We start from the raw sequence: 130,367 nt of genomic DNA, 5'->3' as shown, positions 1-130,367 counted from the left end.
TACTACTACTACTACTATTACCACCACTACTACTACCACTATATATTGTACTCGTTTAACGACATGTAGGCCTCCTACTATCACCACCATTAATGCTCTTAATTTTACTGTTTTTACTTCTACTAGATGACCTGAAGGATTATAGAAATTATAGCAGATATCTTGGTCGCATATACTTAAACCTGAAATCGCATGTTTTCGTACAGATATAGGTTCATTCAGCGACTCCAAGAACTTATTCAAATTTTGTATCAGTACGGTCCGAACAGATGCGCTTCTTCTCGTGAGTGTGTATCCGTATCTGTCGTGCACAGTTAGGCCTACGGTGTACTAGTGATTCAGATATTGAATGCGTGTGACCTGTGACAATAATATATTACTGAAGATAAGAATGACCCATAGTAGCCCCTGCTTGTAATCGTTTGCGTGAACGGCGACATCTGCTTCCTTTGAAAAAGTTCGTTTGCACGCAACCAGAAATATACAGTTGTACGCTGTGTGTAAATGGTGTGGTAAGAAATATCATAGATGCTTGCGTCATTGGAAACTGTCCCGTGACTTGCTTCGGGTCAGGTGCAAACCGACAAGAGTCACATGATACCAGGGCATTGATCCAGGACCTTCATAAAGAATCAGGAAGTTATGATTATGTGCCTTTGAGGAAAGGCCAGGTAAGCTTCAGAGTCTATGTGTAGTTATGGTACTTAAGATGATTTCTGGTGTGATCAAGCCACAAAGCTTGCAGAACAAAGAATTTGTTTACGTCATCAATGAGTCGTCATTCGATCATGGGATCATTACCCGAAAACAGCTTGTTGTTGTTGTTATTGTTTTGTTTGGGTTGCATCGATTTTGAGATATATTGTTCCTTGTCTCACTACTGTACATTGTAAATTCGTCCTTACTTTGAGTGTGGTGCAACGACTCCATTTCATGAATAAAATCAGACAGACAAAAATGTTAATGTTTCATTACAATCGGATATTGAGTAAAAACCGTGAAGGACATTAGACTATCACTTGCTTTCATAATATCCTCTTGTTACAGTTACATAAGGTGGTGATATCAGCGCCTTAAATAAACCAAAACTACACACTTTTTTTAAAGATTTGAATAATAAAGACTTTATACTTTAAGACTGTAGGGTACTGGTAATCATACTGGTAATCATACTATGAGATCACTACATGTAAGTAATCACATTATCACTAATCACATTGTGTGGATGGCCGCCTTTAAGTAACACCATGAATAGGCCTACAAATTTCACTGCGATAATCGCCATACATGTGCCATAGTGGAATAAGATATGATTTAATCAAATCAATTCAAATAGTAGTACCACTATTACAAATGATAACGATAATATAATTATTGCTATGTTGTTATGAAAGTTTTTTATCTTTGTTTTTATCCTATCTTATCATTAGTATGTTATGTATCATTGGTACCATAAACGGGGGCGCTTTGTGGGTCCTCTCCAGTGCGTTGGTATTTTCAACAGATGCCATAGAAGACCACATAAAAAATGACCGTTCTGATTAAAGTTATACACCGTCTGCTGGTCATTTTGTTAATGATGCACCGGGCCCATATCACAGCAGCATCCTGGTTCTCAAACAAGTTAAGAGCAGATTTTGAAGAGGTGTCAGCTCTCCCAGCGACGATCTGTTGGGATATGTGTTGTGACATCAGCTATAGTAATTTGACGCCGTCGTATCCCTGAAGAACGATCCATTGAGAAGGAAACTTGAACAAAATGAAGTGGATCTTACAGCCATGGCCTGATACGCTTAAGGATCTCAGCCCTGTTTCCCCCTTCAGTTATTAATCCAGTCAAACAACAACTCTCGGGGTTGAAACGCGTGACCCTCTGACCCTCCTGCGAGTTGCAAGACGTCAACCCACTTTTATCATGTCTATACACAATGTCCAAGTATTAACCGGAAGTACATCGATTACCCATGATGCAAAGAGAGTATTGTAAGACTGATTCTTGTTTTCAGAGGAGAGTCTCGAGTGGAGGCTACATATTTACAGGATCAGCTGCAAATACATATACTGAATGCACTGCTCAAAAGATTCAGAGTTTCGGCAAGCTTTATCTTTCTAGCAAGCTCTGTTGGGTTCATAACGTGGTCGTTTCTATAAACGAAATTCATTCAATTCATGTAATTTCATTTTCATGCCATATATTTTCATTCCCTTTTTCCATTAGATAAACATAATTATGGCTAAGAGACAACTTAAATGTCGTTCCTTTTAATTCACTTTTGCTATGAAATTTACCTCTGAGCAATCAAGAAACGCTTACTTCACGGGACTTCCCAAGCTCTTATGTCAAGCCCCCCCCCCCCCATACACACACACACACACGCACACACACACACACACACTCACACACACGCACACACGCACACACACACTCACACAACACACACACACACGCACACACACACTCACGCACACACACACGCACACGCACACACGCACACACTCACACACACACACACACACACGCACACACACACACTCAACACACTCACACACACACACACTCACCCACACACACACACACACACTCACATGCTCACACACTCATACATTCACACACTCACACACTCAACACACTCACACTAACACACTTTTCTCTGGTGGTCTGTTCAGGTTAGGGTTGCCTGACCTTGGAGTTACTATTGACTAAAATCTTTAACTTTGAAATTTTGACGGCCTGAAAAAGAAATGTAGCGGCCGAAGCAAAATGAAACATCCTACCATATTTGATTATGAAAACTTTGCAATGAAGCCTCCAAAAAAAAATATCAGTTATTTTCTCAACAAACCAAAAATGCAGGTGGTTTATTCTAGAAAGGATTTTGATAAAACTATTGTTCACACGGTGTGTATTTAACAATACTCAACATTGATTAATCTGATTAACATTCCCACGTTGGTTGATTCTATCCTAACTCACATTTCAAGATTATTTTGAAGTTCTAAAGCTTTGTTTTTTTATCTGCAAATAGTAAATAGTTGGTTCCATTGCTCCATCGGGCCACCATGTAAAGGTCAACCTTTAACGACCTTCTTGGAAGGTTGATGGCCCGACATCAACTCTTAGTGGCCCCGGGCCACCGCTGATCCGCTTATAAATGAAAGTACACATCGAGCCGTGACTACGCAATGACTATTATGATTACTAGTAAAAATAATCTATATATCCTCCTATACTTCTATATTTCCTTCGATGACACACAACAAAAGACACCGTTAGTTGCACTCTCACAAACATTCTCTCTCATCCTTCCATTATTCTCCTCGCTTATTCTCTCTCTAGCTCTCTCCCCTCTCTCTCCTTTTTATCCTTTTCCCTCTCTCCTTTACATCCCTCTCCTCTCTCCCTCTCGCTCTCTCCCGCCCTCTCTCTCTTTCTCTCTCTCCCCCTCTTCCTAACTATGCTAAAGAGACCCTTAAGTTTAGGATTTCAATTTCCCTGTAGTCGTGATTTCATCTCCTTGAATTGAGTACGTGCCCTCGGAGCTAGCATACCCAGGGTTATGCATCTGGTGTATATGCTTTTGAAAAATCATTGCCAACGCAAAAAAGGTTTATGAACAAATACAAACGAGTATAAACAAACAGGCAACCCAAGGCAAATGATATCTGATGCTTGTCATTTTGTGGGTCAAAGCACTTTCCAACAAAACATGCAGGTAGCTAGACAATGATAATGATTTACATAATATTTTATGGCAGTCAGCAGTACCGTCGATCTCATGAGCTTTATTGCTTGACTGCAACTTCTTCATGAAAAGTGCGCCAGAATATATACCACAGCATTCTCATTTCAGTTTCTTCCAGATGTTTATCCGATGCTGGTGAATACAATTGAACAAAAACGACACTGCAAACTGCGATAGGCCTAAGGTGCAGTCATAAGTTTATATGCTATAAAAAAAGTAGAAATACCTAACTCTATAACGTCTGTGGAAGTCTCGAACACATAACTGTAATGAATAACAACCGATATTTGTTTGAGAGTCGAGTGTTAAAACACGAAGTTACATTAGTGAAGAGGGAAGCAGATACCCTCGAGTGATGTCTATATGTGTTCCTGTAAGGGAGTGTGAGCCTCAGAAAATTTTGAAATGTGTTGGTGTAAAGTGTAGAGGAATGTTGGTGAAGTCTATAGAGGTGAGGAAAGGGAATAATGTACATGTGCTAATAGGAGGAAAAAGTGTTTGGAACACGGTATTACACTTTGCGTGGAATGTATATGAATAATGGTGCTATTGTAGTATATAGTTGTGTGATGGCAACAAGGTGTTTGTGTAAACTTGGAGAGGGACAATTAAGGGGAAGATGGGTCAAAAGAATCAGACAGGTAGCAGTTAATATAATAACATCGAAATATTATTGTGTCTGCGCAGTGACTTAAAAACGTCTGGCAGATAAAAAGATGAAGAAAATCCACATCTTTACAGATGCTTTAAGAGACAGATTTCTTCTTCTTTGTTTGTTTGTGTTTTTTTTTTGTCTGAGAAAGTCACCTCAACCTATATAAAACAAAAGTAAGTTACGAAAGCCTACTTTTTACAAGTCATATCATGAGAAATACAATAGACATAACGTTCGCATTTTACTTCGCAATGCCCACGGTTTTGCTTTGATATTTACAAAATTGTTGCTGGTAATATTGCAATTCTCAAGGACTGTGTACTTTAGTATCCTTGATCCAAAAGTATTTGACATTTGCAGATACACGTATTGTTGGTAAACAAAAGTTTCATATCAAAATACTAGTAAGCTGGACAGGGACACTCATGTAGCACTGTTGACTGGTGGTCATGGTGATAGGATGGCTATAGAATAACAGTCCTTCACCCCTTCCACGCTTTGCCTTTGTTATTTCTTAACCTGTTAAATCCTGGACCCATGCAGATTTTCATTAACCTATTATTAAGTGCGTTTGAAAGATGATACCAGAGAGTGAATTGCTTTCTATCCATACGTCAAGCCGGAGTAGGCTTTAATAGTGAAGGTCGCATTTTCTATACATCGCCCTCCTTTTCCTGCATTTAACTCTAACCCAATTACAACTGCCAGCATTTGGGCCAAGATTATCACCGGTGTTGTCGATCTGGGATTTCTGACTTCGGACACAACGGTGAGTGCACTGAAATTGTTTGTTTGTTGTTGTTGTTGTTGTTTTTAGGTGATCCGAGTATCCTTCGGATCACCTTCTGTATCTGTACGGATTCTTTCTTCTTCTTTATTTCTTTATTTCTCCGCAAAAGTTGTGCAGAGGTTAGCTCAGAAAGTCCGCTGCCTATCAATTTCAAAATTATACCATGTATGCATCATGTCCCAAAGACGAAAAATCTAATGTATCATAGTGATCAGTCGACCGTGACGTCACTATGACGTCATTATATGAAAACACATTCTCAATCATATCTCATTAATGGAATGAAATTTTTCAATGAAATTTACGTCACATATATTTCAAATTATGCGCATTCTACTCATGTTCTCAAAATTCATATTTTCTCTTAAAACGTGCGCGTACGCGCGCGTTGAAATATTTGTATGCTCCAATCGAGCTCAAAATTTTTTTGCACACGTTTCAGACCATTTAGAGCATTTTTTGAAAAATTGAAAAAATCGGACGGACGCGTACGCGCGCGCGCATATACGCACGCACAGCTCATGTGCAATTGAAATTTCCAGTTTTTTCACTTTGATCGGATGTCTGAAATGTTAAGGAATATTTATACCAAGTTTCAAATCAATGCGACCCAATATGACGTCATACGGGCCCGTCAAAGTTGAAATTCTGCGCGCGCGTCAATGGCGATATACAGTGCAACTATGCCAAAAAACTGCTAATTTTAAATTCGATTTTACTCGTCAGGATGGACGGTGACCCCCCATTTTCTTTACATATTTTAAAACCTGATGAGTTGTACATGTCATTTCATGGGGTGGCAATGCTGACAAAATGATTAAAAGATAGCAAATTTCTTAATAAAGTAAAAAAAGTAAATTTTCAAAATGACGTCATCAAATTTTAAGTTTATTTGAGCGTATCTCACTAGTCCTTTGTCAATTTTCACCCAGATTTCAGTATGTTGTAGCTTATTTAATGTTCTTTCAAACATAAAATTACAACATTTTGATTGAATAACGGTATCACCTCGTAAAAATGGATTGAAAGTAACCTTGTTAAATTTGACCAGTTTACGTGTTATCTCTATGGGAGTGCAGTTTTTCTGGAAATGAAAATTGACATGACTATCTTTATCGAGCACTAGCTCACTTACCCTTCGGTAAATTTCTCCCAGATTTCGATATGTTGTAGCTGAGACTTTACGCTACCGTAAGTGTGCCCTTCGTTTTTTCATACGATGTCGGGATCACGTCAAAAATTTTGGTTGAAATTCAGGCTTATCTTCGATGTATTGAGATATTTCTTTCTTTCTGCAACTTTCTTTGCAATAACTCAAGAAAAACACGCCCTATCACTTCTATATTTTGCACATGTTTAGTTCATGTCACGTACATTATTTCATAAAATAACAACTACTTGATCGGACACCATCTTGGGTATGTAAATTAGGGTCAAAGGTCATAAGTGTTTCATCCTATATCTTAGTGAATACATGTCTTATCTTTCCCATATTTTGCAAACGCAAAGACCATGTTACAAGGATCATTTCACAAAATAACCACTTTTTACTCAGATGCCATCTTGTCTGTGCAAATTGAGGTCAAAGGTCATATGTACTTCTTTTTGTTTCTTCGTTATGACGTGTTATCTCTATGGGAGGGAATTTTTTTAAATGTGAAAATTGACATGATTGTCTTTATCGAGCACTAGCTCACATACCCTTCGGTAAATTTCTCCCAGATTTTAATATGTTGTAGCTGAGACTTTGCGCTATTTCATTTTGTTATTTCATAGGATGTCGGGATCACGATAAAAAACTTGGTTGAAATTAAAGCTTATCTTCTATGTATTGAGATATTTCTTTCTTTCTGCAACTTTCTTTGCAATAACTCAAGAAAAACACGCCCTATCACCCCCATATTCTGCACATGTTTAGTTCATGTCACGTACATTATTTCATAAAATAACAACTACTTGATCGGACAACATCTTGGGTATGTAAATTAGGGTCAAAGGTCATAAATGTTTCATCTTGTATCTTGGCGAATACCTGTCCTATCTTTCCCATATTTTGCACACGTATAGACGATGTCGCAAGAATCATTTCACAAAATAACCACTTTTTCCTCAGATGCCATCTTGGGAGTGTAAAGGTGGGTCAAAGGTCGTATGTATTTGTTGTTGTATCTTCGTTATCTAGTGTATACGGAATTTGGTACCAAAGATGGCAGATATGACTCCCTTTTCTAAACGAGAATTCAAACATCACACGGCCAACGTTTTTAACAACAGACGAAACCTGTATGGTCATGCCTATTGCGATCAGGTCTCGAATCATTGATGAAAAAAAAATCGGATCACCTTAATTTGTCAGTAATGACAAATTACAATCTCTAGTTAATCCTTATATTTGTTTCTTGCTATCTGATGCTGCTTTCTGCATTGTACGATATATATCTTTTGCTTGATTTTTTTTTTAAAGAAATAAATAATGCTCTTTATATTTTTCGAAATTCCTCTCATAGTATCACGACCACTACCGATTCACTTCCTGCCCTACAGTTGCTGGCCATACCAACAAGCTAAACAGAGCAAAAACAAAAAACACAACAAAACAATATAGAATAAAACAAAACAAAACAAAACAACCTCATTACTTCCTGTCTCGTTTCAAGGCTGTTCCTAAACCCCCAAAAGTGGTTTGTTGGGGTGTTTGTTTGTTTGTGTTTTTTTTTTTGTGAGCGCGTGTGATGTGTTTCCGTTTCGGGCTATGTTTCCGTTCATTCATGGTAATATTTACTCTGTTCAAGCTGTTTCTACAGAGTAACTGTTGTATTTTTTTTTTCTCTCTTTCATGTTAACCACATATACGTTGAAGTTATTGTTGTCCTGGTCATTAAATGGTAAAACTTTACACCATTCGAAAAGGAGTCAAACATTTTATTTTTCGTGTCAACCACATTTGGGCCAAAAATTTCCTTCCGTGACTGACGATTTTCCTAGCCTTGATTAATCATAATACTGATCGTATAGAATCGTCCTCTTCGTGTGTACATTTAATCGATTTCAGATTCCAGAGTAGTCCACACTTTGAGATGAATGTTATGCATCGTTATATTAAGGTTCGCGTTCTCGTTTACACAATATCTCGTATCATTATTCCGATCATAACACACGTATAAGATTGCAAATACTTCCATTCCACCAGAGTACAGAAGTCTATAAAGCGTCATTAATTCAGCAGGATATTCTAATCAGAGAGGTGAGATTTTTTTCCGTTTTCTATCTGTTCAGATTTCACTTCATTTTTTTTTTTATTTGGCGAGGTAAGATGGTAAGTTTAAGTACCAAGAAAACAAAAGCGCCGGCTTTTGTTTTATGAATGGACACACAATTTCTGTAACCTTAAGAGTAATGGTGACCTATGGTCTTTACCAGAATAATGTGATTATCAAATGACCTGCTAGATCTTAAATATCAAATATCAATGCAAGTTACAATTTGACGCACGTTTTTGCAACTATTTGACAAATAAGCAAATAAGCACATAAGCTATTTGAAAAATATGCTAATTTACTAAGGGAAATGATTGTTTGTCAAGCAATAAAAACAAGTCCCCTGCAAGAAATTCATTAATTTTAATAACGATAGTTTGCTGGGTTTTACACCTACATGTGTCATGTTGGTTTGGGATTGGTTATAACGTATTGCACAGATAGTTCAAAGTCTAAAGTTATTTTAGACCTTTTATTATTGTGGCTGGCTGACGGGTCATGTTAGTATTTCGAACTTCATCGTGATCTCACCACGACTCTTTTCTATGCATTCTATCACTCGTCTTTAGCTAGCAGCCATGATGTGGGCAGCGATCCGGGTTTTGAGCTTGTATCTGGCCGTGTCGAACGGCCTAACCGAGGAGCAGGCAGCCTTATTCGTTACTTCGGGGGAACCCGAGGAGAACACACAGCTTGTCGGTTGGGTGCGGGTCTCCTCGAGCGGTGATGATTGGCTTATTGAATCCAACAACATCCCCGATCACGGCACTGGCGACTTTCCTGGCAGGGGAAACCCGAACGCTATTCAGGAGCAAGATTTCGACTTCTACGTGGCGAAGAATCCACAAGTGGCGTCGGATAGCACCTGCCTACCCCCGGGTCCCATCGCCATCGCCACCAACGGTATCGTCATCTACAACCCGTGGGACAGCGACCAGGAGAACGCGGTGGAAGGCGATGGCGCGGAGGTATTCGATGGCTGTGATGGCCATCCAGATGGGAATGGACGGTAAGGATTTGTGGGTTAGTTTCTTTCGTATTTGTTTGTTTATTTTTACAAACCAATCTGATTTGTCCTTAACAAAAGAAAAATCAGCGTGCAATTAGTGACTTCTTAAGGCCGACTTACGAAGAACAATTTTTACTACCCGGAGGTCCCTGCAGATGACCCGCACGTGAGAGTACCTGGCACGTATCTCACCCGTAGTCGCACGCAAATCTTTTCACCCGCAACCATGTTCAGGCCCTGTCACACCTTTCCGGGCAAGCTAGGCGGGCTTGTTGCGTGTAGGGATTTTGCAGCATAGCGGACAATTTCTGAGGGCGGGCAAGGATTTGGGCGAGTCAGTGCATGTGTCTAACTTGTTGGACGCGTTCTACTTAGTTTCTACTTGCGGGTATACTGTGTGACCTTTGTACCAGTCGCGTGCGGGGCTGACAACTCAGTGAAAGAATTCCTCTGAAGGAATGGCAGAAGTCCCACAGATTGTCATTATCTTGCCTGCATACGGGGACTGCGAAGTACCTGTGTGGGAGTTGCCTTCGAGGTGCTGCCGCTAAGGGCCTCCTACTGTCGTTCTGCGTGGACCACTCCGGGCATCCCCGCGACTCACCCGGAAAAAGTTTTGATCATGCTCAAAACTTGGCTGCGGTTAAATCGGACTTGCGTACGCACCTCCGGGCAACTACAGGCGCTAGGTACTGTCAGGTGCGGACCAACTGCGGAGAGCTCCGGGTAGCAAATTTGTTTCCCCGCAAGTCAAGCCGCAAAACTTCCCCAGATACGGTATGACAAGGCCTTGAGCATGCTCAAAACTTGTTCCGAGTGAGTCGTGGGGGTTCGCTCGCAGAAGTAGGCCTACATGCAGAACACCAGTAGGAGACCCTTACCGGCAGCACCTCGCAGGCAATCCCAACGCAGGTACTTCTCAGTACCCGTAAGTCGCTGGTAACAGAAAACGGATCGGTTTCAAAGCTCTCACGCAGGTCACACGGAATACACGCAAGTAGAAGGTAAGTAGCACGCGTCTAGTAGGTATGAAACAAGTGCGAAACTCGCAAACATTCTCGTGCTAGAAAATCCCTCCTCGCAACAAACCCGTGTAGCTTGCCCGGAAAGATGTGACACGGTCTTAGTTATCTCGGCCCTTGCCAATCAGAGGCATTGATTTTCTTTGAAAATTCAGTAACCATAATTTTTGCGGATCATATGAAATCATTGTTCAACACAAGTTAATTTGTCGATAACCGTCAAAGAGGAATGAAGTAACCTTCGTTCAATAAAATTCTGCGAAGTTGACGTAGTTAAAAAGATATGTTTTAAAGACCAAATAGCTTTGAGAGACACAGGTTATCCGATTGAATTAATCTTCATTTCCTTCCGGCCAAGAATAGCACCCGTCAGCGAATAATGCCTTGAAGCGTCCGCTCATTAGTAACGGTCAACTCCAGTTGAAATTCTTTGGCTGCGTGTGTACTTTATCTTTTAGTATGATAATAAGAAACCACTTGTTTGAAATTTTCAAAAGCATACAATCACAAGAGGAATTGAAAGCATATTCGATGAAAATTGGTTTTGAGATAACTGAGATATTCTGAAACAAAGCAAAGTAAAGTGGTATTTTGCCCTTTTTCTTTGCTTTTGCTTTTTGTGTATTAGATTTACTATATGTTTGCCTCACACTGCTATCAATATGACATACATGATTACAGCAAAATTTGCAACTTGGTAAATACTGGTGGGACTGTTAAAATCTACAATTGGAAAAAAGGAAAATGAGAAAAAGACGATAAAAGCCAGAGGAGATTGGAGAATCAGCGTTTACTAGACAAGACTCTTGAAACCTGATTAACCCGTTCCATACTGAATTCTAAGAGCCCTATAGACTTAATACACATGCCATAGGGAACGGGTTAAAGTTTACGATATACTGAAAACATCCTTATCTGAAGAGACAATTCTCGTTGTGTTCAGGTATCATTATCATCGCCAACCATCTGGCTGTTTGTTCTCCGTAACTCCCGGCGTTCCATCTCCGATGATCGGCGTCGCCTTCGACGGTTTTGCCATCTACGGACCCGTCGACGAGAGCGGCAACTTGCTGACTTCGAGCGATCTCGACGAGTGTCACGGGCGCAACAACAGCGACGGTGTCTACCAGTACCACACCACGGCCGATTTCCCTTACATCCTCGGCTGCTACAAGGGAACACCTCAGGGAGTGAACAAACGCAGCACGAAATGCTTCAAAGCATCAGAAGCGGACGCCTATGGTAATGTGGGAAGCGCACGCGTCCAGAGTGTCTCAACTTCAACCACAACGGCACCAACAACAACCACAACGGCACCAACAACAACAACCACAATGGCACCCACCACCGTGCCCATCCCGACGACCCGCCGACGAACTAGGACCCGCACAAGACGACCGGCGCGTCGTACTCGTCGCTCCCGTTCCTCTCGTCGTTCCGCCAACATCTTTTAGGGGAAGATATGTCAGTCGCTTACCAAACTATTTTGGACATACTCCACTTTATCGCACAAAAGTTTGCACGTGTGCAAGAGTAGTTCGAGTTAAAGTGATTTTCATTCACTTTTAAGTATTTCCTTCGGCATGTTTTCACGCACTTGCCCCTATATTTTTGAAAGTAGACCGAGATTTTTCCGCTTCAAAAAGCGCCTTTTGATTTATGTTGATCTAGTGACTCCTCGTTACAGTACGCAAAAATCTAATCCCATAACTGGAAAATGTCGGTGAGGTATGCTGGTGAATGAATTCCGAGGAAAAGCGTTAAAAGGGGGATATCATGTGATTTCACCACTCTCTGTATGTTACGCAATTGGTGGGTAAATTAGGTAAGTCAGCACAATATTGTATTTGAAATGAGCTCACCTTAATCCTACTGAGGCCTTCTTACCTTAGGGCAGGCATGATTTGAAGATAGTAGAAAAGATGTTCTCTTCAATCATAGTTGACTCGATTCATATTAGTTCAGGGTAATTCACTGCAATTTCATCAATTCACACGTTCAAATTTCTTTTTAATTTCTTAACCAAATAAACGATGCAATCAATGCATAAAATTTCAACACAACGAGATAAATAAAAGCCTTGGTCTTATTTTCTGATGAATATTCTATCATCATATTATGAATTCATGATTGCACCTGTCTTGATAGTTACCAACTACTAAGATATGAAGGTAATCAATTGTATTTGCTTGAGGCCCTATGTGTATGCGAATGTGGATCTGTGTGCTTGAGTGCGTACGTACGTATGAATTAATGTGGACGTGTGTGCGTTTGTGAGAATGACTGCATAATATGTATGTGAGTATGCATGTGCATTGTGTATGCAACTTTGTGTATCCACAATAAAAGGGTAGGTGTGAATACTAATCAAAACACATCAATCAGTGAACTCATTTTCCAAGCTTTCACTAAGTTACTAGTAACACATGACCATTCTCATTTCATGCAGTTACACAGTAAGAGGTAAAGTAAGACGAATATATATATATATATATATATATATATATATATATATATAAAGATGGTCTCGGCATCTTTCTTTCCACCTCATGACTCTTTATTGCTACAAACACAGACTGATATCAAAATATATCATGACTTCATGTCTTAATTACGTGAAACGACAGATACAAGATTTGTGATAGAATATTCTATATAAACATTAAATTTAGTCTATCATGTCTATGTGCCTCTTTAAGAATAAAACTATCTGACATCAAAAACTATTGCAAAATTCACGCGCTGCACAAAGAAATGTTAATCTATAATTTGTACAAGCAAATTTGTTCAGTCTGTTTGAAACATTTTATGATATCAACATGCATTTCTCATTCACGTAAAACAAAACTATTATGAACCCTAACTAGACAGACATGTAAAAATGTTAAACAAAAACAACAAACAAATAAACAAACAATTTACCCTAATTTCTGGAGGCATACATATTCTTACTATAAGTTATCGTATATATAGGTTGTGATGTTCTCCCTGTTGGTGATCTATATGGTTCTTACCTAAGTATCGTATTTGTAGTTGAGAAAACGGCTCTACTTTTCTTTTTCATTCAATCGCTGTTTTTTAAGCAAAGAAAAAAAAACATTTATAGATAGAGTTCAAAGATTTGTCCCACTTTTCCATCTGAGTAATTCTGACCTAGACACAAACACTGCGATGCGTTGTGAGGATTCTACTTCCACCGCTAGGCTTAGACTCCTAATGTGATTATAATGATACGCTCACTCTGAAAGTATTTTTATCTCTTTCATTCTAATTTGCTACAGGTGATGCATTTCCCTCCTCCTTATCAGTGTCGGCACTTTTGATGCATATCAATTGATATGATTCTCGAGAAGAATCTTCCTCATGTAAAATGTTCGATATTTTGTCACGATATGAATACAACATTGCAAATACAGTACATACACTGAACATGTTAACGGCCAACTGAACACTTGAGAAAATGCCAACCAAAACTGCATTTGTGTTACTACTGTAGCAACTTACTACAATTTTTTTACAGGAACATTTCTACGCTTAGCCTATCACTATGGCAAGTGCTTACTTTTGGTGTACAAATATAGGCAGAAAACGTACTTTCTGCTTTCACACTGTACAGGAGAGTGTTTCTCTTCATTTCAGAAATCGTATAATGAACAACGAAACTGTCATGGTTACCACGGCAAAGCAGTAGTAATGTTTTGTTCTGTTCTGTTCTGTCCGCTGGCTTATGTTCGTCAAAATGATTGCTTTCAGACTGTAGTGAAAAGACTTGACCTTCTGAAGTCGTGGTACTGTAGATTCAAATTGTTGCTGAGGAGTTCATCATCGAGTTGGTCGCAAACATTGTTGGCGTCAGCGGAGCCGTTACGACGCCAGGTCAGCGTGACAGTCACCGCCTGACTGCGGGTTACCGGCTGGTTGCAGCCCTGGGCGCCACTTCCAGCGGTAGCCGAGAGCTGCGAACTCGGCTGCTCAAGAACGATGCTAGTGTGCTGGAAACGACCTTCAACGATTCAAATAAGAGGAGAAAATGTTTAAACCTGATTAGCTGATTCATTTGTAATTTACTCATTACTTATTTGAAGAAATGAATTTGGATTTAGTCATACTGAACAGTAAAGTACACCCAAAACCAAGGAGCTTTGACTGACTACTTGTGACAATAATGAACTGACGGAATTGTTAATTTTTTTACCCCTACTTTAATTTCAATGTTATCAGTATCATTTTTGTTGTTTTTATAATTATTATTCATATCATTATCATCAGCAGCAGCACTGTCGTCGTCGTCATCATCGTCATCATCATTATCTATTTGTCGAAACTTTATCAGACGTTCTCCCTCATATTATTTGCAGTGGCTCATCATCTACACACGACACACTTTTGGGTTTTGTCACAACACCATTTATGGAGTTGGGGGGGGGGGGGAGAGACATCCCACATGATGAAACAGAGATATTTATGGGCAGTAGTCAATAAATGTGTATTAAAGGGTGTTTATCCAGGTGTGCAGGTCAGCGTTTCTACGATTCTCATAAAATTTGCATTTGCAATTTTATAACAATGTGGCAAAAACGTGCCGATTTCATATTTATTCATTTTTTGTTTTCAGTCCGTAGGTGTTACAAAGGCATTAAACTTTCCTATAGCGTGCTGAAATGTTTAAATGGGAGTTAAACTCTTCCGGTTGATCCGCGCCAAGCTTAAGAGGGTATAAAGGCCGTTTCAACAAAAAAGCGAAGGTTTCCTGATGGCATAAGCAAAAATGAAGGTGAGCAGTGTTAGAACTTCACTTCTCTTCATGAAATAATAATATGAATTACTATTACAACATTTTGGAACTGCACGTGTTTCCTTAGTTGGCACATGCAGTCGACTTTGTTATTGATGGAAGGATGTAGCATCCATGGATTATGTTCAGTTTCAAAAAGAAAAACGAGATCAAGTTTAAGAACAAGGCAACGTTAAAATAATGGAAGCATTGATGATTGCAAGAACAAGTTTTTACCAATGATTCCGTCGACGGCAGAAGACAAGCCCCTGTTATCGAGAACATTGAACTTGAAGGCGTGAGGTCGACTTCCGTCAGAAGTCGCCGCCAGCCTTTCGTTCACCACCTCGAACGACGTCCCGTCGGCCAGCGTCACCGCAACCGAGCGTCCAGTGTTCTCCAGCCTGTTAGCTCCGAAGCTGTACGTGGACGGTATCCCCCAACGCAGCTGGCGTACGGAGTCCACGTCGATGCCGATGGGGTTGAACTGGAGGCGGTGTTGGGTGCGCTGAGGTCGGTTGAGCAGGACTACGATCTCGCCGATGAATGTGCGGTCGAGTCCATGCCCGAACTGACCGGACTCTCCCGTTATTCTTCCGTTCACGTATATGCCTGTGATCACGAAATTAGGCACTGATTCTAACTTTTCTGCAGTAATGACAAGCTGAATATCTACACGAACAATCTGACAAGGGATCTTATAACAGCTTATCTTTATAACTTTCTACCCTTTACTTTTAGACCGTTTTCTGTGCTTTATACTTCAATGGTCATGGATAACATTTGTGTTGCCAGTAGAATATATGCAATTACATTATCATCAGTAAAGATAACAATAAGAGATCATTAGGTTTATTGAATGTCGTCGTATCCTTGAGTTATTCTTATGATACTGGGAATCAATTTCATATGGTTGTACCGGAAATAGTTCCTGAGAGGTTAACCGGCGCCGTACGGTGTGGTCGTGGCATGCACTATGCGACTGTACGAGTTGGATAAAGAGTGCTTGACTGTCGTAGTACCGGTATGATCAATAATCCATTAGCATGGTCAACACATGGAAAGGTCAACACATGGACACACAGGTCGAATGCTACATAAACAATGCATATCTCCACAAGCACTCTCTATGGAGCTATCGCTTAAGCTAGTATCTCACCAACGGAGACGTCTCCGCGACGTCTCCAACTTATCAGTCGCAGCAGTAGCGGAGACGTTTTCAACATAAAAATGGATTGCGGTCTCACCAAGGAGACTTCTCTGAGACGAGTTATGACAGGTGTCAAAAAATTTCAAATATGATGGAGCCGCTGCAGGATCACCTGACTTGATTTAGGCAGGATGTCAGCACGCAGATGGTCACGTGGTTTCTAAAGTAGGTCAAACAGCGTCAAATAGAGTCGCGGAGACGTCTCTGCGACCTCTCACCAGTTTTTCTGGTCTCCAGTAGGTCTCGGCGACGTCTCTGAGACGTCTCTGAGACATCGAGGAGACATCGCGGAGACGTCTCAGAAGTCGCAGATATAATTAGTCTCCGCGACGTCTCTGCAACTGATGGAGACGTCTCGGAGACTTCGCGAAGAATCGAACATGTGTAAATTTCTTGCGACTCCTCGGAGACTCTGTAATTTTCAGGAGACGTCTCTGCAACTAGCAAAATCTGGAGTCGCGAACTAGTCGCGAACTAGTTTCAAGTCCGGTGAGATACCCCCTTTAATAGTCACAGTGACATGGGAGCTTTAGATTTGCGACGTGGAAGTTTGAGACGACGATTGCGTTAAACGTTCTCCTCTCTCCCTGCGACGTGGTGCAAGTATCTTTAGATTACAAGAGGACGCAACCTATAAAAGATAAAACAATGCCCCACTATGTTTAGTGCATCAAATAGCTCTCTACGTCGTGAATTGAGCGGACTGAAAATAGCCCAAAACGTGTGGTGAAAACTCAGACGACGGGAGATATAAATAGATCGATTTTGATAAGCAACTTTGCGCATGCGCAGAACAGTTTTTTCTTCTCTCCGTGGACGTCCGCGAAAAATGTAAAGCTCCCTATCACAATGTATCATCTACCTTTCAGACGGTCTTCCAAGAGCCTGATGACGTCATCGATCTGCGGGTCTTCGTCGAGACAAACGGTCACCTCAACTCGCGGCACGGCGATGTTGAATCCTTTATAACGAAATATGGATATAACGAGTAATTGACGTCACTGATTATGATTGTGACATGTCACAGTAAAACAATCGTTTAAATTTTGACGATGTTAATTAAGATTAATCGAGTCTTTTCATGCTTTTCATTGTTTTCGACAAGTGTTAACGGGTGACGATGGGTCTGTAAATCGTCTTTCACCTTTGGAGAAACTAAATACGGTATTACAATTATATGACGAAAGCGAAGGTAAATTTATTTCCTTGCAAAATTCAATGAAGTACAGTAAAATCAAAGAAAACAGATTATTTTGTGAAAACCTAAGCCCTCTGAAACGAGCTTGCGCCAGTCCCTCCACGAAATCACGCCAGACCAACTAAGTGAAATAGACAAACACCTCAACAATATTAAGAAAATACATTTAGGGCATCAAACCCAACGAAGCGAACAAAGTCTGCGCCTCTCATACCTGCAGGTAGTGGGCTGGGGACCGGGGCAGGAGGCGGTGAGACGACCGTCAGGTTTCTCGCTAGAGACTGTCGGGCGGTGCGGGGAAGCGGAGAGTTTATGAGTCGTAGAGCAAAGGGATTGACTTCGCTGGAGTGGCCTCCGTTTCGCCGAAAGACCAGCGCGGTGTAGGGGTTGAAGAATCTATCAATTGACAATTGGCGAATCTTTTTCATCTTTTTCTCAGCAATTTTAGTAGTCATATACATTTGATTTTTTTAACGAAGTTCACTTTTTGGTAGTATCGTAGTGACACTACATTTGCTACTGCGACAACTGCTCAGGTCTTATTTTTTTCCAAGGACTTAGGGTTAGGGTTAGAGTTGTAATAGGGTTTTACATTTAGTTTAGTGCGAGGATTAGGATTAGGGTTAGGGTTATATAATTTTGTGGGTAGCATGTATATGTTCGGCTTAGCGTGCAGATATTTCATGGGATCAATGGTTGCAGGAGCAATTGTCATAGAACCTCAAAAACGGCTTTATCAAAAGGGAGCTTGTCATACAGTCAGTGCGTGACGTTTCTTGTGTTTTTTGAGAGAAGACGCAATCCAATTTCTCATAGTTATAATATGCTAAACAATACAATGTGCATTGGAAACAGTTGCGAATGACTCATTTTAGTGTCTGGAGATATATCCATCCAGGATGTCATTTCTAATTCTAATACAATCTGGTACAATGCAGTATTATATCTGATACCATCTCCTTAGATTCCCAGTAAAAATGCGCAAAACGATTGTGGACCGAGGAGTCCTTGGCCAATTAGTGTATCCAACAGCATTTATATGATTGAAACCAGTATGGCAATTACATCAAAAAGGCACTACAGAGATGTATGTTATGCACATCTATTATCAAGCATTTCATATCTTTCTAAAAATTGCTGCTTCACATCAGTTTACAACATAATGCACCCTAGCGGTTTCTGTTCTGCACACAATGAAGTGTTCGGATACATTCGGATATGATCGGGAGGCAATCCGTGATCGCTCGTCACTCGTACCTGTGCTGGACCGATTTGTCCCGGATCTCTCCTTCACCGACCATGCTGTACTCGGGCGTGTCTTCGCTGAGGGCCCTCTGTCGGCGGAGAGTCTGGATTATGTGGTAGGCCCAGATGCGCTTGATGACGTCATCAGGAACGTCGTCGTCCAGCAAAAACCGCGATGGGATCTGGCAGAAGAAGCATGCAATGTAAATTACATTTCAACTTTACTCTTCACTGTTTATTTGTGAACAATTTGCAATAGGATTCAGGCACATAAGCAACACTATGTCACTGCTTTGTCATATTTGTCGTCGGTTTTTAATCATACTGGCGTGTTGGACCTACAAACAAGAGAAAATAGTTGCTTTTCAGCATAATTCACACCTAAGATTTTAACATATGAAAAAAAAACCAGATCAATTGAATATATTGGCGACAGGTGTAAAAATATAAGTATAATATTCATGCATAGTCATGTTGTAAGAGGGAAAAGCTTTTTAAGATGTAAGTCTTGACATCGCGAATTCTTACGAGCTCTAAGGACATAATTATAATTAAAGTTATTCTGGTTTTTATTAATGTAGGGCCTACATAATAATGTTGTTGTTAAACTATTACAGAACTTTTAGCAAAGTATCGAAATTGGCAGTTATCTTAAACAAGACGGTCTGAGAGTCTTCGAAATGCACAAATTTAAGTCTCCTAAACTTACATGTATATTACCCCGACTTCTTAAGGTAACGTCATCGGAAGCCGTCCGCGCGTACACGTAGGAGTTGAGGGTGTTGTACGGGAGGTCAGGGTTCAGTCGTCCCACTACGAGCAACTCGGAGCCGTTGAAGTAGTTTGGAAATGCGCGCTCACTGAGAGTATTAGGCATGACGCCGCGCGAATACCGAAATTCCACGTCATGCAGAAGGGGCGTGGCCACCTCGAGGTAAAAGTTTTCAAGTAGCTCTCTCGCGTCCGCACGCTCTGGAATGCGACGAGCGACTCCATGGTTCTATAGAAAAAAAAACATTACGGATCACGGTTATAATATTTTATTTCGCAGGGAATTAGTACATATTCGATTATCGTATCGCCGTATATGAGTAGAATCCGAGCGATGCGAATCCACCAAAGTTGACTTTGCATACTTTTCATTCTTATATTGGAAGAACAATCATGCGCCAGCTCTCGTAAAACATACATCAAACATGACACAAAAGGTAACAAAATTACAAAATGTCAAAACGGCACAAAACGTACAAACATGGCCAAGAATGTGTCAATCAGGTGTCAATAGGACAGTACCGATGATTAAATCTTGTCGACGGTGTGACTCTTCAACGACTACACATTCTGTGAAATAGGAACATGTTTGATGTGCGGTAAAGGCGTGGAGTACCAGTCCCTCCTGCACTACAGACTTGCCTTACAACAACAGTGGGTCACCTCATAGAATTGTGACTTTCACAAACCTGTAGCGCCAGACGGGTCAGGAAAGGGAAGTCCACGTCGGCCCCGAAGCCGAGGCAGAAGAGAGAGAAGTCGCCGCCGATGGCCTCGTGGACGTTCCTCTCGATAATGGCCTTGTCGGTCTCCCCGTGGTTGGGGTTGCCGTCGGTGAGGACGATGAGCATGGAGACAATCTCCTCGTCGGGGGCGTGCGTCTCGCTCTCGGCTCGCAGCATTCTCACTCCCGAGATGATGGCCTTGTGGAGGTTGGTGTCTGGTGGATGGATGGAGTACACAAGTGACAACCCGAAAACTGTATCAATACTACATATTCCTATGATATCATGTCATGTCTCTTCATCTACATTTCAGAATATCTTTGTCGTCATAATCATCAACACGTTGTTGCATTGGAAGGTGACTATGATAGAAAGAGGTTTCTTTCTAAGAAGCAGATTTAGGCAATTTGTAATATATCAATTTTGGTAACCACAAGCTTTGATAACATCAAGAAGGCATTTCATTACTATTATGAAACGAACGCTTTGAGCAACCCATAAACAACACAGGAGGCACCGTTCAAGTATGCTTCATATCTTGTGATGAAATATTACATCAGGGTTCTCGTTTGGGGGACATGCAATGAAGATTTCTGCCACTTCTATAAGCAGTACAAGGAACAACATATTGTTACGAAAGAGCAGAAATACTGATAAGGTCTCTTTTAGCCAATAGCGAACGATCACGTGGTTAACAGACTCACTGTCCATCTCCTGTAGGTTACGGACGAAGCGTTTTGCTCTGCGAACATTCTCTCTGGTCGAGTACAGCATGCCCTCGCTGTCCAGGTAGTGGACGTCGTCGGAGAAGGGCAGGATGTTGAACTTGTCCGTCTCCGACATGTCGTCCAAGATCGTCGAGAGGGCGTCCTTCACCTGGGCCAGCTTCGTGCCGGCCATCGAGCCGCTGAGGTCGATGACGAAGACGATGTTCTTGCGGAGAACGGAGAGGCCGGACGGGGAGAAGAACTGGACGAAGTGGTCGTTCAGCACCTGTATGTGATATTTCAATGTTTGTGGGAAGTAAACGAATATCATTACACTTGCATTATCATCAACAGTTGAAAAAACTCAGGGCTGTCAATCAAAAGTATCAAAAAATTATCTTACTTTCATGCTCATCAAAAATCATTTGCTTGCGCCTTGTCAGTTTTATACGTTTTCACCCCTCTCTATCCATTTTCTGTTATTAAGACCACCGTACTGCGTATGATTATTTCATAAGTCCCCTTGGTCCACTACAGGAGTAAGAACGGTGTCCCACGACGTTGGAGCAACTATAATAAAGTAACCCTCTAAGTCTAGTGCAAACGCTGCCGAGGCTCACCAGTGAGCTTCTATTTAAAGTATTAAAAAAAGAATCCCGACTCACTTCAATATATCCAGCGTTGTTACCATGCACTACGTCGTAGCGGACTACGTAGTCGGCCATGATGCCAGTAGGGGACACGCCCATCTGCTCGCGACTCCGAGGGGAATACCCTACCTCCCATCGGCCGGTATTGCGTCGCAGAATGTTGCGATCGAGTCGGATGGGACTCGTCGGGTCGGACTGGTCGAGCAAGAAAGGTTCGAGGTGGGCGATGCCCTGCGGCTCGATCACGATCGTACGCAGATTCATTACTTCGACAACCTGATCAACACAGCCATAGAAACTTACATAATAAACACGATGATGTCGAACTCTGACAAAGTATCTTGTTACATCGTATATGACTTCTCTCCAAAATCTGTTCAGCAATTTCTTGTATGTTTATGGTGAATATAAAGCTATCAGATTAGTTTGTAGTCTTGTCTAGGGGATATCACGAATGAAAATGACTTTAGATTCTTAAAGAGAACAAATTCTGACAACATGAAAGTGCATGACAACGTGCAGTAATAATACTCTGACTCCATTAAAGTTGCCTAGGAAATGTATGTGTAGCTGAAAATGAATATCAAGAGAGAACGAATCGAATTTAAAACCACTTCATGAAAACGAAGCATTGCAACGTTCCTAACAATCCAGTCAGATCAAAGCAGACAAAATATGTATAAATGGACTATGTCATACGAAAGTTTCAGCCGGTTCAGCTGCCAAGTGTAGGCAAAGGTTCAATACGTTACCCGATTGTCTTCAGTCTTCGATGTTGTTGGTCCTCAAAAATGTGCCATGTCAAGTACGAATATTATCATAAACTGATAAATCGCAAACATTTGTATGTTAAGAGGCGCATAAGGTAAAAATACATATATCATGACGAAATGACACCTCTTGAGGATAGTATTTTGATACCTGTTCAGGGAAGACGCCGATCTTCTGCTCGTAGAGCCCCAATCGCCTCGGAAGCAGCAATTCGTAAGTTAACCTGAAGTACGCCCTCTCCATCGGCTCCACAGGTACTGATAACACCAAAAGGTTGTTCTCAAGATCTCCCCTTGGTATACACACAAAAAAGAACCAAAACAGAAATCAAAACAACAAAAACAATTATGAAATAATACTGTTTTCTGGACAAGAGCATGGAGCGTGCTCCTGTTACATTACTTATCTATTTGTTATCTCTTTCTTCACTAAAACCAAAAGTGATTTATTGGCAATCATTGATAAAACACAGCAAAATTATATTCATATTAGTAACAGTAGTGGAAGCAGCCTTGAGGAGTCTACAGATTTTATATTTCATCAACCATTAAAGTCGGAAGGTAAAGAATTAGTAGTAAATCGCTGGCAAAAATTGAGACAGAATCAGAACATAGGTCAAAGCACTAAACACTAACAATTCTGTATTCTAAGTATTCCTCCTTACATAACGATACCATGATTCTTCTGTTTTGCATAATCTCTGCCGTAAGTTAATTCGCATTGAGGCACAAAATAAATCTTAGACTATACATGACGTCATTGGAGAACAGTCATCCTATATCGTGCTTGCGGAATATCGTACCGTGAAACTTATGAACATGCTCATTGGATGAAAGTCCCTTCAGAGTTTTGCAGAAAGGATTGAAACGCAAGAATGTCCAATGGGGACTCATGTTAAGGGATTCGGACGAGATTTCAAATCTCATCATACACATACAAGTTATAGGCGTAACTTGATACAGAAAGAGCTATCAAATGCAAAATGGGTATCCATTTCCAAGGCGCAATATCGTACGGAGTCCATCGCTTTATCGTTCCGAAATCATGTGGCTGATATATCTTGTGTACTGTGACACAAAACTTACAGTGGCGAGAGAATGCCTCCGCTTCTTCCGATTTCGAGGTTCCCCAAACCCAGCCCTGCCGTGTCCTGCGGGTTCGTTACTTCGCTGCTGTACTCACGTCCATTTACAATTCTACGAGGTAAAAAAAAAGACCCACAAAAAACTTCAGAGACAGAAAATTAATGACATACTCATCATTCAAGGCTGAATAATTGTTGTCTTCAAGATTTAAAAAAAAATGATTTTACAGTAACTGCAATGGTAAGGTAAGGATAAGTCCAAGATTTAATGTATTGTCAGGGTCCTATATGGGGACGAAAAAATAGACAACTGACAAATTTGTCAGAATTTGAAAGAGTATATAATGTCATTACAAGAAATGTTAAGAAAAGCAAAGACGAACTAACTCTGATACGGTATCTGGCACAGTGTTGATTAATATCGATGTATCGATAGTGTATCCTAGGCACTTGTTCATATACCATACAATGTGTCTTGTGTGACAGTTTCTCTCATATCTTTGTGAGATGGACATGTCAACTTATTCACTATCTCCCGTGTTTTCGGTGACAGAGAATACGATAAGAACATACATCACAAAAGAAAAACTTTGATGAAAGAAAGGACCGAGACATGACACCGAATTTACTTTGACACCATCTGAAAGAACTCTACGTCGAGCAGGGTCCTGTTTCATTAAATTTTAGACTAAGCATAAGTCAAAGATATCAAATAATAATGAAAAAAGAACAAACAAATCAAACACCACTTTATGCGTCATTTTAATTCATATCTAAACGCAAGTGAAGTTTTTATGCAACACGACCCAACTTGTTTTAATATGTATACGTAAAAGACTCGTGTTTATACGCTGTCATTCTTTTTTTATTCTGTGGCTCTAGTGAAAAATAATCCATACAGACATGACAGAAATCATGCAGTCACAAATTTATTTTCCTGAGCATCGATAACAATGTCATGAAGTGTGTGATTCGAAAAGAGTCGCTACAAAATCCTATTTTGTAGAGACAATCGGTAATGATTTGTGTAGTTGTTTTGCGACTTACATGGTCAGATTGGAGATGAAGGCGTCCTCGGGAATCTTTTGCTTGAAGACGGCCTGGCCCGGGCTTGAACCCTCGTTCTGCATTTCGACCTGGATGGTGGTCACGGCGTAGCGCAGTACGATCACGGACGTGACGTCGAATCGAACCATGTTCACGTTGACCTACAACGGCATGAAGCCGGGAAGCACGACATGACATGATTAATAATGTTATCCCTGGCACCACTGTATCACTTACTCCAAAAATACATTGGTCGTCTATACATTGGTCGTCTGCCTCGCAGCCTCCCGGGTTGGACAATGGAAACAACTGTCTTGCGCATGTGCAGATCACCACTTTTTATTTTATTTTTTTGCCTAAATAGCGTCGCCTCAGCGTTCGCGTCGCAGACTCAAAACCTCAACCCTTCAACTCTCACTAAAATATCTCTGATTTGTGTGTGTTTTACCTCGTTAAAAGGTAGTTCTTAGCTGGGAAACAATTTTCGTCAAAATTTGATTTCAAAGCATAAGCATATGCTTCTTAAGAGTATCCCACATGCACTTACATCATTTTCCATGGCGAGAGGTGCGTCTTGGATCTTCACAGGAGGTTGGGTTGGCCCATTAGAATCTAGGTGATGATTGTAAACAAGATATGTTTGAAATTGATTGAGTTTGATGATTGTGTATAGGTTGTCGAGAAAAGGTTAGACAGTAATCAGCCAGGAAGCTACAAGAAGCGATGATAATCTACACAATGAGTACGAGTATTCTCAATAGAAAGTTACGTGCTCCTTTGCCCATGCCCCCCCCCCCATATTTCAAAGAGGAGTCATACACTGTAATGTACAATAAATTGCTACAGACTTGAAAATTACCAATAAACCTAGCTGTCGCCAATTCTGTTGTTGCTTTCTCGGAAGTCAAATTTATTGCAAGGTGATTTCTTAAGCAGAACAATGACTGCAGTACCCCGAACAGGCTATTCCCAAATAAGGAGGTTAATGAAGCGGTGTAAACCAGCAACGTTAAAACCAATACTTCTTCACTCATTGGTGTAACCAAATGCCTTTCAACAAGACAATGTTACGTTGTATGCACTTGAAAAGCAAGCCATTCATTTCACCCTGAAACGTCCTCTTACGACTTACACAAAACGCATTTCGGCATATTGATTTACTTTGCCAATTAGAATAAATTTTGTGCAAGCAGTGACAAATTAAATTTCCTTCATGGTATATACTGTTAAATGCTGGAAAAAGATCCTTTACCAATTTGTCACTAGAACATGCAGAATATTACGTGATTTCTGGCAAAGAATCATGGGTCATTCTTACTGATAGCGTCCTTCAGGAGATCACGGGGGCTGTTCGCCATGCTGTAACCCGGAAGCGGAAACCGGCCACTCGTGCCGTCAAGAGGTTCCCCGGTCCGCGGGTCCGACAGCGTCATTGGGGTGAGCGGCGTGACAAGATTGTGCTGTCGGGCCAGCGTTATAATGCGGTCGGCAATGGCGCTGCGCTGGCTGTGGTCCGTGCTCTTGCCGTACTGCCGGATCAGGTCTTCCAATCGCTTCAGGACCCAGATTCGCTGGACCACGTTAGGCACAGTGCGCCCATAGCTGAGTTCTGGTGACGTCCTCTGACATGACATGGGCATCAAAATAACATCAAAAAAGAGAAAAGGGTACATTTTTAAACCACTCCGTCAATAATAATTCTTAAAAAAACAACAACAACGAAACAAAACACGAAACCAAGAACGAATATCCTGAGAGTGTTCATTATTTCGGTTAAAGGGGACCTCCGGATGATTTTCAGACTTTTACATCTGAACAACTATAAATTAGTCAAACTGAGTACAGAGTTTCAGAATTTATAGTGATTGGGATAAGTAATGGGAATGTTTTCAAAATTTATATGAATTGCAATGAACAAGGAGGATGACACGACAGCCTCACCTTAAGAATGCATGAGTTGGGGCTCAAGGAAGCAGAATAAAAGAAGGTATGCATGGATTTTTCACAGGTGAACTTGTCGAGCAAGCGGTATTGTAATGGAATTACACTGCTACATTTCTGAAATATATGAGGCTCTGATGTCATCATCACTGTTCAGTTAATTTGTTTAAGATTTTCAGTTGGTTTCTCTGCTCAAGGACCACAATAAATTCCATGGATCTATACATGGAGCTGTTGATTTATGTACTACATGATGTGAAATTATGAAAATCGTCCGGAATGCCCCTTTAACAAGAAACTGCCTCTTGCATACACTGCGATATATCAGGTGGAGTTACATACCCTGATGTCTGTATTCCAGCGCTTTTGTCCAGGGCCTTCCGTAGAAGTCAGATCGACCACACCTCGCAGGTTGCTCGACGACGGGTTGTCGTACAGCCGACCTGCCACCACGAGCTCGGAACCGTCGAAGTAGACTGGGAATCGCCGGTCTGTGAGACTCTCTGGATTGGCCACGTCACCGGGGTATCTGGGAAGTAGGGTAAAGAAAGCACGAAAGATGATGGGGTTTTACAGCCGCCAAAGAGGATTTGTTTTGGCAGACGTTTGATTGTCTGTTTGTTTATTTATTTTTTTTTCTGTCAGCAATATTGCTTGAAAAGTTATGGACGGAATTTGATGAGATTTTCTGGGTATAATACTCCCGCCGGGGTTAAACCTACAATACAACCTTTTTATAAGGAAAAAAACCCATAAAAGTTTCGCGATCTAGACATTAAAACGGACCAAAACCAATTCCCAAACAATTGAACATTAGAATCAAGAATATTACTTCATAGTGACGTCGAAAAGAAGTGGACGATAGAGCTCGTAGTAGAAGTCGCGCAGCTGATCGGCGGCGCTGGCGTCCTCGTAAATCATCCGAGCGATGCCGTCGTTCTCGAAGGCAAGTTTGACCAGGAGATCGAAATCGGCTAGGCGCCCGAAGCCCAGGGTGTAGAGCGAGTGATCGCCGTCGATGGCTTCGCGGGCGTTGTCGAGTATTTCCTGCGGGTCAGTGACGCCCACGGACGGGATACCGTCGGTGAGGAGAACGATCATGCTCAGGTACTCGTCACCCGGCCGGTTGTATACAGCCTCGCTGTCCAATAGCTCGTCAGCCTTCAGAATAGCCTCGTTCAAGTTAGTTTCTTGATTCAAGTGAAAAAAAAAATGATTGAGTTGTGATCATCAGCTATCTAAGTATGCTGAATACTACAGTACATATAGCGAGATACCAAGATGGTAAGCTGCAGTTGATATGTAATGAAGGATACGATAAAGACATCATCAGGCACTTAGGATCCAAGTAGGAACACAACGATTTACTTCGTTTAAATAGGAAATTTCGAGAGATGACAGGATGTTCTAAAAGCTCACACGTTTCTCCTTGATCTGATAAACGAGTTCACTTGTTCTACATCACATCCGATGTGCCAGGAACGAGAAACTTAGAACAACCTCGTCTATCAAACATGACTGACAAATCGTGATTTTTGTATTTGTTTTATCTTTAGCGAGTTTAAAAATATGCGCAAAACTAATGATGAATATTTGAGCTAAATATTCAGATGGACAGTAGGCACATAGACGGATAAAGAAATGTATCAGAGTACGTCACTGTTTTGGGTTTTCAAACTTAGGAATCGATGACAGATAATTGTTTGAAGTTCGAGATGAATTCATAAACACGACCAGAAACGTAAAAAGAAGAACGAATCACGAGGAAGGACTCACCAGAATCATCTACCAAGCTGTCGATAAACGCCTTGGCCTCGGTGATGTAGCGGGCGTTGGCAGGGGCCAGACGGCTGTTTGCCCTCCAGTACCTCACACCGTCCGAGAAGGTGATGATGCTGAAGTAGTCCCTAGGGTTGAGGTTGTCCAGCATCGTCTTCAGAGCCTCTTTGGTCTGGCTCAGCTTGGTGCCGTACATCGATGCGCTGACGTCGATGACGAAGACGATCTGCTTGTTCAGTACGTTGAGTTCAGAAGGCGAGAAGAAGTGGACGAAGTGGTTTCCTTGAACCTGTCGATCAAAGGAAGATTAAAAAAAATCGACATGATTCATATTATTGATGCTGACAACGATTAATAATAACTCTCTGTTTATTCTAGCTTCGGAAAATATTTCATTTTTTCATGAATTTTAATGACCAGCGTGACCAGTTGAGACATTAGGTCAGTGTAGCTTCTTGCTGCCCACCTGTGTGTGACTACACGACATGATCGAAATTATAGATGCTAACAACGATAAGATAATAACTTTGTGTTCAATCTAGCCTAAGAAAATAAATTTTTCGTGGTTTTCAAAGATCAGCGTGACCAGTGGGTGTTTCCTAAAGCTGTTCTTAAAGTTACGAACAACTTAAGAACGACTGGTGATCAGTTCTGATGTGCTATACTTATCAGAATTTCAATAATGCAGCACAAAACTGATCACCAGTCGTTCTTAAGTCGTTCGTAACTTTAGGAACAGCTTTATGAAACACCCCCAGATGAGACATTGAGGTCAGTGTAGCTTCTTGCTGCCCACCTGTGTGTGACTACCAGCAGGTGTGTGTCGGACGTCGTACTTGATGACGATATCGCCATTGATGCCGCGATGGGAGTAGAAGGCCTGGTCATAGACCGTGGGAAAGAATTGGAAACGCGATCGAGTGGGACCCTCCCGCGTGATTCCCGTGGCGAGGTTGACCGTCTGCGGACCGCGGGAGGTGTCCCCTTGGTACGATGCCGTCATCTCCTCGACGCGCTGCGGCTCCGTCACTAAGACATCGATGCCAAAATTATCCACGAGCTGTCAGGTGAAACAGAATTCGACCAGTAAGACAACTGCATCGTTTCTCTCTTCTGTAATGATCAATGACGTCACAATGCGTAACATTTGAATAACAAGACCAGGGCCCCATTTCATAAAACTTGTTGTCAATGACAATTTACGATTGTTGTTATAAGCTACTGAATTCCCTTTAAAATCTGATTGGCTGAGAGCAAATTCGTCATGAAAATGTGGCAGTTGTTACTGATGATAAGTTATGTGAAACGGGACCCAGATAAAACAGATATTGAAAGAAAGAAATTATTTACAATGGAGAGGGACGAAGATGTGCTATGGCTGATTTTTTTTTTTTTAAATAAGCCATATTACAAGATGGATATTGGTATAGCAGCAATGTCTTTTATGTTCTTTTCATCGTTGATAAAGCATGAAATGTTTTCTAAAATCAGTGAATATACAACATTCAACCAATTTCTTCTTCGTTCATTCATCTATTCATCCATATTATATCCAGTCATCCCTTCAATCATCCGTTCACAAGGTCATCCATCCACCCATCCATCCACACATTCATCTCTCCATTCGTGCTAGCCACCTGCTTACTTGGCGAGGTGACACGCTGATCCGCTGCTCGTACTGCCCGCGCACGCGCTTCAAGAGTTCGTCGTAGGTCAGGGCAAAGGTCACAGGTATGTTTGGTCTCACGCTCGGAACTCGCATCACGAAAGCATCCTTTGTCGGATCCCTAGAGTGCAGGAGGAATGAAACGTATGGATAAACATCGTACTATTTCAAAAGTAATACAGTCTCATAACATGACCATATGTCCGTTGTCATTAAAGGAAACCAAAGCCAAAATGCGATTGTGGATTAATAAGTGAAAGTATCAAATCTACATATAATTCAAAGTTGGAGGAAAATCTGACAATCCATTCAAACGCAGTGAATTATTAGATTTCGGTGCTGTCATCGCTGGATAAGGAGACTACTACAATTCATGAAGTCATGGACAGCAAATAATGAATATACAAAGAAATTGAAATTTTGTTAAATTCTCCTCATTTTTAAAAAATATAATTGTTGTCCATAATGACGTCATGAAGTGTAGTCGTCCCCTTACCAAAGGGTGACGGCACCGAAACTTTAAAAAATCACAAGTTTTGAACGGATTGTCCGATTTTCCTCAAACGTTCACTGATGAACTAGAATTTATCATGTTCTTCTAATATTGCTCCTTTCACTCGTTCGACATTTATTATATGCGTTTGGGTTTCTTTCAAAAAAGGGAGAGGCATTACGGCCAGAGTGGTACAATTAGGTCTATTAAGAACACGACGAATGAACCTGGGGTATGGTGCACTGCAGAAATCCAGAGTCTCAGGAAACATCGCCATGAAAAGCACCATCATTGAAACAAGATGCGAAGGTGGAAGAAGAAGAAAACGACGATGAAGAAAACGAAGGAGGAGATGAAGGAGGACGAGGAAGAGTAGAGGAAGAAGAAGAAGAAGAGAATGAAGGAATTTACCTACCTTCTTGCAAGCATAGCAAGAACCTGTCCACTCGTGCTGGTCGCAAAGACGTTCCGCCATCTGTCGTCGCGAATATTCTGAACTATACCGCGGTATATCTGGCCTCCAACGTTACTGGACAGAAACAATACAGGCAGCCATCACTTTATAGGTGACAATTTATGATCAAAAGAAGCAAGGAAACGATTATGGATCTGTTCCTGTGACATGTGCAGATAACCTTCACAAGAATTCTTTATCAACTAACGTTTGTCTTTCCTACACATGCTTTCAAACATTTTACATAGATATTTTGCTCAAACAAGATTGAAAGAATGAATATGATAATAATAACAATAATAATAATGATAACAATGGTAATAACAATAATAATAATGCTTATTACCATTATCCTTATCATTATTATTATCATTATCATCATCATCATCATCATTACCATTACTATAATTATTATTACTACAATGATATACATCAAACTTTTATTGCGTCAAATCCACTCTATAGAGTGGTCAAAGAGAAAAAGAGGAGACGCCTTGCAATGGCTCCTTAGTGGTTTAAGATTCCCTTATAGATTCTAAAGTCCCATGTTGTAAAGAATTATACATTTTCCACAGCAACTGATCCATCTGATAGAATTAAAAGTCCACTCAAACACTCACACATTAAAGTCGGATATGTAGGCTCCGCTAGGAACCTGCTGACTGAACTCGATGGGATGATTTCGGTTGTCCACGTTTTCATACTCGGCCTCGATCCTCGTTCTTGCGAGGCGCTCCGTTGTGTCCGATTCGACGTAGTATCTCCTTAAAATCACTGGATTTGCCTGATGATGAATTTTAGTAAACACCTTAAGAAAATCTTTTTCAATTCTTTGGTAATTACGGTAGGCTCAATTGTTAACAACAAATATATGTATTATTTACCACAACATTTTTTTTCACAAAATAAACAGTAACGAAGAAAAGAAGAATGTGTTTTTTGCGTAACGTTTACGAAATAAGTGCGACTATAGTAAAGTACTATGGAATACTATTCATGGAAATTTTGAGCAAAGGTGGGCGAAGACTACAAAATTTTGAATAGGCCTATCTATCAATCATCTAATACCATGTCGAAGTGACACCTCACAATAATACCAGAAACATTATGAATATTTAAAGCGTCTTGTCCCTCTCCTACACAGACCGAATTTCTGTCTGACTCGTCGAAATCTATCCGTACTTTTGCCATTTGTTTCACTGCCTAACTTAGACACAACTCTCTTCCTGTAGTTCATTAATTCTTTCTCGATGTATCATTGCCTGATAAAAACAAGACAAAACAAAACGCTGTAAAAGATTTGGAGGATTTCACATTATTCTGTGAACAAAACATATCTATCTTATAAATCTGTCTAATAAGTTAGCCATCTATTTATCTACCTATCTATTCGTGATATTTTTTCCTTCTTTTCCATTTTCTGAAGGTATATGTAACTCACAATGCCGTCTTGCCCGTCTTCCTCGTCAGGGGGATCCGTGGGCCTTATCGTGGTCGTGGCAGGGGCTTCCGTAGTTGTGGTCCTCCTGGTCGTTGTAGGCGCCTCTGTCGTCTGTATTTGCCTCAGTGGTAGGGCGCAGGCAGCACCGCCGATCCCAGCCGCCACTTCCCCAACCCGTCCGTAGAGCGGACCGTTGATCGTCCACTCAAAACCGCTCGGGCGTGTTTCAGTAATCCGTGATACGGTCACCGTACTGTCGCCTCCTGTTGACCCGGAAGTGCCCGTTGGCACGCGTGACAATACCATGTTCATCAAAGGCGTCAGGAGATTGTAGCGACGCCCGAGTTCACGAGCGCGCTGTGCGATAGCTCGCCGGTCCATAGGATCATCTGCCAAGCGATAACGATCGAAGAGCTCGCGCATTGTCAGGAATGCGTAGGTCCGTTCCACAAAGTTGGGCGGTACATTTTCGTCATTAAGAGATGGTGGATTCTGGTTGAAGAAAATACAACATGATATCGTAAAGTCGAGTTATTGAGTGATGTATGTGCGTTTATATTAAAAAAATTGTTATTACCATATCTAAAATAGCGTATTAAAAAAAATCAACAATTTTTGCACCCTAATTCAACAATATTGATTGCTTAACCTCTTGACTCCTCAAACTAATCTCCAATCTCCCCAATCAAATTGAAACTGCTGTTTAGAAAGCGTACGCACACTTTACACTACACTGATTTAAAAAAAAAAAAGTTGTATTGTTGGGGACATAGTTGTCTTTCCTCCAATTGTTAACAACAAATACATGTATTATTTACCACAACATTTTTTTTTCACAAAATAAACAGTAACGAAGAAAAGAAGAAAGTGTTTTTTGCGGAACGCTTACGAAATAAGTGCGACTATAGTAAAGTACTATGGAATACTATCCCATGAACTACTGCTTAAATGGTCCTATCAGGTTTAGTTCCTAAGTTAGCTGTGTGCCCCGTTGTGAGCAGTTCCGAGTTTGAGCAGTAACTTTCCCATATTATGTTGTTTAGTTTGAAAGATGTTAGTCACCCATTCCCTGCGTATGTTTCAAATTAAACTTTAACTATGTACAAAGAACATGATAAGGACATTATTTTGTGCTTTAAAAGTTAAAAGTGGACATTGCCAGAGACTTTGACAAATAATTGATCACTGGTAGGAGAAAAAAGAAACAGAAGCGGGCGTATAGTGGTTATATATACTCGTATTATAATCCCATCTTCAGGAGTTGTGAAGTTTGACGTTCAACTATACTTTGCCGTAAAGACACAGCTAAATAACCTGCAGTCCTGTTGTCATGAGCGACAGCGCGAATCTTCGGTTGGACGGAAGCATCCCGACGATGTCGCGAAAAATGCGAAACGACGAAATGCGTTTCCGGTCTCTGGACAACTTTCGGGTGAGAGAACGGTATCGATGAAGAAAGCTCAGTGGTCTACAACTTGAGGTAGATAAATTAACTTATAGTTTGGATGTGTTAGGGAGTGAAGATGACTTTGGAGAGAGGCGTGAAGTCGCGTTGCTTAAAGGAGTAGACATTTTCGAGCACGATAAAAGTAAAAAGGAACTGAACGATATCGAGAGAGTAGACAGGGTTTTCTTTCTTTCTTTCTTGCTCTTTCTGGTAATGCGGACTTTGATCGTTTTGAGAACTTTCAACTTTGGACGCTCAGGCTGGAAAGGGGATTTCGTGTGTTTGTTTTTAAAATGTCCTGCCTCCTCAAAAGATATCTTATGTTCTTTTTCTTTTTGTTGGTTGATTGATACCAATATTGCTCAGTGCAACATACACAAAGCTTGGGATTTATTCTATTATACTTTCTTATACAGCTCAAAGAACAGCAGAGAGGGAAACAGACAATGGATTGAGAAGCGGAGCAATGCAGTAACGAAATTCTTTTCGGAATTGAAAATATTACTGAAATATGATGAATTAAGTCTACAAATCTTTACGCTTATATACTATATAGATGGTACAAGGAGGAACAGAATAAAGAAAGAGGAGAAACTGCACCGGCTATGATGAAACAGCAAGAAGAAATAGGAGAAGAATATGAAAGAGGAATTTAAAAACCAAAAGAATGAAGCAAATGAAAAGAACGGAATCTATGAGACGCGGAATAGTGATGGGCGTTTTCATTTGTTATGGGTTTTTTATATTCCTATGCTAGTACCTATATTCTTTCTTTATCTTTTTTGTTTGCTAAAATGTCGGCAGGCATTTGTTTGTACTAGGCGACACAGAATTCAAATATAGAAGTTGGCTCAAGGCAGAAAATTACAATATATAACATGTGCATAATATTCAGTGGTGATGTTCCAAAGACGTTTACTTCCCAACACATCAACACTTTGCCCAAATTGTGATTAAGATTAAGGGTTGGTACACTTCAAAGGATAGCTTTGTAGAAAGCTCCTAACCCTATCTCTTTGTATCTAGCGCTTTGTATCCAGTGGAAAAGGCGATCTAAAAATATCAACTATTCTTATTGTCATTCATATCATGTTTAAGATCCCGTGTAACCTAGAAATACTACTTCATGTTAAATAAAGTACTAATGTGATCTTTTGGTAACGTTTGACAGACCTTCTGTGGGGTTCCGAATAGCTATATACTGCTGTCTTGATAAAATGTTATCAGGGTAGTTGTCACTATAATTATAGCCATTCTACGCAGATGAAATCCCTTCTTTTTCAAAACAACGGTGGCTTCCATGATAGATGCAGATCATTTGAGGAGAAAAATGACATGCCCAAATCAGCCACTCGATAGCAGCAGCAGTAGCAGTAGCAACAACATTCCTTGAAATTTTAAGCTCAGATTCAAGCTATCGTGGATCTAAGTTAATGAACATCCCACATATAGTGTGGCCAACTCTGCTCATAAGAAGTAAGACAGACGCATTCTAGTAATTGCTAAAGGTGCAGTTTTCACAGACACAAAATTACAAAATCCAAAGGAAAACAGATTTGACGTTAAACACGCAGAGTGCTCAATCTTCCATCTATTCGAGAGATAGAAAGTGCTTGAGGCTTTGAAAAGGATGATAGCAAACTACGACATCAGAGTGTGATAAAAAGGCAAAATAACAAGAAGTTTCGCCGCGTACAAAGGTGTGTAACTGATATCAATACGTACCTGAAGCATCTCTAACCTTCGAGCGTTCTTGTTAGATTTTTGTGTGCAAAATGAACGGTGCATAGTGAGTATGTGCAAAGAGTGCATTGCAGTGGATATCGGATCAAATTAAATCAAATCAAATAAAAAATATGAGAGATAATAATGATGAAAAGTGAATTATGATAAAAACAATGTCTACAGCGCATGTATCATTATTATCAACACACTTATGAAGGCATTATGCTTATAGAACATTATACATTATGGCATTGTAAATGACTGATTGCTATTGTTAAGAACGAATCTGTTGCCCTCAATCCTATGACGTTGTTTTGGTTTCAAACCGTAACGGTAAAATACCAGATGATCACAGAATTGACACATTATTGCATTTCGCTTCATTTAGGTTTTGCCACGAAACTGAAATGCCATGTAGGAACATTATTCCCAGTACTTTTTACCTATGTGTAAACAGGACAAGTTGACTAGAGACCCGAGGGTTATGCGCTCACCTGAGCAGCGTATATTCATCTTATACATTTATGGCACTCCACTCGAGGCAAAGTGTGATACTTTATAAGCTTGAAATTTGGGGAGGCGGATGACCCCACCGGGGACACCATCACCAGGTGATTTCTGCCACGTTTTCGCAGATTCTAGCCACTACTTTTCAAGAAGAATTTAAGGATTGTGAACAAGATTGTGTAAGATTGAGTTTTTTTCGGGCCTAGGGGCCCCCGCATGAAGCACCACCTTCATTGTATAACTATGACTTCCTAACTCCAGTGATGAATTTTGCCAGCTTCGATCGAAATCTAGATACCAGTTTTAAAAACAAGATGATAGTGGTATTATGATACACAAGACAAAATAGTATTGATTCAAAATTAAAAAAAAAAAAATCAAAAAATATTCGGCTCAGATGAGCTTGAAGATGGACTTAAACCAAAATAAGAAAAAGAAAAAAGGTCAATGACGCTGTTTAATCACGTATCCACTTCCAATGGAATACGTGCCAGGTATTTGCGTCCAACCTTAACTAAGTCTTCAACTCAATATCTTCACAAAATGATTAGAAACGTTGGTCATTAGAGACATACCCTTAGGTTGACGTCCTCCTGGAATGTGATGACCCCGTTGGCACCCACTGCCGTAATCTTGATGGGCAAGTATCGAAGGTCATCCGACGTCAGCTGACCAGTGATGGCCAACTCCGACCCATTGAAGTAATTCGGAAAGGTCAGCGTGGAGACGGAATTCAGGTCCACCGCGTTGTTCAGGTACTCCACGACGATGTTGAAGAGCAGGGGTGTGGCAACTTCATTGTAGACACCTGTCAAAATGGGAACGTGAAAATTGAATCGAGAGTAACAAAATTCGATTTTGAAGAGGTAGGTCAAATTTTTGTACGTTGGTTATGAACAGAATCCGAATAGAATTCGTCTTAAGTACTTTGATAGGTACAGAAAGTCATATTCCGTGGCTATGAAAGGTGCACGGTGATTTGGCTCAGTCCGGAGCGAGTCTGCCTCAAGATCGAACGGACTTGGTTCGATTCCCGAGTCTAATTGAGCAATATTGTGTGTAAACGTGTAGTCCTCTCTAGTAAGAAGAAAAACGCTCTGTCGCTCGGGCTGGACATAAAATGGAGGTTTCGTGGGAAAGAGAGTCACAACCCATGCACGTGAAAGGTCCCACTTCATTCATTCCTCGCAAAGAGCACGGTGCATAATCCGGTGAAGTGGTCCCGCTTCACGGAATACAAGCTTATAAACAGCAACTAAAAATTAGCCATCCAGCCATTTTCTCAGATGGAAAATGAAACAAACAAGAAACAAACCAAAATGCGATATCAATGGCAAAGATATTCAACCATATCTAGCGGAGAGATAGTGGTACAAAACCATGCATCATAATAATTATGTACGCACCCCGTAGCTGTCCGGCAGCAGAAGAATCCTCGTAGATTCTGCGAGCCATCCCACGGTTCTGCAGAGCCAGTCGGACCAGGAAGTTGTAGTTGACCAACCTGCCGAAGCCCAGGGTGACCAGCGAGCAGCGGTCATTGTTGGCCCGCTGGGCATTGCGCTCGATGGCGGACAAGCTGGTCACCCCTTCCGAGGGTTTGCCGTCGGTGAGGAGAAAGAGGATGCATACCATCGGGTTGTGGGTGCTGGAGTTCATCGAGCCAGTGGTCTCCAGGAGTCGAAACCCATCCAAGAGGGCGTCGTTCAGGTTGGTTCCTGGATTTGTTTAGTTTTGTTGTGTGTGGGGGGGGGGGGGGGGGAATGGTAATGAAAACATTGATCAAGCGTCCCATTCTAAAGCATAGGGGAAAATGATACCATAGCAAGTTACATACATACAAAGGTAAACAAACAATGGTGAAGACAGGAAGGGAGAGAAAGAAATGTAGCCCCCATATACCTATTTAACTAAACCGGGTATGACTTGAGATTCTTCTAAATGTTTTCATTTATTCTCCTTATCCAATCAGCAGGGCAAGAGAGAGAAATAAAAGCTTTTCTCCAAGTGTTGAGATAGTTCTTTGAACTGTTAATTGTTTGGTATTGTAATAGAGGAGTATTCTGAATGTCATCTAAGCGTGCCATCTTAGCTTTTACCCCTCTTAATCTTGAATCTCTTGATGTACTCTTTGGCGTTTGCGACGTTGTGTGGGTTGACTTGCACCATCCGGTCACGTTGCCAATCCTTGTACACGTAGTCGGAGAAGGGTAGGATGTTGAAGAAATCCCTGTCACTCATCTCGTCCAGAATGGTGTTCATCGCTTCTTTGGTTTGCCGTATCTTGTTGCCGTACATCGAGGCGCTAAAGTCGAGGACAAACACCACTCTTTTGTTGACGGCGTCAAAGGTCACAGGGGCGAAGCGGTGCACGAAGTTGACTCCTTCGGTCTGCAGGAGGCAAATTTGGATCGTAAAAAGGACATCTGCATCGTAACATCAAGGGTGAATAACACTTCTAAACCAATAGATACAGTGCCTATTGATAGACTGTGGAAAGCAAATTTATACCATCAGCCGTCCAATTTGCACCATTTAATTTTAGTATCATGATGGTGTGTATGTGTGGGTGAAGTTTAGAAGAGTTTTTGGACAGATCCTGTTATCATTTTCCTGGTGACATGACATTTGCTCCTGTGACAGTTGCTCTGGTCTTATTTTCTCCACGGACTTAGGGTTAGGGTTGTGATGGGGTTTTAGGTTCAGTTTGATGTGAGGATTAGGATTAGGGTTAGGGTTATGTTTGTGGGAAGAATTTATGTTTGGCTTAGCGTATAGATATTTCATGGGGGCAATTGTCGAAGGAGCAAAATAATGTCATGGAACATTTTTCCTACCTGCACCTCGCCGACGCCCGGTCGATGAGCGATGTCGTACCGGATGATGAAGTCTCCATAGATACCTTCAGAGTCTCCTCGGTTCTCGTACTCGTTCTGCTTCCGCTCAGTGGGACGGTAATCGAGGCGCACCTTCGTCGACCCGATCGCACGCAGTTGGTCGTCGAGATCGTACACCTTCCCTCTAGTGCTGGCAGCGGCTTATTTCATCGAAAAGAAAACATGTAGATACCTAGTAATTATGTTTCCTTTAATTTTGCCTAATATTGCAAATGTTCATCGGATTTATTTTTCCCCTCTCACTTCCTGGCTCTCTTTTCCATTGACATGCTTCGGGAGAATGTTCTGCAACATCTTTTTAATCAATGATCTCATTGCTTGAAAAGAATACGTATTATTTAATTCATATACAATCGACCTGTTTGCTAAAATGGGCATCATTTGAAGGAAAAATACTCCACAGACAACTTGTGTATACTTTCAGGAGAATTTCTTTGAAGAGTATTTTGCATATGATTATGATAATGATTACATTTGGTAACATTATACAGTTATATAAATAACTGTGGAAAAACGAAATAAATTTGAACTGAACTGAATTGAATTTAACTGACTGATAGATAATCCGTTGCTGAATGCATGAATGATTATGCTTGATACGAGGTGACGAATTAAGACTTACCCGAACAGAAGTTAGAAACTATTTCACTATCCCATTTGGGAACATTATCTGCATCATGCCCTTGATTTCTTTAGAATTTGAATAATGATTATTGTAATCGTCGTCCAATCGATCAAGATGACAAGATAATTGGTCTAAGTAAGTCATTTTGGCATTATATAGTGGCTAAGTATGTTTTTATGACCTTAATCGTATCCGTTTCTATCATCAATAGTTTGATATTAAGATTCCATGCGTAAGATTAATTCAATACCTACTCGATAGCGCGAGTTCAGCCATACTGTAGGGAAGAAGAGTCGATACCGATTCCGTGTAGGATCGTGTATCGATACCAGCTTCCGCTCGCACGATCCCTTGCGGCTCAGTCACGGCAGCGAAGATTCGGAAGTCGTACACGCTCTTTCAAGGTAGAGAGAACACGAACAGATGTGATGTTACAGGGACTGTACAGTTCTGGTTGAGGTGAGGAATAATCTTTTAATATTTTGCGAGATATTCAGAAACCACTTTATGAGATGTCAAAGAGCATGTAATTCTAAGGGGAATCAAAGGTTTATTTGATGAAAATCGGTTTTGAAGTGGTTGAGATATCCAAAAACAAAGTGAAACAAAGAGATTCTAATAAAAGGCCTGTCGCCTTTTATCTGTTTATTATTATCACTTTTTTGGATATCTCGGCCATTTGAAAACCAATTTTCATCAAATAAACGTTGAATCCTCCTTAAAATTACATGCTGAGGTTTCTCATTATCTCACTTCGGAATGTTATAAATCTGAATCCTTACCTCAACCAGTACTGTACAGTCCCCTAAGGCTTAGGTGAAAGAGACATAATCCATGATGGAAACGGCACTGCGAGTTTTTGTGGGTTTTTTACGTCCGCGAAAGCCCTACACTGTTATCCTTTATATTATCTCTTTTTCTTTTTCTTCTTCTTCTTTCTCCTCCTCCTGTTTGTCTTCTCGTTCAACTTCGTTCAACAATTGATGTCGATGAATCTAACAATGCCATGATTGCTGTGTCCTACTAGGGAGTTGTTTTTTTTTTCTGTCCCACTTCCCTGGTCCTACAGGTACCTTTTTCAAACTGTCTGTGGCTAATACGGTTAAAGTTACACTTCCTTATCATCTCCGTTTGTGCATGTCTCGTCACTAATTTTGCACTTTTGTTATCAAGCATATTGCTTCATGTCAACGAATACTTTTACATATTACACGCTTTACACGTCATCAACGACAATAGAAGTGAAGTGGAGGGAAACTTCAGTTTTGGATTCCTTTCTTTTACAGTAGGTCTATGATCTCTGACACTTTAAACGATCGTTAGAGGCCAATTCAATTCAAAGAGATAGATAGTCAGATGAATGGAGAGATAGATAGATAGATAGATAGATAGATAGATAGGTATACAGAAAGATAGACAGACAGATAGATAGGCAAATAGACAAAAAGAAAGATTGAGGCCAGGGATTAGAATAGTTGTGTGTACCAAGAAAGAGATCATAAAGTGTACCGAAGTTAATACACACAAAAGGAGAATATCAGGGCAAACAAACATAATTTTATAACAAGAAAAATATAGCTATAGTATACAAACGTACGCATGTATGTATGAGTGTACGTGTGTATGTATGTATTAGAGTATGCATATCTAATGTATACATGTATCATGTACATTGTATATAAATTTGTAATGAAAGTCAGTTATATCGTTGTCACGTATATGATCTGACTGTTTACGCACCTGCTCGGGTCGTATGCTAATGCGCTGGGTATACCAACCACCCTGTCGCTCCAAAAGTTCTTGGTACTGGACAAGGATCTGTACGTTTCCACGTGGAATAGTGTTGACAGTCACCGTGAACAGGTTCCGCGTCTCTTGCCCCCTTAAAGACAAAAATGAATTCAACAATGATGGTACATTTAAAGGGAAAATCTCCTCTCTTTGTGGTATTTTACCGTCGCTTTAAAATGAATAGATCCAAACTCATGAACATATAAAAAAGTGAAATTTGAGGCCAATATTCGACAAAAGTTTTGAAAGTTGTGAAAGCTTTCACGTGGTGATATTAGACCAATCACGGTGTGCAAATGAAAATAAGGTGGTGTTGACATCACCTGACATCGTGACACCTTTATTGGTTTAGACACATTTCATTTTCCGGCGTGGATGAAGGATAAGTTATCAACGTAAAATCCTTTTCAAGTCGCCATTGTAAAATCATTACAACTAAAAAAAAAAGAAGAACAAAAAGAACAAACACTCAGCAACATAGATGCGCATGGATATAAATTACTAGAGTAATATCTAATCATTCAGTGATGAAAAGTAGTTACAAGTTTGTTTGTCAAACCAGAGGGGGCTGAATCATGTAATCATCTTCATGACATTGCATCTCATTAAATTTGCGCGGGCGTTAAGTTTTGATTAGTTCTCCAGAACAAAATAAAACAAAAATTCTGGGGTAAAACCTATTTGAAGCATAATGAAATAAAAACAATTAAACAAACAAACAAACAAACAAAAAATGGAATAGTAAAAACATAACGGATTGCTAATGTTTTATGTGTTTGTTCGTGTTTGTCATCGATTCTCTTAGCTTTCCCTTTTTAAGTGGGGGTCCCCTTTTCAAGGTTTCAAACTCACCCTGTTGTGTATTCCATCATGTCGATACTCGATATAGAAATATCGGACGGCTGCGATAGATCGCTGACGATACACCGATCGATGGCAAAACCTTGATATCGAACCCCATCGACTGTCCTAAAAAGGAAAGAAGACATCATTTGTATTCGTTTCTTTCAATGCCTAATATGTATTACTTCTTAGGGTAAAACACCGATTCTTTTTCAAGTGAGTTTACTTTACTAAGAGTAAAGTTTGTTAACTTTGATAGATAGTGCATTCACCTATTATACTGAAAGAAAAGAGAAACCTCTCAACAATATAAGTTGATAAATGCATACTTTGTCTTATGTACCACTTTGCGTTTGATGGAAATAAAGTATGATTGAATTGAAATTGGAAGTCTTTGTCGTTTTTTTTTCAGTTTGCAATAATGTGATACACGGAGTTCTTCATTCTCAAGATCATCAGGTCCGTAAAGTTGTTTTTTTTTTTAATAGCAGATTAATCCCCTTAAAGATTTAGCTAATTATGTAGTCCACACTCACGCACTAAAATTGCCGATCGTCTGTGCGCGCGGCGGCTCCTTTGATGAATTGCATGCATACGCGCTGTCAATCCTGTAAACAACTTCTAGTTCGGGCTGCCGGGCGGCCGGCCTTTCTTCCCTTGTGCATAACATGTGTGGCGTACGTATACTCTACTATACGTACACTTTGTACAGTACAGTAGACCAAGCGTTGTGGGACCGGACGCGTACATGGTGTCACTTTGAAGGGCAAATCCAACGATTTAGCAGGTTAATTCTCACGCCGTTTTCAGAGTATGTTGTCTAGTAGGCCTATATGAGGAGTCTATATCAAGTCTTTAAGGTAAAGGGTGCATATTCTATGTAAAATAAGTAAGTTTTCATGCGGGAACTTAAGTGTCCGGAAACCCAACCCCCCATTATACTTATAGTGTATGTGCGGGATTTCCGAGTGCGACGTGCGTAAATGTTTGGGACGAACATCTTCGGACGTCTTGACCCACAAAGGTACGTGAAAAACGCTGAAAAATGCTGTAAGTTTTCGAATTTTCGACCCATTTTATAAAACAAATGATGCACAGGATTATTTCGTGGCGTTAGTGGAGGCGTAGCTCACTCTCGGGTATTTACAATGTAGTGCATGTTTCACAATTGTAAATACCCTCGAGTGCACTATACGCCTACACTAACGCACTCTATCCTGTGCATCATTTGTATATTATAGTGAATCATTCCTCGTTAATGATTGGTTGTGACGTCACCCACTGGTAATATTGTTGAAAATTTCCCGAAACATGCACACGCACACGCACACGCACACACAAATACACACACGCACACACACATACACACACACACACACACACACACACACACACACACAATGCTTACATGGCAAAGTCGGATATGTAAGAGTTGAGGGGCAAGAGAAGATCGAAGGAGAGCTTTTGCGTCACTCCGGCCGGGTTCCGGATGTATGCCCTGATGGTCGTACTGGCAAAGCGAACCGCGATTCGTGTTTCGGCGTGGAATCGGACCATTTCCGGAGGGACAGGGGTCTACGTAAGTAGGACAAAAGGAAAAACGCCGCCTTATGTCTTAATACAATAATTGTGGTTGCTAAATCTGTAGTTATACAGCACTTTGATATTAATTTTCGGCTGTCTTTATGCCTAAGATGGGCCTCATCAGGTGACTTATTAACGAACGGCTGTTATAACTATAATGCGAGAATAAGTTCTGAAAATATGACTGTCAAAACGAAGCCGACAAAACGGGGGTTGCCATGGTAACAACACTTGGAAAGGTTAATGTTAATGTTATTACAATACATTGGGTTTTTTTACTTTTCCTATTACGTTGCTTACCACTACCGCCAGTTCTCTACTATAAAAAGTACATACTATTGCTACAAATACAATTTGTCCTTCTCTTCGTCCTCCTGCTAATACTGCCGCTACGACTACTTCTTACTTCGTATACACTATAAAACTTTGCAGCACAGAATCACGGTGCTATCACTAGTATAGACGCCACTGCCACTGACAGCTAGCGGTACGTTTCCTCCCACTTCTGACTATTGCAATTTTTGTTTCGGAAAATACTTTTAAACTACTATGAAATGTTTCTAAACAAGACATGTTTTTATAACAACCTTTTGAAGGCAAGCATATCTGTTATTATTCCTTCTCTTTTTTTAAATAGTTTTGGTCACTGAGTGCTACTCACAAAATTACTATAACCATGTTTTTTTAGAACATAAACAGATTTGCCGCCATGTTGGTTTTCAATTTGTTGTTTTCAATTCAATTCAATTCAATTCAATTGAAACTTTATTTTCATTTTTTTTTCTACAGCATATACACAAAGCAATGTCTGAAATAGGACATGCATTTAAATGATACACAAGAAGAAAAGAATAATATTACGTTCATTTCTATGATCATACAAAAAAACGGCAAATAAATCATACAGATACATTTATATGATATTGTGCCAAAAAGACTATGCTTCCATTTTATGCAGGTATCTCAGATATCTTTTGGGGAATGATAATCAGATTCGATAAATATGTTTAAAAATGAACAAGCAAATACAGAATTAAAAAGTTAATTACAAAGTTTAGTACCTCAGGAACTTTTGGCCCATATTGTTCGCAACTTCTCATTAAATACTCACCAACTCCACCGCTTGTCTCCGAACGCGATTGATGAAGTCTCGCTGGAAAAAAACAATGTGTGATATAAAAGAGAAAATTTTGCAGAGCAGAAATATCAATCTTTAAAATAAGACATGAAGCTATTGATCCTAGGCGTTAACATTGCAATTCCACATCACATCGAAGTTGACTTTGATACACATTACCAAAAAATAACTCACAAAAATCATGGGGGAAGATTTTAGCTTTTTCAAGGTCGGATATAAAGAGGAACTTTAAAGGACAAGTTCACCTTCATAAACATAAGGATTGAGAAAATGCAACAATATTTGTAGAAAACATCAGTGAAAGTTTGAGGAAAATTGGACAATCGATGCAAAAGTTATGAATTTTTTAAAGTTTTGTGTTGGAACCGCTGGATGAGGAGACTACTACAGCTTGTGAGTCATATGCGTACAACAGTATAAAGAAAATGTAAAAGAAAATTCAACATATTTTCACTTTTTTCGCATAATTAAAGAGCACTTGACTTGCCTCTTTCTAAAGGCAGGGGGAATAATATTACCCATAACATTTGTCGGTAACGAGTCAGGGGAATGTGTACTTTTTTCAAAAGATGGAATTTTGTGAAATTCTCTTTATATTTTCCTTATATTGTTGTACGCATGTGACATCTAAGTTATTCATACACTGCAGTAGTCTTCTCATCCAGCGGGTACTGCACAAAAACTTCAAAAATTCATAACTTTTGAACGGATTGTCTGATTTTCCTCAAACTTTCAATGATGTGTTCTACTAATATTGCTACATTCTCTCAATCCTTATGTTTATGAAGGTGAACTTGTCCTTTAAGGTTTCACATGTTCCATTTACGATATCAAGCAAACCTACAAATATTTGGAATACTATTCATCTATTCATCTCGTGTCCCTGTCATGAGAGGACCATTTCAACAAGCTTACTCTGTCATCTGCATCTAACTGGACGTACGGGTATCCATAGCAACCAAGCCGAAGTGAAGTGCTGACAGCGTGGGCCAGGTGAGTTTTAGGGCTGGCTCAATGTCATGGATTAAATGACAAATTCGACCGTCGTACAGATATGTGGGGCTTATCTTGCTTCACTTCCAAATTTATTTGACGAGCTGTTTTTGAAAACTTTCCTATAATCTTACCAGAATTCCTAAGCTGATCATTGTTTATGGGGAAAAATCACCGAAGTGAACGTACGAAAGTTAAATTGGGTAGATGAAACCATTGATCGAACAGATAAAACTTTTTATTGCACTTGACGGGATATTCTTTTAAGTCGAAACCTTAACTTACTCTTTGAATAAATTAATTCCATGTTAATGCGCCCCTGCTGTAGAATGTACAACGTGGATGAGTGGAAATATTATGTTTCAATGAATCTTAAAGAGTGTTGAGTGCTAAAACCATCTACATGTTATCATTACACGAGCATCCCAACTCGAACCACGTAATACAGTTAGTACTTGAAGGTTATGAAAGTTTTACATCAATCTCAAATATCACATTTCAAGGCTTTTCAGACGAGACCAAAGAGGATCACCTATAAGAAGGAACGAAAACTTTGAACTGTCTTTTATTTACATGAAATACAAAGGAAGTTGTCGGTACACTGTGATTTAAGAACAAGAAGTATAGGCACAAGTTCTTCAAGTGTTTGAAAGATCGTCTCGAAGTGAAGAAAGTCAACAATATTGATGTCTTTACAAAGCTGATATTCAACGAGAATAATTGGACACCACATGGAACTACATAATGAATAACAGAAAATTCAAGTTTATACCTGAATGACATAAACGCTACGATTTTATATTCACATATTATGAATATAAAATCATATATAAAAATGATTTTCTGTTATAACAGAGACTAAAAATGACATTCCTATAGTAAAAAAAAGAGGAAATTCAGGAATTGACACAGTTTATTGCACATTTTGAAAAGGCAAATTATATACTACTAATTAAAGTATTCAAGAAAAAAATAATATCGGCAACATGAACAATGCCTTGATACTTTTCTTGCTGTTGTTGTGGCTTTTAGTTTGTAACGTGTACTTCGTCACTGTATACTTTGTATTGTGCGTCGCCTTTTGTACGATAAAAATAAAATGATTGAATTGTTTTGCCATTGAACTGCAATTAAGGAAACGCTTTCAAAAACAAGATACGCCTGGAAATGGGTTGCCTCAGAAGTTTGTCTTTGTTTTTTAATACCTGTGAAAAATCTTCATAAAGTGATTGAAGAAATCAGTACTAGTATACTACCATGAACTCATGCGGTTCAATCAAAATCTTGTACTTTTATTTTTGTCTGTCCATAGTTAGAATATGGAAATGTCGTCTTCTACCTATGGTGCCCCCATACACCACTGTCGCTTGCCACTATTTACTCTCTCACATTGCTGGGTAACAATTTTCACACCAAAGTCGAGAGGAATTTGGTGGCCGAAACACTTAGTCCAAATAAAAGAGTCAGTGGCCCGGAGTCTAATAAAAAAGACTCATGGTTAGTTTTCCAGCCAGCTTCCCACATTCCATGCGATAGGTGATCGATTTATCCAATCACGAATGAAGACCAAAGAAAGATTTTGACTTGATTTGATTTTATTGGTTTCTGGGTTATCATTGTAGGCCTACATGTACACACAATCCAGTCATGGTTAAGCTCTATGATGTATATACACATACATTGCTTACACAAAGCAATTTCGTCTCCATTAGATTTACAATTTATTGTTTGTTTGTTTGCTTGTTTGTTTGATTCTATTTTCTTTGACATAATGTCATACATAAATCAAATTTCTTTTGAGAAACAGACCCATAACGGAAAAACGGTCAGGGGAAAGGTCTGGGGTAATTGTCAGGAGATAATTGCCCTAAACCCATAAAATCATGTATAGGCCCATAATTATATAAAACACAATGTTGTATGACAAACTTGTATACGCGGTTCAACAAATAATGGAGAAATGCTACATCTTAAGCGTATGTATGTATGTATGTATGTTTGTTTGTATCAATCGATCAATTGATCAAGAGAAATACGGAGAGAAAAAAATAAACAATGCGTGGATGTGTGGAAGTATCATTGCAATGAGTTGAGAATCAGAACCCTTGACTTTTTATTTATTCATACATGCGTGGAATCTGGTTAATATTTGATTTCGTCCCTTCGAAGGAGTACGATCCTTGTATAGCACATATCCCATTCTCGTTGAAAGTTTAGGCACTCCAAAGCCCCTTGATCTTTATTCGTCACCCCACCAATCGCCCCATAGCCTACCCGTCCCAAATCCTTCCTAGACGCCTCCTCCCCTCCTCCCCTCCTCCCCTCCTCCCCTCCCCAGTGGAGTGTGTACTGCTGTACTCCAGCATAGATCACGCTTCGCACTCCGGGGTGAGAGATCGCGCCACAAGGTGTGTACCTTCCCACGCCCCCGTCTTTGTTAGCCCGCCACGGCCGGGGTGTCTCCGCGAGAAGGCAACTCAGAAAGTCAGGGCAGTGGTGGTGGGGTTGGTGGTGACAAGAATAATAAGCCCCATTCAAAAAAGGAAAGAAAAAAATACACACCAACGCACCCACCCGTAGACTTCCACAAGCGTGCACAGTCACATGAAATAAGTACATGTACACAGCCTTGCAACATCACGATTTAAAGGGATCATACATAGTTTTGGTTGAGACCTAATTTCAGGTTTCTAACATTTTTTGGTGAGATAATGAGAAACCTCTTATGAAATATGAAAGAGCATGTAAATATATGATGAATTCAACGTTTATTTGATGAATATTGGTTTTGAAATGGCTGAGATATCCAAAAAAGAGTGATTCTAATAAAGTGTGGGACCCACACTTTATTACGATCGCTTTGTTTTACTCTTCTTTTTTTTTTTTTTGATGTTTCAGTCATTCCAAACCCGGTTTTCATCAAATAAACTTTGAATTCCTCTTAAAATGGTATGTTCTGTACTATATCATAAGTGTTTTCTTGGTATCTCACAAAAAGTTAAAAGCCCAATTCTCATCTCCACCAATACTGTACCATCCCTTTAAAGTTAAAAAGTCTCTGTCATTCGCGTTTACACACTAAAACACACATACACACATTGTACATGTGTATCATACATTATACAAATAATGAAATAGTCGGGAACTGTAACACGTGTGTACACTAAGTATCTTGTGTTTGTACCATTTTCAATGCCTAATCTATTTCATGTGCAAAAAAAAAAAAGTACGTCATAGTATTATATCTCAAGCTTTCATCCGAACAGGGATACTCACTAGGAAGATCACGAGTAATATGTTCAATGCATTTGATAATTTACATCTTCCTTCCACTGGTAGAAAAGATGAATTATTAGGGTGGCAAATTTACCCATAATCATTATTTTCTAAAATTAACAAGTCTTCTGCTCAATAAGACGAGGCAGATTTCTCGGTTAAAAATCAATCATTAATATTTAATGTCACGAAAAAATGGAACTATGGTCCGGGAAACTGGTGAGTATACATTCCTAACCAAATGTCAAAATATTATAGGATTATAGGATTGGAGAAATACTGCCAAATAGATAATAAATACACCAAACGATTAAACCAGGTAAAAAGAATGGAACCAAGCCCTCTGCCCGATACGTGTTTCTTCACTAGCATCATAATCATTATGTTATGTATATGCTAATATAATTCTTTATATCCTTGTGACTGCGTGTACGTATTGCAACAACAAAATTCATTATTGAGAATGAAAAAAAAAAACCAAACACACACACAGTAGAATTGTATCTCAATGTAACCAGAAACAACATAAATAGCACCCCCCCTCCCCATTACCGCCGCCATTGCCACAAAAATCACAAGAACACATGAAAGCGACAATAGCAACAGATACGACAATTTACAGCAACAAGGGGGGGGGGGGGAACGACAGCGAGAAGAAATAGTGGCAGTACATACAGTTACACGTATAAACTAAAACAATACAACGTGTCATGACCCTTCTCCTCGTTAAGACCAGGGAGGTGGGAAGAGACTCATAACGTTTGCCAAGAAATTCTTACTGCTGTAGACGACGGTTTCTGATGCTCAGCTATTGCGACCCATCTTTTTCTTGTCGTCGGGCCAGACGACGCCCCGCACTGCACGACCAGGAGAGCCAAGATAAATCCAAACAATCGAATCCCTGAGAAAATGTCCAGGTATCCCATCGTAGCACTCGGAACGCCAGAACTCACTTTACTTTAAAAAGAATAAAAAGGTTCCTCATGAAATGACGAAAAGTAGAGAAACGAACTGCGTCACAACGTGGACGAGGAACAGTGAAATCATCGGTTATGCTTCTTCGACCCGCAGTGAAGATGACAGACCATCATTGTTATGATTGTTGTCATAAAGTTCAGAGCCAAAGATGGAAATGAGGCACGTTTCTCCATCTGACAACTGAATTGACTCTTGACCTACAGAACTCCTCATCCCCCCCCCCCGCCATATTGTTCCCTCTATGTTCTCGAGACTCCAAGGAAAACAAGCAGTAGGTGCTATGTTATACACCCATTCAAGGAACAGCGTAGCCTTTTGTCAAAGCCCTCTCGCTGTATGATTGCTATAACGGGAGAGCGAAGCGAGACCAGCCGAACGCGAGAGAGCGAACCCAACTCTGCTGGGCTCTCTTTACCATACATCGAGAGGGCCTTGACAAAAGGTTAGGTACGAGGGCGATCAGTTTCTGTCTCTCAGCGTCTGTCTGGATGTCTCTTTCTCTCTCCCTCTTTCGCTTTTGTTGCTACTTTTCATCGGCCTCCTACAGCTCCTCTGCCTGTCTCTTTTGTGTGAAAGATATTAGACCGTCGATCGGATATTTTCATTCATGTTGGTTTTTCTCACTCTATACTTAAGAAATGTCAATGTTGACACCGCTTACTCAAATCAAATGTTCTCTTCCGTTAAAGGAGAAATTCAGTCCAAATATAAATTAGTCTGACAAAAAACAGAGTAAAATCAACGGTAAGAATCTGACTTAAATCGGATAAAAGATAAGGAAGTTATGACATTTTGAAGTTTTGCCAATGTCTGCAAAACAGTTCTTGTACAGTGGATATGAATATGCAAATGAGTGAGCTAGCCATACCATACCCTCACAAATTTCCATTGATCGTGTACAAAAAAAAATGTTTCTGTCATTGAAGTCTGAAACATGAAATTATTCCTAGTTGAATAACTTCAGAGTATTGATTGGTTAGATATACACGAGGATTTGAGCCTCGGGCATAATTGCATCTGAATGAAAAACCGGAAATTTCACAATTTTATGAACAAAATATATGGTAAGTTGTGATGGAATGACATGTTCTTTTTGCCATTTGCATATTCATATTGACTGTTCAAGAACTGTTTTTCCCCCAAAGAGCGAAACTTCGAAATGTCATAACTTCCTTATTTGTCATCCGATATCTATCAGAATTATACCGTTGAACTCGTAATATTTTACTCTTTCTTATCAGACTAACTTGTATTTGGACTGGATTTCCCTTTAAGGATGGTATGATATTGGTTGAGGTGAGGGTCCAGTTTTTTCTGTGTGTGTGTTTGTGTGTGTGTGTGTGTGTGTGTGTGTAACCACTTCATGAAATGTTCCAGATCTTACAACTGGCAGAGGAATTCAAAGTTTATTTGATGAAAATTCGTTTTGAAATTGCTGAGAGATCCAAAAGCAAAGCAAAACAAAGCCATCCTAATAAAAGGTGGGTCCAATCTTTTATTTGGATCGCCTTGTTTTGGATATCTCTGCTTTTTGAATGCCAATTTCGTCAAATAAATTTTGAATTCCTCTTAGAATATATGCTTTTCCATATTTATTCATACAAGGTTTCTCACTATTAAAAAAAAAAAACCATTAAAAAATTGTAAACCTGAAACCCTATCTCAACCGAAACTCTACCATATACCTTTAAAGGGGAAATCCAGTCCAAATATCAGTTAGTCTGAATGGAAAGAGTAAAATATTACGAGTTCATCTGTATAAATTTGATCGAAATCGGATGAAAAATAAGAAAGTTACACCATTTTGAAGTTTCGCTATTTTGGGGGAAAACAGTTCTTGAACAGTCAATATGAATATGCAAATGGTAAAGTGAACATGTCATTCCCTCACAACTTACCACAGAGTTTGTGCATAAAATGTGAAATTTCCTATTTTTCATTCAAACGCAATTATGCCCGAGGCTCAAATTATCATATGTTTAACTGATCACTATTCTGAAGTTATTCAACCAAGAATAACGTCATGGTTCAGACTTCAATGACAGAAACATTGAATTTTCTTCATTTTTTTTTAACATGATCAATGCAAAATTGTGAGGGTATGACATGGTTAGTTCACTCATTTGCGTATTCATACCCACTGTACAAGAACTGACGAGAACTACGAGAAATTATCAAAACTTCAAAATTTCATAACTTCCCTATTTTTCACCCGATTTCAGTCAAAACCATATCGTTGAACTCGTAGAATTATATTCTTCTTTTATCATATTAACTTATTATCTGGACTGGATCTTCTCTTCAATATCTTCTTCTCTTTGCAACCGTCATGCAGCCATGCGTAATATGCCTGTTATACTCTTTAATCTCCCTCTCTCATTCCCTCTCTATTGTTGTTTATGGAACTTATTTGACGTTTGTTATTATCAAAAAGAAAAAAGAATATTTACTTCAATACTGGATTCAGAAACTAATTCTGATGCTACATAATTATGTTTTTCTCGGTTTGCTCGTTAGTTTTTCGTCAAGACCGTTACGTTTGTTGCGATCTCATGTGAAATGGTGATTTTTCAATCTTATCACACATGATTTGACAAACCTGTAAGGTATTTCTTTTTGTTGCAACTGATTGAAAAAAATTGCCCCACATCGACTTTTTTGGGGTTTTTTTTAGAGATATATTTTATGCTTAATTACTTTGTTATCCATTTTCTTTCATTTTGCGTTGTTCATAAGATAAAGTGCCAATATATACACTAGTTACACACTAAGAAATAGCGTCATTGTGATATTGAAAATAAAGTTTGATATGAATTTGAATTTGCTGTGTACCATAGTGTCAGGTTGGTCTGTCAGAGGCAATATATCAAGGGTTAAATGTCAGAGGTAAAGAAATATTACGTTACGATGTCACATGACATGTAAATATATTGCAGAAGTAAAAACGTCATGGGTAGAACAGAAATGTCAGAAATTCAACTATCAGAAGCTGCAATAGATGTAAAAATGACGGATGTAAAAAAAAATGTGTAATACGTGACAACAATAAGTGTACATGTAAGATTAGAATCAAAAAGACAAACAAAATAGCAACAAAGTAAAACAAAGTGAAGGTATAACAGAAAACCCACGCAAACTAAACATCGCTCCGTTTGTTGTTATCTATCTTTCTGTGACGTTTGTGTGTGCGATGGTGTGTGAGTGTGTGTGGAGTCCCTAATCTTTGTTTTAGGACAAAAGAAAAGTGTACGCAAAAAGTTTATGATAATATCCTAATCATATAAGAAGTTTATTTCATACACTGCAATACAGAATCACCATACAAAATCACAATACAGACAGTGACAGAATACTCAGTTACAATACAGAATGACACTGAGGTTTTGGATGCAATGAGCACTGTGAATACATAGATATTTGCGTTTAACTTCTGTCGAAAAGTTATCATAAAACGAATTTTGCTTTGGCATGAAAGAAAAAGATGCAAACACAGACACTAATGCATCATGATTACAGATAGTCACAGTCCATCTTCAGAGTGATCGATCGTTATGGCGATCAAAAATAGAATCATGAAATGACTGATATGACAGATATATTCAAGATACAATAAAAACAGCAGTGAAGTTTTTAATGATACGATCAGAAGAAAAGATTTTTTTTTTTGTCTCGTCCCTCCCACGAAGGCCCCACACTTTGGCGGCAAAATAAATAGCCGAATACTATCGTTATGAATTTGCCGAGTTTCACACCAGAGCAGCGTTGACTCACAAAAGAACAGAATGTGTGAACATTACACACGACAGGCTGGGACTTCTCCAACTCTCTCTCTCTCTCTCTCTCTCTCTCTCTCTCTCTCTCCCTCTCTCTCCTTATAATATCATCCTCCTCTTTCTCTTCATGTGTGCGCCACTCTAGATTTCTAGAGAAATCTAGAGTTTTTAACTTTGTTGTGAATGAAATCTTTGTTCTTCCCTTTAAGGTTATGTGCCTTAAATAAAAGTTCACTCACGAAGGAGTGAATTTCTGAAAAGAGTGAATTTAGAGTGAAATCGTTGTGAATTTGGAGTGTTTTTTTTTTATTAATTTTGGAGTGACCTCAGGGACCTCAGAATATTTTCACTCGGTTTTGGTGTGTTTTTTTAGAGTACGGACTGTGTACTCAGATTTAGCTCAAACCATAATTCCAGTTGTGGTTATCAATTTTGTTCATGGACTCTTATACATATTTCGCATTCGAGGAAATCTTGGGGCGAACGAGCTTTTGCTCACCCTGGACCAACACTGTGGAATTCACGTATGCTGAAAGACTCAAACTCCATAACGTCTTTCAGGAGTAACTAAAGTCTTACTTGTTTAACCATGCGTTTTAAAAACAGACTTTCATTTCTTCTATTTCTTCCTCCTCCTCATTTTCTTCTTCTTCTTTTATGGTTCGAGTGTCTTCAGTCGTTTTGCTTCGGTGTAAAGTGCCATGTGCATTTAATCAGAATGGAAATTGGAGCTACATTGATGTAAAAAAACGTATCATGATTTTAAAAAAAAAAAATCTTCTTTAAAGCAGTTATACTTTAATTTTCTTCTGTTGTGGAAGTTTTAATATTCCTAAAACAAGTTCAAATAATAACTTATAGGTTGTGGGAAACCGTCCTCCCCCCCCCCCAAAAAAAAGCTATGTGGATCTTCTTTTTATATGTTATATATATATATATATATATATATATATATATATATATGTATAAATTGAAACAAGAAAGGGAAAACTGACCAGAAACAAATAATAAATGGCGAAAACTTTGAGCAAAGAAAATGGGTTTTCATCGAGATTCGGGATGATATATATATATATATATATATATATATATATATCATATTATATGTTGTACATGTTTATGAGATCATGCTGGGCGAGGCCGAGGTCCCAGTAGTGAGGGTGGCGGTGGTGGTTGCAGCAGTAGTTGTAGCAGTGGTTGTAGTAGTGGTGGTGGTGGTGGTAGTTTCGTCACTGTCATCGTCAGAGTCCTTTTGGGAAAAGATCGAAGGAATCCATTTATATTTCTATACTGAGTAATTTATACTTTCATACTGCGTGATTTATGATTTGATACTGCGTAAAACCGCAACCATCAGTAATGATGTGACAAGATTAATAATTATAGATTAGTGTACATTGTATATGCAAATGACATATTGTTCTTTATACCCCTGTTGGAAATTGAATAAAGTGAGATGAAATGAATGAAATGAAATATCAAGGAAAGAAAAATGCAGCTAATTCACAATAAGACATCCTCTAAAAGGAACACATTTCTTTTTTTTAACATCTTCAGGCAACACGGCAACAAGAAAGTATTTAATGACAATGACTGACTATTAGGAATTTGAAGCTACTTTGAAGCTTTTGAAGCTATCGTATCTTTATAGACCTGCGTGGAATTGTTGATTAGGGATGACGTGTGCGTGCGTGCATGCATTTCCCATTCAATAGATTTATTGTTTCATAACATACTTCTTTGACCTGTATGGAGATGAATGCAAAAGATAATCAAACGATAAGCGTATGATGTAAAGGCTGTCATTATTATATATTATATGTTCACTTAGACATGATAATAACCGGCCCCAACTACACAAAACAAGCATTGTGTATGAGAAAAATTGCATTCCATAACGTTGCAATATTTTGACATGGATATCCAATCTTTCTATATTATGTACAAGCATGTCCCTGCATCTCTACAAGAAAGACAATGAAGGCAATTTAGATGTGTGTGTGTGTTTTTTTTTTTTGTTCTTTGTCTGTTTGTCTGTTGCTTTGTTTGTGTGTTTACTTACATCTTCATCCGATGTGTCCTGTTCGGTGTCAGTGTCATTTGTCTGCATAAAAGAAAACAAAAAGAAAAAGAAAAGAAATGGATGTACATTGAATATATTTCTTTCATCCCGGACGAGGTATAGTTTCTTCGTAAATGCTCTTTGGGTCTGCCATTTCATCACTATCATCATGCGTTGGCATAAATGTACACATTTTTTCCATTTTTTTCTTCTTCACATTTATTCAATTATTTGCCCAAGCGAGGAACAGTATTGTTACAAGCAGAGTGTCTCTTCTTTCTTATTATTTTTGTTATCAATATTACATTGTCAAAATCACCTTCTTCTACAAATACCATACATGTAGAGCAAAAATGATAGAAGGTGAGCAAGGATTTGGTGTGGAATAACTTGAAATTAGAAATCAGGACACCCCACTTGTATCATCATTCAAATAAGATTTAAAACACATCTCTTCATGTCACTCTCCGCAGTTGTTTAGTTCATTTTATTTCATTCAGTTCAGTTCAGTTCGGTTTAATTTTATTTCTGCATTTTTCCAAGGAAATCATAAATGAAAATGACAAGGCTCCTTAGGAACTGTTGCAATGTGGAAGACTGCGCTTTGCAAATTATTATCATTATCATTATTATTATCATATTCTTCATTTTTAGCATTATTATTATAACCATTATTATCATCATCTTCATCATTATCATTATTATCATTGTTATTACTACTACTATTATTATCATTATTTTCATTACTATCACAAGTATTATTATTACATTCACAGACACATATCACATCATTACATTATCTACTAGTTACATTACAGCTGGCTCTTTACTATTCAAGAATTCCACAATTTTACCGCACAATGAAATGGTATTGTTTCAAATTTGAATATTGCACCATGATAAAGCGTGGACATGATGGAGACCAATTGTTATGACACAGGGGGATAAAATGTTGACTTAATTTAAGTTTTGTTATCAGACAGCTGTGCTAGATCCACTATAAGCACACAAGCAAAGAAATAATGATCACTCACCTCTTCAGCGCTCTCCTGTATAGATGAACAAATAAGAAAAGTCTTACCATGTACATACCAGATAAACACATAGAACACAGAATTTTATACAGTGCATGCACATATCGTACCGCCACTCTCACTCGCTCCCCTCTTTCTTTTTCTCCCCCCTTCTTTCTTTCTTTCTTTCTTTCTTTCTTTCTTTCTTTCTTTCTTTCTTTCCATACTAAAGTGTTGTCAACATTGCACGCACTGTTATTTCCTGATTTTGAAATCATTGTGCAAGCTTTCAGAGTTTTAACATTGCCATGGGAACTATCATGTTTTTGTTGTTTCTTGTGTTTATGATGTAATGTATCTTGTTAGGCAGGTCACCACAAGCTGTGCTTTTTTTGAGGTTCTGCCTTCCTTGTGCAATCTTATGTATGTGATATACAACATGAAAAAGATGGAAAATAAATGTTTTACAAACTTGAAACTTGAAACTTTCAGAGTCCAACTGCAATCACTGAGATGTCATGAATGGTCTGAGAGTTCCTCTTAGAATATTCGTTATTGATCAATATCTAAATAAGTCTAGAAAACATGAAATAAAGAAGCGATTAACCTGACACGTGTGTTGAATTTTTACTTTTTTACAAGGCACACGTACGTATTATTTTATACCAATGTTAGCTAAGGAAACAAGCCGTATTACTACGTCATTGCATGAGACTAGAATGGGATGTGTTTTGTGTTAGACCTTCAAAATAGACATGTTACAATGGTATGTGACCGTGCATCACAAAACCACCAAAAACTCGCACGCCCTCATTTCACGTGACGATTCAAAATAGGTGAAACGGATCAGCTCAGTCAAACTTGAGTTTTTCATATTTTCTGAAAGAGAAGTTTTCTTTTTCTACATTAATATAAAGTCTGTGATCTTTAACCAAATGGGAAATTATGTTTTAGGAGTTTTTCTAGAGCAACTCTTGTAGAATAATGTGGTTTGGTTTGCCTTAGAGGCTTCTTTTCATTCTTTAAAAACCCTTTTATACACTTTTCACTTTCAAGTCTAATAACTTTTCAAATGAAAATTCTATTGCTGAACGTTGGTGTAGTAGTCATTGCTAAAATATGTTAATAGAGCAAGTTGTTCATTGTTGTTGCCATGGAGTTTTACATCCTTTTTTGTCTTACTCATTGCACAGAGCACAGCTTGGTAAGATTAAGCGTTTGAAGAGACCTTTACTTCAGAGTCTCTTTTTTCAGTACACACTTTTCCAGAGTGTGTGTTTTCTTTCCAATGTTAAGATAGGTTAGGAGCTCGAGTCCATTTTGAATTGAGTAATGCATCATTTGAAAGCTGTAAGTCTGCTTTCTCAGAATCTGCCCTTAATTAAAAACATATGTTTGGAGACTTTTTGTTGGTTTTGTGATGCAGGGTCAAACATACGTAGGCAAAGGGTTAACGTGATTTCAATCACTCACCGCACTAGCTGCAGAGGATGCCTGTCTCCTAGCCCGAGCTTTATTCGGAAGCACTCGACCTATACATGAGTGATATAAGGCGCTTCTATTAACCAATGCAGTATGATGATGATAAAACAGATACAATATGTTTGTTAATATCGATGATTATCAGCGATTGACAAAAACAAATCGATCTAAGATATGTAATGTATCTAGTATGCAATGATTATACTTTCTAGAATATAGAACACAATATGTTATGCTGTACTGACAAATCTATGATGCATATTTTTCGTGAAGGTACATGGAAAAAGTAACAGATTCGTGAACGTTTTAACAAAAAGTTGAATATATAATAATATTGATTTTGATTTGGGGACTTGAATGTCAGTAAGCCATTTAACCATAAGCATATTAGGGGTGTGATGTCTCTTTAACGCAGTGCTTTTCTTTAGTTTGCTGTTATAATTTTTCTAAATTTCTTACCTCTAATCAAAATACAAATAAAGAAGCATATCCTTTATTCGAGATTGTAATAGATGAATTGAAAAGATTTGACATTTATGACTTTTAATTCCATTCAATTCAGTTCAGTTATCTTCATTCTTCTTTTTCCGACAAAACATAATACAGAATAAATCAGGAATTATATCAGAAATATATACATTCGACTTTGCAAAGGATAAATGATATAGATATGCATGCATACTGACAAAAATACAGTTATGCTCCAGCTGAGAAAAAAAAGGCTTCAGGAGTGTTTCCATAACTGCTTATTGATGAAATATGTTTTCACCTTGTTTTTGATAGAAAACAGAGTGTGCCTTGATATTGATTACGACATAATTGCTCATTTGCATGCATGATAAAAATGGATGACTTTTGCATGATTACATTTCAAATTAGTTTTGTTTTCAATTTCAATAAAACAAGTTTTGTATAATTTCATCTTTTAAAAACAAAGTCATCTTGATTAAGCCGCTGAAATGGGCGATTCGAAACACTTGTCTATCTAATCATCTGCAACTCAGCGATGAGGGCTATAGTAAAATGATCAAAACGAAGTTTTGAATCATTGTTTATAACAAACAGATGATCATCAAGGTAGGAATAATAATGAGAAGTTTCAAAGTCTTCAATGACTAATGGGCTGTTAAGATTAATTCAAAAATTTCACCGTTGCAAAACTGAGAGAAGACGAATTATACTTAAAAGAAAAAAGAAATCAAGGTATAATTGTAAAGCACATTACCACAGTTATCTACATATTTGAGGGTTGATGGAAACAAGTTTGGCAAATGCAAAAAAAAAAAAAAAAAAAACTATACATGAATGATAGTATGGGTGTGACGATGTCGATGCCGGCGTCTGAGTCAATTTCATGGTTTCATACAAAAGCGATGCAGTGATTTCGAAATAATTATCTAGCTTGTGAGTCAGAAACGCTGTGAACCAAAGTTCCAGTCACTCGAACGGTACTTGAGGTAGCACCCCACCAACGGCAAAAGACAAATGGCTTGTTTCACCGTGTCAACTGGCGAAGGGCACACTTTTACTCTCTGTGACTATCCTCGTAGGTTTACTTTGATTACAATATCTGTTACCCTTTGCTTTACACAAAAGTTATACAAACAGAAATACACACAAACAAACTAGCAAAAATAAAGATTTACTCCGTTAGTCATATTTGTTCATATCTCCATGAACAAACCGTTTTTCACGATAGTTTTCAGTCCTGAAAGTATTCCTCATTATTGTCCATCATAATTTCGTGTCTCTCACACAGACACTTTATACTCTAAGTGACACTTTTTGCATGTACGAAGAGGCAGCTAGGTTAGAGAAGAATGACAAATCAATGCTGCCCTGTGCTCGTTTTTTTTAAATAGGCATCATCTTTTTACAAAATTTTACTTGATAAATTGAATAAGATTTGAATTGAATTGAACTGAATTGATATTTGATGTCAATAGAGTAAAAATATTGTGAATGGATAAGGATTTGATATATTTCCGTAATACTGAAGAGAAAGAGAGAAAGAGAGAGAGAGTGAGGGGAACAAGGAAAAAGTTACGATCTAGTGACGGCATAAAAAAAACAGACGCAACAACTCCAAATTGAAGAATCTAAACCGTTATGGACGGGCAGATTTTCCCATAACACTCACTTCCCATAGACACCTGCCCACGAATGCTCGGGACTATTCTTCAACTGGTTAAGAAGTCATGAGTGAATGACCTAATATGTAACCAACGGTAGTTTGTGAAATACAATATTTTCCAACACCAACATTCTGAAACGTGAGAGTGCTGTTATTACATGTCTCCTGTTATAGAGAAAGTATTGCACGGAAACATGACATGGCTATATTTCTGGTTATATACCACCAATGCCATTGTCTCAAGTTTCCGCTGTTATTTTATGTTGGTTTCTCAGTTTGGCCTTTAGTTTTGATCTTCAGAGGAAGCATAAAGATTCGTGGTTTTTAAACATTACTGCTTGGTTTTGAAATGTCGATTGATTTTGATGTTTGATAGTCTCCCTCAGTAACAGTATTACTTTATTTCTTATCAATGTGTATATATGAAAATATTTCAGAGAAGGCCTAAACTAAAAGGAAATCAAATAAACGTATCGGCACGCAGACACTGTCTTAAGTGACAACTCAATGATGCCCTGTGATCATTCTTTTTTTCTTAGGCATCATCTTTTTACAAAGTTGAGTTTTTTTTAAATACATTGAATAAGAGTTGATATGAATTGAATTGAATTGATATTTGATGTCAATAGAGACAAAAATGATTGGATAAGGATTAGATATATTTCCGTAATTTTAAAGAGAAAAGAGGGATAGAGAGAGAGAGAGAGAGTGAGGGGAACACGGAAAAAGTTACCATCTAGTGACGACATCAAAAAAAAAAAACACACACACAGACACAATAACTCCAAATTGAAAAATCTTAACCCGTTGAGCAGATTTTCCTGTAGCACGCACTTTCCATAGACAACTGCCCACGAATGCTCAAAACTATTAGTCATCAACTGGCGAACAGAAATCATGAGTGAATGACGTAATTATGTAACCAAAAGTAGTTTGTGAATATTCTATAACACCAGTCGATTATATTTTCAGAACGTTTTCCAAAGTAAATAGTAATAGTTTATATATCATCATTTGAAACTACTTGAAATAAGTTTGCAACGTACATCAATAAAAAATGGGGGTTTATGTTTAATCATTCTGTTCCTGATCCTTTTACATTGATTTTCTCTGCTCCCTGAGTATTTCACCTGGTGGAACCGGCGCATTTTACTTTCTCATTATTATTATCATTATCATTATCATTATCATTATCGTTGACATTACCATTTTTATTCATAGCGTTAGAAGTAGTAGTACTGTACTTACTATCATTAATGTTAGTGTCATCATTATCATTAATATCAACATCATTGCCGCATTTGGGTCATCATCTTCGTTATCAGCAACTAAGTACTCATTTATTATCAAGGGCAAGCAACATCTTTAAGATCAATCATTTCGCGAGACGTGGAATCATAATCATAACTTACCTTGTGCAGGGACAATCAAAGCCACGCAGGCAATGAGACAGAGCGCTAGTAGGATTGAAGATTTCATCTGAATGAAGGAATGGGAAAAATATTCCAGTTAATATAATAACCTGTAATTACGAATGTAAAATCTAATTTCTAATCATAAAGATTTGCTTTACTCACGCTTTTTTTTTCTTCATATCTCACTCAAACTTGGTTGAAGAGTCGTGGTCAAAAAAATCAGGAAAAATAATGATTGAATGCTCTCCAAAGAATTGTTAATTTGTTATGATTGTCCTTTGTAAAGTTATAATGATAATAACAGGTTCATAAGCAGTTGCTATTTGGATAAAATTTGACAAGATTGAAATTGAAATGTTGTCTAAACATCTTCAAAAATTTTCAAAAAATGCATTGACCTATACATGACCTAAAATTCCAGTTTTTGTATCTTTCAACTGACTTAAGAGCAAAGTCCTCCCCTCGCATGTATCTTGATGCACTCAACATTGATACTTTGAGATTTTGATTTGATTTTGATTTGATTTGATTGTTCCACATCTTAAACACAAATAACATGATATAATCAATTGAACATAAGACTGGACATAGCGTCGTAATTACAAAGAATACAAGAGAAGACAATTTTACAAACATAATGTGGGAGACTCACTAAAAAGCAGAGCTTGTAATTTATAGGTGCTTATGAAATCGAGTTTATGCATGCATTCTTTGAGTGCAGACTATACTTTCTACACATAACGTCTCAATTATGATACAAAATGCATGTTGAAGTGATATGGCAAGACATAGTGTCACAAGAAATAAATACTTTTATATAACATCATACAGAGTATATATCTATTTCTAACATTTCAGATTCATGCTACGATCCATAAAAACGAATCTACAGGAGAATAGTTACCTTTGCCAGACGATAAGAGAACTGTTAAGGTAGTGGTCGGTCTTGAGTTATGACACAGTCTTTGTGAATGAATGTGTGTCACAATATACTGGTGCAATGGATTGGAGCAGTATTTATATAAAATTCTCCTTTGGCAATAAATGCCAGCCATTGGAAATGGATTAGTAGTACGGCAATCTTATGATTAAGAAGACATTACATATAAAACGTATGCCTTACCCTTTACTAGATTTGCTTTGGATTCTTCATTTGTTATTGACCTTTCATGTTAATCCTATTGTTGTCTCGAACGAGAGCGTTGGGGTTTTTGCAGAGATATTAAGGTAACCACAGAAACCGAAGTATTGGATAGCTAGTACCAAATGAATGCAGCCATGAAGGGTTTGACAGCAACAGATGGTCAGGGTTTAAGGTGTGTGTGTGTGTGTGTGTGTGTGTGTGTGTGTGTTTGTTTATGCTTTAAACCGGAACCAGTAACGGGGTGAAGACTTGAACATTATAAATGCGCAGAATCTTCACTTCCACCCTACTCTCACCCACCCACCCACCCACCCACACACACACACATACACACACAAACAAACAAACAAACACAAGACACAAAGAGAGAGAGAGAGAGAGAGATAGAGATACAGAGAGAGGTTTAGGAGAGGTACGTGTTGGGAAGAGGGGATGAGGAGGAGGAGGCGGAAGAGATGCGGTTAACCCCTTTCAGAACCATCGTCGAAAAGTGTCCAAAACCTCTTTCATTTCTATTTCGCACAATGTTTTTTTTTTTTTTTTTAATGTGATAGGGTCTAAAGGAGGGATTGACAGATTGGGAGAGAGGTCTGCAATAGCTCTGAATAGAAATAATATTAGATTTCGTGATTGCAAATTCCCTGGGCGCTCCAAAACAATTTCATATTCTTTCCAATATCAAATTGCTTGCATTGCAGTTATCATCTGCTGCTAAACCGAGCGTCCAATGTACTTCGGTTACATAGTCACCTCCCTGTTATGATCCACCTGTGGATATACAACACAGAACTCTGTATGTGGTATCGCTTCCCGGTGGGCTGCCAAAAGAGGCTAATCGCCTCGTAACATTTACCAATTGGGAGAATTTACATCGAATTCAGTACAATTATCCGTTCTGTACGATTGATAATTGAAACAGCGTCAAGGTTAATTGTGAGAATCATCACTTCTTACGTTTGAGAAAAAACAATAAACAAAACAAAAACAAAATAGCAATCAAGCTAAACAAACACAGAGAATTAAAAAAAAAATAAAATGTAGCGGAACAAGTATACACTCTGTTTTATTCCCTACCTGGTACAGAACAAAATGTCAAGGTCAGCTCGGTCATTAGACCTGTGAAAAATGATCGATGAGGGCAGTATTTCATTTTTCCCTTTCACCCAGCCTGCCCACAGAGATAAGATGTCGAATGATAAACTGTCCAATGGAGGGAGTGTCACAAATAGAATAGAAGTAGATGATTATCGATGTGAATGGGAAGTTGCGCTGTTGCAGTTGGTTTCATGTTTAGTAATGATGGTTTGCTCAATGTATATTGCACTCGTGGTCGTTAAACAATAATTACTTTCGACATAGTGACATAGCAGTGCCAAATTCTGCCAATACAAACACACACATTAGCAGATGATGATGATGATGATGATGGTAATTACAATAATGATAATAACAACAGTGATGAAATCATTAAGTCGAAGAGTTTAATTTTATTATATTTTATCAAAAAAGAAATCAACCCAGTCAGTGAAAATATGAAAGGAGTTTATGATTATATACAAAGCGAGCGATCTCTTTTTATTTCTTTTTTTTAAAGGCATAATATGTGAAACCATTTCTGTGCCACGGACATTGTGCAATGTATGAAGTGCTTATGGTGTTTTATGTGTTCAGTGGCACTTATCAGAGCCCAAGGGGTTAATAGTGGGCGTGTTAGTGTCGTGAAACGTGCAAGAGTGTTGTTTTCATATGTTTCCTATTATGGAGAAAGTGTTGAACGGAAACATGACATGGCTATGTTTGCTAGTTATTATACCACCAATGCCATTGTCTCAAGTTTCCGCTGTTATTTTTTGTTGGTTTCTCAGTTTGGCTTTTAGTTTTGATCTTCAGAGGAAACATAAAGATTCGTGGTTTTTAAACATGACTGCTTGGTTTTGAAATGTCGATTGATATTGATGTTTGATAGTCTTAAATCGGTAACCGTATTACTTTTTTATTAATGTGTATGAAGAGATTTTAGAGAAGGCCTAAACAAAAAGGAAATTAAAAGGAAATAAACGTATCGGCACGCAGACACTGTCTTAAGTGACTACAGACAACAGAAAAACAGAAAAAAAAACAGACGCATTCACACACAAAGCGCAAATGTCAGACCCCCGTGCATCCCTTTACCACCAGCCCCCCCCCCCCCCCCCCCCCCGCCCCGGGCAAAATATAAAGAGACTATACAGCAACACATCGGTGGTGATTTTTAACCCGTTGAGGACGAGTCCCGAGTATACTCGGGCACTTGTCTAAGGGAAATACGTTTTTGTAGCAAAGTCAATCCGTCCTCAACGGGTTAAAAGAAACAACTAAACAGCCTTTTGAGGAGACTAATGATTCAGCTACACTTTCCCCTCAAAGGAAGCGATTACTCGCTGTGCACTTCGCTGTCACGTGACACCGAGTTCATCTCAGGCCTTGCAATAAATCCCACTCTCTGGATTACCCCAAATATAGTACAATCACATCGGATCGACTTTTCAAAAAGAAAAGAGAGAGAGAGAAAAAAAAAAGACTGATTTGTCGTTGTATGGCAATGCACCCCTCCCTCCCACACATGTTTTACCCCCCTGTCTTCAAAGCTCTTTCCCATATTGAGTACACTTATGTCCTTTCTCCGCTGCATTATACTTGAAGTTGTCCAACACTACATCTAATTTTTAAAAAAAAGCGAAGGGGTGGGGGCCGATGTGGTAGAAAAGTCCCAGGCATTCATTCGCGTTGAAATTCATTACGAAAATTGTATTTTCCAATACCGCTGGATCGGTTTATGACAGTGAACATCTACAGGCAGGGGAAATAAAAGGACCAGAAATGATCACATTTTTTCCTTTTTTTTATCACCTCTCCGTCCATCATTGACCCTCATTGAGTAGGATAATATTATAGCAAAGATAATGATTTTTCGTTCGAAGAAGATTCATATTTGAAGCCAGGATACTTTGCAATGATGAGATAACAAAAGACTAACAACATAACGATGGTACTTACTATTCTACTATTGCACAAGTGTGGTAAATCACAAAGAATATCATTATCAGCATTCAAAACACGCATCAACCCTCTACGTGCCACATTATATTATTACCTGTCCATTATAGGTTTGTGTATGAGATTAGTGCCTATTTGACTCATTGACACATAAATTTTTAAAAAGGAGAGAGAAAAATAGATTCGAATCGCGAAAAGCAAGCAGGCATTTATATTTTGCCAACTGACTCACTGACTGTCACGACGAGCCTATTGATTAATCATTATACGTTCAGTATACTTGTGAGTCGTATCAAAACTAACCCAACTATGACGTAACACATGGATGTATACGGAGTGAGATACAACTTCCCTTCGGGAGCGAACCCTCTCAGCTGATGCACTGTCGTATATATGTTACAAGGATCGTATTATATGGTTTTGGTTGAGACCTAACTTCAGGTTTCTAACATTTTTTTCGGTGAGATAATGAGAAACCTCTCACCAAATGTGAAAGAGCATGCATGTAATTTCAAGAGATATTCAACGTTTATTTGATGAGAATTGGTTTTGAAATGGCTGAGATATCCAGAACAGAGCTATCCTGATAAAAGGTGGGACCCACATTTTATCACGATCGCTTTGTTTTACTTTGTTTTTGAATGTCTCATTCCAAAAACCGATTTTCATCAAATAAACTTTGAAGTCTTCTAAAAATGGTATGCTCTGCACTATTTCATAGGTGGTTTCTTGGTATCTCACATACAGTTAAAAGCCCAATCCTCGTCTCCACAAATACTATACCACCCCCCCCCCCCCTTACCAGTTCACTTTCGTTCCTTCATTCTAGAAACTCTGGATTCCGATAAGTCTAATCTGTGGCATTTTGTACGGACTGTAATTCAACACATTCGTGTTGGTTTTGTGCATAACTTGTGCCTTTCAGTTTTCCCTTCCTGTTCTGAGTGCATTTCGGAATGGCTTCTACCAGATATGAACTAAGATGTGGGTGGAAAGGTTCTTTACAATCACTTTGTCGGAGAGTTAAAGAGTGATTGAGACAGAAAAGAGGGGATTCTGGAGATGAGAAGAAGCTTGTCAGTGAATGTTATTTTTGTGCTGTGTAAGAGTGCGTATCAATGTGTGTATTTATGCGTCATGTTACAAGTGATGTAATAACAAGTGTATTTTTACATTTGTTAATTTACATTTTTGCTATTTCGTATAAGTTTTGCGTAATTGTATTGTAGTAATGTACCATAAGTGATGGGACTGCTTTTCAGCAGCTGCTGAATTTTTATCTTTAGTCTTTTATGAAAAAGACCCGTTTCCATGCGTGTCAGTAGCACAGAAATGAAACTTTTAATAAAGCCATGAAACGCACCTATACACAAAACCTAATCTATACCTAATTGGATAATAGGAAGGTTAATTTGGTGTTGTTGTTTTTTTTTAGCCTGGTCGACTATTACATAAAAACAAAACAAGAACTAGCTAATGACATAACCAGGTAAGGATTAAACTTCCTGTTTAAAGACATAAAAGCAGGGTCAACTACAAGCCAGTTTCGTTCTCTTTTGTTATATCACCATGAGAATGAGAGAAGGTGATGGAAAAGTCATGGTTAAACCAAAAGGGAGCTCGAACTTTATTTTAAATTTTGATTTTCACATTGTACATTGCCGATTAAAAGCTAACCCGCAACCCACACACTTGAACAGCCGCTCGGTTCATCAGCACAAACAAGGGTTTTAGAGTGAGATTAGGGCGGAAAGATAGGGGCGATTCTGAAGGACTTCCCGGTAAGAGATTACTGTATAGAGTGCAAGCACAATACCCGACTCTCAACGGGGTCCAAAAACGCGTAGGTTCCTCAGACAATCCTTGCGCGTACGCCTTATATGGAAAGAAATTATATAACAAAATCCCATGCGTTTTCAGTCCGACGCCGCCAGCATAGATTCATCAGCACTGTTCCACATAAACGAAAAAAAAAATGATACAAATGCAGTGAAAATAAAAATAGATTTGCATTCATTTTTTTAAATCAGTTTTTTGTGTAAATGTTTCTTGTGTAGGAGGCCTATAGCTCCCAATCAATAGTTGCAATTAAGAACTAGAATTAAAATGGTAGATTATAAATGATGGCGCCGCCAAATGAAGACTTCTATACTGATGAGTCGTGTCGAAAACACATTAATCATCTGGTTATCATGTTAAAGTTAATATCTTTCTCAACAATATTAGCCATACAGAAAAAATAGTCGACACTCAGCAAAAATGGTCCAAGTATTGGTGTCTTTTCCAAGATTAACGGTGATTAGAGTCATGATGATTTCCTGATTGAATAAGCGTTATATAATTACATTATAATCGTCTTCGGTGAAACATAAAAACGTAAGGATCGACCTAAGGGCAAACCCTGGCTAACATGGGTTCTTTGTAAAGAAAATAATTAGCATATACAACGTATAATGGTACATACATACAGATAGTGTATCAAAATGTCACACAGTGAGTACCACAGAGAAAGTTGCAAAGCAATATTTTACCCAGGAGAACTCGAACAAAACAGGAAATTTGAGATATAACACACAGACGAGCACACACTTAAACATAATATTGTATTTACAATGTATTGTTTACGTTGCTCCACGAGATGACGATTAATATGCAATGATTAGCTGATTTCTTTATTACCCTGGACTATAGCATTTCCTATATTATAAAGGCTGAAAATGGCAGAGGTGCAGTTTTAAATCCATCTAAAACGTATTTAACTTATAAGAATTAAATTGTAAACTTAAAAAACAAAATCGAAAAAGAAACTTTGAAATAAAAGAATATTTGGATTGGGTTACCCTAGGACTGAATCCTGGGACAGCTTCTACACAATCTAAAATTTGTCCGGTTCAATAAGTGTTCGTTGCATCAAGATCAAATAACAAAAACATGTTACATCAACTTACCCACACCATATCAACTATTCAATTTGTAGCATATTAAATAGCACATTGTTGTGATATTACAGAGTGGTACATGTATATCTGTGTATTGTGTATTTATGCTTTAACAACATTCTCCCGGACATTCCCTGTAGTTTTCTATACTCATGAGTAAAGTGTAGATCTACCATTATAATAGCAAGAATACCAATAATCTTAATTTGCCAACTATTCTGACGTCACTGCCTAGGGGGTTTCGGATAATCCTTCCTTCTGAAACGACTCTGCCAGTATTAAAGGCAGACGGTATGGTTTTAAATGTATATTAATTGTAAAACCCGCGCTTCTCAATCTTTTTTTTTAACCCAAGGCCCATGCACTTTGGCTCCTTCAAGGTTTGTTGTTGTTGTTGTTGTTGTTGTTGTTCTTTTTTATGTTACATGTGTATATCGAATACAAATCTTTTTCATGTTTTATTTTTGGAAGACATCGCGGCCCATGTACACTGGTTGAGAATTAGCACTGTTGTAAAAAGCGCGCTTTTCTTCAAAAGCACTAAATTAGGCGTAATGCAACAATGAAAGTGTGATTATTAAGTATCAGAGAATAGGTTTGAATGTATTATTGTATGGGGCATTGTCCTCCCTTGATCTGAATGGTGAAAAAAAAATGTCTAAACCATGTAGCCAGGGTCACTATTACGTAACAATGAAACAGCTCCTTCCTAGCTGTTGTCGATTACAGTAATACATGCTGGTATATCTACTTGACCTGTTGTATCAGCAATGAAAATGCGTTGTATTCTGTATTTACTGAAAAAAAAAAGAATCAATGCAACGTGACACTTATTTAGCCCATGTAGGAATTACAGTGTGTTAAAAGTGGTTATCAAAGTGATTTCAAAATGTTTAGTTAATGAAGTGTTTCTTGCCTACACTGTTGTTACGCCCAACTGTTTGTGATAGCAGCACATGCATCATTGGAATTCAAAGAACAAACCAAGCTTTTCATCATTTTAATTGATATCCTTTTTGCTGTAAAGACGGTTACCAGTCGAAATTAGAAGTGAGAACACAAATACATAGAAGGTCATGGAAGATTTCTTTGATAGCAACTCAAAGAAGGTGCAGCAATACATTACTTGTGTTCTGCATCTTTGTGGTGTGTATGTTTGTTTGTTTGTTCTTTTTTTATTGTCACTGTCTGTAGAAAGAAGGAAAGTGAACACCATTTATCAGAGTAACATGGAAAAAATTGAAATTTCCTGTGGTGATACATTCAAGCAAAATGATACAGACTGACTTTTTTGTGGCTACAGACAGTCATCTGTACCCTGTTCGACAAAACATTTAAACGGAAGTACAGACTCTCACTTTGTGCAATTTTCATTCTCTTTGGCGATACATTCAACCGATATGGTAGGACTCACTTATCATTAAAGCGACAGGAAATCAACGTGAGAAGTGCAACAACCTGTTACTTTAATTGTTGAGAAAAATAGTTACTATTCCAAAAAGGGAAACTAATTAGCCTAAAATTTCATTTTTAATCATTCTTTTTTAAGTGTCAATGTTTGTTCACACCATTTTAAGCCTGAAATTCGTAACCTTATCTTCAGTACAACAACACTGCGAAATGTTTTTTTTCTACAAGATTCCTCTTAATGTTCTTCTTTAAAAAATCAAACACATTTAGCATATTTGTGAGTACTATACATACATGAGACACGTTTGAAGAGAAAAAAAAAACAAGCATTTCTGTGTCCATTTACCACGTACTGTTTAGACAGTTAGAAGTTACACGGTAAAAGAATAAAGTGACATTCAAACTAACTTGAGCAATCCTTAAATGCCTTTTGTACCTTAGTACTGCATTCACTGGATTGTAAATCATTCCTTATTGTTGTTGTTTTTATTCGTATGTAGCCACTGGATTGTAAACAAATCAAGCAGAGATTAAGTCTTAGTTCTTTACTGGCCCAAAATTCAGTTTCACACGGCCAGTGCACACAGGTTGGACAAGCTTCTGGTTTGGCAGTCACAGATTTCATCAACAACGTCTAGGTCATCTGGTTTGTGTTGTGTTAAGTGTACATACAAGCTCATGAGTTTCCATGGATACAGCGCATCCTCATCGTCAAATCATTTTGCAGTGACGTCAGGAGAAGGTCGAGTGATAAGAGCAAAGCTGATGTTTACCTATACTGGAGACATCATGGCGGTTCAGTCAAGGTAAACAGTACATGATCTTGAACGAAGGCTACGTTGCCATGAAACTGTGAATGAGGTCACCAAGTTTTGATTTCCTCTAACTCTTGTTTAATTGGTTGCGACTCCATTATTATGGTGTTTATCGAATCAGCTGTACTTTCGATTGCATTTCTATTACAGTTTTTGTTGATCTATCGATACGTTTAGCTTGTTTGTTACTAGTCCAGTTACGCAAAGTGATCGTGCCAGCATGGCTAGTGAGCTTGTAATTTCGGTTGAAAAGTTGCTAATGTCATTCTTGACAAATGAACTCCTCCAAATAAACTAAAACATCTTGTATCCTATGTGTGGTATGAAGTTAAATATGAAGATGAGTATTATAGTTACATGTGGTACATGCCGCCCAAAAACTGCGGTTTGTTGGTTGTTTGGTTTCTTTCCTTTTTTAGCGTTTGCGGTTCTACCTCGGCCTCTAAGTTACATTGCAACGTAAAACCACTTAACTTTCACCTAGCTGTTTTTATATACGATTGCACATCATTCTGTTTGTTTGTTTGTTTGTTATGCTGAACTTGATACGAAGGTTTTGAACCGTTTCAATGTTTACTTTTGCATGACATATCATTTTTTCCTCCTTTGAAAGGTATCCCAATAAACCAATCAACGGATGGCGTTCCTCAACAGACCTTTCAAAATATCTGCAAGGGTTAAAAGAGAATTTAAATCCCGTCACGAAGAATTCTGAGGATTGCATGCAATGCAAGATTTCTCGCAAGGTTCAGACTAACCTACGTAGATTCGTAGATTCTCTTTCTTACGCTTCTTACCCTTCATATTATGTATAAACCTCCGGTTTATACATGAAGGGTAAGACAGCGCTTTTGTGTGTATTATGGCAATCATAACAATTCCTCATTAGAAATCCACCCTTACCTAATGAACTCAACTCCAAGACGTGCGCTTCTTATTTTATCATTTATTACTGGAGAGAAATCTGAAGATTACCATTATCTATTTATTCAGCCAAGTGAAAATGACAATAACAGTTACATAACGTACATTCACATGGAAATGGCACAGTTGAAGTTTGTAGGTAACAGAATGTACAGGGAAGCAACATTATATGGGCTAGTGCTCACAAAAGTAAGTATTTTACGGTTGCCCTTAGGCATTAGTGTGTGATTATTTGAATGCATATCATTGAATGACAATGACATCGTCACCGCATATAGATCGCCATTTGGTGAATATGAGTGATAACTCACGCTGATTCGTACCTTTGAATTTGTTGTTAGTTTGGATGTGACTTGTATACTGTTCTGCTTTTGTTTGAGTTTACCATTTTACTTAGTCTAGTCGAGATGTATAACATTGTATAATGATTAATTTTCCTCTTGAGGTTTGATTTTCTTCAATTTGTTTCCCTCTAACAAATGAAGTTTGTAAGATCGCTTACTGCTGATCTGTAATTCAACAAACATGTCGAAAATAAAGGAACCACGGAACTCGAACCTGTCAGCTACCTCAGCCTACACACTACTACTTGATATTCTCTTGCATAACTTTCCTGTTGCTGGAATAAACGCGAAATGGTATCACGCAGTATAGCTGCTTGATTTATACATCTAGGTAAGACAAGTCAATTCAATAAACAAATGGCAAATCAAATCTACCTGAGCTGCCGTCTCGACTAGGGGGTATTTGATGATACCTCAGTTTGTAAACTGCCCACTTACCTGTGTCAGATCAGAAACAACCATGCAAGCCCCCCCCCCCCCCCCCCCGAGCGTTGGTCATTGTACTATATCTACCAGTAAGAGTCATATCAAACCTAATCGTTTTCAGGCATTGCGTCTAAATGAGGGTAACAATGCCTCCTCCATTTCCGATAGCTCCCTGTCAAAAGAAGTAATAAAATCAAACAACAGCAAAATTTGCGGGCTAGTTCGATTGTAACGAAAGTAATCACGTGACTATAATTTCGAAGGTCTCTTCTCACGTCCACCCTCACCTTTTCTCTTTTTGCGTAGGAGTATGCGTACTATATAAGTCCCAGGTGCGCATCAGGTCTAGTCACAGAGGACCCAAGTTGTCTGTAGCCTGCTCCAAGCTCTTGAGCCATCCGCCGCTGCTGCATCAAGTAATATTTTGTCGACGTCGCTGCACTCCAAACCAACCAAGGTGAGTGGAGGAGAAACCGATACATGTATATATATATATATATATATATATATATATATATATATATATATCTACATATCTATATATATATATATATGGAGACAGATAGGGGAGGGGAATTGTGATTGCACGTCTTGCCTAACCTCAACGGTCAATACTATTTACATTTCGTTTGCAGCATCTGTACTCCACTTTTCTCATGATTCCTTGTTTTGTTTTACACTATATGTCAGGTTTCAGGCTTTGTAAATACCAGCTACCTTCCTCCCCATTGTTTCCTCGGGTGCTAAACACCCGTATGCGACTGTAAAATCCATTAAATCTTGATGCAATATCCATTATTCTATATGATGATGGTGTCCGGAATTTTTAATCAGAATTTTTAAATCAGACTGACATATATTTTTACTGGATTTCCCCTTTAATTAAGATGAAAGCAGAAAATTAGCGATAAAAATCTGTCATGACATCTAGTAGAGTTAATGGGCACGGTGGTGTTCAGAATCTCAGGTGTCCACAGTGGAAAAAAAAAAGTATACGATGTCTTAAGGTAAATCGGCATAGATTAATTCACTCACAATTTTATTCTAACCCAGGTTCTTTACTGCGATCATATTATGTCAACAGAACAATTTTACCCTTCTGAATTAAAACGCAGAGAAACAGTCTCAGCACAGAACTTGAGTCACTTTGCATTTTTCAAATACCCCATCCTTTCACTATACTTGATTTGTATTATTGTTATCTGATAGTAATGATACTAATCATTATTATTACCCACGCCGATGAAAATCGGCAGGGGGTTATGTAAAGGGTTCCGTATGTTTGTTTGTTTGTTTGTTTGTTTGTTTGTTTGTTTGTTTGTTTGTTTGTTTGTTTGTATGTTTGTTTGTTTGTTTGTGTACAAGATAACAAGAGAACGGGTAAACGGATTTGCACGAAATGTTCAGGGAATGTTTGGATCTTCTAATGACAGGAAAGAATCGATTAGATTTTGGTGATAATCGGTTGACCCTTGCAAATTCTGTGTGACCTTGAAGTTTTGACCCCATGGTATAGTGACCATTCCGAAAATTTCCCGTTTCTCACTTTGCGATTTTCCGCTACCATACGAAAACATAAACTCCCCAACGATCCGACTTCGCTGCTCAAATGTTCGTAAGAATTCCGAAATTTACGTTTAGGCCTATTTGAGGGACTATGTCCTTCTAGATTTATGAAAGTTCGTTCTCCGTCATCACAAACTGGCCCGTATTTTGATGATTTTTCAAATTAACATTGATTGTTTTTTTCGTTGGAGGAGCATTTTGCTCGGTCGCAGTCACACTGCACGATATGCGTGCTCAATGTCAATGCGTGTGCAAGGCCGCTGAAAATGCATCGCGCTCTACACTGTTGGTGCAAAATTGCACCGGGGACGTTGCGGCGCTCGTTGGTGGCCGAATACTGGTGCAGTAGACATTTGCATTCAACCCTTGCATTGAATAATTCCCGTAGACACTAATCATAGGGGTAATTGCCTAGGGGGTACGTAAATTTTGTTTTTCTTTTTTGCTTTTGTGGATACCATCAAAGATCGTACACTCATACGACCTTTGATATTTGATGATTTTTCAAATTAACATTGATTGTTTTTTTCGTTGGAGGAGTATTTTGCTCGGTCGCAGTCACACTGCACGATATGCGTGCTCAATGTCAATGCGTGTGCAAGGCCGCTGAAAATGCATCGCGCTCTACACTGTTGGTGCAAAATTGCACCGGCGACGTTGCGGCGCTCGTTGGTGGCCGAATACTGGTGCAGTAGACATTTGCATTCAACCTAGGGGTAATTGCCTAGGGGGTACGTAAATTTTGTTTTTCTTTTTTACTTTTGTGGATACCATCAAAGATCGTACACTCATACGACCTTTGATATCATCACACTCTCGGCTTGCTATAATCAAAATATCCCGCAAGAAAACGGCGTATTTCTCGATTTTTAGCGCTTTTTCCGCGACCCGTCGCGTAGACAATACTCTTAAAACTGGACTTAATTCGCGCGCGCTTGGAAAAGTTCCGATTCTGCACTTTTGACGGTGGAATTTGGGATTTTCGATGGATTTTTGGAGGAGACTTAAGGACTTTCCTGTACGTGAATGAGTGTTAATACCGTATGTGTAATGATGTGATTTGCGTGTGATGTGACTGTAGAACCAAAGATCGTACACTTCAGTGTACGATCTTTGGTAGAACTCACTGGCTGGTGATAAAGCACACTGGCAATTAAGTGGCCGAATTCTGGTAGATGACCGAATGCACATTATGTTTACCCCGACTTTGTACTTAGGCGTGGGTCTGCCGCCTTTGACGGCCCCTCTCTAGTAATAACGATGTTATTAACTCCTTTCCTTTTTAATTTTTTATTGATTATTGGAAATATCAGGAAAAATATGAGCATCTTTATTCTCATGTCTATTTTTGTCTTCCATTATGTATACGAAATACATTTAACTTTAGGAGCTGACTGGTACTTACAAGCTTTGCTTATAGTTAGCTCCGTCATTTACTTTCAGAGTCATGGCCTTATTTTTTTTTTCGATATGCCCTGATATCCTGGCATTCAGTTTGGTAGAAGCAATACAATTGTTGTATGTTTTGACTTGTAATCTGATTATTATTTTTTTTTCCAGTGAAATGTATTTTTTTTTTCGTGAAATGTTAGAAATAGATTCGATGATAATGATAATGATGATGATATTAATAATAATAATAATAATAATGATGATAATAATAATAATGATAATAATAATAATAATAACAATAATAATAATAACAATAATAATAATGATAATAATAATAATAATAATAACAATGAAATAGGTAGGGGAGAGCGGGGAGAAGTGGGACATTATTTCAAGTTCGCCGATTTTCTTCTGATATCTTTTTATAAAAGAGATGATTACATTTCCTTGCGGGCTTGCATGAAGGTTCATACGGTAGGTTACATAAAGAGCTATAAACTGGGGGTGGCACTGTTCTCAATTTTCTGCAGTTAATGAAAAGAAAAAACCTTATTTTGGGGGAGAAGTTGACCCACCCGTGGGTAAAGTGGGACAACGGCAAGGGAGAAATGGGACGGTGTTGGTAAAGTGGGGTAAAGTGTGACATCCTATAAACATGTCGGAAAAGTCAAAGTTTGAAGGCGTAATGAAACATTGGTAATGAAAACAGTCAAACATGCTTTAAAATGATCTTTATTTCAACAAAACAAGTTTGAACAACATGTTTGAAAATCTGAACTGTTTTACATGTAATGCTATTATGAGGGACAAATGGGACACGTTGTCCCAACTGTCCCTCACATGGCATATACATAGATATGTACAACTGCTCAGTAACCATGCAGGCATTTGTCAAAAACAAGTTATATTAGTTGCATATCAATAAGGCTCACCACCAGCTTCAATTGTGCCCTTGAAATCATGAATACAAAGACAACAGGTTAATTAACCTGATTTAAAAAAAAAATCATATTTGGGGGAAAATTTTCAATAGCAATTTATGCACACTTAGAATTTGCCGAACTGCATGGCTTTCTTAATGTGATGTATGGTTGCTAGGGACTTATTGTAGATATTAGCCAATCGCTGATTGGTTGAACAGTTTTTGATTCAGAGGACGTGTCCCACTTGACCCGCGTCCCAACTCACCCCGCTCTCCCCTACTTTATATTGTACATCACAACAAACTGTGTTTTCTCCTCGGATATTTCGCAAGACTCAATCTGTGTTAGAGACTGATATCTAACAAATTTTCACCCACAAATTTTTGTATAGTTACAGTGTAACATGTATAACTGTTTAGCACCCATAATATGATGAGATGATTATTTTATCATATCGCATACATAGCTTACTAACTGGTATCTTCATATCGTATCTCATTTCAAAATTCAGATGAAGAAGTTCGCAGTCTTGTTTCTCTGCATGTTTGCTGTCACACTCTTCGTGCAGTCCTCATACGGTAAGTCGACGTCATCTACTGTATTCTGGTTTGAAATTTCAATATTTACGTCAATAGGTGTTAAAAGGATGGTACAGTATTGGTGGAGATGAAAATTGGGCTTTAACGTTTTTGTGAGATTCCAAGAAAAGACTTATGAAATAGTACAGAGCATACCATTTTAAGAGGAATTCAAAGTTTATTTGATGAAAATCGGGTTTGGAATGACTGAAACATCCAAAAACAAAGTGAAAACAAAACGATTGTAATAAAAATGTGGGTCCCACACTTTATTAGGATCACTCTGTTTTGGATATTTTAGCCATTTCAAAATCAATTTTCATCAAATAAACGTTGAAATCCTCATGGAATTACATGCTTTTTCATATTTCATAAGATGTTTCTCACTATCTCACCCAAAAAAAAAATGACAAAAACCTGAAGTTAAGTCTCAACCAAAACTATACGATCCCTTTAAAGTTAGTAAAACGCATGTCTTTATTGCGATAGTTTGCATGAACTTGAATGTACTAGATAGGATAATAATATCCCTGACCAAATGAATGATTGAACGCACTACCACTGACAGTCACTGGAATCACAAACAAGGATTCTTCAATCAAAACTGCAACCCTCCACTTCATTCAAGAGCAAAGCAACTAGTTTTTAAGTTTTTCTTACTGCGCTACCAACATTATACTAGGGATGTTGGGCAGTAAAAAGAAGAAGAGGAAGAAGAAGAGGATTGCATTAAAGCTTGATGGAGTTCGTAAATTGCGTTAGGATGTTAAACGCGTTACGTGGGTATACTTACTACAAGAAGGCATAACAGAGTGTGCATATGATTTTCTACTCTGTAGTGCCATTGATAACATTGATTACTATAGTTATTAAACTTGGGATATCCTGTGGAAGAACTCATGGTCATCATGGTCATAGTACATATAGTTGTGCATTGTAGCGAAGCATTACAGATATACATGTAAATAATGTGATTGCATTATATTAATATATCGTTAGTGTATATTATTATCATTAATATTATCATCACTTTTATCATCATTATTCTATTTCATTGCGCTTATTCCTTTCATATCATGTTGTAGTTTTTATGGCGATGTCGAACAGTTTCAACCGTAATGTTTAGATTGTATACAATCTGAATGATAAAGCATTATCAATTTAATGTATAATCTGTATCATAATAATGATATGATATGTAAAACAATGATATATTTGACACAAAAGACAAATACAATACAACGCAATGCAGAAAAATTAAGTAACACAATACATGTATGCGCTTTAGGTGAAAATGGTTCAAATTGGAGGCGACATACAAAAAATGTGTAAACATAGTCATGCATAATATTGGTAAACATTATCGACTGTCCAGTATCACGTGATTGCTTTCATCCAATCAGTGACTTCTATTTTCTTATAAAACATATAACATATCGTTGGTCGTTTCACGAACCGACGCAAGTGACACCTGACGGTCAAAAGTTGATTCTGAGATAAACGCTTTCGAAAGTTTGGCTTGCTTTTTCTTGGTCACTAAAGGATGAAACTGATTAATTTTGTAGATAGGAAGAGACAGTGAGTTCTCATATTACATAATATGAATACTGGACAAGCATGCAGTCCCGAGTCGATACGCGGTGACTGATATCGTCATAATAATATTCTCCCTGCAGCACAAGAGGAAGCAGAGGACCCAGAGGAAGTAGAAGAGCCGGAGACAGAGACGGAGGAACCTGAAGAACCAGAGGCCCCTGAAGAACCAGAGGCCCAAGGACAAGCGCAGGAGCAACAAGATGCCGAGGAGCAGACTGACCCCGAGGAGGCAGAGGAGGCAGAGGAGGAAGAGGAGGACGATCGCCGACGGCGATAGGCCAAAACCAAACACATTCTGTTTGCCGTGCCCGGTTAGCCGTGATCGAACAGTCCCATCAATGAGCTCGTAGCAGAGCCGCTGATCGTGACGCACCTCGTATCAACGAAACAGGAAAGACTCTCGCACGAAATGGAAGACCCGTTTCTACCCTAGTCAAACATGACGCGCCCCTCCAGAAAGTACGCACTGTCCGCATCATGTGTTTTTTTTTTCCCTTTCAGGGTGGGGGGGGGGGGGGGGAGGGATGGGTGGGGCTGTGCTTTTAAATAAAAGGGCTGGATGTATCTTGCTCCTAGTTTCATAAAATGAGGTTCCAATAAAAATGTCCCTTTGATTGTTCTAAATTTAGAGCAATCACAACCAATATCGTAAAAGCCATGACTGTCAGCAACGACAAGTTGTCGCATCAACTCAAATGAAATCCCCAGATATCGGCCTGACGTTTTATTTCAAGATTAATAACGATCGCTCGAAAATATCTAGTTTCCCCCTTTCTAAAAGTCGGTCCTAATTCTAAGATGATAAAGTTAACTGAGTAAACCTACGTAAACTTACGCTCCAACCCAAATGTCAAACAATGTCAATAGTGTAGAATATTAAAAATGGAAGAAACATACAAATTGTACAATTCTCTCTATCAATTATTTGTGCCTTTCCTTTTGTTAATTATTCTTGTATAATTTAATAAGAAGTATAATGGTTACAGTGAGACATGACAGAAACAAAAGAGGGTGAGGGAGAGAGAGGGGGGGGGGGGGTGAGGGAGAGAGAGAGGGAGGGGGTGAGGGAGAGAGAAAGTGACAGCAGAAGCAATTCACAGATAATTAATGAGCGAACATTGATGGAACTTGGATAACAACATGGAAAAGACAGGTGTACTACAATACATGATCATAATTGTGAATATCTTCTATTAACGTACTGAGTTTGTACGAATTGATACGAATAAAATGACAGTCTTGGTGGATGATTTCTTGTGGAGGATAAGTATGTGCCTTAGAGAGACTGCTAACAACGTTTTCATGTTAGGAAAAGTCTGCAAAATATGCATTAAATATAGCTGCAATTTGTAATAGTTATACCACAGTACAAAATAACGATATAGGAACCTACGGTAGTCAAAACAGATTCTTGAACAAACGAAAAAGAAACGCTCACACAAGACCACTGCCTTGTGCAAAATGGGGGGGGGGGGGACGAGGTCATGATATACTAATAGGCTTTTGTCGATATTGTAAAAGCACACCAACAGACATAGAACATCGGAAATAGGGTCTCTACTCACACACTTGTCACACGCACTAATGGAATCGTAATAGTTACCAACATGAAAAAAAACAAAACTAAGAAGAGAGAGAGAGAGAAAAATGCTGTATATTATAATTTGTGTTTGTATCTCTTATCTTATATATATATATATATATATATATATATATATATATATATATGAAATTAAAACCTAACATGGCATTAAAACGCTTTATCCTGGCGAGGAAAGCGCATGTTTTAGAAACAAGACACCAAACAGGTTAGTCATCGCATTCTTCATCAGCGACCAGGATGCGATGTGATGTTAGATTAAAAATCCGTTTCTGAAGCAGAACATACACACAAGGGTATACGTCTAATATATAATAATATATATACCTTGCATCACCAAACAAACAAAAAGTCGCACCCCTTGATTTTATGTGTGGACTCAAAAAAGATGAAAACGGGTCAATCAAGTCAATTTTGAGCTTTTCATATTTTCTGAAAGAGCTATTCTTCGTCTACATTATCCCGAAGTTTGGGATCGTAAATTGAATGGAAAGTGGGTTTTTAGCAATTTTTCTACAACCCTTTTTTTGGTAAAGTAGTGTGATCCCCTTTTTTTTTCTTGACAATCCTTTGCACACTGTTCACTTTCAACTCTAAAGAGAAATAAATTTTGAAAAGATGATGCTACTGCTTTGAAAGTTGACATTTATTATGAACAGAATGTGTTTATCAACCATGTTTAATTTCAGCTTAATCTGATAATCCCTTCATTGTTGTTGCTACAGTGGTTTACATCAAGTTTTTGTCCCATTCATGGCACGGGTAGCACGGCTCAGTAAAGATTAGGCACTTGAATAGACCCTGTACTTTACAGCGTCTTTTCTCAGTTCAAAGTTTTCCAGAGTGTGCGCTTTCTTTTCAACATTTATGTAGATTAGGAGAATCCATTTGAATCGAGTTATACGTCATTTTAAAGCTTAGAGTCTGCTCTTTCAGAATCTGCCCTTAACTAAAAATCCATGTCTGGCAACTTTTTGTGTGTTTTGTTGTGCAGGGTAATATTTCATTATATGTATACAGTGTATATATAATCACATATATACATATATACAGCTCGCCTAAGTAGTCGCTTTACCCGTTTTTCCTCAAAATTTGCCTGGAGCAAACATTCGGAAAGGTCGGACAAATTTAGAGCATATACATGCATGCATGCGTCACGTATCGTCGTATATTTTATTACCGAGAGTGTACCAGAGACATTGGTTTTGCTTGTGGCGAGAGGTTCAAAGTGTGTGTTTGTGAGATGACGCAAAAATGACGAATGACAACTCTCAGTTAAGAATAGCTATGATCCTTCTGTTTTTGGTCAACGTACATTTTGCATGTTCGGTCTACATTGTGTTCACTGTCTCCCCTCGGAGAATTAGAGGCACAAATCCCACCGAAACACACTGTTTTGCGGGCCTCTGAAAGGGCAGAATGGAAAAATTCGCCATCTTGTTCATGTGTATAGCTATCTTGGGATTCACAGCAGGCCAGAATGGTAAGGTTGATGTATTCGAATTCGTAGAGGATATTGCACACATTTTGATAACTTTTATGTGCTCTCAGTTGGCAACTATAATGATGAATTTTATTGTTCGATATGATTTTACCAATTTCGCAGCAAGCACCATCATAGCCTGTCATGAAAAATACAATACTGAGTGATTGATATTGGTATTTGGTGTGCAGTTGAAGGGATGGAATAGTTTTGGTTGAGATAGGGCTTTAGGCTTTACAAATAAACATGTATATTTAATGGGTGATTTCAATATTGATCTTATGAAATGTAACTCCCAACATATTTCGCAAGAATTTGTAGAAACCTTAATGTCTGTTTCTTTATTACCGTTAATTTCTAAGCCGACCCGTGTTACTGACCGATCTGCCACTTTGATTGATAATATTTTTTGTAATATTCTCCCAATTCCCGAGTCTGGTATTGTTTTATCTGACATCTCTGATCATTATCCAATCTTTACACAAGTGCCAATTAAGTTATCTCCTAGGCAAAATAATTATCAGAGACGTCGTAAGATTACGGCCAATGATCTTATTAATTTGCAAAATAGTTTAAAAGATATTGATTGGTTTTTTGTATACAACAATACCGATCTTGATTTGTGTTATGATTATTTTATGAAAACTATCACTTCTAAAATTGATGAACATATTCCGTTTTGCACAAGGAAAAGTTCTTATAAAAGAACTCCAAGTCTCCCGTGGATAACCCAATCACTTTTAAGATCGATTAATAGAAAAAATAATTTGTTTTATAAATACAGGAGTAACCCTACGGATAAAAACAGACAAAAATATGTGACTTACAAAAACACGCTTACTAATTTATTGCGTTTACAAAAGAGAAAATTTTATGTCAACCAGATAATGAAATATAAAAATGATATAAAGAATACTTGGAAAACAATAAAAGATGTTATGAATACATCTAATGATGCATCTAGTATTTCAGAAGTACGATGGGGTAATACCTCAAGCAATGTACCTGCTGGTATGGCCGAAATTTTTAATGATTTTTTTGCATCGATTGGGAAAAATTTATCACAAAGTATCCCTTCATCTAATAAAGTGTTTTTTGATTTTTTAGATATACCTAATCCTAAAACTATATTCTTGGACCCTACGTATAACGAAGAAGTTATTGATATTATTAATAACTTGAAAGAAGGGAAAAGCCCAGGTTGTGATGGAATCGATAATTATTTGTTGAAAAATATAATTCTTCAAATAATAGATCCTTTAGTATATATTATTAATCTATCACTTAGTACTGGGCTTGTACCAAGTCAAATGAAGACTGCCAAAGTTATACCTATATATAAGAAAGGGGAGAAAAATGATGTCAATAATTACAGACCAATATCGTTATTAACTTCAATTTCTAAAATTTTGGAAAGAATAGTATATATCCGAACTGTAAAATTTTTCAATATGAGTAATATATTTACGAATTTTCAATTTGGATTCAGAGAAAATCACAACACCACCCACGCTTTACTTACCTTTGTGGAAAAGATTACACATGCACTTGATACATTCTCGCATACAATAGGCATCTTCCTGGACTTCTCAAAGGCTTTTGATACGATTAATCACGGTATACTTCTTTCTAAGTTATCCCATTATGGTATTCGCGGAAAAGCCTTGCAATGGTTTACGAGTTATTTATCTGACAGATTTCAATATGTACATGTGAACAGTTTTGATTCTTCTATGAAGAAAATAGAATGTGGTGTTCCGCAAGGAAGTTTGTTAGGCCCACTGTTATTTATAGTTTACATTAATGATTTTTATAGATCTTCAGATAAACTCTCTTTCATATTATTCGCGGATGATTCCAATCTTTTTTATTCCCACCCTGACCCTAATACTTTGATTAGTACAGTGAATGATGAATTGAAGAATGTCTCACAATGGATATATGCAAATAAATTGTCACTGAATATTGAGAAGACAAAGTATATGTTTTTCAGTAATTCTTTAGATAGATTACCAGGTAATGTTATATTTGACACTACTCCCCTAGAAGAGGTTTCGTCCATTAAATTCTTAGGTGTTTGTGTTGATAATAAGTTATCATGGAAGTGTCACATAAACAATATTTGTAAAGTAATTGCACGTAACATAGGCATAATGAATAGATTGAAATATTATCTTCCTTCTTCGGCTTTGATTACGCTTTATTCAAGTTTGGTATTGCCGTACTTGAATTACGGAATTCTTGCTTGGGGGAATACATATTCGACATTGTTAGATAAACTTTTTCTTCTGCAAAAGATGGCGCTCAGAATCGTTTTTAACCTTCATATCCGAGCACATACTGACAAGCTTTTCCTTGAGCACAAAATTCTGAAAATAAAAGAGTTGTATTTGTTTCAACTTGGTCAATTTATGTTTAATTACAACTGCAATCATCTACCCAAAATATTTTATTCTTTATTTCACCGTAACAGCCACGTACATAACTATCCCACTAGACAATCTAAAGAATTTCATCTTCCCTTAGTTAGAACTGTACACACTCAAAATACATTTGTTTATACCGGACCCAGATTTTGGAATAGCTTAGATAATGATCTAAAAGAATCTGTGAAGTTAATTACATTTAGGTATAAACTCAAAAAATATTTGTTTTCTAAATATACCAGTTAATTCTGTTCAATGAAAAAACCCGTCATGTTTCACTTTTCCTTGAGATTTTGTAGTGTGTCCACAGACCTTTTCCATCCCTCTCCTTTTCCTTCTCTATTCTTCCCTGCTCCTTTTTCCTCGTTCTTCGTTGTCCAGTATCTGTCTGAGTGCATTTCCTCAAATTCTGTTGTTTCTGTGTATTGTGTTATTGTTGTTGTTGTTGTCGTCGTTATGTTTTTTGTGGCCGATTGCATATCTTCCTTTCAGTTCAATCTTCCTGGCACACCTGGCCCCATAGTGTCTGTGCCACAAATGTGATATGTTATATAGTTTATACGTTTGCATCCTAAAATCCTAGTAAGTATTGTTCATAGTATCAACATCATTATATCAATGAGTAAAATGTACAATAGTATATAGAAGAATTTAAAATGAATATGTCTTATTGGTATAACAAATTGGTGCTGTTGTTGTTTTGTTCCAGTGTTCCACGTTTTACAAGCGTGGCTTTTTTAGTGGAACACTGTTTTCCATCATTGTGATTATTTACTATTTTTGTTGCCATGACAAAGTGCATTGTTTCTTTTTTACGACATCATTCGTGTATAATTTATATTGTATTGAAAAAAAATCCTTTATCGGACGAGTGTAAGAGAAATGAAAAAAAAATTGTATCACTTTGGATTATGTCAACTTTTTCTTTTCTTTTCTTTGTGATGATGGAAATAAATAAACTATTGAATTGAATTGAATTAGGTTTCCAATATTCAATTCAATTCACTTCATTCACTTTATTGATAATCATAAAAACAGAAATATATACAGTGTAAAATGTGACGGAGAGTTCACAAAGACCGCCGAAGGCTTGACACAAATGTGATCCCCTTTGTAGAGTTGAATACATAGAAATATACAAGTACAGATTCAGAGTTACATTCAGAATACTTAATGATAGTTATAGATTACATAGACAAATAAAATGACATAAAAGACATATGCTATATACTACATTAAACAAATAAAACCAGCAGACAGAATAAAAACTAACAAAGATGGACTGATACATTATGACACGATTCAATAGGCATTTTAAAGATATTTTTTATATCTAGACTTAAAAGCACTTTGAGTGAATACATTCTTAAAGAGTAAATCTAAATCATTCCAGAACTTAGCAATTTATATAAAGTAGCTTTTTTATACTCAGGTGACAAAATATCACCCTTATTTCGAGTTCAATGTCGTGTAATGTACGATTCGTTGCAAAACAACCATAAAGTATATCAGGTAAAATTGCATTCGAATATTTTATACATAAAAAGACCAAGTTTGACTGAGACACTGTTAGATTGTGTGAGAGTATTCTTTTTTTTTTTTAAACGAAGCGGTGTAGTCACAATGGTTGGCGTTTAAACAAATTCGAATTGCTTTTTTTCCGTAAAACAGATAAACGACGCTATAAATAATAAATAAAAAACCTAAACTGGTTCCAGACCATACAAGACTACAACAATCAAAATGAGGCAAGATAAAGGCATTAAACAACATAAAAAGAGTATGTAATGGCGGTATTGAGCGGAGCTTATGCATTATGTCGATAGAGAGAGATACTAATCTTCCCATGAATACTATTCACATGTTTATTCCGAGTCAACTTATCATCTATAATAACTCCTAAATAATTAATACTGTCGGCTTGATCAATGATTCGATTATCTATCAAAATTTCTGAATACGAAATCAATGGAATATTCTTGTGAGATAATGAGAAAACTCTTGTGAAATATGAGAGATCATTCAATTCTAAACGAAATTTTAAGTTTATTGGTAAAAGATTGGCTTTGAAATGAATGGCTGAGGTATCCCAAAACAGGTCCTAGAGGTCCTAATAAAACTTATTAACTTTGTTTTGCTTTATTTTTGGACATCTTAGCCATTTCAAACCTGATTTTTCATTAAATAAACTTTGAATTTCACTGACACCGACAGACTGATAGCTGTTCATTTTTGGTTCTGTTGGATTACATGTTTTTATCTTTAAATGAATTTTGTTATTGTTTTTAGGAGGGGTATATTCTGGTTTTAAAAAGGAATTCAGTGTAATATATTACTTTCCTGTTATCAGTTATGGTTCTACTATTGCTTTTTTTTTATTTATGGCATCGCTTTTCGGTCATCCATGTGAAATATAAGCCCAAGAACGGTTGCATTCTGTTTCATAGTCATCTTAGTGAGAAACTATCGAAAAGGAAAAAAAAAACACTCACGCAACAAACGAATGAATAAGCAAAGTTATGTTGTTGCTGTAGTTGTACAAAAAGAGACACAATGGGGGCCCAATGCCAATACCCATTATACAGTGGACTCCCGTTATCATGGCTATATTGAACGAAGTCCTCGAGACCGGCAGTTTTCTTTCGTTATAAGCGAACAACTAAACAATAAAAAAAAGTAGAGCGAATGATGTTGGGCCTGATTTTTTATTTCGTTGTAACCGTAATTTCGTTATATAAAACGGTGTTCGTTATAACGGAAGCGTGCTGTATTATAAAAAAAAAAATCAAGCTATATTATGGGGCCATCTTCCTCGTCATGGGGCCATCTTCCTCGTCAAGCTTAGCTTATGATGATGGTCCCCTGCATTTCATTTTTATCATTTCCTATTGCTTCCTTTCATATATGATATTCGTTCTTGAAAAAAAAAGAAAATGTATGTAAGATCCAAACGTTACGAATATTAGCTGTGTAAATGACTATGTAAGTATTTTGTTGATTTGTTGATTTGTATTGATTTTGAAATGCAGAAATAAAAACTGAACTGAACTGAACTGAACTACTTGTAGGTCTATATACATTGTACATGTTTGTGTATCTGCGTATAGGAGCTTCATTGTCTCGCAGGGGAGCTCATAATTTATAAAAATAAGTGTTTCCACACAAGAGCTCATGAAAGTTTCTCCACATGGGATCTCATATCAAACAGCATTTATCAGGAAATCGTTGCCACAAGGGATCACACAAATTTAAGCGTTCCCGTCGCTGAGCTCATAGATAAGTTTCCACATTGAAGCTCATAAAGTAAAGTATTAGACAAGCGTAAAATGGTCTGAAATCATCTCTTGTGCAGAAGGAGAAGTTCGGCTCGTAGGTGGCAGGTTGGCCCGTGAAGGGCGCGTAGAGATTTACCACGACGGGGAATGGGGCACCGTGTGTGACGACGGTTGGGATATGAACGATGCAGCCGTGGTGTGCCGGCAACTCGGCTACCAAGAAGCGTGGGACGTCCGACAGTCGGCCTACTTCGGGAAGGGAAACGATGCGCAGCGAATATGGCTGGACGACGTGGCCTGCACGGGCAGCGAGCAGCAGCTGAGTGACTGCCAATTTATTAGCTGGTACTATCACGACTGCATCCATGCCGAAGATGCCGGCGTCACTTGAAGGTGAGTACACTAAAATGTTTGATAACGAGGTAGAAAATATTATATTTTTATATTTAAGAAAGATCTTGAAAGAAACTGGTAAAGTATCAAAATCAAGACTTAACCCTTTCACAATGCATTGTATGTAAGTTCAGCAGTTTGAAATGAAGCAATTCCCATGTTTTAATAAAAAGAAAATATGAAGGAGCCGTAGAAGGGAAAAAAAAGAGCTAGCTGTTTGTTAAAGGGATGGTAGGGTATTGGTTGAGATGAAGATTGAGCCTTTAATTTTTTGTGAGATAAGAAACCATGAAATGTTACATGTCAGAGCATACTATTCTTAAAGGGATTCAAAGTTTATTTGATGAAAAGCAGTTTTGAAATGGCTGAGATATTTAAAAACAAAGTAAAACAAAGTGATCCTTATTAAAGATTGGTCCCACCTTTTATTGGACTAAGGGTCCTTTAAATTTGTTTTTCGCATTTCAGCCATTTCAAAACGATGTTCCATCTTATAAACTTTGAATTCCTCTTAGAATTGTGTGTTTTTTATGTTTCATAATATGTGGTTTCTCCTTATCTTACAAAATAGTTGGAAACCATAAGTTCCATCTCAACCAAAACTATACCATCCCTTGAACTACTTATTGCACATGACTGAGTACTAACAGTGCACAGTAAAAATCATTACCTGGAGATATACAACTCCAAACCAGACAGATATGGTGTCTGGGACTCCCCGGTTTAAACTCAACCCTCACGTATCTATTTTCAACCCTTCCCGGCAGCATTCGAGGGAGAGGTGCGTCTGTCAGGAGGTTCGAAACCTAGGGAAGGCCGGGTCGAAATCTTCTCGGGCGGTCAGTGGGGGACCGTGTGCCCAGATTTACTGTGGGGCAACACGGACGCGCAAGTTGTGTGCCGTCAACTTGGGTTTGATGAGGGATACGTCACCTATGACGACTACGGTTCTGCGCCGGGGCTACCGGTACTTTTCACCTCCGTCATATGCCACGGGCTTGAGGATGAACTCATCGACTGTAGCTACACCAATGCGCAAGTGATCGCATGTTCAGTAGACGCCACTGCGGCAGTCCAGTGCTTCGGCGGGCTCTATGGTAATAAACAAAATCTATCAAAAAGTAGCCTACAGGCCCCATCCATCATTTCTCATACAAGTTTATATCAATTGAAGTCATGATAAATTCATTTTCATTTTCATTTCATTTCAGCACAATGAAAAAAAGGACTTGCTTACAGACAGTGGCCGTTATTTTGCAAGTGCATGCAACAAAAGTAAATAGAGAAACATAACAGTATATTATGTATACAAAAACAACAGAAGTAAAGAAAAACCTCATAGAGAAAAAATATATGAGCATTCTTCCACAGAGAACATGAAGAAACAGAAACTGACAAGAGGTTGTTATGAACGTAACAACAATGCATATGGTATTCATTACACAACATGATAATAAACTTAACTTCAAAGTAAAAAAAAAAATACCCTTCACAATTATTATGCGATGAATATCAAATTAGAACTCTGCAGCCCCCCTCCCCCCCCCCCCCCACAGGGAGAGAGCAGTATCTGATTATATGCTATGTAATTGCATTACAGATACTGATCATGTGAAATGTTGTTAAAATGATGCAATAGATTCCAAGAGTTTGTTAGGAAAATACAATATAACATAAGTTATACACATGACTAAAAATTTCGAGACGGTATGAAATATTTTCCTTACTCACGCCAGTGCTGTTTCCAAAGGCTGTAGGTCCTCAATCCGTGTCTTGAAAAGGTTTATGGTTCAAAGGTCATTGCAGACCATTAACTGTGAATCTGCTTTCCGAATCGGTATTAAACAGGTGACGAGGGAAGCGTCCGATTGGCCGATGGATCGCCTTCCTTGGAAGGTCGCGTGGAGATCTACTACGACAACGAGTGGGGGACGGTGTGCAACGACCTGTGGGATCTTTCCAACGCCGAAGTAGTCTGTCGTCAGCTCGGCTTCCCCGACGTCGTCGATCATGACTATTACTTCGGCAGCGGTGACGACCCCGTCCACCTCGACGACGTCGATTGCCTGGGGGACGAGAGCAGGTTGGCCGAGTGTTCTCATCGGTCATGGAAGGAGAATGATTGTACGCACGTTGAAGACGTTGGAGTGAAGTGCAGCGCCACAGCCCCGGGTAATTTGCTTGTTGTTATTATTACATATAGTGTGTTAGATTCTAATCCAATAATAGGTTAATCTTACAGGAAAGAGTAAAATCTTACCAGTACAATGATCATAATAATTTGATCAAAATTGAATGAAATTTGGGATGTTACGAAATTGAGAAATTGCGCTAAGTTCTGAAGAACAGTCCTCGTATAGCTGGCATTATTCAATATGCAAATGAGTGAACTGATGATGTCATCACCTGACGATAATTTTAATTGATTGTGTACACACAAAATAAAGAATGGGGAAAAATAGATGTTTCTTTGATTGAGGTGTAAAATATGATGGTATTCCTGGTTGAATAGCTTTAGAACAATGATCAGTTCAATATATCAGTATTCGAGACTGGGGCGAATTAAACTTGGCTTGCATGAAAAACTGGAAATTTCACAGATTTATGTAGCTACAAACTATTTGGCATGGAGTAAGGAGAAGTGATATCCGTCACTTCATTTTTTACTTTTTTCCATATACATATTGACTAAGATTTTTAAAAAAAATGTTCCCTTAAAAAATTAGCGGAAGTTTGAAAATGTCATAATGTCCTTATTTTTTCATCTCATTTTGATCAAATTTTCATTGCTGTGCTAAAAAATGTTATTCCTTCTTTCCAGACTTACTTTCAACTGCTCTGGAACTCCTTTGAATTGCTTATAAACCATGTAAACCAGCGGGTGATGTTCGTTTTTTCCAGCGGTTCGTTAATCTGAAAATGAAGTGTTAGGCCCTAAGGTTTGTTATTCAGTCACAATAATGAAACTAAAAGATAAAAACGTAAATGTATGGTAAGTCTAAACATTGTTCAACACAGGTTTTTTGTTTCTTTTTTATTCTAGGCGTGAAACGTTTCGGATCTGCTCAGTGTTCACGAGAGTTTTATGTTTCCTGTCTTTCTAGCTGTTACGTTTTTCTTTTTTTTTATTGCCAATAGGCAACGATATGACTGAAAAAAAAACCCACTTTGTGTCACTTTACAGGTTCCAGTGGTATTGAAACGTGGGTGATAGCTATTATCGTTGTAATTGCGTTGGTCTTCATTGTCACATTCGTCGTCATAATCATTGTTGCGTGTGCGTCGGCAAAGAGGAAGCAAGCTGGGACACAGAATACTGTAACGGCCTTCACCGTGAGTGGTGGAAATTATCCCTCCGCCGCCGGAACTGCTGTACAAGGTTCAACTGCCTATCCTACGCAGCCTGCACCAGCGACCTACTACCCACCACCTCCAAGCTACTCTACCGTCATGGGGTCTGTGTCGTCTTCCCATGAGAACGGCAGCGAAGAGGTACCGACAGTTCCTCACACCGCCACCTCCAATCCAACGCAGGGAGTACCGTTGCCAGCTTCCGATGGACCCGTCGTAACGGGGCCAGGTCCTGCCCAGCCGCCGAGTACAGCCATTGACTACCATGAGAAAGAAAACACTGTTATCTTAAGTAAAAAAAAAAATAAAGCTAGAATACCATCTCAAAGGCTAGGTCACAAACGAACGATTTTAGACCATTTCATAAGATCTTCTTTAAAAAGGCTGTACGATATACCAGAGTTCGTAGACCCTTCTCAAACCGTAAGTTCGTAGCCTGGTCAATGGTCTTGTCTAAGGTTTTTTCCACATATTTTAATTTGTTTGAAACCCTCTTTTCGTATTAAAGACGGCCGTGTGAAAGACGTGAGAACAACGTAAGAACCACGCAAAATTTTTGTCGATAAACCTCCTTCTACGAACAATGTCAAATAATCACTTTGTTTAATTTTAGGTCCCTCTATAACAGCCCTAATTCTTTTTTTCTTATTCCTTGAAACATGATTATTGTGAAAGTTTTGAGGTTGTTTGAAATCGGCCAAATAAAATTTTTCGATATGATGTCATTGATAATTGTATTCTTAATGACATCATTGAATATAATATCATTGAATTATTGAACTATAATTAGTTCATATCTTTAATTCTTTATTTAAAAGCGATGTCTCTGATGCAATAAAGATTGCAAATATAAGGTTATTCCTCTGTTTAAGAAAGGTAACAGATTAGGCGTCAGCAATTACCGATCAATATCTTTATTTTCACGTGTCTCAAAAGTATTAAAAAAAAGATAATAAGGACAGCCTACTTTATGAAAAAGAACGATATTCATTCCAAGTTCTAGTTTGGTTTTTCAGAGAATAACATAGTACTTCCCATGCTCTTTGTACAAAGAGAAATACTGTAGTGTACTTGCTCTCGATAGATCTTAACGCACGGTAGGCATTTCCTTGGTCTTCTCCAAAGCCTTTGACACGATCAAGCATGGCATACTACTTCATGAAATGTATCATTGTGAAATACATAGAACATAATGTTTCATAAATGTTTGTCCATTCATAAATACCCCACCAGACGATCCGTAGAAAATCATTTACCATTGGTGATGTCCTTGTTGAAAAGCACATTATACGTTTATTATTAATGACCGGTAAAGATTTCGTTGGCATGCATTAAGTGATAGTAATAATTAAAAAATCTTGTCTATTAGTAATTAAAAGAAAACTGAAGCGGATATTGTAATACAGTCGTATAAAAACAACTGTCTGAGTATTCTTTATGGATTAGTATAATCAGAATTTCTATATTGCTTGTTCCGTGCATTATGAATGATTCTTATACATGTTTTCCTCTCTCCTTCTCTTCTTTCTATTCTCTGTCCCGATTTTCGTTATATTGTTTTAATTTATAACGTAAAGTGTCCTCGTTTGCACTTCGGTGTGTTTCACCTCATTTGTCTGTCTTGTATTCTGGGACCTACGCTCGACAAGCCTGCTTTGGGGGAAATGCACTCTTACAAGTTCTGCTTTTTAGCATTCCTCCCCTTTTCCAACATTTCCGTATACTTACTATTTTGGAAACGTATCCTTTATTTTGTATTATGATGAAATCTGTGTATTCAATTTCTGTAATATGTTTACATTTTTCTGTTGGAAATGAAAAAAAAAATAATGAAAATGAAGTATATAGGTCCTTCATGTTTCTTTAGCATTCATTCTCAGATTCTAACTTTCAAAGACTGACCACTATGTTTTATATATTATTTTGTAATAATCTATGTATGTCTCCTAGCTGGATATCATGTATCATTTGATTGTGCTATATCTGATCTATTTTTTCATCGAGAAATTTGAGTAATGAACTTGAAATTTAAATCTTGTTCATAGTCTCGTCTGTGCTGGATTTTGAATTTTATTTAGCTTTTTCAAAACCTAAAAAACAATATCAATTTATGTATATATCCATGTTTAATTTGATAAATTGATTAAGATTGAACTGGGTTTGGTGCTCACACATTTTCTTGAGTTAGTGTGTGTGTGTGTGTGTGTGCGTGTGTGTGCGTGTGTGTGTGTACGGACATAGTATATTGTAACAAATGGGACCTACAATCTGCAAGATTCGCTTTTTAGTGGCCTCATCTTCATCCTCCAATGTTTATCATCAAAATGCCTATATCTGCAATCCCCATCGAATATCAAAATATAGTCTGATGCTGATATTCATTTACTTATACGGATGTATACGTTGTGCGTATAATGTTATTGAATATGTTGAGATGCATGGAGAAAAAAAAATCAACTTGAACTTGTTATCATTCAATTTGTGCTTTCAATTATTTTAATGAATTGAAATTGCTGTTCCATATAAGTATTTTTATATCTTCCTCAGGTTTAGTTTTCCCATGGAGGTAGAACCGCTTTTCTTTTAAATGAGCTCATTAATTCATTTCTTTATTATTTCAAGTCGCTGACTAAGAATCTTATTTATCGGATGTCAAAAAAAATACAAATAGTACGTGTACAGTTTGATAATAATAATAATTCACAACATTCATATAGCGCGTTATTACATAAAATGTATCTAAACGCTATAGGGAAAAGAAAACAGTAGAAAGGGAAGAAGAGGAAAGGAAAGAGAGAAAGAAGAAGAAGGTACAGTTTCAGAAACGGCATAAGACATGAGACACAGTCATAATACCACTCAATAAACAAATACGTTTTTTATCATGAATTTAAATTTGTCTACTGAGTCTATTTGTTTCAAGCATTCAGGTAAACTGTTCCAGAGTTGAGGTGATGCTGACTGAAAAGCTCTAGAACCATAAGATTGTGTATTGACAGGAGGAGGTATCAAAATTGATTTGTTGTTAGATAGTTTGTGCAAACTTCTCCGCATTTGTGTGAGTGTGTGTCTGTATGTGTGTATATCAATGTTTATGTGTTTTGCTACTCTATAATTGTGGTGAATATTTTCTGTCATATTCAAATGCCTCTTCTGTCGTTTATTTGCGTAGATTTTCTTACAAAATGCATTTTTTTTTGGTGGTCATCTACACTTAATCTTTTTCAATTATATGGATGGACTATAGAAACACAGAATCAAATCTTAGGATGTAATAGTATCCCGATTTGATTTGATTTTGTTCGTTTGAATTTGTTTTCTTACACAAAATTGCATACGTAGTTCTTCTTCTGTCATAAGCCCTTTTATAATACATACACATTATGTGTGTGTATTATGTATATGTGTGTGTGTGTTTATTTTGTTTTAGGGGGATCATTCATTATGCTCTTTGTCGTTAAGAAAATCACTGAACAAAAGCCATATTTATCGGAAGGCCCCCAAACGCAGAAAATATAGCAGCTACATGCGAACTTGTTTGTGTTTGTTTGTTTGTTAATTGTTTGTATGTTGTTGTTGTTGTTGTTTTGGCCACTCGAATTAATCTTTCCTTCTGTTCAATGTGTGTTTTTTTAATTGATATTGTGAAATAAATGCATGGAATGCTATAGGTTTGGATGAACGTCCAAAGAATTTGTGAATAAGATCTCGCAAATTTATATACAGGAGAACGTCAACAATATATATTTCTTTTAATTTCCTACAGACATAACTAATATAGTGACGAAGCCAGAAAAGCAAAACATTGATTTTAAAAAGTTTAAACAGCATACTTTAAAAAAAAAATGTTTTAATCGGTAATGTATATATAATATACACACAGTGCTAAATATTGAAGTCATTCCTTTGAAAATAATGACAATTTTAAGAGATTAGGAGGAAAAACATATCATTATATTTATAATCATCATCAAGTATCACGCTTGTCACCTTATTCCCTTTCTCAAATGTTCATTCATTAGTTTGTAGTTAGACGATGAGTTTTAATGAGGAATATAGGTTAACATGGGCATCATCATTCAGGGAGACATCTGTGCCAACAATCATGGATTTCACTTCATGTTTTCTAAATACTGCCTGCTTTGCATGACCAGAACAATGGTATCATCATTAATGCCATCATCTGAACCATAATTATCAGACTGTATTCACTGCTGCTCGAATATGGATAAAGTATGAAACTATCATCATCATCATCATTATCATCCTCATCATCCTCATCCTTCTCATCACCACCATCATCATCACCGTCATCCTCATCACCGTCATCATCAACACCATCATTGATCATCATCATCATCATCGTCATCCTCATCATCATCATCATCATCATCATCATCATCATCATCATCATCCTCACCCTTATCATCATCGTCCTCCTCCTCATCATCATCATCACCCTCCATTATCATCATTACCATCATCTTCCCCTCCTTCTCTTCCTCCTCCTCCTCATCATCACCCTTACCGTATATCTCCATCATCATCATTACCATCATCTTCCTCCTCCTCCTCCTCATTATCATCATCATCATTACCGCTCAAGTAAGCATTCATCCTCCATAGACGGATGGGTAGGGAGTGCTCCAGGGTTGAAGGCTCTATGGTCAACCAACTGCCGAGATGATCCCTGCTTTATCTTGCCAGTGTTACTCGTATTCCCACCTCCCTGGTTATCCTGGGAAGATCGAAACCATAGATCGAGGCTGCAATCGCTGATCGCACGATAATCATGTGACTGCACTTTTTTTATACATGTAATTTGCTGGAAAGCTAGCTAGACACCGGAGCCGCGGTGAGCCGATCCCTGATCCTGTTCATACTGAACGTCACATTGTAAACAGTGCCGAAAACATGAAAAGACACATCTTCTGATACTCCAATGACTGAAGTTACGCATCAAAAATGGAAATGCAGACATGGGTAGGTAGCATTTGAAAGTTAATCCGTTAATGTTCTTTGTCAATATACGAATCCTCGTAAATTGAACTGCATGTCGGCTTGCTCTAGTCAGTTCCTCGCTCAGTCCCGTACGTAGGCAATGATGTATGTTTGTAACCGCAGTTTGTTTACCACGGCGGCACAAGATTACAGTCAAGAAACCGCTGCTCATCGCGGTTATAATTATAAGTTATACACATGTATTAAAAGGCGCCCGTATGACGCAGCGTAATGTACAACCTTATGACGACAATGTTTAATACTCATGAATCGTTCATGGTTTGAATGGAATACTGACATATGCCCAGCTCGACAACATTACTTACGCGAGTTTATACTGTACCTGTGGCTGTACGGTACCACCGGACATTCAGAACACAGTCAACAACGACACTTTTAAACCGCAACCAAAGTGCAAGCTCCTATTTTTTCCTGTAACCAAGACTCAAGCTACAAACTAGCAGGTAGAGCAACATCGCACACTCCCCCTTCCTCCTCGTTTGGTTCCAGATGGAACGTCGAGGAGTATTTTGAAGAAGAAGAAGAAAAGAAGAAAGATTAAAAAAAAGAAGAAGAAGGGTGGTGATTATTATTATATTAAAAAGGGATTGTATCTCGTTTCTGGTTGAGACCCAATTTCAGGTTTCTAATATTTTTTGGTGAGGTAATGAGAAAGCTCTTATGAAATATGAAAGAGCATGTAATTTAATGAGGAATTCAATGTTTATTTGATTAAAATTGGTTTTGAAATGGCTGAGATATCCAAAATAAAGCGATTCTAATTAAGTGTGGGACCCACACTTTTTTTCTTTTTTTTTACAATTGCTTCGTTTTACGTTGTTTTTGGATGTTTCAGTCATTCCAAACCTGATTTTCATCAAATAAACTTTGAATTCCTCTAAGAATGGTGTGCATTGTACTATTTCATATACAAGTTTTTTCTTGATATCTCACAAAAAGTTAAGCCCAATTCTCATCTCCACCAATACCAGGTATGACCAATACTGTACCATCCCTTTATCCGGGCACTGCTTGTACACGGCCTGGTCGCAGTTAGGTGATGATACAATACAAAAGCATGCAATCTTCTAGCCCCTTGTAGAAAGCGATTCAACTAAAGCAAATTTTCAGAAGTAAATTGTAATACAAATTGTATTGTATACTGAAAACTGTAGTATCTAGATTAGAACTACTTAACTAGAGGGTCTATAGAGTGTCTACACCAGTATTTGGAGCAAGATCTTTTGTGACAAATTTCCATAAACGTCAGCACTTCAGCCTGCTTTGAAATGCCACACATCAGGCACGTGCACACTTTGCATACTCTGAAGAAGAGTTTGTTACTTCTACCATGTGGATAAGTTTGCGATGAACTAAAATGGCTTTGAGGCACAAACTTTTACCACGTTTTAGGTCTAAATAATATTCATGAGTTTGGAAATACTTGATTTCTTTGAAATATAACAGGTCTTGCAAAACTTAAAGTTAAAATTGTTTCGAGACATTACCCATGGCCGGCGCAGCCGTGGGGGCCGTGAGGGCTCGGGCCCCCACACTTTTTGTGCACCATACAAAGGAATACATAAGGTATCATCACTTTGGGCCCCCACACTTTTTTTAACCCGGAAGTACGTAAGTGGCACTAAAATAGAAATAGATAGGGATCTTGAAGTATGGCGGCGGTAAGGTTATGTTTTTTTTCTCTGAAGACCTTTTTTTTTTTTTGCTTGTCAGCTGAAGAAACCCGGAAGTGGACGGGGAGAAGAGATGAGCCTTTTTTTTTTTTTTTGCTTGTTAGCTCATGAAACCCGGAAGTGGGCCCCCACACTTTTGAAAACACTGCGCCGGGCCCTGTTACCAGTACACTATTGGGCATACCCATACCTATTCTTCCAATGTTGCATGTGCTTCAGTGGCCTCTAGATTGCCTGTTGAAGACTAGTCCTGAGAATACTCGGGCAGGTGTCTATGGGAAATGTGTGTTACAGCCAAATCAGTCTGTCCTCAGCAGGGTAAGAAGGGGATTATCAAAAATAATGTGTACCTGTTTCAGGACAGAAAGAAAAGATGTATCAGATGTAGCTTTCTTAAAAAGATTTGTTGAGCTTAAGCATGTCAGAAAACTGATTTTTCTTACAGATACTGGAGTGCTTGATGTAGTTTTGATTATGCAAAGTTGTTGTATGTATGAAAAGTGGCTAACTTTAAGGTTTTAATTCAGTAAATTACACACTGCTCTACCTCTTGACATGTTGACAGCCAGAACAATGAGGTCAAAAGATTTTGCAGAATGACACTTGTTTACATGAACAAATTATATCTGATGGAATTGCTCAGTATATCACATTCATTTCTTGTTTGAAAATTCTGCATTTGACATTCTACAGTCATATGTTCATCAATATTTCTTAGCTTAATCACTTTCACATGTGGAGTACATACATGTTTCTTTTTTCATGTAACAAAAGAAAGAAAAGTTTTGCTGCGCATTTGATTGTGGATAAGAAAATACCTCATGTTGACCAATGTTCTGATGTATGTAAATTCATGGGGTTTTGTAACCCCTTCAGGACCAGCATGTAGTGTCAAGCTATTCCAGTCACTTGTACAATCAGTACATTAAGATCATGTCAAGGCAATCCCCCTCCCCCCACCCGTTACTGATAAGGTTAGAGCAATGGTTAGGGTTAGGGTTAGGTTTAGGGTTGGAGTCTGGGTTTATGCTTAGGATTTCTTTGTTTATTTGATGGAAGTGAAAATAAAGTTGAATCTTGAATCTTGATTAGGTTCAGGATTAGGGTTAGGGTTAGGGTCAGGGGAAGGGTGTGGGGTAATTGTCCCAGACCCATATAGATACTTGGAATCCAGATTGTACACTTTTGTCGTTGTTGTGTCAAAAAAGCCTCATTATAGGGAAGAAATCTGATTGAGAGGAACAAGCATTGTTATAAAGATATCCATAAAATTTGAGTAGACATGAGTTGATTGGTATATTGTTGAGTATTCGAAGAATTCACGATAGAGTCTTTGTACAGTTGAAGCATTCAATAATGTTGTTTTATTCTTTATTTTGATGTTTTTTCTACAGTTGATAGCTCTGATAGTGGTGTTGAGCGTGCTTGTTGCTCTGGGTCTGGCTTTCCTGCTCTTCAAGCTATACAGGTGAGAGTGTGATACCCGCTCCTATTTCTTTGGTCAGATTTGTGGTGGTTGACCACACTTTGGAATGGTATTTCAATGAGAAAAAAAAAATACCCTCTCACACATGACCCCCCCCAAAAACAAACAAACAAACAAACAAACAAACAAACAAACAAACAAACAAACAAACAAACAAACAACAACAACAAGCGAGCAAACAAACAAACAAGCAAACAACAACAACAACAACAAACAGCACAGCTGATTGACAAATTAAATCTTCAACAGGAACAAACACTGATTATTCAGTGTTTTGAGTACTGGTAATACGTAAGCCACATTTGTGATAAAAATCTTGGGCCATACATACTCGGGTGGAATTTGAACCCATGACCTGATGAATGCTAGACAGGCGTCATATCTACAATATGTATACTACCAGGCTTACGCCTGATAGCCAGTGATCAGTGAAAAAAAAAAAAATCCTTACAAAATCTGACCAAATAATGTTACCCCTTTTTTTGCTTTGTTTTATTGGTTAGCGTTGAAATTGCATCAAACAGGCATCCCAACATAAAGACATTTTTTGTTATGTGATGTCTCGTACTACATTGCAAAGGTTACCATTTGGGGGTGATTGTCAAATGCTAAGATAAGATGATACTAACTTTCCTGTGTTTGATTGGTCATAACTTTTTTTTTTGCATTTCTTGTCAAACTTAGATTTTTGGTGATCCATTGTACAATGTATGTGTTTCACCACTTTACATATTGTGATGTAAACATTTCCCCAAGGTACCTTTTTTTGAGATAGTAAGGATGGCCACCAAAACGAGCATCAAAAAACTTGAATATCTCAAGACCATCAAGGATACAAGAGTTGCATTAACCAAATTTGGATTCAGCACCCTCAAAATAGGGTAAAACCGTTAAAAAAAAATCGGGTAGATGGTAAAGCAAGGTCAGGCCCCAAATCAGACATTAGCCAGGGCTGCACAGTAACCAATTTTTTCTACTGGTTCGACTTGTCTGTCTGTACCCAGTTATTTTTGATTTTTATCTTAAATGGTCCATTCCTGAAAAACTTAATGGTCCAACACTGATTTTTACCTTTTCACAGACTGTCAGACCAGTGCCAGTGTGCAGCATTGCTTTAGCACCCAGACTGAAATTAAAGAATGCCTGAAGAAATAGATGTCCTTGACTATTAAAGCAGGCTTTTGTGCATTTTAATCTAAGGAATGTTTAAAGTTAGTAAGATTTCACATACTAAAGGAAATTGTATAATTCTTCTAGATATAAATCCATAGACCTGTCACAATGGGTGTGTAATTTGAGACACCCAGATGACGGTATGCTTCGTTACCACAATCTAGACCAGTGTTTCACATTTGTGTCATTCTATTAACCCATTCCTTCCACGATTCTCTGAGAGACTTCAAGGCCCCCAAATCAGGGGCGGATCCAGGAATTCCATTAAGGGGAGGCGCCTTTAAAAAATTGAAAGGGGGCACATGCTCCCCCATCTTTTCTTTTTATTTCTTTTATTTAACAAAAAATATTAAGAGGGGGCATAGGCCTGCCCCCCCCCCCCCCCCCCAGATCTGCCACTGCAAATGCAACTCTTTTTGCCTGTTGACAAGGAATGGACAGGTTGGTAATCAGCCTGTGCGAAAGCAGTCAAGCAGTACATTTATTCCCTTTTTACAGTCAATTGCATGTGCCATTAAATAGAAAATTTCGATCTAACCTGAGATTATGAACACGCTGTGTGCTGATGGGCTCACAAACTCTTTTGCTATACACAATAAGGGCACCTGAAAGGGGTTAGCGAAAGTCAAAAGCTATTGAGCTCAGCTTCGATGGTACATCTTCACACTTCTACTTTGGAAAATATGACTTAGACAGAAATACATGCAGTTTTGATACAGAAAAAGAACAGATATTTATAGAAGAAACTCTTATCTTTCAATCAAAGTCATTTTCTGGTCAGCGTGGCACGTTATAATTATAAACATGAATTTAGACCACAAATGTAGACACTCCTGCCTACAGTTTGGGGAATACCAGGTTTCAGTATATGAGTTGACACTACGGGAACCTGGTATACCAGGTTCTCATAAGGAACAGGTTAAAAAAAAAAGAGAAAAAAGAGGAAACACTTTACAGGAAGTGGGATAACTTCTCCTATACAGTGACTCTGGTTTGTCAAGTAGAGTTTCTGTATTCTGCATGATTCCATGAATGGCATAGATTATTTTTGAAAGACATATAATAAGTCGATAGATTACCATGAAGTGCTAAAAAAACAAATTATAAAACGAGAAGTTTCATATTGGCTGGACCATACTTAAGATCATATTGTGGCATCTATGCATGTAATGTGAAACTACAGACAGTTGTGCTGTTTTTAACTGTTCAGTTCATGCAAACTGGTCATTTTCAAGGTTTTAAAGCAGAAATAGTGTAAATGTACAACAACATCAACAACAACAATGAAATAGTGTAAATTAGCTAAAAAAAGATGGCCCATTCATGAGTGACTTTTAATTCATCTTCAGAGTGTAGAGCTTTTCATTGGCGATGATGTAGTCATTACAGGTTTAATCTTTGAAATGGTAAAGGCTTTCAGGAAGTATCTGCATATAGTTTTCATGTGAGAAATGAACAGCCAGTTTATTCCAAGTTGAACTTGCTCTGTGTTTTAAAATTGCCAGCTGAAAATAACATTTGCTGAAATCAGGTTTTCAAAAGGAAAATATGGTGACTGCAGGTTTCTCATAAGTTTAAGATACAAAGAAGATATGAGAAAAAAGGTTATCATACAATGTATGTAGAATAGTAATGTCTTCATTAAAGTTTGATATAGTTTTGGTTGGAACGTGGCTTCAGGTTTCCAACTTTTTTGTGAGATAATGAGAAACCTCTAGTGAAATGATGGAGCATACACTTCTAAGAGGAATTTAAAGTATGTGTGATGAAATTGGTTTTGAAATGGCTGAGATATCCAAAAACAAAGTGTTCCTAATTGTAAAGGTGGGACCCACCTTTTATAAGGGCCACTTCGTTTTACATGTACTTTGTTTTAGGATATCTCAGCCATTTCAAAACAAATTTTCATCATATAATCTTTGAATTCCTTTTAGAATTGTATGCTCTTTATTTTTTCATAAATGGCATTATAAGAATGTTAGTGGTATCATAAGTGTGCTGGCCTGGGACAGTGCATGTGGGGCAAATTTATTCATATTTGTGTCAGTATTTTCACTGGTGTGGCTGTGAGCTTATTTGCGATGGATATTCACAAATATTTCAGTGTATACAGCTAGTGTCTTGAGCAGTTATGCTCTCTTCTTTTATGACTTATCAATGCATGGATGGGTAAGAAAAAGCAAACTTTGATGTAGTTTTAGGGCTGTGGGAGCGATTGCATCCCGTATTTGTGCATTCATCATGAGCTTGCATTCTTCTTCTCGCTCTCAGACGCTGCACTCGCTATGACTACACACCGCTGAAAGAAGACATGGCACTACCAGAGAAGCTGTCTCAAGCGAGGCAGATTCAGAGGAACGAAGTGCGAGGTACAGTGTAGGCCCCAGTCCATATCCCAATCACTGGGTGTATTTAAAGTGGGTACAGGTTTGGGGTGCTGCAAATCCACCTGCTCACTAGCCCAGGGCAACTGCAACTCACTATTGGGCAAGTTAAAATTAATTGGGCCTTGTCTGGCAGTGAATCGGTGCCCTTGCCTAAATGCCTTATGGGGCAAGTTGGAAAAATATTTCTATCATGCCCTTAGGAGTATGCTCCATATTCAGGAGAGATTGCTATCTTTCATGTGACTGAAGATACACAAACAAATAGCCACTGAAAACTGCTTATCCATTAGTATCAAGCTAGTAGAGTAAAACTGAGTCTAAAGGGGCTTGAGCTTTTAATCCTAGCAGAATCTTTGTCAGAGGCAAAATGGCAAACACGAAAGGTGTAAAGTACACACTTACATTCTATGTGGACTACAGACACACCTTACAACATAACATGCACTATGATGGCGGGGCCAGGGACACATAGCAATGAAAAGAAAAGAGGGTGGATTTTGTGTCATAAGCAGGGAGCCAATCAGGCATGGAAGGGGATTAAAGCAACAGAGTGGGCAAACAATATGGAAAGGTAGGGCCAGTGATGATCCCTAAGCTCATACAGCTTGCAAGAGACAATTGTAGAACTTACAAATTCCGAATCACTTTATAATGGTATGAATATTGCAGTAGTGTCCACTTCAATCAACGCTTTATTAACACTCAACAACACTAATCATCCTCACTTTGGCCCGTACCCGGGCCCACCCAGCTCTATCGGCCTGTATCCAGGCCCACCCAGCTCTATCGGCCTGTATCCAGGCCCACCCAGCTGTTTGGATACATATTCAACCTCTTATTATTCTCCAACCGCTATATTTTCGAAACAGTTACGCATTTTACTTACTGACCTTTTCCTCACATACTAACACTTATTAACCTTCCTCATCATACGGAAATGATTAGATAACAAAGCAATAATTATATGAAAAATTATTACTGAACATAATCACATCTCCAACAATTATTACCCCTCTAAAATTCCTAACAAAACAATCCATAATCGTCAGTTTCCTTGAAACTGATCGATTCATGATCGATTGCTAAAATAATCGATCGATTATATATTCGACCACAGAACTCTCAATATTTGACTAATTTTCACCGTTTTCTTACTAATACACTATTGTTGACATGACAGTGCTGGTAGGTACTAGAGGATCAAAAACAGATGAAATTAAGAGTTTGGATAATCGGGGGATGAGATGAGATTCTGTAACACATTTTAATCATTTGCCTTCTCTTGACTACTAGAACTTTCCTGCCTTCAGCTGATCCTTCCATATGTCAGCAAATACAATGTAGCATCAGGTCTTTTTACTCATTTACTTTTCAAAACTTTAATCAATCAAAGCCAATTTAAAGGAATGAAAGGAAAATTAATTTGAAGTGTATTGCAAAGGAGATATTCATTTCCAAGCCCTCGGCTTTTGTGTAATTTCCTCCTTTGACCTACACATCTCTTAATATTTTGAATGTGAATTTATGAAATAAATAGATTCAATTGCATTGAATTGAATTGAATTGAATTGAATTGAATTGAATTGAATTGAATTGAATTGAATTGAATTGAATTGAATTGAATTGAATTGAATTGAATTGAACTGAACTGAACTGAAAAAAAAAATGAATTGAAATGACTCAAAGGAGTGTGCTTTCACTTTTTGCAATTATCTTTATGTATGTCTATTCATTCAAAAAAATGCAAATTTTATACAGCACCTGGATTTTGCGAGGAAAAGTTTTTCTTTGTTGCATTGGTTGTCGAGACAAAATTATGTTGCACCTCACAAAATATAAACAGACATACTTCTAAAGTTTTCACAGTTGATGAGTATACATCCCTTTGACAAACTCCATGCTGATGTAGTGCAAATCTATGCATACAACGTAAAAGCTGTCTTTTTCTTGCCCTCTGTTCACAGAAAATGCTCTCCTAAACTTCCAGTACTTCATCCGCTCAAGAAATGGAAAGTATGCCTTCAGTCAGCATCTCCCAGATATGGGTAAGCTTTGAGAGGGGGCAATAATGCCTCATTTGATTGTGTTTCCTACCTAGATATCATGTATCATTTTATTTTGTTATATTTGATGTATTTTTTACTGAGAAATAAGAAATATGAAAGTAAATTGAAATTGAAATGGAAGTGGACTAGAGTCAGGCCCCATGTTACATAATAAACAAGGGATTGTCTATGAGATTAATCATAGATCTCTGACATGTTATGTTTGACCTTCATTGATATTATGTATGTTACATGTAAATATACCTGCAGTATATATGTGTGTTATATCTTTCCTGCTTTGTACACTTTATGGCATATGTCCAAATATGTTTGACTCACCCAGGGAGTCGAATGGACAAGCACTGGTTCATGGTGCGACCCCAGGGCCGCTGGACGGACCAGGTGGTGACCCAGTGCAGTCGCAGCCCCACCTGCCCTGTCCCCTTCACCTTCTCCAACCAGAAGACCATCCGCGATTTGCTGCTCGGTCTGAAGGTAAGAAACACCTCCTTGTTACCATGGAGCCCATCGTTGCATGGTTCAGTTGCCATTCCTCCATCTTAGGAAGAAATATCTTTGTCACGGTATTGTATGAACAATCCCATGTTGATATCCTAAATTTGATGAAGCCGACCAAACAGTCAGCTCCAAATACACTGTAATTTGTGTCAGTAAAGGCACCATTTCAGATTACACAGAAGTTGAAAGGCAGGTGTAAAGCTAGAGATACTATCAAACCGCAATCTCATGAAATAGTTGGAAATAGATAGCTACGTAGATAGATTAGATAGATAGCACTTGTAAATATATCTCACATAGACCATAAAGAACATAACATTCTTATTTCATTACGTCATTGTGTGAAAAGTTTGAGTACATTCCATTTTGCACCCTTCTTTCTCATTTTATGAATTTCATGCTGACTTCTTTTAACAAATGCAATAAAAACCATTATTAAGCAATATACTAGTACCAATCATTTTTTGTATGAACATGTCATAATCACGGTATATAACTCAACAACCCCTTAAAAAAAAAGATGACCATGATGGCACAGTAATTGTGTCAGCTGGCAATGCCAGAGATTGCATTTCCTGTGCAACCTTGTAGCTATCATATGATGCCAAATTGTTGTCTTTATCCTTATGTTTTTTGTTTTTTGTTTTTTTGTTTTTTTTTTCAGGTGATATTTTGAAAGTACCATCACAAATCTGAAATGAAGTGTTGGTGCTTACGATAATATACAAGTGTTATAGCCTTCACTGTCCAGGAGCTTTCATTTTCTTTCAAAAATGAAATAGAACAAAATGTAAACAAAACAAAACAAATTTCCCTCCTCAGCATCCATACATATGGCCCATCCTGGACATTGACCTGTGGGAGGAGCATGAGATGGTAATTGTCGTCCAGGATTTCAACTCAAGTGGCTCCCTGAAAGATTACATTTACAATGTAAGTACCCAATGCTTTGGTAGCATTTGTTGTAGATGTTGCTTTGTTTTATGCGGTGTAACTGATAGTTTCTTCTCTCAACCAACCCGTTCCTCCCACAATTCTCCAAGAGCCTTCAATGTCCCCAAATGAGATTCTGTCCTTCATTGTACATGTATGTTTCCAAGCTTCAGATGCACGTTAAAATGCCAAGAATCCAACATCAACCGTATCATTATTGACTCTGAACAACATGTCAGGCGTACTGAAAGAAACTTAAAAGAAAATTTGTCATTTTAAAGAGGAAATCCACCCCAAAAAAATGAATAAACTTCAAAAGAAAGAAAAAAATGTCATGATGTCACATTTTTTTATTCATTTCATATACAGATATGATAAAAATGTCATATTTCAGCTGTATAGATATAAAACTTGTCTTTACACCCACCCGAAATAAAAAAAGAAAAGAACAGATGTTAACTCTGATATACATGTACACTTGTATCTTGGTATGGTAAAGTGCTTTTTAATACTTGTTTTTGCTAAAAATAACAATTTTTCTGAATTTCATATCTAACATACATGAAAAATTGTGAGGGTATGACATAATCAACTTGCTCATTTGAATATTTGTAAGGACTGGTCAAGAAAAGTTTTCCAAAAAATTGTGAAATTTCAAAATATCATATCTTCCTTATTTCTTATACAAATTTTGTCATTTTTGCATCATTCTGTAAGGAATATTTTTCTCTTTCTTTTGAAGTTGATTTATTTTTTGGGTGGATTTCTTCTTTAATTATGGTTTTGTGATAAATTGGTATGCTTAGATTCAACAGGCTACCCATCCTGGGGCATTGCTTGTCAAGTACCATTAACATTATAATGGGTATAAAGTTGACTGTGGTACTGAGAGGCTTTAGAAGTGAGACATTTATTGCTGGTCCTTGTCTCCAGGTCAAACCGAGGCACAACTGGTCAGAGAAGTACGGCATGCAGTCCAGGGGTCTGGCTCTCAAACAGATCAAGCTCTTTGGGCTACAGATCCTCAAGGTGAGATGTTGGGGGAAATGCAGGTACCAGAAAAAAACCACCTCTCTTCCCTATAAGGGCTCTTGTAATCCTCGTTGTTATATTGGACTCTCTTTGTTTTGTTGTTGTTTGTTTGTTTGTTTGTTTGTTTTTTACACTTAGCAAGCATTTGAACAAGTATGATTGTCTGGTCACTGCACTTTGTATTACTGCTGGCTACAAGATAAGTACTGTGTGATTACTAGGGTTATGTTATGTAATGTATATTGGTAAGGCAAGGTCTGCAAGAAATGGAGTTCTATGTTTCTAGTTAAAGTTCCAGTTCCGCCATTGCTAGATAAGAAGACTAGTACATTTTGTGATATCACAGTAGGATATCGATGTAAAGAAAATATTGATAGAATTCCCCAAAGTTCCTTTTTTAATGAATAGTACACATTCCCACAACTTGTTACTGATAACATGTTGAGGGTGATGCTATTTACCCTGCCTTCAGAAGGAGGTGGGAAGATAGTAAGAGAAAGAAGTAATATGTCTGTATTTGCTGAATCTACGTACAGCTGTATGTGTTTATGGTGATTCCCCTTTGAAATGAGCCAGCTCATGAATAAAAAGAAATCTGGCACTCACGTGATGTCCTTCTCTCCCACAGGCTGTAATATATCTTCAGGACAATGGCTTCCCACCGCACAGCCACATCCAGTCTGGTAATGTCATTGTCCACAAGGGTGCTTGCAGGTGAGAGACATATTAAATCCCTGACCTGCTGACCATTAATCCTTACACTTCCATTTAAAGCCAAAGTCTGTGCGTTGACCATGGAAAGACTCGGGGTGGTATTCTGAAATCCTTCCTAGAAAGAAGTTTCTTCCTAAGTCAAGATTTTTTCCTATGTGGTATTCTGAAAATCTTCCTAAGTTTCTTCCAAAGTTAACTTGGAAAGAACTTAGGAAGGGGGCGGGAATATGCAAATTTCTTAATTAGGAAGAAGTTGGTATTCTAGAATGCGCTTAGGAAAGAATTTTAGGAAGATATTTAGGAAAGCTCCGCCCCTGTCCTTAGTACGTTGTTAAGAATAGCAAGCTGCAAACATTGTGATAGGCGCGCTTGTCAATCACTGCACGCAATATGTACTTTGATGCACAAAATGAGCGTTAGAAAGGGGACATGCTGCGCACTCGCGCATTTGATTGATTTGATTGTCATTGGTTGGTCCCTTATGATGCAGCATTTTGTATTAGCTTAAGAAAGGACGTGGGCGGGGATAAGAATGGCCTAATTTGCATTAAGAAGTGCCAAGGAAGAAATTTCAGAATACCAAGTCTGTCTTTCCTACGCACTTCCTAAGTTTCTGACTTAGGAAGAAACGTAGGAAGAAACTTAGGAAGAATTTCAGAATGCCACCCTTGGAATACTCACATGCAAACTGTCACCACACCCTGCTCCCACTTATTCAAGCTAACCGTCATCCCCCTCTCATAACCGTCAGGCTAGTCAACATGTGGAGATCCTCTCAAGGGTGTTTATTTGTGTTTGTGGGTATGTCTGTGTTTGTGATGGAGAGGAAAAGTGTGTATATTGTGCATAGGTATATCAATGTATGTTTGTGATTTGGGCGGAGAGAGAGAAAGTAGGTATATTTGTGTGGGTGACACAACATTTGCTCTTTTCTCCAAGGAATTTAAGGTTATGGTAGGGTTGTGATAGGGTTTTGGGTTTAGTTTGATGTGAGGATTAGGATGTTGGGTTAGAGTTACAAGTTTGTGGCTAAAAGTTATGTTTGGCTTAGCGTGCAGATATTTCATGGAAACAATTGTCGCAGCCGCAAATGTCACGGAACCGTTTGTGTATGGGCATGTCTGTGTTTGTGACAGTAAGAGAAAGTATTTATATGTATATATATATATATATATATATATATATATATATATATATATATATATATATATATGTGTGTGTGTGTGTTTGTGGATATGTCTTTTTTTTGGAGAGAGAGAAAAAAACATGTATGTCTGTGTTTTCAACAGAGAGAATGAGACAGACAGACAGAAAAACAGTCTTAGTGTGATATAGAGACAGAAATAGAAAGAGTCTGTGAGTAACAGAAAAAGTGAGTCCTTGGATATGGTAGTGAGGGAGAGATAGAGAGAGAGAGACATTATGGGTGCCATGTTTGTAGATAATAAGTTCTCTATGTCCATTTTATCTGAAGGCTGTCTGGACTGGAAAATGTGTTCCTAGGGTACACGTCCAGGATTTACCCCAGCATCAAGAGGTTACTGAAAGACCAGGCCGAGGCTATCGACACAATATCCTTTGGTAGGTTCACTGGGGTCACTTTCTTCACCTCGTGAGGCCAGAGATGTCTCAAGTTAGGTTGCTTATTTCAAAAATGATACTTTCAAGTTTGTCTGTCAAGTAATCAGGAGATCATTGATTTGAATCCAACCCAAGTACATATGCCCATATTTTTTGTTTTTTTTTGTCACAGCTTCTACTAAAACATCAAATAATTTATGCTTATTTACGTCGGTTAAGGGCAATTTTATTCAAATTTATGAAATTCTTCCATCAAGATGTTTTCATTGCAACTGATTGACAAATTGCCCTACATCGACGTAAATAAGCACTGAATTGATCAGTTTTTAAAACACTGATCAATTCAGTGCTTATTTACCTCAATGTAGGGCAATTTATCAATCAGTTGCAATAAGGGCAATTCGTCAGTCAGTGGCAATATTTTCAAGTGTTGTTATCCACGTTGATTGCTGAGAATGTGGCCACAATCTTAACTGTGATAAGTGATTGGTTTTTCTCCTCGTTGCCACAATGACAATTGCAGTTTGTGTAACTTACTAATAATTGCATGCCTCTTTATAACGCAATCAGAAGATCTGCATTTTTTCCCCCATTTTGTTTAGTTTGTTTTCCCATGTTTATTCAATATAACCCATTCCTAATAAATGAGACTTTGGAATTAAAAAAAAAAAATCATGTCCTGATGTTTCATTAATGTCAAAGACCATTGCATGACACCTCAACAAGGAAACGTAAAACAAATCCAGATACGTAGCCTTTAAGCTGTTTAAACTGGTCTTTGGATATGGAAATCTGATCTTAATTTCCTCTCTTGCACTTTTATATAGCAAAATAGCCGCTCCAGTGCCTGGTAAAACATTGTGACAGTCGCCTACATGTAGTAGGAAACTGACAAGTTTGATAGGAGTGGTTAAAGAGGAAGTCTTGCACACTTGTATTCATTTTGCAAGTCTTTTTTGTTGCAGAATGTTTGTACATTGATATTTGTAAGGGAAAATTCATAAACACAGAAGAAAATACTGAGTCACACACCGTTAGATATCATGTTTAAAGCCCAAACAAAGTTCTGGTACGCTTGCAAAAGTTGTCAAATTTCGCTCCAAAATGTGAACGTATGCTTAGGAAATGTGCAGGATAACGATGTTATGACAAGATATTCGATGGGTAACGACGAAAATGCGAAATGTTAACCAAAACGGTTCAGTCTCAGTACTTTCCCGAACGGGGTCAGGCTAAACTCGGACTCGGGGATAACTCGGCTTCGCTTTGACGGCGGGATGAGTTGTAATGGTTGTCCCTCTGATTGTACAGTGTTGTCCTATGGGAGCGGCCTGTATAAACTAGCGCTTCGTGTTCTGGCTACTCGCAGTAATGGTCCGAGTTGTTACAACGCGCGCATCAAAAACCTCTTTTGCGCGTATGCAAAATTAGTGTGCGCCTATCAAGCACCTCTAAAACAATCAAAGGCGCTTGATAAACAACAACAAAAACTCCAAAGACCGCGCGTCTCAGCAACTGAGGACCGCGCGCTGTCATTTTTGTTTTGTTTGTACAGGATTACGTTAGCACGCACCCATTCAGTTAGGCCTCATTTGGTATTATGCAGTGGCCAGTAGAATGTGGCGATCACGAACTGCGTGTGAATTGTCTGAAGTAGGGTCGAATTTTTCCCGAGACCGAGTTAGTCTGGAGCCTTCTGGAATAAAAGTCGGTTTCCTACTATTATTATTTTTCTCAAAATACTCCAAACCGACTCATCACTCCGGCAAACCGCGTCAGCCAGGTAAGTTTCTTAGTGGACTCTTTCGATATATTGCAAGAAAAAATAAAATGGTGCTAGACGGGTTCCAAGCACTTACCGAAACTTAGTTTTCACTTTAAAGTGAAATCCCTCAAATGGTTGGGACCAATATCCCTATCAGCACCATCAGCCAGCAATTCATGTGCAATCTCAATGGCGTGTTGGGTTAGTGATCGTGAGAGGGTTAAGCATCAGTAAACTATGACCTCTTGGAATGTGGGTGTGGCAATATAATTTAATAGGTGACTTTAATTTAATCTGCCAAACCTCCCCAAAAGTACTAAGTTTACAATTACAGTGTAACAGTGCCCAACAAATTCGTTCCTAAGGCCACGTGCTGTTCGAGATGGGAGCTGGACGAGAACTGGAGGAGGCATTCCCAGCGAGGGCGCAACTCAATCGATGCAAATACCCAGAGCTCATACAGGTGAGTGTGTTTCACGGCCATTCTGGCTTGAAGTCTAGTGGAATTGCAATTATCTTTTTAACTCATTCTCTGTACCTATCTGAAATCTCCATAGCCTTTGTACAGAAACTGTCAGGTTCCTGGAGGCTATGGATTAATTTGGGGTCTTGTAGTATCTCTGCACGTAAAGCATCTTCCAGGATCAGTCTTCACTTGTCCTATAGTTCATCTGTTCATCTGTGTGTTCATAACCCCACAGAACAAGTCACAAGTCCAGTAAACTTGGCACGATTATGGCATATGTCAGTAGTAGGCTTAATTGATTGAGGAGACAAATGCAGGATTATGGCTCAAGGTTATGGTAAAGTTTTAAGCTTTTAACTAATCATCAATTTAAAAAAAGGAAGTGTTTGCAATTTTTTTTTTTAATCTGATGTTGCAAATTGGATTAGCTATCCTGTTGAGGATAATTTGGACAAGATATGTTGAAGCTCAGGAACCAGATGTCAATATATTGATTCACTAAAGTTAACTTGTTTCCTTCTGGATTCTAAAGTCCTCATAGACTTTGTCAGCGGAACCCACAAAGTTCCGTAGAGTATCGAGTCAAATGCTTTCACCAAAGTAGTCACTGAGCTAGAGAAGCTTGGACTTTTCTTTCAAACAAGTTATGAAATATTTCTTACTCATGGATTGTCAATTTTGAGTCATAATTATGATAATCTCATCACCAGCTTTCCTTTTCTTTCCTTTTATTTGTTCCAGTTGCTGGAGTTCATCTTTGATGTTGCTGGAGACTATCCCACCATCACTAATGTGAGTATTTTTCTTTAACCCTTTGGCCCGAATTCACAAAGGTGGTACAATTGAAACCATCGTTTAAGCCATGTACAATTTGTATGGAGCGCCAAGTGTCGCATGCCCTATTTCGTTACGAAATCAGTCATTTCGTCGACGAAATCCTGTCATTTTGTTACGAAGTGATAATTTGACTGATTATTTGACTGATTTTGTAATGAAATAGGCCATGCGACACTTGGCGCTCCTTACAAATTGTCCATGGTTTAAACCATGGTTTCGATTGTACCACCTTCATGAATTCGGGCCTTTGTATGCTTTGAGTGCTGAATGGCACAGAAAACCCCATAGCATTGTACACACTGTTCAAAGTCCTTGACTCAGAAAGGGTTAATGTTTTATACTGTGCTTTGTCTGCCACTTCAGTACATGTGATAATATGCTTTAGATGTTAGTGCTATAAAATATATGTATATGTTTTTACATACTTGCCAACATTTGCATTTGAAAAAGCGGTTGAATCCAAGCTGCCTATGCAAGCAGTGGCAGCTTGAAATCTCTCAAAGTGGTAAAGTTGGCAAGCATGTTTTTATTGACCGATTCTGTGACGCGCTATGTGTATTTTTGGCATGGGCGCAGCCATAGTGGGTGTCTTAGCCGACCCCCCCTTCCCATTCCCCACCCCTCTCCCTACATTAGCATGCGCGCAGAATGAAAAACTGCTTTAGCCAATGGGCGTCTCGTACTGAGTGCGCGAATGCTTGCTTAGTGCGTGAACCTTTGTTACAAGTGCGTGATAAACATGTTGTTGGGGGAGAGCAGGGGGGGGGGGGGGGGTCAGCTCAGACACCCACTATGGCTGCGCCCAGTGCCATGAAATGTCTGCTGCCCTCAACGAACCCGAATCGGTCAATATACATACACACATGTAGCAGAGTTTTGATGAGGATGCCTGAAGACATTCTCAAGTATGGGTGGCCAGACTGAAACGTGAACCATTATGCTCCCATTACAACTAAACAGTAGATGCAAGAAAAGAAAAAAATTAAATTAAAAGACTAGCATAATTCAAATCAAAAGGGACCTGAGAAGATTCTTCGACTCACCTGAATTCTGACTTACACAAAAGAATTTAATACACATGTTTGTATTCATTCAGGGTAGGATTTTGATTTGACTTAGCCAGTCTTTTGACTTATGCAAGGACTTTAGCAAAGATGATTGCATCATCAATATTTCAGTATTGAAGGTATTATTTATAATTGGGAACAGTGATTTAAAAGTGTTTGAGTTATCACATTCGATGCTTATGTGTAGGTCAGTTGTATCATAAAACATCCTACATATAAACATTTTGCAATAAAGCCTAAAATCTAAGGGGATATCCCTATTTTTCTCAATAAACCACAAGTTTAAATGGTTTACTTTGGAAACAATCATTATAACTATTGTTCACATTTTGTATCTAGCATTGATTGTACTAATTAAAATTTTCTATCCCTAACTCACATTTTAGAACTATTTTGAAGCACTAAAGCGTGGTTTTTGTTTCATCTGCTAATAGTAGATAATGACTTTAATTGTGGCTGTCACTTTACGCAAAATAGAAACTCTTTACTGCATTATGATGTAAAAATAATAATATTTGGTCCTGAATGGTTTCCTCCTGACAGGTTGCAGATCATCAGTTCTTTGCAGAGGTCAGGCTGAAAGAGCTCCAAAAGCAAGAACCAAAATATGTGAGTCAGAGTCTGCTTTATCAAGGCGGTCACTCTGAATGATCATTGCATTTGAGTGACCTATTCAGAGTATGGTCCATTTCATTCATCAGACAGAGAACCTATTCGCCCAAAATCACAAAGGCAGTTTGAGATTTAGTCCATGGATTACCAGTATGCAAATTCTATTTGTGTAAATGTGCATGACAGATTGCATACACCAACACTAGACAGACATTCAATAATGAACACGTGCTGATGCACACGTGTGAAAAGTATACTGGAGTATCTATTTCATGCTTGTTTTTGGGACTAAATTTTAAAGGGATCATATAGCTTTGAGATCTAATTTCAGGTTTCTTACATGTTTTGGTGAGATAATGAGAAACCTCTTATGAAATATGAAAGAGCATGTAATTCCATGAGGAATTTAACATTTATTTGATGAAAATTGGTTTTAAGATGGCAGAGATGTACAAAACGGAGCGATTCTGATTAAGTTTTGGACCCAGCTTTCACTCATTCCAAACCGGATTTTCATCAGATAAACTTTGAATTCCTCTTAAAATGGTATGCTCTGTACTATTTCATACATGTTTTCTTGGTATCTCGCAAAAAGTTAAAAGCCCAATTCTCATCTCCACCAATACTGTACCATCCCTTTGAACCGTAGATTTGAAACTGCCTTAGGGAATTCAGGCCTTTAACATTATCTTCAAATGTGAAAGACTTGAATGTCCATGTTGACAACAAACTGCACTTAAAGGACTGACCCTAAACAACAGACAGAACAGTGAAAGTTTTGCCAAAGGACAAAGGTAGAAAGTGCTGAAATATCACATTCAGAATGCCAATGCCCAAATGTACTCCAAACCTGATGTTTGCGTAATTTTCGAGAATTCATGCAAAATACCATGACTGTCCGTCTGCCCGAATATCAAACAAATGAGAATCTCACTGAAAGCTTTTTCTCGCATTACTTCATATTCTCGTATTACATTGTTGAATGATGTATTTGTTGTGTATTTTTTATACCTTCTTGTAACTTTTACAGGTGCACTTGACGACCGCCATGAAGTCGTTGATCAAGGCAACCAAGAGGGGCAAAGCTCTGAAGTGAGTTCTCGGTACCAAAGCTTATGATATGAAAATTTCAGCCTCCAGCCTTAAAAATTCCAGCTCAAACCAGAATGGTGTCTTGCTCCTTAGAATCCTCCTTTCCCCTAATCTCCCCCTCATTCACAAAAAAAAAAGAGAGGAAAAATCACAAGTCATCTGCAACCATCTACTTAATCTGTATGTAGATTTAGAAGTTATTTTTATTTACTTCCAAGAGTGCAGTGTATATAGAGTTCATTTAGTGAAGATCACTGAAGTTTCACAAAATGTATTAACTCTTTATGTGCCATGGTGTGAACCCTCTATGTGTGTGCCACATTATTCCGAGACAGCAATGTAGTTATGCCTTGGGAAAGCATTCTGTTTTGCAAATCTATGTAACTTTTATAGATTTTTTTCTTACCCTGGATATGTAAGCAGCAAACTTGTAGAGATGCCAAGCTTTGCTTTGATGTAAATTTTATGACAAATCTATGATTGTTTTCTTTCAGATAACCAGTAGCTACATTATTGCACAGGCATGACTTTTGCACACAAAACAGTGACAGAAACGTAGAAGTTCTTCGCAAATGCAGTAGGAAACACTACTTGATAGTCACTCACCATATAAAATGCAGGCTACAAGCTACAAGTGACTGGAATGAAATCACAAAAAAAAAACTTCCCATTGTACTGTGGCTTTTGGTGATTTATCTATCGGTTTGGGCAGGTTTGTGCATTTGAGTAGAATATGCAAAGTTGGCATGTCCTTGACTGAATGGGGCGTGCGAACATGGCACATAAAGAGTTGAATTAATCCGAGAAATAGAGCAATCATTCTTGATCAATTAGAATAGAAAGTTTGATGCACTGTGAATACAATTTTTTTTTTTTTTTTTAAGTTAATCTTACCAATGCAAAGGGCAGAGTTGCCATTTGCCTGCTCTGGAGAAGTCATGATATATTTTTGCTTTCCAGTTGTTATAAAGAGTCCATCATCATTTAATCTTTTTGAAATGTTTAGCATTGGAAGCAAAAAATGAGTCAGTATTAAATAGCAAGAATACAGTCATTACCCATGAATCACCACCAGCCAGAGAGTGTAGCCAGTGTGACTCTTTGCTGATGACTGTCGTAACATGAGACAAAAAGTATGTTACATCACCGTTTCACCTGAATGTATGTGTGGATTGAATGAATGCAGCCATATTAGTAGAACAGGCCAGTGAAAGGTTGAGGAAAATCGAAACAATCCATTCAGATGTTGGATGTTACAAATTTTTGGATTTTCCCTCCTGCCTTTGCTGGATGAGACTACTACAGTTTGTGATGTCACTTGCATAGAATGACATAAAGAAAATATCAAGAAAATTAAACATATTTTCACTTTTCTCACATAATGAAAGAGCGCCTGACTTGCCTCTTCAAGAAGGCAGGGGGAATAATATTACCCATAGCATACGTCGGAAAACAAGTTGAGGGGATGTGTACTTTTAAAAGGAAATTATCTTTTATGGAATTCTCTTTATATTTCTTTTATATCGTTCTACGCATGCAAGTCGCAAACTGTAGTAGTCTTCTCATCTAGTGATGGCGGCACTGACACTTCAAAACTTCATGACTTTTGAACAGATTGTCTGATTTTCCTCAAACGTTCGCTGATGTTTTCTACTAATATTGCTGCATTTATTCAATCCACGCATATATTAAGGTTAACTTGTCCTTTAATGAATTGATACCATCATTTCATGCATAGATAGCACATCGTCTACATTGTACTTTGCTATACTTGTACGTACATGGCTGAATTGATAACAACATATTGCTCATGTTTCCTAGAACCACATGTCTTGCAGACCAGTTTAAAAATAAGCTCAAACCATATGTAGCCTTTATCATACCCATGACAAACGCACCTTTTACAAAATATGAAGAAAAAATCATGCTTGCCCTACATGACCTGCTTTAATTGTGCCAAATACCCGACTTTCTCGCAAACATGCTTCCTCCCACACTGCAACCCTCAATGCAGACATCGCTCCTCAGAAAAGACGAGGCACGCCTCCAGGCAGACAAAGTGAGTGAAAAAAGCCTTGATCTTCATTTGCAGTCGTGTGTGTGTGTGTGTGTGTGTGTGTGTGTGTTAAAGGGGTGATTCAGTTTCCGTTTGAAAGGGGTTTGAGGTTTCCAACATTTTTTGATGATGATTTTTTTTTTTCAGATGAGAAACCTCTTATGAAATATGAAAGAGCATATAATTGTAAGAGGAATTCAAAGATTATTTGATGAAATTGGTTTTCAAATGGCTGAAATATCCAAAACAATGCAATCCTAATAAAAGGGGGACCCAAATTGTATTAGAATCGCTTTGTTTTACTTTGTTTTTTGAATATCTCGGGTCTTTTCAAAGAAGGTTGAAATCAAATAAACTTCCCCTTAGAATTGTAAGCTTCTTAACATTTCATAAAGAGGTTTTGAAATATCTCACACAAGGTTAAAGGCTGAATTCTCACCTCAACAAATTCTACACCATCCCTTTAAATATGGTTCTCATTAAGAGGCTTCAATTGGGGGTATTGTGGTGCTTCGTTCCAGGCAACCACGGTACATTTCACACTGGGTGTATGCCTGCTGGTTCAGAGTATTTAAAAAGCACCCTCTTTAAGGCCCTAGGGGTACTAGTACCTTAGGGGTATGAAGTGCAACTGCACATTCTGCATATTTTTGTATAGTTATATCATGGACGTTGTAGGTCCATGGTTATATATATCTTTCTATCTATATATCTGTCTATATATTTCCATTTACTTCTATCTGTATCTCACTCTTTTCCTTCACTTTTACAGTGTTGGACATGTATGTACGTATGTACAATGTATGTATGTATGTGTGTATGTATGTATGTATGTATGTCTGTATGTATGTATCTATCCATCTATCTATCTTTATCTTTCTTCATCTACGTATCATAATCTCCTCTCTTTATCTGTCTGTCTATCAATCTGTCTCAATCCCTCTTCCCATCAATGTCTCTCTCTCTATCTTTCTCTCTCTCTCACTCTTCTCTCAACATAATATTTCTATTTCTCAGTATCTGTCTGGCTGACGTCCAGATACATGCATACCACAAGCAGACACATTAAAATTATGCACAGTGACTCGAAAGGACCTTTAGATGCAGACCATACTGTCATTTGATCTGGTCAGGCAAACATTCAGGAATGGAAAAAAAAGGAACAGAATTTCTGTGCAAACTTACCACACAGCGCAAGCTTTCATTTCTCATGTGCGTGGGATAGGCAGAAGTAGGAAAACATGGGGAGGGGCAGAGTGGGGAGAAAGATTGTTAAGAAAACAGTTGGCTGCAATGAATCTGAATGCAAACATGGCATCTCTAGAGGGGTGGTTTGAAGTATGCAAGTGTCTCATTTCCACACACATGACTTGGTTATTATCAAAGAATTGGGTGCTCCCACTTTAATATTGAGACATGCAGAAGCACATGCAGATGTAGATTTAATACCGCTGTACTGCATGTGGTGTATAACATAAAGAAAAAATTGTATAGGCACTTCATCTGTTCATCACTATTCCATTGTGAGTCTGTGTTAGGGTGAAGTTCACTTTTGTGTACAGTACATGTTTGAAATGCAAGTCAGAGATGGCCAATAGCTACACATTGTGGAATGCAATGAAGTGAGATACGTGTACAGTGCAGTATCACTTGAGATGAAAGTCATGTGATAAACTAATGTTTCCAATGTGACTGTGCATAGAGAGAATCTATAATTACGTGAAATGCATGCCACTCCCATTATGACAAACTCCTTGGGACTGACAGTTTTCTTTCATTACATCAAAATTTCATTGTAACCGAACGAATGAAGTGTTTAAAAATATACATACATGTATAATGATTTTGGGACCTGAATTTTCACTATATTGTAACAAAATTTCATTATACAATGTAATTGTGTTTGTCATGATGGACCACACTGGACTGAGTATTTATCTACTTTTCCATCAAAGGAACAAGAGCAAGAGTTCATCCAAGAAAGCATCACAGGCGGACGTCCCGAATGGTACCGCCTCCAGTCACCCTGCGATGCCGTCACCTGCGGCTGCCCCTGTCCCTCCCCCTCCCCCTTCACTGGCTGCTGCACCCCCGCCTCCGCCCGCGCCAGCAGTTGGGTTCGCCCCCAGTGGCAGCAGCAGCAATACAACCCGCGACATTCCACGTGTGGAAGGGAGGGGTGCCCTGCTGAGTGATATTCAGAAGGGAATTACCCTTCGAAAAGCAAGCACCAATGACAGAAGTAATCCCAGAGTGTGAACGCCAGTATCACCACTTAATGGCATTCTCTTACTACATGTTTGGCAGGATTTGCATGTGCACTGTATTTTGGAGGGATTTTTCTTTTTTTTATCACAGGTATGAAAATTTTCTAGTCCAGTGAAGAATGCATTGCTGACTTACTTACAAGTTCCTTCACAAAGTCATTTAATTTACATTATTTTATATGTATGGTGGCATTAAAGAGAACACTAGGTATGAATGGTGCATATCGGTATTTATCTAAACAAAGGGGATAAAAAGAGGTTACATTGTCAGTGGGAACACAGGGAAAAGATGCTTGGTGAGGTTATCCTCCAGTTCAGCTCAGAGAGATAGAAAGGAATTATTGGTAAAACACACACGCACAAATAAAAGCTATCACAAGGGGGAATCCTCAGAAATCAGTCAAGCTGGGGATTGTTCAGTTTACGTCTGATGACGGTGTACTCCTCTTCACTTCGGTCATACCAAAATTAAGGAAATGTCACAAAGAAAAACAAACATTGGTGTTTTAGGAAGGGTAAACATATGCTACATACTGTATGACAGTGTCATGAGATGGAGAGAGATACACACTAAATGCAATATACTCAATTCTTACAAGGTTCATCATTAACTTTTTGTACTCCTAGGACACTTCTCATAACTGTTCCAGAATTTTGCATTGGTCATAGAGATGAGACATTATACATAAACCCTGACTATAAGGTCAAGGAAACCCTACAAAAAAGAAATAGTAATGCATGAGAATAAATTACTGAAATATTACTTCTGTGAACACAATGTGAGGTCACAATGCACATTCATGTACAGCCGTAATGTGTCAGATGAATTTTAAATAACGTTTTCTTTCCAGCACGATCTATATTTTTGTGTCTTTCTGATTGGTGTGATAGTACAAAATTCTGTAAGATGCAGGCACTGACCTGATAGCTCTATCACTGATTAATTACGCTAAGTTTTTGCATTTTCTCTGAAAACATTGTCTACTTTATATTTCCACCAGATGTTTTGTACTCGTGTTGTATCTATAGTGCTATGTTAAAGTCAAAAGTGATAGCATCATCACATCTAGCTCTTCTTTTAGTCCCGATAAATGTCATAAAGTGGTGGACGTGACTGCACTCCTTGCCTTGCATAACACACAAATCCAACAACTTGTCACACATGGTACACTGTGTAAATACTGGTATGCCTATTTCAAAACAAGCAGAAAGCAAGAGAAGATAAAACAAATGTTAGCGCAAGAAGAGCTGTGATGCTGTATGCATTAATATCTGTCTGCTTCTCATAATGTTAATCATGTCTTCCATTTTAATATCCTTACCCTATACACTTGTTAATAAGGTGATGTAATTGTTGCAACATCAAATGAACTTGAATCAAATGAACTTAGAATTTTCTACATAAATGCTGATCAGTGATTGGTCATAATGCAATCATGTGACTACTAGTAATGCAGTGAGGATCAAACTGTTACTTTGCAAGCAGTGACATATCGTCGGGGAGTAATTCCAGAATTTGACTGACTACTGATGAGCTAGAATGAAATGATGTAGATTGAATATATATGTAGATCATATGTAGATCATAAGATCAAATAGCACATATTTCCTTATGTGCAATTATGATTATGATACCTGACAAATTTTTGTGCATTTCGCGCAACTACAGTAGAAACTAGTGCGAAAATAAAAGCAGGCAGATATTTTTGCTTGCCATATGTTCCAGTAGGTCATGTCTTGATTCTGCAGAATTGAAAACACGCAAAACTTTTCTTAGCGGGCTGAGAGGGAAAAATTAGTTGTGCGAAAGTATCTGTTTTTCGAATACAGTATGTTTTCCTTTCAGTGCAAGCTATTTCTCTCGGCACTGCATTCTTCTGAGAAAGTATACTGGTAATCTCGGGGGGGGGGGGGGGGGGGGGAAATATTACTCCTGTACTGATGTCAAGTCTTATTATAACCTCTAAAAAGGAATTATGTGTATGATAATGTAAATTTCAGTTTGAAGTTGTAAATGGCATAGCTCTAAAGGCTGTGATAACCAAGTAAGTTGAAAAGAGAGAGAGGGGAATGAGTAGTAAGGTATTTTAAACTGCATACTTAAACAGGAAATACTTAACTTTGTAATTACACACAGGCACTACTTGTAATATGTTCTGTGCACTATAACAAGTTTGTTCGGGCTGTATGGATTCCTCTATTTGGTTCATTTGTGTTTGAGATTCATTGTTACATGTATGCAAATCACTCGATAACTTTGTGCACTGTTATACCTCTGTCTGTATTTTATGTGGTCTTACATTTTATCAAAAACTAAGGATTATTATGCAACTGCAGTATGACACACAAATATTAATGTGAATGCTGTTTTCAGTTCTCAAAGAAAAAAAGACATCATTGTTTGCAACTGGGTGTGTACATGTAATCAAAAGAACATTGAATATGCCATCCTGCAAAACTTCTATGCATGACTGTTGTTATCAATGTTACTATCATTGTCCTCAGTTATCCATTTTGCTTGTCTAAATTTTATTGTCATCATTATATTCATGTATCCAAGATATCTGAGGACACATGTCAGGGAACTGTGATCTAAAATGTTGGCTGTTTTGTTCTGTAAAGCAAGGCTCAATCCTAGCACTGGTCTGACATTCCCAGACTGGTAAAAATCACTGTTGCATCAGTAACTTTTTAGAAATTGCCAAATTTACCGGTCTGACATGACCATTTAAAAGATACATAAATAACATTGTCAGGTCCAGTAAAAAACAAAAAACAAAAACAAAAACAAACAAACTTATAACGACCATTAAATCTTAGATTCAGACTAATTGAAAATGGAAAAATGGGTATCTACTGATCCGATAGAGTCAGGTCGGACGAGTAGAAAAAATGGGTTCGTTTGCAGCCCTGTGTAAAGGTCACAAAGTCTTTGCTGAAATAGCCATGAAATGATTTTAAGTGTCCATGTCTTTCTTGCATACCTTTTCACTTTGATTGTTTGTTTGTTTTTGTTTTTTGGGGGAGGGGTGTGATATATCTTTGCCCATATCATATACAAGAGAATCAAAGTTTGTAATATTCTTTGTTTCCAAGAGAGAGAACATGCAAATGTATGGAGAAGACTTGGGGAGTGGTGCATGAATGTCGAGTTGCAATTGATTGCAAATTGGTTAACGATTGAAAGACTTGCAGTTGATTGCAGCATTCTTACATTGCCCCTTTACTTTAATCATACTGTGGATTGTGAAATGCATTCTTTGCTGTGTTATTAATCAAAGCCCAGAATTCTTTGTGCCTTGAAAAAAAAGATGTATTACTTGTGGGTTAATTGTTTATTTTTGTTTTTTATTTATTGCATAAGGAAGTTAAATCTGTTATATTTCTCATATGTATTAGCAACCATGACTTGTACCTGGCAAAAGGAAGAGCAGTCTTGATTTGCCCTTTTTCTGTCTCATATTTATGCACTTATGCCTCAGTGCTACAGTTGATTAGATTGAAATACCTTTTGTGTGATTTCAGTGTATGCAAATTCAAATACTACATTCTGGAGTTCAGTTTTCCTACATATTATAGTTGTGTCAAACATTGTGTGTACTTTCATAGAGAAAAAAAAAACAATCAAAATCAAGCAACTGACTTTTATGCATTTGTGGATGTGAGGTTTTTTATATCAGTGTCTGCATGACCACACAACTGGTTACTGCTTTTGGTAGATTGAGTATGGTGAGCTAGAATTATTTTCAGGGAATGTCAGCTAGACATAGCATAGTACAGTGGCATTCATAATATCATAAATGTGTCATAGAAATGCAATCGCTGTGCAATAATTCAATTTTCATTTTTCACATATCTTGGTTTGCTTGAACATTTTTTGCATGATTTTTGAAGGGATGCAAACTTGCATTGCTTGAAATACTTGTCATTTTGTTACTACATTCCTCAGGTGCTTGGTATCAATATATGAGCCAAGGGTGAGTGATCGGATGGTCATTGTGTGTGAGAGTGTGGCCAAACTGTGTCCACACTGTTTGGACAATAGTAAACTCATAATGACCACATGCTTAATCAGAAGAAGGATACATTATAATTATTTACAAGATGCCATTTTCACACACTCAGAGTGCCACTAAAATCACATTTTTACCACCACTTCTTTTGTGTGAACGTTATATCAAATACAATTTAACCACACAGTGAGCACTGTAAAAAAAATTCATTGCATCTGCATTAGTGAGAATGAACCTTTTGCTAATGTTGGATTCCTCCATAGGGAATCACTGTGTATACTGGGTACTTCCCATCTTTATGGGTGTGTCAAATGTGAACAATGTGTTTTCTTGCTTGTTTAAGGCACATTACATGTACATGTACAACTCCACCATAGCTTCTTTGAAGGATCAGAGTATGTTACCTACACTATCTGCAGCTTCCTAGAACAGAATCAATGTGTACTCTAGACACCTAACTACATGTATATCTGCAATTTTCCACTATTCCATAGAAAAGAACATCACATTGTATGTCTGTTTATTCTTTATGTTTGTTTTCAGTTTTTGATATAAAGTGCTCATCAACATGTGATTTGAACTTTCAGAAATGCAAACCCAAAGTAGATTGCAATGTTTTTAATCATATTATAATGTATGTATATCTCACACCTATTCATATTTAATGTTATATCGATGTTATCAAACTGTATTATGTACCGTGTTGCCATTATGTGTGTGTGTGTATGTGTATGTTTTTATCTTGTTAAATCTCAATGAGGAATGTCATTTGTGGTTTCCAACCTCCTATGAAAATTAATGATTATTGTAAATCATGATGAATTCTCATGAAGTATGCAGAATGAAGTGTATATCTGCTAACTGTCCATATATCATAGAAATGCATTCTGTACGCTCCATATTTTCAGGAAAGAGGAAGGTTTATCACGTATTGCGATCCTGTTTTTATGACTATTTTCATGAACAGAGTTTGGAAGAATCATATTTCTTAAAAACACTGTAATAGTTATTTTTGCAAATTTTACTCCAATATACATGTACTCCCATTTGTTAAGCTGCAGGGTTGACAGATGCACAAAGGGCAACAGTTATTCCTCAAAGAATAGATTTGGTGGCAATGTTTTCAAAAATAGATAATTATAGGCACCAATGCCAATGTCTAGCATGAATTGATCAATTACAGTCTCATAAGTGGTGGTGGGAGGGTAACAAAATCTAACTTTTTTCTTATGAAGTGTAGTTATTTTGATAATATTATGTTCCTCTCTGTGGTAAAGTGTCTTTGTTTGAGTGTGTGTAAAAAGCCAAAAAAAAAGGGGGGTGCTAAGGGCATTTCTACCACTCTCAAGTTTGCCATGAAATACTGCAGAGCTACCAAGTCTCACGCATTCTGCGTGAGACTCAAGCATTTAAGGTCTGTCTCACGATCTCACGCATGGCACCCATTTTTCTCACGCATCTGGTGAAGTCTGCAATTTGGGCCAAAAATAAGGAGCATAGCTCAAAGGATTAGAGTGATACTTGCAATTGAGGGTATATTTCCCTTTTGCCTTTCAAAATTAGTAAAAAAAATCGTCACTTCAGTATGCACCAGATCGCATCATTAAGAGCTAATGATTTAAAAAAGCTCCCTACCATGGGAGCGGGACACCCTCCTCGTTCGCGTGCGCATGCGCGCGAGCGCCGAGACGCCGAGTCATAAAATTCTCACTCATAAAAGTTTTTTGAACTTGGCATCTCTGATACTGCATGGTTGTTCTTGAAGAGGACATGGCTCATTCATTTCTCTATTAATCTATTCTACTCTAGGAATAACTCTGTTGGTTCATACACGTGTCACACCCTGTAGGTCACAATGGTACACCAGCAGTAAAGAACATTACCGAATAATGCCCCTGGTACAAGGTGTATAGGCATTGTTTAGACCTATACTCGTTGAATGCATATCATGTACTGAAATGAGGAAGTTACACAATATACTGGCTTTGCAAACCAGGAGTATTTTTAATGTATGACGAATGAAAGTAGTACAGCTTATACGTGTATATAACAATCATGACTCGACTGAGCGGCATGTCTTAAGATTAAGGCTTATGCATGCAAGATGAAGTGTATATTTTCATATATGTATTAAACAAGTAAACTCATTTTGATTACATAAATCCGTTTGGTTTGTTGTCTTTATTGATCTAGCTGAGTTTGCAGATGTCGATTTCTTCCGTGGACTTAAGAACACGCACATTTGCAATAGATGTAACAGGGTGTCATGAATTCCCATAGTGGTTAATGAACACTTATTTCCACAGTCGAGCCGTATCATCCACCTGTCAATTAGTCACGCACTCCATCCTTAATGATGTAAACTAGATAAGTGAATACGTGGAATAATAACATACGGCCTAATCGCTTTCTTGAGGAATTGAAAAGAATTAAAAAAAAAAATGTTCAGTGGTCAGTTCAAAGTTCAGTGTATGATAATGCTAGAGATGACTATAAGCACTATTTATAAGCGAGTGTATGAGATGAATCCGATATGTTTAGTTGGCTTGACGTTTGAACAAGCTTCAATGGATCCATCTGCTGCCATCATGGAACACACCATCCGCTTTCGGACATGATTTATGACGTTGACGACCACATAATGTTGCGAGCTCGCCAGACGAACTTCGTGTGAGATAAGACCCAGGAAGCATGACGACGATCCGGAGTGCGCGAACACCGCGGCGCCCGAACTTCCATCGTGAACCGGGCAGCTGGTTGCCACGAGCCCACTTCGGACTACTGCCGTGGAATTATCTAACGTCGCGCAGGACGTTTCCCAAATTTGTTCCTCGGCAGTAGCTACAAAACTTGTGAAGTGAATTCTTACTGAGGTGCTTCTTAAATGGTGGCCTTGGTGTGGCAACACTTTGAGGTTAATGGTTCCATTTCGCGGACAACCCCGCAAGTCTGGAACTGGATGATCCAAGGTGAGAACTGCAAAATCATAGATAGCCCGCTCTGAGTCTGACCGTCTAATATCCTCTCGTCCGCCGCTTACGCGCCACCAATGTCGTGGGACGCGAATACTGCGCACTCGGCGCGCCGCGAAGTCGTCCCTTCCACTTGGAATGCTAACGACGCGCATATTCCTCGTACGCGATAGGAATTGATCCCCGTTATGCACGCAGTGAGCAGCCGTCAGCACATGAGTTGACGATATCATCGTGCCCGTGCACACCACCGAAGACTTGACGTGAACAATATTACAGAACGGCAGACGATCTCGTGCCGATTGTAGAACTGGACGGTGACGAACACTTTCTCGATCGCACGTCTCTCTCGACTGACCGCTATCTCTTTTTAATTGGGATAGTTTAGGAACCTGCCTCCGACGTCCATTGTAAGGAGTTAAAAAGTTTTGATGACGTCGTCTTGACGTTTGTGATAGCTTGCTACGTCTACCTGCTCTACAGCAGTGACCATTTCTGCTCAAGAAACGCACATCAGGCTGTATCAATTTCACAGCAATTGGGATCGTGCAGTTGTTTCGAGACACTTTCGCAGACGATAATGGTATCGATACTTGACTCGATCTTTTGGCCGGAACCGATGTCTCCTCGCTATCACAAAAAGCGGCATCTTTCTCACTGGTATAGAAACATCCATCTCTCTGCCTTTCAGGCGTCAACTTCCCACTGGTTTGATCTTGACTGTCACTGATGAAGTCAGAAGTGTCGCTCTGCAGAAGATTACAGCCATCATCCTCATGATCAGATCTGTTGTTATTGTGACTTATTGATTCATCCATCCATTTCACACATCTGATTTCACTCAAGACGTGCTGGAAGGAAAGACAAAGTATCGCCACGATCAATGTGCTCTTTGATCGCCTCATTTTGAGTTTAGAGGCAGTTTTACGTACAAGAGCAAAAGGCGTAATAGGCGGCTCTCGAGCATGAACGATATTTCAGTCGAAGAGTAACAGAATCCAGAAGCAGACCTTCTTGAAGCTAAGTGCGATGGTTTCACGCACTGTGGCTCCCTCGTTAAGTTGATAATCATTCCCCTGGAAAGCCCCGCATATCTCTCTTTAGCACACATCACGTCTATCATAGACCCATAATGGGTCATTAGAGATTTAACCCTCACAGTCTCTGGTCTCCTCGAGATGCGTAGCGTAAGAGGGAGGCTTGGGTATATCAGCTCTGACGAATTCGGGAAAACCATTGCAGGGGCGAGGAAGGAGCTCAGGCAGGTGGTCGTGCAAATCGGTAATGAATATTGCCTGTCCAGCTGTGAATACACGAAAACAGACGAAGGAGGAAAAAGAGACCATCGGTATATCTGTGACTTGTTTGTGAGGATGGCATCTAGGCATGGAATGTTCCCAATTTGTCAGTCAGAGGGATACAGTGTACGTAAAGAATGTATCTTTCACCATCTATCTGCAATATCGATGTTCGAGATTTGAAGCTGAAAACAGAACCAATAGGCCGTTGGCCAAGATGGATTTTTAGCGGCTTAGTTTTCGTTTTGTGAACTGACTTTGGCCGAAAAGTTTCTTGTATGTGTTATGATAAAGATATCAAAGCTCTGAATCGGTTTGTTCCCCGGGGTCTAGTTCGCACATAAGATTATGGTGAGCAATCGCAAATACCTCCTGGAAATTTGTCAATAGGTAAACATAAAAATTGATAACGAAAGAGGGTGATGAGCAGTCGATGGAATCGTGTATGTCATGATGTGGTTATTTCTGATCAATTTCACAGCACGAAGACAGTATATAATTATCTTAACACCATAATAAACTTGTCTATCCTTCACATCTGCTAGGTAGGTTGGTCTTTCTGACTGTACGTGTACAAGTGTATACGATTGTGATAATCATTATCATTATGTTCTTTAGACATACCCAAAGGTGTACTGTATAGACAGAAATCAAGTCTTCGTGGTGTTAAAGGTGAGTAGGCCAAATTACATGTGATTTCGTTGTCCTCTTTACGATCATTCATTATTTTTCATCCTGTCTGAATGATAGGGTCCTATATTTTGGTGCACTATATTTTGCTCTACTATTGCCCTTGCATAATGATCTCAGGCAATAAAAGTGTTATCACTGACTTAGAATGATGATATTATTTACATATTTGTTCCCTTATTTGCTTAGTGTCAAACTCGTGGGTTTGTTTTGTTTTTTTTGCCCATAAAATGTTGGAATCGTGGGCCTTATTCCATACTTCGTGTCCAACTCATTGGCTGTATCATTCGTGAGTGCCGAACTTGTGACGTGCATGCACCCAGAATACTCCATACTGATTTTATGCACATAATTTTATACCTTCGAGCACTTTTGATTAGAGTAGGTCGCTTTGGTTTAATTTCGGAAACTTACAGGCCGAGGTCATGTCACAGAATGGAGACATCCACACCAGAAACATTAAGTCATCGCCATATAGGCCTACAAAGGAATACATAAGATGTCACCACCTTGCCCCCCCTCCACCCAACTTTTTTTTTTTTTTTTGCGTAAAGTAGAAAGAAATAGTGAAGTGTGAGCAGAGTGAAATGCCAGGTAAAGATCAGTAAGTTGTCACTCATCATATCTCATGGTTCGAAAAAGAACACAATGCAGAGCTTAATGTCTCCTTAACTCGGGAAAGCTTGTCTCATCAGCCGTTACTCTTTCTGTTTCAGTCGTGATATTTCTACATACAGTTTCAACATACCGTTTTTATAAAGCAAAGACAATCTTAATGTCATTTTCTTTTAATATATTTTGCAAGCACTTGTATAGTGACATTACATACCGTAATATTGGTCCACAAGAATGTATCTTCTCTTTCTCTGCCCCCCCCCCCCTCTCTCTCTCTCTATCTACCTCCCTCTCTCATCTCTGTAGGCCTATCAAA

The 130,367-nt window shown here is 38.2% G+C and overlaps 4 protein-coding genes across 4 annotated transcripts; 3 read left to right on the top strand and 1 right to left on the bottom strand.

The window, feature by feature from the left end:
• Nucleotides 1-9,026: 9,026 nt before the first annotated feature.
• On the top strand, nt 9,027-11,930 carry LOC139741051 (uncharacterized). The gene is made up of 2 exons (XM_071651639.1): nt 9,027-9,454; nt 11,420-11,930. Exons 1-2 carry the CDS (start codon nt 9,027-9,029, stop codon nt 11,928-11,930), a joined length of 939 nt encoding a protein of 312 aa, XP_071507740.1.
• Nucleotides 11,931-14,225: 2,295 nt separating this feature from the next.
• LOC139741064 (uncharacterized) lies at nt 14,226-50,335 on the bottom strand. Its single transcript, XM_071651651.1, has 33 exons — nt 50,038-50,335; nt 44,963-45,004; nt 43,676-43,842; nt 42,277-42,393; nt 41,374-41,515; nt 39,888-40,029; nt 38,949-39,148; nt 38,211-38,502; nt 37,518-37,829; nt 36,687-36,919; nt 35,605-35,631; nt 32,433-32,924; nt 31,612-31,775; nt 30,953-31,066; nt 30,024-30,165; nt 29,175-29,438; nt 28,376-28,667; nt 27,432-27,789; nt 26,942-27,128; nt 25,977-26,280; nt 25,206-25,270; nt 24,659-24,819; nt 23,613-23,723; nt 22,678-22,819; nt 21,772-22,032; nt 21,104-21,392; nt 20,364-20,614; nt 19,613-19,903; nt 18,916-19,085; nt 17,873-18,054; nt 17,323-17,421; nt 15,488-15,862; nt 14,226-14,479 (listed from the first exon to the last, which is right to left on the bottom strand). Exons 1-33 carry the CDS (start codon nt 50,182-50,184, stop codon nt 14,226-14,228), a joined length of 6,789 nt encoding a protein of 2,262 aa, XP_071507752.1. The 5' UTR covers nt 50,185-50,335.
• A 31,810-nt stretch (nt 50,336-82,145) lies between these two features.
• Nucleotides 82,146-92,980, top strand: LOC139741050 (neurotrypsin-like). Its single transcript, XM_071651638.1, has 6 exons — nt 82,146-82,291; nt 88,070-88,385; nt 89,153-89,482; nt 90,234-90,557; nt 91,570-92,028; nt 92,970-92,980. The coding sequence occupies exons 2-6, from the start codon at nt 88,358-88,360 to the stop codon at nt 92,978-92,980; spliced, it is 1,152 nt and encodes a 383-aa protein (XP_071507739.1). The 5' UTR covers nt 82,146-82,291; nt 88,070-88,357.
• A 3,622-nt stretch (nt 92,981-96,602) lies between these two features.
• LOC139741063 (slowpoke-binding protein-like) lies at nt 96,603-120,456 on the top strand. The gene is made up of 15 exons (XM_071651650.1): nt 96,603-96,719; nt 99,826-99,899; nt 103,362-103,459; nt 105,442-105,522; nt 105,866-106,017; nt 106,864-106,974; nt 107,908-108,003; nt 108,635-108,720; nt 110,195-110,301; nt 112,432-112,529; nt 113,274-113,324; nt 114,980-115,045; nt 116,079-116,140; nt 118,155-118,199; nt 120,152-120,456. Exons 1-15 carry the CDS (start codon nt 96,702-96,704, stop codon nt 120,453-120,455), a joined length of 1,449 nt encoding a protein of 482 aa, XP_071507751.1. The 5' UTR covers nt 96,603-96,701; the 3' UTR covers nt 120,456.
• Nucleotides 120,457-130,367: the final 9,911 nt, after the last annotated feature.

This window comes from Diadema antillarum, unplaced genomic scaffold (assembly GCF_040938485.1).
Source record: "Diadema antillarum isolate AM-2024a unplaced genomic scaffold, OU_Dant_1.0 seq00000900_RagTag, whole genome shotgun sequence".
Classification (NCBI taxonomy): domain Eukaryota; kingdom Metazoa; phylum Echinodermata; class Echinoidea; order Diadematoida; family Diadematidae; genus Diadema; species Diadema antillarum.
This window is presented reverse-complemented; position numbering and strand designations above follow the sequence as displayed.

Bases quoted from the DNA above. Each gene is read 5' to 3' on its own strand.
- LOC139741051 (XM_071651639.1), top strand. From the start codon at position 9,027: ATGTGGGCAGCGATCCGGGTTTTGAGCTTGTATCTGGCCGTGTCGAAC. The intron at 9,455-11,419 runs GTAAGGATTTGT...CGTTGTGTTCAG, and splicing joins CATCCAGATGGGAATGGACG to GTATCATTATCATCGCCAAC.
- LOC139741063 (XM_071651650.1), top strand. The intron at 106,975-107,907 runs GTAAGTACCCAA...CCTTGTCTCCAG, and splicing joins TGAAAGATTACATTTACAAT to GTCAAACCGAGGCACAACTG. The intron at 115,046-116,078 runs GTGAGTCAGAGT...TAACTTTTACAG, and splicing joins AAAAGCAAGAACCAAAATAT to GTGCACTTGACGACCGCCAT.
- LOC139741064 (XM_071651651.1), bottom strand. From the start codon at position 50,184: ATGGGATACCTGGACATTTTCTCAGGGATTCGATTGTTTGGATTTATC. The intron at 22,820-23,612 runs GTAAGTTTTGTG...GTGTATACCAAG, and splicing joins GGAGGCATTCTCTCGCCACT to GGGAGATCTTGAGAACAACC. The intron at 19,086-19,612 runs GTAAGTTTAGGA...TTCTTCTGCCAG, and splicing joins GAAGTCGGGGTAATATACAT to ATCCCATCGCGGTTTTTGCT.
- LOC139741050 (XM_071651638.1), top strand. From the start codon at position 88,358: ATGCCGAAGATGCCGGCGTCACTTGAAG. The intron at 89,483-90,233 runs GTAATAAACAAA...GGTATTAAACAG, and splicing joins GTGCTTCGGCGGGCTCTATG to GTGACGAGGGAAGCGTCCGA. The intron at 90,558-91,569 runs GTAATTTGCTTG...GTCACTTTACAG, and splicing joins GTGCAGCGCCACAGCCCCGG to GTTCCAGTGGTATTGAAACG.